Below are 140,940 nucleotides of genomic sequence, written 5' to 3'. Positions count from 1 at the left end.
TGGGGACCAAACGAGAGTGTATGAAGCACCGGGGTGTGCGAGGCACTAAGTGCCCTCTGAACATGTGGTCCTGTGCCCTCCCTCCACCTGCAAGCCCCGTTTCAGGGCACCTGTCAGGCCGCTGGTAGGAGGTGGGGGAAGATTTGACCCAATCCCCACTGTCTGCTTCCTGCTGTCTACACAGCCTGGCCACGGGAGAGCCAGAGCATTCAGCTTAGGACTTGGAAGAACTCACATGCTAGGCTGGCACAGGCCAGAGCCCTGGTTTCTCGGCTGCAGGCTTCCCCTGCCTGTGAACTAGGGGCAGGGTGTGGCCGGGGTCTGCGCGGCTCTCCCTGGAAACAGGGACAGGCTGTCTTGGGGCAACCCGAGGCCCCAAGCCTTTGTGGCACCTCCTCATGCAGATTTGCCTGGGCTTCATTGTACACAACCCGAAGGAAGACCCCACTTCCACACCTGACGCTGGCAAAGTCACAGGGATGCCCACCCCACCTGTTACAGTCTGAATGTCCCCCCAGATTCATATGTTAAATCCTAATCCCCAACGTGGTGCTGCTGGGAGGTGGGGCCTTCCGGAGGGGATCAGGCCATGAGCGTGCCCCGCCCCCTTAAGCGGGATCAGCGCCCTCCAAAGATCTGGCCGGAAAGTTGGCTCACTCCTTTGCCACCGTGCGAGGTCGCAAGAAGTCAGCCACCTGCAGCCCACGTGTGCTGGCACCTGAATTCCAGACCTCTGGGCTCCAGAACTCGAGGAATAAAGACCTGCTGTTGACGAGCACTTGGTTCATGGTATTTTGCCATTGTGGCCCAAGTGAAGATGCCAGTCTGGTGACCCACCTTGCAGGGCTGGACGTGAAACTCCCTCCTGGACTGAGGGGATCGCAGCAAATGCACTACATTTCCTCAGGGCGGCGAGAGGCTGAAAGTGGAGGTGGCTTAAAAAAAAAAGTGGAGGTGGCTTAATTGGGGTGCTCACTGCACCCATAAATCTCTCCTCTCCCTGCAGCCTGGACTGTGTCCCAAATGAGTCCTGGCCTCCCCGGTGCTTCTGAGCTGCTGCCCCTTCCAGACCTCTGGAGACCTGTCCCCCAGATACACCTGCCGGCTGAGAGGCAGGAGGGAGGGTGAGGGATGGGCCTTCTAGAGGCTCAGGGAGCAATGAGTGCCAGGACCTGACATATGTCAACTTTGACAAGGACATTGGCTGCCGGCGGTCACCAGGCAGGGCACAGCTCGGATGCATTTTGCAAGGACTGGGTCCCAGACAGGAATTGGCAACTTCGTTGCATGTCGGGGGTCAAGGACTAGGCTCCGGAGACACTGCCGGGTTGCCTGCTGGCTCTGCTGCATCCAGCTGCATGAACTTGGGAAGAGTGTGCCTCCCTGGGCCTCAGTTTCTGCATCTGCAAAATGGGGGTAATGACCAACCTCTTCCCACAGGCGGCATGGAGATGGGAAGAGGAACCTCCAGCAGATGAAGGGCACTCAGGAACTCTTGAGAGTGATTTTTATCCTTTTGTCTCTAATGCTAGTGACTTCACTCTGTGATGCTGCACACTTTGCCCCCAGCAGGGTCCCCACGGGTCTCAGGGCTGTGCAATCTGCTGTGCTGGATGCCTGGACGCAGCCTGTGGACACCGAGGCCTTAGTCACACTTGGCTTCTCCATTGGAGAGTAGAAAGAGGGGGGATGTGGGTGACTTCAGAAATTGCCCAGGGCTGTGCATAGAGAGGGGCCGGGACCTGGTCCTGGTGAAGCTGGAGGACTTAGTCTGACATCACAGAGCTTTGCCTCCAAGGGAGCTGACCCCACCGCTCCAGACATTTTCACGCAGCCCCTGCCCTGCTGTCCTGGGCTGTGACCTGGGGTTTCCTGGTCAGTCCCAAACCCCTGGTCAGTCCTGTACCCACCAGGCCAGTCCTATGCCCCCCTGGGTCAGTCCTATGCCCCCTGGCAAGTCCTATGCCCCCTGGCCAGTCCTATACCCACCAGGCCAGTCCTATGCAGGTGCAGGGAGTGACAGAGGCTCTGCTTCATCCCCTGGCACCAGGCCGTCTCCTCTCCCTGAAGCCCTGTTCATGGGCCACAGCTCAGCTGTGTCCTCCCTCCTCCACCCGTCGATCTTAACAACAGCCTTTCAGCTTTTGGAGTCCCTGGGCTCCTCCATCCTCAGATGTGCTTGTGTTCTGCCCCCTGCCCTGGTCTTCCTGCCTGGGCTGGCTGGGAGCCTCCATGCAGCTAAGTTACGTGGCCTTTGTTGTGGCGCCGGCCCAGTAGGAGTGAAATCAAACGCGTGGCTTCTGTAGAGCAAGAGCAGGAGAGGCCGCTAATGAGCCACTGTGCACATCCCAAGTCCTGTGGGTTAATTCCCGAAGAGCTGGATCAGAAACATGCCTAAAAGCCTGGTTTGATAAATTTCCAGGACGCCAACCCCGAATGGAACAAGAAGAGCTTGAAAGGAGGTGAGGCTATTTGATGTGCTCCTGTTTGTTTTCACTGCAGCTGGGGCTGGAAATGTAGCTGGGGATGAGGCTGGGATGTAGCGGGGATGTGGTTGGCAGGTGGCTAGGACATGCCTGGGATGAGGCTGGCACATGGCTGGGATGGCCTTTGAAGAGCTCTCTCTCCTCCGTTCTTCATCCTCACCCTGTCCTTCCTCTTCACCTGACTCCTGGGGATGTTAACCTCTGAATTCCAGGATGGGTGAAGCCAGAAAGGTCATCCCTGGTGTCAACATCCACCCTTAAACCATGTCTCAGGAGTCGGGGGAGCCCACCTAGTATGGCCTGGCTGGACCCCCAGGAGGTGTGGAGACAGGCTGCCCACCCAAAAGTCAGGGCTGCTGCGATGGGCAGGGGTCACTGGGTCACCCAGTGGGCCCTGGGCCGGCAGCTGAGGATGGTACAGCCACACTGCCTTGGCCCCTGTATCCTGGAGTGCCCCAGGAGTGGTGGGAGGTGCTGATGCAGTCGAGGTCCCTGGGGTTCAGTCTCTGAGCCCCCCTTAGAGAACTCAGTCCAGTAGGCAGAGAACTCTCAGAATCCTTGAGGCCTTCCCCAGATCTTGGCAGGCCTAGAGGGAGCACGTGGCCTGTCCACCTTCTGAAGCCCCTCACTCCGCTGCTTTCTGGGGTCTGCCTCTCTGCAGGCCCAGACCCGTGCTCTCCCTCCAGGACATCTGGAAATGAGACGAATCGACTGCTCCCCTTCCCCTGTCCCAGCCCTGCTGCTCCTGTCCTTACGAATAGTCCTTTGTATCTGCTAAGTCTGTTTTAAAAAATGAGAACAAAGAACGACCCGAATAGGCCTGCTAGCCACGGAAACCTCTGGGATGGCAGTGGGAGGAGAGCAGGGCTGATGGGGCCTCCTGAGACGCTGAGAGGTCCTCAGCTGATGGGGCTGTGGGGGGCGCGCTGGCACAGGGGGCAGGGAGGCAGCAGGACTGGTCACAGGAGGGCTCCTGGCCACCGGGCTGTGGGCCTCCCTTTCTGTGCCCCATGGCCCTCTCCCTCCTCCTCTCCCTCTTCTCCTCCTCTTGCCCCTGTAGACAGGGCCACTCTCCTGGCTGGTAGCCTTCAGTCCAGGGCCCAGGCAGGTGCTCGTGTGCAGTGGTGGGTGCTGCCCGGCTCCACTCGGGATGGAGAGAATGAAGCTGGGCACCCAGAGGCTTGCAGGGCCTCCTTCCCTAGCCTCCCAGTCCATGTGTGGAGGATGAGCACAGGATGGAGGGAGAGGGGAGACTTGCAGCCAGCCGCCTTCCATGTCTCTAGAGGGCCCCCCAAGACCTAAGCACCCTAGGTCTGTACCTGAATATATGCTGCCCACATACTGCTGGCCTTTGACATTAGGGGCCCCCCTGCATCTGCCCCCAGTACCCCTCACCCCCGCTCCCACCTCCGCAGCTTCCCCTTCCCATCACCTCACACCCCTGCTGCACCCTCACCTCCAGATGGCCCCCTAGGTCTGCTGTCCCCAAGGCACAGGTTATGGAGCATCCATGTGGCCCCACCTGCCGCTGTCACTGCTGCAATGATCTCACCCAGGGCCTGTTTATTTATCTGCTTATTTACTTACCAGGAAGACAAAACGGCAGCCGACAGAACTGTGAGGACAGATGCTCTGTCCCTCCTCCGCAGACTGAGCGAAGCCCAGCTCTGCTGCCCACTTGCCGTGGACCTGGGCAAGTCCTGCACCCTCTCTGCCCTCAGTTTCCCCTGATGTAAGTGGCGGGCTGGGGCTACTTGAGCTCCTCAAGACCTTGTCATCCTGACCCTAATTCTGACAGTTTGGTGAGCAACTGCTCTGTGACCAGCGCTTCAGGGGTCCAGGGTGTGGGCAGAGTGTTCCCCAAATTCACGTCCATCCGGAGTCTAGAAAGTGACCTCATTTGGCCACAGGGTCTTTGTGGATGTAACTCCTTAAGGATCTTGAGATGAGCTCATTCTGGGTCAGGGTGGCCTGTGTCTGAGGGCTGGTGTTCCTATAAGAAGAGGAGAGCTGCAGACACAGAGGGATCGGCCGCGCCACGGCAGAGGCAGAGATCGGGGGACGTTGCCCCAGGCCCAGGAATACGGGGCGCCCAGGAGCTGGAAGGGGCAGCCGGCCTGTGTGGCAGGTGTGGGATGCAGGCAAAGCCGTAAAGAGGTCGCCACGAAGGGTGCCCTGTCCCCCACCTCCGCACAGAGGGGCCCTGGCTGCAGATGGTTAGTGGCACGAGGGTCCCCACCCCTGGCCAACGGCTGGGACAAATGGCATCTGGGCATCAGGATGGGCTCCCTGAAGTGACCACTTTGTCACAGCAACTCAGGTCCGTGCCACCTGTGCATTCCCGTATCTCCTGAAGGGGAAGGCCACTTGTTCTGGTCCCAGCACAGATGTTGGACTGGCACGGAGGTGGAGGAGACAGGGAACCAACCGCTACTCGGCTGGTTCATGCCTCAAAGCAAGCGGCTCCTGAGCCCACCTGCCTGGGACCCCGACCGCTGCGTCCGCGCTGGTTCCTTCTCTCTGTGAGTGTGCTGAGCAGCCGCGCCATGCCTAGCAGGGGTCCAGGCAAGGAGCAATGGGCGAGATGGACGAGGGCCGGCAAACAGTGCAAGGGGCACGCAATGTGGTGATGTCAGGTGGGCGCCTGGGAGGAGGGGGGACACCCGGCAGCCAGGATGGCCAGGTCTCCCTGGGAACACAGCCGCCTGCACCTGCTGGAGCCCCATGCCTTTCTCCTGTCTGGTCTGTCTTGGGGACTTCCAGCTCTATCCCCTTCTGCTTCTATACCCCAACCTCCCTGTGTGCCAGGGTGCATGGACACACTCTTCCCCAAAGGCACAGCCCAGGCCCTGCTGTACTCATCCATGGTCCCAGACACCTCTGCTGAGGTCAGGAGAGCCCTAGTCCTAGACTGAGTCGGCACCAGGATCATTTGTTTATTCATTCATCACACATTTGATGAGGACCCTCTATGGATTGGGTTTATGCTCAATCCTGGGATACATTGCTGGCCCTGGGTTAAGGAGGGGGTCCACGCAGACCTATGAAAGTCTGGGGATGGCTGGGTTAGGACCCCCCAGTACCCCAACCCACCCACAGGACCAAGGCGGGGGTGGGATGGGGTGTCTGCTTCAGGACTCGAGTCAGGACAGATCTTGTGGACTGAGGTGGGGTGGGAGGGTAAGTGGTGGAGGGCATGAGGTGTGCAAGGCCCAGAGGGGTTGAGGGGTGCACAGGTGCCGTGTGTGCAGCTGTAGGAGGGAGGGTACTCCAGGCTGTGATCCCCACACAGCAGGGTCCCCTGTTCTGAGCCGGTGAGCCTCCTCCAGGAGTGGAGTCAGACTGGGTTTGACGGAGGTGAGGTGTGGTGACAAGGCAGGTATCACTGGTGTTCTCCAGGCAGAAGAGGGACAAGGGACTGGGGAGCAGAAGGATGACTGAGTGCCAGGGTTCAGCGGTGGGGAGCGTGGAGTGGGCAGTTGGGTGGGTGGTGGGCAGGCAAGAGCACATGGGAAGGTGGGGGGAGATGGTGTCTCCCCAAGTCCTGCGGGGGTGACCTCCTCTGTTCCCACAGTCCCGAGCCTGAACCAAGAGACAGGTGGCCGAGACAGAGCCAATTGTTGCCCCTGGGCTGCAAGCTCCGGGCCACAGGACCCATGTCTGCTGGGTGTTAGTGCCCGGGGTTTGCCCATGCCCAGGGACGGGGGCATTTTGCAGACAAGAAGACGGTGGTCAAAGGCGTCAAAGCAACCCTCCTCCCTGGCAGCTGGTGACCGCGTCTCTGCCAGCGATTGCTACGTTCCTGAAATGCCCCAAATGTAGCTCACTGCAGGTTCTGTGTGGCCAGCCGCGGACTAGCCATCATTAGTATGAATACCACTCATCAATATTGATCATGTCAAGGGGGCTGTGGTTCAGTGTCTTCTCACAAGCACCCCGAGGGCCACCTTGTAACTCAGATTGGGAAGCTGGGCTGTGGGCAGAGCTGGGGTCCACACTCTGATCTGCGTGGCCTGGAAGCTATGGCCGGGCCCAGACACCACCCGCCCCCAGGGTGCTGCCACGGCCACTCTCTGGCACCTCATGCTTCTGGGCTCGACAGACACTCTTCACTTCGGCTCCGCTGGAGGCGTGAGGGCCCGTCCTGCCACCGGCTGCTGAGTGAGCAGGGACAGCGGGCGCCTGGCCTCATCCGTCTGAGGTCGGGGATCTCTCTGAAGCTGCGGGCGAACCATCCATCACCCTCCATGCTGGCCAGGGAGACCTGCAGAGCCCAGCATGACAGCCGCCGCCTGCCGGCTCCCCGGCTCTCAGCCAGAGGGCAAGACGGTTCAAATCAAGAACCCAAGTGCAAGGAGCCTGCTCTTTGGAATGAAGGAGAAGATGGTTTTCTAAAAGCTAGTAACTCTTTGAGAACAGAAGAGTGTTTCCCCTTAGCTCACATGAGACATGATGAGACACTCTGGCTGAATTAGAGGAACTTCCTAGATCACAGAGGGGGAAAGGCACCATTCATCACGGAAAAGGAAACCACACACCACCTGGAGCGCTGACGAGTCCCAGCTGGGGACCCGCGAGCCTGCACCTGCCAGAGCTCCTACCCTCCTGAGCAGAGCCACTGCACAGGCAGTCAGGATGGGGCAGGGGGTGGCCAGCCACCAGCTGCCCTGCCGTCCATCCGCCACAACCAAGAGGTGGGGTGGGATAGGTCACGGGGCCTGGAGTCAGTCCCAAAGATGGAATGGGGAGGGGGCCTGACAGCGCCACCCTGCAGTGCTGCCAAGTGGAAGGCAGCCAGGTGCTGAGCCACGGAGGTGACCAGGAGGGAGGTCCTCAGGCGCAGGGGTGTGCTTCCCACTTCAGGCGCGGACCCTGGGGAAGTGAGGGGACTGGTTTTGCTGGAGCTAAAGGGAATGAACAGGGGCCTCCCTGGAAGCTGTGCCCATGGGCTCTGGATGGATGGGCTCACGGTTCCCTGGTTTTCAGGCTCCCAGGTTCCCAGGCTGTCCAGGCAGGGTCCTACTGAGGTCAAGGTCAGCATCTGGGACCCAAGGAGGACAGTTCGTGGGCATGGAGTGCAGTGCTGGGTACACTTCAGCGGGGAGGGGGTCCCCTGCCAGACATAGGCTACAGATAATCTGGAGCTGCTAGAAATAAGTCACCGGGCAAGGTTCACTTGCTACCCTTAAAGGGAGTGAGGACCCCGTCCCTCAAGGTGTTCAAGTGCATGCAGTGGTTGTGAAGAAACCATGGACATGTTGTTGGAGAGAAGAGCTACAAGGGGCCTCAGGGATCATTTGGTCTCGCTCCGTGATTTCCCTGAGGAAGAACTACAGCTGAGAAAGTACTGCCTCCTTGCGGAGCCGTGGCAGACGTGCCAGCGTCAGGGCTTGATGTCTTGGGGCCCTTCTGAGGCTCCTGCTGTGCCGATGCAGAGAGGCCAGTGCCTGGAGATCAGGTGCCAGACAGTCCCAAAGGCAGCAGAGGCAGCCCCGGGCGCCCTCAGACTGTAGGCCTCGCTGTGGTCACTGGACCTGCTCCCCAGTCCCTGCGCAGAACCAGGACCCTGTGTCACCCCATCTCCTGGCCATAGCTGAAGCACCCCCACCTTCCTTATGAACCCCTATGTTTGCACTTCAGCTGCCCTGATTTCAGGAGGTGAGAGTCCAGCGTCAGACATCTGCAGGAGGCTGAGCTGGGATTTAAGGGGGGGTCTGGCCCCTGGGGAAGTCAGCAGGCAGGGGCAAGGAGCGGGAGGTGCCCTGAGCAGAGAGGGCGTGTGGCCCGTATGTGAGGAGCCCGAGGACCCTGAGGAGGGGCAGAGGAGGTGAGGGTGCACTAGATAGACCAGGCTGGGGGGCAGGGAGGGCTTGGAAATGAGTGCTCAGGGCGGGGGGCGTGCTGCTCCCCAATCCCCGCGGGGGAGGTTCTCTGGGCTGGGTGGCCTCAGAGGGGAGATGATGAAGGGAGTCTGCTGGGAAGCTGGTCTGGGGTCTGAGCTAGAGTGTGGTAGGGACACAGCGGAGGGCAGAACTAGGGCTCACAGGGTGGGGCCTGGGGTAGCTGGGAGTGGAAGCAGATGGCCAGGCCACCTCCAGGGCCCTGGGTTCAAGATGCACACTCAGGAGAGGCAACTTTGCTACCCTTCCTCACAGGGCTTAACAATGCTCCCACGCCTCCCCCGGGCACGCGTAAACCTCCAGATTTCTCCCTCAAGCACCAAACTTCCCTGGCGCCCCTGTGGCTTCCCGCGCATCTTGCAACAGGCTCACATATGCCGCCCGGGGAGCCACCATGCTGGGCACCCATCTCAGACGCACCCAGCTTGGAGGCACACACAGGAAGACGCTCATGTCAGAGCACCTGGGGGAGCCCCCTGGCAGGCCTGGCATGAAGCCTGCGGTACATGGTGGGCATCCGGCAAAGGTTCCGCAGACAGTGACAGGTGGTTTGCTGGACGCGAAACGGTGAGATTAGATTTGCCCTTGGGAATCCCCTCACCCAGATCCCCAGGGGTGGTCAGCCCTCGGCTGGTTCATATGTACGTCAGCAGCAGAGCAGCACTGCCATGGCTGGCACCTGGGCCACCCACCAGGCACCCTGGCCAGCACACAGGGCTCTCCTGGTTGATGAACACACAGGGGCCCGGTGCCCAGGCCAACTTGGTTCGGTCTGACATACCCCTCACCCTGGTTCTTGGCTGGGTGGGTCTCCTGATTGTCCAGGGAACTGCTAGTGAACGTGGGGGGAACCCACCAGGGCCCGGAGGCCACCCCTTGCCCTTGCCTCCCTAACCCTGCGGGCCCCTTCCTCCTGACCAAGGTGTGGGCTGTGCCACCTGGCAGCAGGTAGGGCTCCCTTGGGCAGAGGGTCCAAACCCGTCCACATGGAGGTGGTGCCCTCGAGACCAGAGCATCCTTTTCCAGAGGTTCAACTCCGATGTGTCGAACATTGGAATAGACTGGCCGGGGTGGTAGCCTGCTGGGTCCTGCATGCACTGTCCTTGGCACCGGGGTCACTGGTCCTGTTGCAGCAGGAAGGACACAGAGGGGAAGCCACCTGTCCACGGTCGCTGGTGAGGAAAAGAAGGGCTGACCCGGAGCCCAGGCCCTGACATCTGTGCTCCTTTCCCCACAGGGCTGTGGAAGAGATGACCTTGAATGCCCTTGGGGCCTTGAGATGAAGGGGAGGAGCCAGTGAACCAAGCAGAGGACCCTGGAGCCTTCACAAAGCAAGTCAGAGGTGTGGCCCCTTCCGTGTGCCTTTTAGGTCCTACCAGCATACTGCGGATCCTCCAAATAGCCGAGATCCCCCGCGAGCATCAAACCCTGGAAACAGTCAGAAATGGGGACGGGGTGTCAGGGTGGGGCTCTCAGTGGGAGGTGGTTTGGGGAGGTTTGTGCAGATCCACAGTGGGGCGGGCCAGGGCTCCCCTTCTGGAGTCACTGGGTTGGAGGGGGCGGTGTCGGTGGGGAGGTGGCTCCAGCTGGAGGCAGCTGAGACCGGCTTTATATTTAGGGAGGGTAGGTGGCTGCCGACTGGGCGATTTCACAGGCTCTGGGGGCCCCTTCCAAGCCCCAAAATACCTCCTCCACCTGCTTCCCGGCGCCAGCCGTCTCTCTGAGAACAGCTTTCCGTTCACGAGTGAAGGGGAAAGTGAGGGACCCCGGGGTGTCAGGGCTGAAGTTGACCCCATCAGTTTTCCATCAAGGAGCAGGTGCTCGGAGATGTGCAGGCCTGACTGTGCTGGCCTCACAGACCGCCGTCCTGGGCCCCTGGGCCTCCTGGGGGAGCAACGAGGGGCTAAAGGCAGTTGATTCTTACCGTCACTGAGCCAGGCCCTCTGCCCTGAGCCAGGCCCTCTGCCACATGCCGAGGATGCTGCAGGCAGGTTCCACACATCCTTGCCAGTGTCCTCTGGAAGGACACTGCCATCCAGAGAGAGAGGCATGGAACTGACAGCCTCACACACAAATCACCTCACATCATGACATGCCAAGGGAGATAAGAGTGCAAGGTGCCACAAGGCACATGGTAGGGTACCCCGATTTTGTATAGTTGATCAAGAAGGGCATTTTATCTGAGGCTCTGCGGGTGAATAGGCATTCTCTAGGTGATGAATCTGGAAGAGGGCTCCATGCAGAGGGAATAGCGCATGGGACAGCTCGAGGCAGGAGGAGGTGGCGTGCTGAAGGTCCTTGCAGGAGTCGTGAAAGTGAGAAGCAGACAGGGAGCACCTATATTCGAAGCTGGCCAAGGCACAGCAGCATCACCTCGGAGTCCTGGGCTCCTGTCAGGGGCGCCACTGTCCAGCCCACTCCAGCATCCCGTCTCCTGGTGACCCCCAGGTAGTCATATACACATTCACATCTGAGATGTGCCACTGCAGGAGGGATGGAAGATTTTTTTTTAAAAGATTTTATTTATTTATTCATGAGAGACACACAGAGAGAGGCAGAGACACAGGCAGAGGGAGAAGCAGGCTCCCTGTGGGCAGCCCGATGTGGGACTCGATCCCAGGACCCTGGGATCACACCCTGAGCCAAAGGCAGATGCTCAGCCACTGAGCCATCCGGGTTCCCCCAAGATGGGGGCTTTGTGCAGAGATGAGAGGATCAGCCTGAGAAGCGGTGATGTGCTTGGCTTCCTTCACCCTGCAGGGTCCCTCTGCCTCAGAGGGCGCAGCAGCCAGCTGCGGTTGGTGCTTCACGGAGCATCTGTTCTTGTTTTACTTTTATTACAGATGAGAGCTTTCTACAGACAGGGAACACACATGTGGCTTTGCTGTATCCTTCAGAGGACCCGATTTAATTCAGGGCCCAAAAGACACGTGTTCAGGACTCACCGCTGTGCCGAGAGCAGCAGAGCACTGGCCACCTACAGTGCTGTGCGCTCAGATTTCTTTGGTTTATCCTTTTGTAAACTTTTTCTTTTCCCTCCTTCTCTGACAAAAAAAGCTTCAGATCATTAGGACAAAAATGTTCGAAGCAAAGTAAAAATTCATCAATTCAGATCCAATTCTTTGGGAATGTGGGATATGAAGGTTCTGAGCACCTGGTTTGATGAACCAATTTACCATATAAAACACTGGCAATTTTTAGTTTCCTTGAACACCAAAACCAGCTGCTTCTTCCACCTGTTAACCTCCTGTGTAAAATTCTATGATTACGCCATGAAAACGTGCTCACCGACAGGCTGGAGCCCCCTTCCGAGGTGCTCGCAGGGTCGGGGAAGGTGTGATCGGGGGGTGGGGGAGCTCAGAGCTGACCTGGGACCTGGGTCCTCCTTCCTGCCATGGCCTTGGCACCTTTGGACCCTTGTTAGTGATGGCAAGGTAGACTTCATTCTGTACTCCACAGTCGGTCATGACCGTTGCCTTAGGTGGGGTTGACCTCAACCCCAGGACAACCAGGCCAAAGGGAGTGGTCATTTGGCAGAAAATTACCAAGAGAAACTTGCTTAGGCATCTAAGGTGGGCGTTCCACTAACCTGGCCCACAGGGCACCTCCAAAAGGTGACCCAGGACCTAGTAGTGGAGGGCAGAGGGATGAGGAACCTGCTGGATCTCAAGGCTGGGCGATGCTCACCTCACTGACTTAGCCGAATGCTGCTGACCCTGGGCTTTTGAGGCACCATCATCACCTCGGGGAGAGCCCCCTGAGCAGCGGGCCTAGAGGAGCCAGTCTGATGTCTGGTCAAGGAAGGAGTCCTTATCGGTGCATCACGGTGAGCTGCAGGAAAAGCAAATCAAGTTGTGAGTCCCAGTTGTAGAGTCCAATGCTCACAGATGTAGGCCATGGAGATGAGAGACCTGGGTAGAACCTGCATCTGCCACTCAGGGACATGAGTCACCTCCCTCTGACCTCAGGTTCTGTGTCTGTAAAGTGGAGACAAGAATTCCAGCTTCATGGAATGTGGAAATGCTTGGCATGGGAACTGGGCACACAAGTGTACTTTGTTTGCCATCCATGGTGTTATTATATAAATGGTAAACACAGTTTGATTTTGAATTATTCAAGTAAAAATGTCTTTAGAGTAAAATTTGGAAGTTTCTTTTCCTTGCTATGTGCTCTGACTAAACCACCATTAATTACCTATTCTTTGGTGTGTCTCCTTCCAGTCCCCTATTTCTATGCATTCACATGTCTCTCTGACATCACCACCATCGCCATCATCATCACCATTACCATCATCACTATCATCACCATCACCATCATCACCACCAACATCATCATCACCACCATCACCATCACCATGATCACTATTATCACCATCATCATCACCACCATCATCACTATCATCACCACCATCATCATCATCATCACAATCACATCATCATAATCACTACCATCATCAGCATCACCACCATCACCAACATCATAACCACATCATTATCATAATCACACCATCATCATCACCATCACCATCATCATGATTATCTTGTATGAGTGGGATTATGATAGATATATCCCATGGCTAATCAGTGTGTCCTAGGAGTCTTCATGTCAGTATGAGGAGGTAAGTTTAATTCTTCTTAATGATTGAATAGTATGTGAAATTGGATTGGAGTAGCTTTTGTCTCTTTATGGATTCATTCCCACTGCAGTGGGCATTGGGTCATTATTAGGTTTTCTATTGTTGCAAGTAATGCTGCAATTAACATCCTTGAGCAACCTGTGAGGTAGACAGGCTAACGGCTCCCCCTTCCAAAGATGTTCACTTCCTAATCTCCAAAACCTGCGTAATTGTTACCTTACCTCGCAATAGGCATTTTGCAGATGTGATGGAATTAAGGATCTCTAGATGAAAATGTTATCCTGGATTATCTGGTGGGTCCAAAGTGATCACAAGTGTCCTCATTGGAGTCTTATCAACACTCTGATTTTAGACTTCTGATCTTCATACTGTAAGAGAATAAATTTATTCTTTTTTTTTTAAAGCCATTAGGTTTGTGGAAATTTGTTACAGAAGCAATTGGAAAACAATATATCCATCTCTAGGAACATGTATGAATTTCTGTAGGCTAGATTCCTAGAAATGAATTTGCACAATCAAAGGGTATGCTCACTTACAATTTTTATTGACATTGTAAAATTGCCCAATAAAGAGTTTACAGACATACACACAATTACACATGTGGTCTGACTGGTTTCATCCCTACACGGAAGCCAGCACCAGATATTTCCACTCTTTTAAATTTTTGTCTGTTTAGAGACAAAATATTATCTCATTAAAGGTTGATTTTTATTTCTTTGAATGATTCCAATTGTATTTTTCCCTGCCTGAGTTTCCTGTTTACAATCTTTGCTTTGTTTGTCATGATTTTCTTATTTACTTGTAAGGACTCTTCATATTTTCTAAACAGTAATCCTTTATTTACCCTAGGGGTTGCAAATATTTTCTCTCAGTCAGTTTGTCTTTTGTTTTTTTTTTTTATAGCACTTTTATTTTATTTTATTTATTTTTTTAATTATTTATTTATGATAGTCATACAGAGAGAGAGAGAGAGGCAGAGACAAGGCAGAGACATAGGCAGAGGGAGAAGCAGGCTCCATGCACCGGGAGCCCGATGTGGGATTCGATCCCGGGTCTCCAGGATCGTGCCCTGGGCCAAAGGCAGGCGCCAAACCGCTGCGCCACCCAGGGATCCCGTCAGTTTGTCTTTTGAATCTTTAAAACAGTATCTTTGGTCAAGCAGAAGATTTTAAAAAAGGTATTACAAGTAAAATATGGCAATCATTTTCTTTACAGTTTCCAGGTTTCTTGTTTATGTCACACGTTTTTCTTTTCCAAAGATATAGATACTTTTCTGCTTTCTTCTAAAACTTCTATACTCTATTAAAATGTTTAAATCTTTAATCATTTTTAATTTCTGTGAATGGTGTGAGGTAGGGATCCAATTTTTTTCTTCATGCAAGTAGCCAATTGTGTTCATGCATTTGTTGAAAAGATTACCCTTTCCACATTGTGTTTGCTGCATTTTTCCTAAATCAATGATGTGTATGTTTGAGTCTATGTCTGGAATTTCTATTCTGTCCCATTAATCTATGTCTGTCTTTACATCAGAACCTCTTTGTCGTGATTACTATCACTTGATAAGTCTTGAAGCCACATCATGTAAAGTCCTCTACCTTGATTTTCTCTTTCTTTCTCTTCTTTTTTCCTGAAATTTCTGATTTTTTTTCTGAAGTATTACAGGTATTTTGCTTGTTAATTTCTGGGATTTTGATTGGGATTGCTGTGAATCTATAGGTCATTTTGGGGAAAACTGATACCTTAACAATATTGAATCTTCCAGTTCATGACCACAGTCTCTCTCCATGTACTTAGGTTCTCCACAATGTCTTTCAGCAAAATTTTGTCCTTTTCAGCATACAGATCTTGAGCCCGTTCTGTTAAATTTGTTCCTAAGTATCTCATTAACGCTGTTTCACTTGGTATTTAAAGAAATGTCAGTTTCTGATCATTGCCAATATATAAAAGTACAATTGATTGCTTCTCCTCATGTCCTCAGGATTGATACACTGACTCATTAGATCTGGTAGCTTTGTCTAGTCATTTTTCCTGCTTAGACAACCTAGTTCTTTGTCAATAAGGACAGTTTGCTATCTTCTATCCAATCTGCATGCGTTTTCTGTCTTGTTCCTTCCCGGCTGCACTGACTGTGCTCTCCAGGTCAACGTGGTCATGATGAGAGGACGCTGAGCTCCATTCCCAATCTTTGGTCACACCACTCGTCTGTCAGCACCTAAGGATGGTGACAGCTCTAAATATCCTGTAGATCCTTCAGCAGGCTAAGCAGATTCCCTTCTATTTCTTGTTGCCCAAGAATTTATATCATGACTGCATGTTGGATATTGTCAAATAATCCTTCTGCACTTGTCGAGATGCTCATGTGTCTACATCAGTATCTATAAACTTCGTGTATTAATACAGAATTGTACTGATTGATCAGCAAATGTTAAACCAGCCCTGCATTCCAGGGATGAAACCCACTTGGCTATGGTGTTTTATCCTTGTTGGATGCTGTGCGTTTTGATTTGCAAGCACTTTGTGGAGGATCTGTGTGATGACGCCATGAGGGCGATTGGCCTGCTGTTTCTTTTCCTGCAACGTCTTTGTCTGGTTTTGGTCTGGAATTGGAGTAACACCAGCTTTACAGAAGGAGTTGGGAAGTTTTACCTCCCCTGAAATTTCTGGATGAGTTAGTGTGGGAGTTGGTAGCATCTGGTGAACTTTGACTGGACCAGGAGATCACACCTTCTGTGCCCTTTACCATGCCCCTTGTACCGGGAGATCTGGGCTGCAGCCTGGGGACCCTCTCCAGGCACCAGTAGGCCACATGGAGGGCTCCTTTGCTTGCCTTCCTTCTCTCTGGGGTCACTGCTTCCTGCTGCTCATTGGATGTTGTCTGAAAACCATCCCTTCCTCTGTCTTTCCAGTCATCTAAGGCAAAGGGCTGAATCCAGTACCCATCACGGCTGGCAGTGGAAAGAGGTTAAGATTTGTCATTTCAAAGTAAGTTTCTCTCTAAAGGAATCTGGGACGGAAGGGAGGTAGATTTAGCTGCTTTGGGCCATCACCTCAATTTAAGCTTCTGAATTTTTATCTAAGGCTTAGAGCAGGTCCAAGATGATCTCTACAACAGCCTCACTCTCCGTGATGTGGCCCCAGAGGGCCTCAGGGTATGGGAGAGTGTGTTTCCATCTCACACTGTAGGAGGTGTGCTGGACCCTGACACTGATGGGGATGAGCCCACGTCCTAGGGTCCACGACATGGTCCTGGCCCAGAAAAGGCCCTGCGGATGGACCCGTGCATGAATTAGGGAAGTGAAAGCAGGCTGTGGGTCTGTTCCAGCAACTTCCCTCACACACACTACACCACTCAGCAGTCCTCAGGCCCATCAGAGCACTGCGGGCAGGACCCAGCTCAAGAACGGTGATGCTGCACCCACCATGTCATGCCTCCAGGGCACCTAGTCCAGGGCCTGCAGGGCTGTCCAGGGGTTGGCATGAGTCACTTGCTCACAGGGCCTGAGCGGTGAGCAAGGAAGACCATGCAGGGGGCTCCCTGCAGCCCCTCCAGGGAAGGGCCTGGAGATGAGGAATAAATCAGATGCCTTCCCACAGGCAGTGAGGGGACCCTGGAAATGATTTCCACTTCTTGCTCCTTGTTTAACCGAGGGGACCTGGGGATGAAAACGAAACAGAAAAGGGGGGTGATTGAAAACTCGACATTCATGCCTCCAGGCTGAGCCACAGTCAGAGGCATGGGAGAGAGGGCAGAGGGGCTGGAGGGACCCAGACCCGAGTCTGCTCCTCTCTCCTCGGGTCTGGGTGGCTCACCTGCCCTGGCTGACCACCTCTGTGTGCCTCCAGTGCTTGACGAGAATTCCACCTTGTGGGGATTTGGGTTACTGGGGGCAGTCAAGGGCTTGCTCATTGTACGTGCTACTCACACAGCAGCTCAGGAGCCCCACAAGGGGCGGGCGGCCTGGATGCTCTGCGTGGGGCAGCCCATCCCAGCTGCACAGCCCTCTGTATGTCATTCCTGCCCCTCACAGCCGGCATGTCCTGAGCCCTTGCTTGACAGTGTGGCTGCACATCTGGGACTCCTGGAGGACTCACAGGCCACCTGTGACCTCCCTTGAGACTCTTGTTTCTCGGGCTTGGTGGATGTAAAGGCCCTTGAGGCTTTGCTCTCACCTCCAGAGAGGCCGGTTCAGCCTCGTCGGGCAGGTGGGCACCTGGGGCTGGAGGGGCGCTTGCCCACAGCCACCCAGCAAGCTAGTGGGGGGGAGTCCATGCCAGTGAGCAGTGTTCTCTGTCCTTAAAGCCACCAGACAGTGGAGGGGCTGGAATCTGCAGGACCTGCAGTGAGATCAGGTTTTACTTTCCTCCATGTGACATAGGACCAGTTTGATGCAGGTCCAGAGGTGGCCCCATGAGAACCCACTCACCAAGTAAGGCACTGGCCCGCCTTTCCTGGAGGTGAGAGCAGTTCCGAGGCTCGGGATGTCAGGTCGTGGGTGCTCCATGACGGGCCCATGCCCCCCTCCTCGTCTTCCGGCCCGTGCCACCCTCGCACGAGACCTTCGGGACCCCCTCCCCCTCTTCACCCAGGTCCCGGTGAAGATGACGAGCCCTGATCGTACAGGAGAAGGGAGACATACCTTCCTCCAGGAGAGAAAAGGAGAAGAGGCTGCTGGGTGTGATCTGCCTGCTTCCTGCCCTCCCCCAGGGCGGGAGAAGTGGAGCCCTTGCTGTGGGCACTTGCCGCCCACCCTCACCTTCCGTATCAGGGAGGGTTCTAGAACATCACATTAGGTAGGGCAGTGGCACTAAGTGCTCAGCTCTGTGCCTTCTGATGGTAGGCGGCCAGCCTCCCTCACCAGCGGGGCTGGTGCCCTCCTAGCTGCCCTAAGTGTGACAAGTGACTCAAGGCTGCGCTCCCAGCCTTAGGAGGCCCCAGGGGATGCCCCGGCTCCACTCACCACTGCTCCCTAGGCTCATAGCCCTCCCACTCTGCCTTCCTTACCAAATCACCATACTCTGCCACTGGGCCTTTGCACTGGCTGCTGTCTGGGCCAGTGTGCGGACCTCACAGCATCCCCGTGATTTCCTCTCTGTGCCCTCTCAGAGGGGCCTTCCTGACCCCTCACATACGGCAGCCCCCTCCTCTGCCTTATTCTCACATGCACATAGCACCGCAGGCCACGAGAAGGGGCACCACACCCAGTCATAGGCGACTTGCCTCCACACTGCAGAGCCTGGCAGGAGCCAGCAGCCCGGCAGCAGGTCTGGACACAATCCCGTGGATGCGCAGAAACTCGTGGGACCAGGGTTCTAAAGGGCAAAGATGCCTGAGCTCTCCTGGGGAGCCCCAAACGCCCGGTAGCAGCTGCCAGGGCCTAGTTGGCATCTAATAAGGGAAACGCATTTGGTGTGCCCCACACTAGCCAGGGCGCCAGATGGTCGTAAAATGAGGGTGCTCGTGCCAGCCCATGCACAGCCCAGGTCCCCTGGCTCCTGGGTCGTCAGTCAGGCGGCCGCTGGGCCTGGAGGGGTCAAGGGCAGTCAGGGTCACGCATCCTGGTGCACAGCCAGACTCCGGGGGGACCCTCACCTTCCACGCCCCGTGGCTGGCATCCCTGGAGACGTGCAGCACAGAGGCCCCTAACCCAGGAGCCAGGATGCCCCTCTGCCCCTGGCTCTTGGCTCCAACCGAGCACTCACACTAGATCCTGTGTGTGCTGAGCACTGGCTGTGGGCCAGGAAAGCTGGGCAGTGTGGGCAGGCTCTGCCTGAAATCGGGGCTTTGGCCCGCAGGATGCCTGAGGTCTCACCCCTAGACTCACGGCCTCAGGTCAGGCCGGGAGGGGGGCCCTGATCTGGGGCGGGCAGCAGCATGTGCTGGCCCTGTTGGATTCTTAGAGCAGGGCTCACAGGGAGAGGGCAGGGATCCAAAAGAGGGCATCAGAAGCACCCGAAGCTGGAGTCCCAAAGGGAGCAGTCTCAGGAGGCATCCTGGGGGGACAAGTGCGGGGGGACAGAAGGGCCGTGGACATGGAAGACAGAGTGGGAACTCAGGACAGATGGGGCCTTTGGGGTCAGCTGGCTGCCTGCCCCAATCAGGATGCGTTGAGGGTGCTGTTTTGGGAGGCTGGGGTGAAATGCCACCGTGGCCCGGTGGCCCGGTGGTCACGGGAGGCCTGTTTTGTGGCTGAGTTGCCCCCCTGCGCTCTGTGTTGTCCTGGGGGCCCAGGAGGACAGCTTGGTGCCTCCCCACAAGAGCCTTTCACAGATAGGCTGCCTCTTGCTCTTCTGGCTCTTGCCCGGATTGCCGCACTCACCCCGTTGAGTCAGGGACCCCACGTCGGGTCTCCCACCCACCCCTTACCCTCTCCTCCCCACATTCAGGAATAATCCTCCCAAATGCACACGGCACGCCGCCACTCCTCTGCTCCCCACACCCTCCATAGCTCCCTAGTGTTCTCAGACCAAAGTCCAGCAGCACACCCTCCCCCGGACCCTGTCCCTGAGGTCCTACTCCTCTCCTATCTTTGGGAGGAGCAGGCCTCTGGCCCCCCTCCCACCCTGCCCCAGGGTTCTTCCTCTGCGCCCACACAGCCCAGGTGCTCAGAGCAGATCTGCTGAACCGATGAAAATGCAAATTACAGACACACCGCATTTCCTAGAGGTGAGAAATCGGGTCTCAGCAGGGAGGGTGCAGCTGGGATGGGACTCAGGCCTGGAATGGCTGCTGAAGGGAGCCCCGCGCGGCCTTCCTCCTGGACGCCAGCCTGCTGGGCAGAGCCGCTGGTGCTTTTCTCATTGACCAAGTGGGACAAAACCCACTTGGAGGTGCCCCAGGCTTCCTGCCTCTGAGCTTCGCCTCTGAGGAGCTTGTACTATCATCCTGATGTGACTTAGTGAGAAGGAATTTGTGTCAGGGGAGACTCTGGGGATCATGGGAGGCTCCCTGTGGAGGGAGCATCCCTCTTGCTTCCAAAGAAAGGTCGATGTTGCCTCTGGATGGTGGTGCAGCTGCTGCCGAGGGTGTGTGCGTATGTGTGTGCATGCTTCTGCGTGTTCTAATCTAGTTCTAAAACACGACCCCAGACACCTCACAGTGAGCATCACTGAATATTTACTATCCGTTTTTTTTTTCCCAAAAAAAAAAGTAATTTCGCTGTTGGGTTATTAAATCTATTTTTATTGCTGCAAAAATGCCTCCCATCCATTAGGATGAGGGGTGCCTGGTGCTTGTGGAAGATTGCATCTTGGCCGCTGGTGCCTATCTTGCAGGAGGGGGGCTGCCTGTGGCCCCCCCCCAGCAGCATCTCTGGGGCCCTGCCAGCCTCTCTTAGCTTGGAGACCCTAAGGGGTGCAGCTTCTCAGGCAGCTGCAGGTGGATGGGGTGCTCAGGCTGGGCCACCCCCAAACCTGGAAGCCCCCACAGGGCCAGGCTGGCCACAGTGAGGAAGACTAAGTGGCATTCTGTTGGCCTTAGCAAGCCTCAGCCAGGGGGGCCTCAGGCCGGGTGCTCAACACTGTGCCTCGTGGGTGTGGGGCCATTTGGATGGACCCCACTGCTGTGACCTACATGTCGCCGGACTCAGGCTGCACCCGCACCCTCTGCTTGTCCCAAACGTGGTGGCCCCTACACCCCCAGACCTCAGCCCCAGAGTGGCCTGTGCCCTGGTGGGAAGGGCAGGGGGGCCCCTCTGCCAGTTGTGTTCTTGCCCCTCAGGGTGATCCTTGCCTTTCTCCTGTAAGCTATTCAGCATCTGCCCCGATCCCCCAGGGAATCAGGCTCTTGCGGGCAAGGGTCTGGGCTCCACTTCTGTGCCTGGCCCTGGTCATACCTGGCATGGTGCATGTTGGAGAGACGGTGTAGAGGGGACAGGCAGGAGGCTCAGGTTCAAATCCAGGCTCGGCCCCCCATCACGGTCCCCCTGTGGGCCACATCCCTAACCTCTGTGAGTCTTGATCTACACATGGAAATGATGAGAACCCCTCTGTGTGGGGTGCTGGGAGCATCAACTACCCCCGAGAACAGTGCTGGGTCAGGGATCTGGGCATATGTTCAGTTAACAACTATTATTTGAAAACAACTTGGAGCGTTCCCAGCCCAATGAGGCAGGAAAGGGCTCCCAGCTCCCGGGACCCAGTCCACCTGGTTTGGGGCAGGCCTTGGAGCCAGGGCACCCCGTGCTGCCTGACACTTTTGGACTTCAGCCCCAGAAGGCCTTGCTCAGCAGGGTTTCTCGGGACCTGCCTCACCCTGCCTGCCACGTCCGCGTCGTCAGTCACCGTTTAGGGCTGTCACGAGAGGTTGGGCTCCCTGTCCTGATGGCAAGCTCCTGAGGGCAGGCTCCGGTGCCCCAGTTGGGCCTGACTCCGTTATGTTCCCACCAACAAATGAGCAGCAGCCAAGTGTTGGCTCCAAATGGCACTTCCTTGGACAAGCCTCAAGGCAGCCATGATTCCCACGTCACAGGGACAAATTTGGGTCCAGAGAGGGTCTGCCACTGGCCCCATGGCTACTGAGCTCTGAAGCCAGGCAGGGTGGAGCCCAGGTCTAGCAGGTGTCGGCTCGGGGCTCTGGGCACTGCCTTCAAGCAGCCCCACCTGCTGGATGAGCAGGACGGGACGTGGACGGAGGTGGTAAGTCACCTTCCCTGCTCAGAGCTCCCTTGGGCAGCCGGCTGGGTTCTCATCCGGTGGCTGAACACGGCCTCTCCAGGGGAATGCTATGGGATGCCTTCCTAACTGTTCCATCAATAATGCTCAAAAGAGGCCTTGGAGGGGCTGCGGAGGGACTGGGTACAGTTGAGGCCTCCCGACACTCCCGGGCCCAGCTTGACCTGGTTTCAGCCCACCCTCACCCCTACATCCAGAGCCAGGCCTGGGCAGACTTCCCTGGGGTTCTGGGTGCCCTTTTTACTATTTAAAGCATGCTAGCCTAGTCTTCTCTTTTCCTGGGAGAGAGGTTGGGCTGACCCCGTGACCCCGTGTTCCCACTCAGGTACTGGGGATGGGGACCAGGGCCCACCAGGGACTGGGAGGTATGTGGGGGTGACAGTGGGGCTGTGTGGGCACCTCGGGACAGGTCCTATGTGCAGCTGGCTGATTCCAACCCCTGACATGTGGATCCACCACACTCACCGTCCCAAACTCGTCCTGCAGCTGGACTTGCGCCTGGCAGCTCAGCTCCCTGGACACCTCGTTTGGCTTCAGGGGCCTCTTCCCTGGCGCCAGCCATACCTCCACTCTATTCCAAGGGATGAGGTTTTGGGGGCCAAAGGAGAGATGAAGAGGTGTGGGGACCAATCAGAAAACTGGGTCTCAGTTTTGGGTGTGCCAAGGGCTGGTCTAAAACATGGTCGGGAAAGGTGTCCAGCATGGAAACCTCCCTCAGCAGCTCTTTTTTGACAAGGAGAAGTTATTTTGAGACCCCGGCTGGGGATGGGAAACCGGGGCAGCTTCTCAGCATGGCTGTAGGGTGATTATCGTCTGGCAGGGGCGGGGCAGGAGCACTCAGACGACATGCGGGATTTCGAACTGAGCTTCTTAGGTTTGCCTGTGACGTTCCTGAGTTTGTGGTGTAGACACCTGAGGGTTTGCAAGGACTCCGAGTACTGCACACCCCAGCTTTGCCAGGCTGTGGGAGGAAGGGAGTACTTGCTGTTGGGGGTTTGAAGACACCTGCAGGTAGGCCTTGCACACAGGCTCAGGCTTGGGGCCTGGTTACGGCTTCCGCACAAATCCCGAGGCTCTGGCGGGAACAGGCAGCCCTGGCACTCACCCTTCACCCCTTGAAATCCAGTATATGTCCCAGGAGCTTTTGTTTTAGATTACTGGAAAGCTGACCCACGGGCTCCAGCATTTTCTACTTGTCATTTCTGTGTGGAGTTAAATGTGCCCAATTTTTCAGTGTTTTTTTTTTTTTTTTTTTTTTGTCTTGGTTGGGAAATGTCACTGGAAAACCAGGCTTGGTGTTTAGAATATCCAAATGCACACTCCTCACTCCCACCCACCTTGTGCACACTCTCCCTCCTACAAAGGCTGCCAGATTTAGCAGAAAAACAACCCAAAACAAAACAAAATGGGACACCCTGTTACATCTGAATTTCAGAGAAACAACAACAAACAATTGTTTAGCGCAAATAGAGCCCAGGAAATATTTGGGACGCACTTATGCTAAAGGAATTATTTATTGTGTCTCTGAAATTCAGATGTAACAGGGTGTTATGGTCCTACTCCCAGCCCACACCCGCCCACATGCAAGCTGTGATCATGTACGAACGGCCCCCTTCTGATCACCAACCCCACTCCACCCCAAACAACACCCCGGAGTCTGTAACAGGGGTTCTTGGAGGCCCGAGGTAAGAGCGCCCTGGAGCCGAGGCAGAGCCTGGTGTGTAGATCATGTTTCTGGGGCCCAGGGACCAGTTTCAGCAGCTTCTAAAAGGGACCATGGAAGGACAGGGTGTGCCTGAAGTGTGGACAGGTGGCCCGGGCACCCCCTCCTCGGCGGCTTCCCAGGGGATGCTAATGGGTAAACACATTCCGTGCCCCCCCCCCACTCCTGAAACTCAGTGACATCCCTGGGGAGGTCCATGCGGTGGACCAGATGGCCGCCAGCAGGCTGGGGCTGGGGTTAGGCTGGGCCCCAGTGATCGGCAGGACCCGGACACTGAGGCCGAGCGAGTCAGGGGCCTGACAGGTGCACTTCGGTTTTCCCCGTCTCCCCGCCAGGCCGTCTCCTACACCGCGGGGTGCTCAGTGCTTCACGCTCAGACAGATCTGGGCTTCAGTCCAGGCTCCGACACCGTGGATGAGGTTCCCGCGGCTGCTGTAACACATTTCCACACACTTGGTGGCTTAACACGATGGAAATTGATTGTCCCGTGGCTCTGGAGGCCAGAAACCCAGAGCAGGTCTCGCAGGGCTACCGCACAGTGTGGGCAGGCAGGGCCGGTTCCTTCTGGAGGTGCCAGGGGAGACGCTGTGTCCCGGCCTCCCCAGCTGCACGGAGCCGCCTGTGTTCTCCGGCTCCGGGCGCCAGCGTGGCCCGCATGTCATGTCACTCCAACTCTGCCCTCCTGCTGCCCCCTTCCACATTTCAGGGCCCTCGTGATTCTGTGGGGCCCTCAGGGCTGTCCTGGATCACTGCCCTCTTTTAAGGCCAGCTGATAAGTAGCTTTCGCTCCACCTGCAAACATAATCCCGTCTGCCACCTGCTCTGCGGATTGGGGACATGATCGTTGGGGCCATTTTTCTGCCCACCACTTGCGACCAGCAAGTCAATACAGAACCTCTTGAAGACTCAGCTTCCACATCTGTAAAATGGGGGAGTACGACCCCCATGGGGCTCTCAGCTGATGGGAAACGACATGTGTCCAATGGCTGGTGCCACTCCTGGATAGATGGGAGCTGCCACTGTTCCTTTAGAGCAAGCTGGCCTGGCCACGATCAGCATCCGGCTTCCAGACACAGGACAGCAGCAGGTGTCATGTGGGCAGAGACCACGAATCTTGACCTCACAGCACAGGACACAGAATCTGTGCCAGTGGGACAGGGTGTGTGTGCATGAATGAATGAGTGGATGGTTCGCTGTTCATGGAGCACATACGGGGGCTGAGTATTTGTAGTGGAGGGCCAGAGAAGGGTCGGATGGGGAAAGAGGAGTCAGGATCCCGGAGCCCCCCAGACTGGGGTGGGCGGGGGCTCCACCCGGGAAGGCCTGAACACCCTCTGCCTTCCACTCTGCCTCCTGTGGTCACTCAGATGCCCCTTTCTCCCACACAGAAGGTACTTAGTGGTGCAGAGTGGCACCACGCCCGGCCGCATGGGCTTGCTCCCCTCCCCCAGCCCCTGCTGGGATCTGCGCGCATCCCGAGAGGGCAGCACGCCACAATTAATGCCTCTGATGCCATTTGTCAGGGACACGGTGGCCCAAGTGTACTCACAGCCCTCCAGCCATGCCTCGTAGCGCTTGGAAGTCCTTTCCCAGGGAGGCTTCCCAATTGCTGACACTTGGCCACCGGAGGCCCTGGGTGCATGTCAGGCAGCCTCGGGCCGGCCCTGCTAGCTTGCGAGGGCCCGACTGTCTCCTGCAGGAGTCAGGACCCACTGAGGGCCTAGGTGGAGGGGCAGGATCCTGGTTCCAGGCCCTGGTGGTGGAGCTGATTCCCCACAGCTGCTGCAATGGGGCAGTCAGAGCCGGCGCCTTCTCATTCCCTGGGGCAGGGGTGGCGAGCCTGGGGGACGCTGCCCTCATATTTGTGGGCAAGGGCTGAAGCCTTTGAAGGTTTGCATGCAGTCCTGAGGGTGGCATGGGAGGGGTTATAAGTCCTCACCTCACCTGGGCCAGCATCTCCTGCCCCGCAGAGCCGCAAACTGTTCCACGGACTCACGTTTTCTGCAGACCCTCCGCCAGCCCCCATCTTCGTGCCAGGAATCCTATCCAGAGTTAGATACTCAACCCCGATGGCGGACACACTTCCCTGGTCCACCTCTAACGTGGGTATTGCAGGTGCACTGGCTGGGCCAAGGCAGGGTGCGGGCGCAGGGACGCTTCCTCCCCGTGCACAGGAGGCCACCATAACCACCTGCGCTGAGGGCGCCTCTGTCCACGGGGAGGCCCAGTGGCTCCCAGGCCTTGCACAATAAGGAGTAACCTCCTTAGACTCTAGTCGGCATCTCTCCTGTGTGACTCCAGCCTCCTCTCCACTCTGCCCTCCCACCTGCCCTGCACCTGCAGCCTGGTCCAGGCCAACTGGCTCCTGCCTCCTTTTCTTGCTGGGGTGCATCTTCCCATCTCTGTGCATGGATCCCTGACACTCCCGCCTCTGGGATCAGCCTCCCACCAGGTCAGTGTCCTCACGACTCTTCCCGAAACCTCCTCGTCATGGGTCTCATTCCGTTCAGGCCCCCGAGTGGCCACACAGGAGCCCAGTGTGAGTCCACATAGACCCTCATCCTGGATCTTCTTGCCTTCCAGTGCCCTGTCCTCACTGATGTAGCAGAAGGAACAATGCAACCCCAAAGGTGTCCCTGCCCTGGTCCCCGGGCCCCGTGAGTGTGGCTGTGATGGAGGGGTGGACACTGAGAAGGGAAGTGCAGCCCAGATGGAAGGGCCATGACAGGGTTGGCAGGAGAGTGAGACAGGGAGTCGGGAAGATGCAGGAGGGGCTCCAAGGTCTGGGCCACCAGCCAGGTCGAGGACTGGCCTCTGGGAGCCGGAGTGGCCTTCCACAGACACCAAAGGAGGCAAGGGTCTGTCCTTCAGTCAAGGGACTGAGTTCTGCTGACTCCAGTCATGTGCGAGGAAGAGGGAGTTCACCCCTAGAGCCTCGGGCAGGGGACCCAGTCCCCTGACATGTGATTTTGGCCCTCATGATTTGAAACAGAGGACGCAGCCACACCCACGGGACGCGTGACTCCTGGCGCTGCGACATGATGCACTCATGCATTTCAAGCCACCCGGTCTGTGCCACCGTGTGGAGACAGTGCAGGTCGTTAATACAACTGTCCTTTGTGACCTTGCTCAGGTGCCCTGGTGACATGTGCAAACATTTTGGGGCCTCTCAGGAGCCACGCGGCTGTCCCCCCCGCACAACAACACACACTGTGGCAACCAGCAGACTGGCATCTAAAACAAGCCTTGGAGCCAGAGGAGCTTGCCCACAAATCCTAACAGCTCAAGCTCACTTGCTACCCCAGGGGCCTTGGCATGATTCCAAATGCCCCGTGCCTCAGTTTCTCCATCTGCAAAATAGGAACGACACTGCAGCTGAGATTTGACGAGGCAGTGTGTGTGGAGTGCTCCCCGCGGGGCCCGGCTCTGGGAACCATCAGTGGCCAGCGGTGTCACCATTACTCCAGGGTCCCTGAGTGCTGGGTTTCTGGGACTGGGAAGCTCTCCCTCGTACGGGGTGACCACGTGACAGATAAGGGTCCATCCGGGAGTGGGTGTGGAGAGAATGAGGAGGCAGGCTCTGCCTCGGCACAGACACCTCGGTCCTTTCATTTCTCTGGGCCTCGGTTTCCCCAACTGTGAAACAAGACGATTGGCTCTGACTTTCCTTCCTGGTTTTTCAGATTTTGTGATTCTGTGAATTCAGGTCAGAGCTACGCTGTTGATCTCATATGTAATTATTTTTTCTCAGGATTACACATTCTTGAATAAAAATGAAATAAGACCTTCCAAAACACTGATGAAATTCTCTTTGACCTGACATTAATATGCCACATCCAAGGCAGGAAAATGAATCAGTAAGATTAAAGACGCAGGGTGCCCAGGCGTGTAAGCGCGGGGCCATGGTGCGGCGGCGGGCGAAGTGGGGGGAATGTTGTTTCCATGTATATTTATTTGCTCTGACACGAGTGCTCGAAGCTGGTGCATATGTAATCTCACAGAAACACAAACACCAGTGGAATCTTCCTCTGCCTGCATATGCGGACCTGGTCACCGCATCAGAGCCCTCAGACAGATGCCAGAGGCTCTGTGTGCCCCCAAATCCATGGCAGCTGCTGAAGACACATTCTTCTCCGGAAGACTTGATGTGGGAGGTGGAGGTGGGCCATGGGCACCTCGGAGGGAGGCTGATACGCTGGGAGGAAGGAAACCAGGCCAGGTCAGGGGCACAGCTGCGGGACAAGGATAGGCTCTGCTCCCTCCCCTCTCCAAGGGCCACCAAGCAGGCCCCGTGCTGCAGGGACCAGGGACGATGGCCACAGCTCAGGTCATGTCACATGGATGTGATGAGCTCTGTGGGGGATGATAAGAGGCCAGGCCGGGGTCTCTGCCTCTGGGGAATCAGGCCACCTGTCCTCCTACCGCTCTGGACTCTCTTCTGACCTTGGCCATGTGGTGGGCAACCAGTCAAGGGGCTGGTGGAGGTCCCTGTCCTGCGCCAGGCTGGCCCAATTCCCATGGTGCAGGTGTTCAGAGAAGTCCGGGTGAGCCGGCCCTGCCTGAAGATGGACTCGCCTTGTGGTGTGATGGAGCCAGAGGGCTGAGCTGTGCTCGCTGGGGGGTCCAGGGCCTGGGAGGTCAGGAGACGGCTGGCCTGTACTCCTGCCCAGCTGTCTTTGAGGCTCAGCCCTGACGGAGCACAAGCCAGACGAGGCCAGTAGTAGGCCCGAGGCCTCCAGTGGGGAGATGTCATCTGTGTCCTGGAGTTCCCCGTCCTCCCTGGTGGGTGGGGAGGGCCATCATGAAGAGCCGAGAATGCGCCAGTAGGGAGTCCTGTGGGCAGCCTGGGGGCCGGCTTCCAGAGTTCATTAAGCTGGGTCTTCCTTGCAGGGCAGAGGCCAACATGGCCCATGGGGGAGTGGGGGTGGGTCCAGAGGGTCAGTCACAGGATGTCCTTACAAAGGGGCAGGAGAAGCAGATAGAGTCAGTAGAGGGGCTGGGCCGGGCACAGTGGGCGGCAAGGTGGTAAGAGTTGGTCAGAGACCATCGCCCCACAGCAAGGCACCGGCCCTGGAGCCCCTAGACAGGCTCTTCCTTTGGTTGTATGTGGAGCCCGCCCAACTATGGTGGGCAGGATGGTGCCAGGGCGCCCACTCCCAGGGTCAGCGCTGGGCACTGAACACAGTTCTGTGCCCGGATGCCTCTCCTGCCTCACCCTGGCCTGATTCTGATGTGGCTACAGGCAGGTCATGGAGCCCCTTCTGCAAAGCAGGGTCAGCAGAGCCCACGGCTGGGGGTGGCAGCTGCTGGCACCACCCTGGGAGGGCCCCCTGGCACATGCTCCCCACAGGCAGGGGCTGCCTGGTGCCGTATTTGCACGGGTGCTGCGGTTACCAGGGCCCGAGTGCGCGGGACTGGTGAGCTCCTCCTGGAGGGTGTGGGTGAGCCTCCTCCCCACCCCTTCAGGGCCTGCAGTGCTGGGCGCTCTGCAGGAAGGGCCCCGGGGATCAGCAGTGTGCCCAGAGCAGAGCCGAAGACAGCCGGCACCAACAAGTAACCAGATGCTGCCACAGATCACGTTGTGTGTGGGCTCCAGGGTGGGCTCGCGAGTTGCAAGTACATTAGGGCTTTAAAAAGACCTGCCGGCCTGGGGCACCTGGGTGGCTCGGCAGTTGAGCATCTGCTTTTGGCTCAGGGCATGATCCCGGCTGCATGGGATCGAGTCCTGCATCAGGCTCCCCACAGAGAACCTGCTTCTCCCTCTGCCTGTGTCTCTGTGTCTCTCATGAATAAATAAATAAAATTGTAAGAAAAAACAAAAGATCTGCCTGCCTGCTTCTCCCGTGGTAGGTGTTAGGCCCAAACTCGATGTGAGAGCACCATGTCCTGGCCAGGAGGCCTCCCCCTCAGCTCCTCTGGTCAAACACCACCTGGCCCCACACATCCAGTCATCACTCAGAGTACAAAGGACCACACAGGGAACAATGCAGTTCTAGAAAGTTCTCAAACACAGAACAGGAATCTGCATTGCTACTGTTACCGATACAGGCATCCCTAAGAACCTTATCAAGAGATGCCCAGGCAGTGCTCCCTTCGCCAGCACATACACTAAAAAAAAAAAAAAAAAAAAAAAAAAAAGGGATACACAGGTGGGTCGAACGCCAAATTCAGTGTCCCAGGCATATCCAGGGCATCAGGGTCCACTCCCCACTTCTAAATTAAGCAGAAAACAATATCACAGTGGTTTCAGGGTTAAAGCTGAGAGCTGAATTTGCCGTTCTCACAGGGCACCGGTCAGGCCCACCTCCAAGCTGTTCACGTCGTCGGGAGGCAAAAGTAGTCTGGTGTCTGAATATTTCCTGCAAGTGTCTTTAAAATAAATAAATAAATAAATAAATAAATAAATAAATAAATAAATAAAACAATAGACTATTTTTTTAGATAAGTTTCAGGTTTACAGAAAAATTGGACAGTACATAGTTTCCATACACACCTCCACCCACCATTTCTCTATTATTTTATTATGACTTTTTTTAAAGTTTGCTTTATTGGAGCTCTTTTCCAGTTTTTTTTTTAGAAATTAGACTTTATTTTTTTTTTTAGGGCAGCTTTCAGCACTGAAAATTTAAGCAGGAGGTCCAGAGAGTTCCCTTGCCCCCTCTGCACCGCCCCCTGCCACATGCACAGCATCCACCCTGCGGACACCCTCCCCCCTCTCCCCCCCCAGAGCGGGACATTTGGTACAGCTGATGTTACCCAGAGTCCACAGCTAGCCCTGGAGCTCTGTCCTGGTGGTGCACAGCCTAGGGCTTGGATAAGTGTACAGTGTCCTGTGCCTGCCCAGGCCCGTCTTGCAGAGCGGCTTTGCAGCCTCAGCTTTCGAGCCAGCACCCTGCAGCAGTGTGCAGCATGGTCACAACCAGGGAGTGGCTGCGTCCTGTGAGCGCTGAATTGTGTAGCATACTGCACAGGCAAAATCAGTCAGATGCACTTCACAGGTGTAGACACATCTCTTGTCTTGGTTCCATGCAGGTCCCACGGCAGGCATCCTAAACTTAGTTTTATCTTTCCTTTAACCATCCACGTGAACACCTGCTGGGTTAAGAGAGGGGATGTGGCTCACCGTGAATCACTAGGAATAACGTGGGGCCAGGGCAGGACCCAGCTAGATGAGAATCGGGACAAACACGGCCTCCCCCCACCCAGTCTCTGTGGGAAAAGGAGACTTTCCCTAGGACCAGGGTCAAGGCCCCAGACTGAGCAGCCTGGGCCGGAGGTGGAGGCACCCCCTGCAGGTCTGGGCTTGCCCAGGGTGGACACCCATTCTGCCACATGGGCTCCTGCATCCCTGCTGCCCACACGTCCTGCTTTTATCCACCTCGGACCTGCAGGGGCTCAGGCAGGGAATTGGAGGCGGGGGAGCCGAGCTGGCGGCTGATGCTTCCATCTGCTCAGCTCCCCCACTGGTGCCTTCATCAGCTGAGGCAGTGTCCCTCAACGGCTGCTTGCTTCTGGAACTCATCTTGCTGCTGCCCTTGCCCGGCCGGGGTGCATGCAGGGTCTCAGCAAGGCTGACCACGTTTCCCTCCCCAGAGTCTGAGGCTGCCTCGGGGCAGGTGCAAAGGTGGGCCGTAGCTGAGAGGACACCCGTGGCACAACCCCTCCCCTGGAGAGGCCGAGTGGTGGTCTCTGGCCCCGAGATCCCTGGGCTGCCCTGACTTCTGACCCTCCTGAGCCTGGATCTCCCGTGTTCCTTGGACACGGTGACCTGCCCACATCCTGTCCACAAATCCAAGGCCAGTCGTTTAGACCGTGGGTTGGGCTCAAGCCGGTCAGTGTCTGTTTCTGTTACCGGCAACCATAGATCTGCACAGGGGACTCTGCTGTCCTCGCTGGATGCAGCAGGATGGGGAGGCAGAGCGCTCAGTGACATGGGCCCCAGGAGTGACGTCATCCCCTTCCTCCTGCCGGGAGTGATGTCAACCCCAGGAGTGTCATGTCTCAGGAGTCGGCCCCGGGGAGTGACATCGGCTGGGGAGCGAGGGCCCACGTGTTGGGGAATCGCAGGCTTGGGTCTCCACGTCTCCACCCTCCCAGGAGCACAGGCAGGCAGGGCGGCTGTTCAGCTTTTCCTGGAGGCCGATTGCAAAACCTCTTTGGTGTTCAAGACGATCTGTTGGGAGTCCTTACCACCGCCTCATCCATGCCCCTCCCCAAATGGCTCTCCATAGTTAGCCTTCGCCACCTTGTCGGCAGAACCTGCCAGAAGATGTACCGAAGAAGCTGAACACTCCTGCACGAACCCCAGACACACCAGGTCCCTTGGGGTGACTCCATTTCCCCTGATCCTCTCGCCCCTGGGGAGACACCCGTGTTCTGGGGGGTGCTTCCTGCTCTGCAGCCGTGCCCGGTAAGGCCGGCCTGGCATGAACCCCTGAGCTGCAATGCCCATGCCAGCCTGCGTGGGAGAGAGCTGTGTTTGCCCTTGAAGACCGGGACGGGGACTCTCTGGGCTGCACAGAAATCCATTCCTAGGATGATGGATACCTCGGTGTCGGGTGCCCTTGCTTCCTGCGCCGAAGCCAAGACACACGTAAAAGCCCTTTAAGGGCACTGATTTACATGGCCGGGCTGCAGCCCGCGGAATGGCGTATTTCACCGCGCTTACGGCCGGCCAGCGCCAGAGACTGCCCCTCTTGGACCCGTGTGCCATCAATCTCGGGCCCGAGGAGGCCAGCAGACTGCATTTCGCGCTCCCCTGACGTGCCCCGTGGCCAGATCCAAGCCTGTCTCGTCTGGCTTTTTCCATTTTCCTCCTAACAGGGTCAATATTTTAACAAATCCAAGTGCTGTATGAACTGGGGGTGGTTTCCAGGAGGCGGCCGAGCTCTGTGACTGGACCGCAGCACATCCCAGCTCCCTGCACCCCTCCCCATGCTGCTAGGCCAGTGAGCTCCTGTCACTGGGCTGGGGACTTCTTCAGCGGTGGGGGGCCCCGGGGGTGGAGGGCCGGGAGCCCAGGGGGCTCTGTGCAGCCCTGAGCAGGGCTTGTGGCACCTAGTGACCTGGTGACCTGGCCAGCACTCACTACTCCCTGCAGATGGGACCCAGCTCCAGCCCAGGTCTGGGGAGGGAAGTCCCAGCGAGCTAGTGTGGCTGGTCCCTCAAGAACCTGGGACCCCGGGAGGCCCGGTGGCCCTGGGAGAGCTGGGAACTGACACTAGGTCATGTTCCCAGTGGTCTGCAGGTCAGCTGGGTCTGCCGAGAGGCTTCCTGTTGCTCCTGGGGCCTTTGGAGACGCCAGGGAGGAGGCGCTTGGCCGCCTGAGCCAGGAGGCTCCTCAGAACCTGCACTGGTTTGCTGATCTAGAAAGCGAGATGCGCTGCCTGTTGAGAGGACACAACAGAGAAGGTGCTCCCCCGAGCTTCTCCTGTGCTCCCTCGGCCCACATTCACAGCAGGCCTGCCACCTGCTCCCCCAGGGAGGGTGGCCATGAGGCTGGGTGCACCCACGTGCCCCTGGTGCTCGGTGATGAGACATCTGTGGACAGGCCTGGCCATGGCCACTCCCACTTCTCAGGGGGACATCTTGGGAGTAGAAAGGCCAGCAAATGCCCCAGAGCAATGAGGGCATCTCCGTAGTGTCAGCGGCATGAGTGGAGAGGAGGAAGGACCTTAGCCCTCAGAGCTTGAGGCTCGCAGACATGGACCAGCCCTCTATCCCCATTTCACAGATGAGGAACTGAGGCAGCAGGAGATCACCAGGCACCCGGGGAGACCTCAGGGACCCCCTGATGGGGTCATACCTGTCAGGGTGAGGCTACAGCCCCAGGGCTCCTGCCTGGTTTCTCACTCCCCAGCCCCACACTTGACCAGAGCACCTGTCCTGCTCCCCAGGGGAGAGAGGTTGCACGGGTGTTCTATTTGTTTTAACTCCATGTTAGTCATTAATTTAAAAATCTCTTCCAGGAGACATAGAAGCAAGACTCAGTGTCCACAATTTTTTGTTTTGTTTTGTTTTGGTGTTTTCTGTCTTCTGTGGGCCCCACTAGGGTGAACTGAAACAATGAGTCAGTATCCAAATGTCACACTTGGCTGGGGAGACAGTTTACATATGAGCACACATGTGAATCCAAAATGCAAAAACAAGTTGAAATCCATGCCTGCAGGAGTGCAGAACGCCAACACAGGGGCATATCCTCAGGGGGTGACTGCAGCCCCTGAAAGATTCGTTTTTTTTTTTTATTTTTTAAAGATTTTTAAATTTAATATTCATGACAGACACAGACAGAGAGAGGCAGAGACACAGGCAGAGGGAGAAGCAGGCTCCCTGTGGGGAGCCCAACGTGGGACTCGATCCCAGGACTCCAGGATCACGCCCTGGGCCAAAGGCAGATGCTCAACCACTGAGCCACACAGGCGTCCCTGAAAGGTTCAGTTTAAATCTCACATGAGGCCATTTCTCCCCCTTTGGGGTCATTACCAAACATAGTGTCTCCCAAAGCCTGTGCTGTGGGACAGGCTGGGGATTTATCAGCTGAGAAGATCCCTGGGCTTTCAGATCCCTCTAGGGGCATAGGCAGGGGCCCTGTGGCTTGGGCCCATGAGCCTGGGGCAGGGAATGAGAGTCACTTCCATAAAGAAAGGTGAAGAGCAAGAGTGCAGCACCCTCCTTCTGTGGGGTCTGAGGCAGCATGAGCAAGGATGGACCTCCACCTCAGGGTCCTCAGGGTCCTCAGGGTCCTGCAGGTAGAGCTCCTTGGCCAGCCCACCCTGCACAGCAGGCCTGAGGGCCTTGGGGTCCGTGTGCTTCGGAGGCACAACCTGGCCCAGCTTGATGGACACAAGAAATCCTGTCGAGGGAATCTGGCACCATACCTGGGGAAAGGTGGGTCACCCCGAATCCATCGGGGTAGAGGATGTCTTCAGTCCCCCACAGACTACACTAGTTGAGCATCTGAGACAATTCTCCCATGATTCTCAACCACTCATCGGTGCTGGGCCCCCAGGTCATCTGATGGGACCTCTCCATTGCCTGTGGAGACAACCACTAGCAGCACTTGACAGAGAAGCAAGCAACGTTCACAGAGAGGCAGAAACTTGCCCAGTCTCACCCACGGCATCTCCACAGTCAGTGTCCCGGCCTTGCCCCGGCATGGTGCTCACCTCAGGCAGTGTCACTCTGGGCCCTTGCGGGTTCTGTGGCCAAGCCACCTGCCGGCCAAGGGACCCAGGGGAGGTCTGATTTCAGATTCCAGTCCTGGGCCATCTGGGTGATACCGATGCCAGTGACGTCATTATCCGAAGCAAAATGGAGTTGTTCTGATGCCACTGAGAGAGACGGAGGATGGACTCTATAGGTTTGGTTGGAACCCTGCTGGAACATGGCCTGGGGCCGACTCCCCACAGCTCCCACACACGGCCAGGCCAGGCAGTGAGTCACCATGGGAAGATCCTGATGACAGGGAGCGTGCGTGGAGAGGGGTGCTGCTGGCAGGCACTCTGCACGCTCTGGGGTCTGCTCTGTGCCCCAAATACACTAACATACGTCCAGGCTGGGACCTGCCCTTGGCAAGGACCCTGCAGGTCTGGGGGGATGCTCTGCGGGGACAGTAGCTCATAGGACCCTGGCTGCCCTCTGGCTCTGGTGGCTTTAAGATGATTATCCCGCTGGGAGGGGATGTGCGGCACCTGTCACTGGGCACACGGGGTCCACTCACCTCCTGCAGGTGAGCTGTCCTGAGCAGGTATGGCTGCCTGGCGCCGGGGCTGCACGGTCTCTGAGTCACTGGATCCCAGGAAGGTGTGGCCTCCACCTGGAGCATGCATTTGCTTGAATTCCAGTGTCTGGGGAGCAGACACTTACCTGTCCCAGGTGAGGCAGGTGGGGACTGAGGACTGGTTGTCAGAGGTGCAGTGAAGTGTGGCTCATGGTGGAGGCAGGTTGACGGGGCAGACATGCTCTCCTCATGTCCAGGTACCTGAGCTCAGTGGAACTGTGTAGGGGGAAGGGACCGTTCTGAAAACAAGCTGGACGATGACTGGGAAGACCCTAGACTCTGCAGGTTCCAGCACACAGATCCGTTCATCTGCAGGGCCGGTGGGGAGACAGCCCAACGGGCCCTCCAGCCCTCCTCCCACCTGGCCGCTGGGTGCCCTGGATTTTGGGCTGAAGCGCCTGTGTCTCCTGTGCTGAGAGATGACTGGGAGCCAGTGTCCCGGCCGGTGTCCCTGCTGCCCATCCCAAGCCCTTCCGGCGGCTTCTGGGAAGGGAGGGACAGGCCAGGCTGATGACAGGCAGGAAGATCAAGACGCAGAACCAGGCTCCCTGGTGCCGCAGGCCTGGTGGGACATCCCCAAGTCACTGCCTGGGTGGTGTCGGGAGCAGGAGGCTGGTGGCAGTGACAGGGCCAGGCTGGGCTCCCAGCGCTGCATGGGGCCATGCTGTGGGCTCTGGTGGCCCTGACCTGGGCGCTCTGGCCACCCTGCCCCGCCGCGGAGTCCACATGAAGTCACATGGCTCATCCTGCGCCGAGCCTGGGTCTCCCCTAATCCCAGAGGCTTGTCTCCAGGGGCCCTTGGGTCCTGTGGGACCGCCACAGCCCACCCGCGGCCCTCCTCAGTTGAAAACACTGTCACTCGAATGAGAACAGAGACACGTTGAGTGGCCAGAGGGTCCTAAGCCATGTGACAGCCTCCCTTGCTGTTCTGCAAAGTTGCTTGTTCAGGGAGACAGGGCCCAGAGACGAGGTCTCCTGCCAGTCGCTCCAAGAATGGCCGTCACACAGAGCCTGGGATTCAAGGAATGAGTTGGTGGGTGTCAAAGCCTTTCCTCAGGAGCAAACCCAGACAGCAGCTGAGACATGGAGGGGGCGAAACGGCTTGACAGGGAAAGAAGAATCCACTCCCCTCCACTCTGGTGCTGGAGGCCAGTCCAGATGGGCTGCATGGAGGTGGCGACAGAGAGGAGGGCTCTGAACATGCATGTACGTGTTCAAGCAAACAGCCAATAGGCACGTCCTGTGTGCCAGGTAATGTGGTCTCCAGGGCAAGCAAAGGTCCTCCCATCATGGACCTCACCTCTAAAACACAGGTGAGGCACCAGCGAAACCCAGAAACTAATATATGCTAATATGCAGAGTATATTGCTCATGTTGAAATGTAGGTGGGTGTGCTGAGCGTGACAACGGACTCTAATTTTAAAGGGGTTAGGGCAAGTATCACAGACAGGGGCATTTGAGCAGAGACCTGAAGGTGATGGAGAGAATACGTCGATATCTGAGAGGAGAGAATTGTCAGAGGGAATGGCTTGTGTAAAGGTCCTGTGGTGAGAATAAGTCCGTATGTTTATGAGAATGGGCCTCTGGTGGGTGTGAATTAGGCTGTGATGTGATTGGGCCAGAGGTGCCAAGGCTGCCCGTGGCTCCTCAGGGAGACCCGGTGGAGTCACCACCCCGAGAGGAGGGCCCGGCAGCCCTGCCTCCCATGATGATACCAGGGGCAGGACCCTCCACACTGGACCCAGCCGCCTGTGCGACCTGCAGAAATCTGCAGGATGTGTGCTACGGCGCTCCCAGGTCAGGTGGGCACAGTACCCTGGTGTCCATGTGGGTGCCTGGCCTGCTATCTCTCTGATGTCCGGGGTGGGGGCCCCCAGCTGTGCCCACACCCGCAGCACCCGCAGCTGAGGCGGTGTCCCTGCCGGTGTGGCTGTGCCTCCCAGGAGACCTGAGCCCCAACCCCCAGGAGGCCCCTGCCCAATTCCTAACCCACAGGAACCAAAATAGTGTTTTCGATGGTCTTCCCCACTAAGATCTGAGGATGATCTGGCCCAATTCTTGCAGGACTAGGTAACTAACACCACCCACCCGACAGAGACGCTGGAAGGACAGACTGAAGGGGGTACGTGGGAGCTCAGCTCCAGCTGGCCCCTGGGCCTCATGGCCGGCGTGGCCGGCGTGGACCGTGTGGTGGGTGCACCTGGCGTGGCTGGTATAGCAGGCGTGACCGCTGTGGCTCTCCTTACACTTGCTAATGCCTGCTAACCAAGCCCCCAGCACCAGCCTTCTCCTGTCTTCTAGAGTGGCCTGGGAACTTGAGGGGCTTCCAGAGCAGGTGCCGGGGCTCTGTGGGGAGCTGTGACCAGGCTGCCACCCATGGCTGGAGCTGCAGAAGTTTGCCGGTGGCTGCTAGCAGAGGTGGCATCCGCTCTCCACGCTCCATCTCCTGCCTTCACGAGGAAGGTCGGGCCTCTCGAGTCCATTCCCTTCAGAGCAGGAGGAGGCAGAAATTGAATTAGTCTGCACATTTAGGCGGCTGATGGTTTTACTCAAAGCCACTTCGCTTGCTCATTTTTAATCTCCTCCTTCCAGTTTTAAACAGCTGGCAGCTAAGTGGAGCTCAAGTGCAGGCTCCAAGGCATCGCAGCCAGGCCCCTGCCCCGCCTGAGCTCCTCTCCCAAGCTTCCCCTGCAGCCGGCAGGAAGGAGGGCCACAGCCCTGCAGAGAGTGAGGAATGCTGGCGGCAGAATTGAACAAGAACTCCCTGGAGGATGGACTGGTCCCGAAGGGAGTGCGGGGGACCCGGTGTGCCTGGGAGACAGCGTGCAGGGACGAGGCAGGGTCCTGGGGTGGGTCTCAGGCAGGGTGTCAGGCCTGGACTTGGGCTCTGGTGGCTGTGGGGGCAGTGGGCCAAGCAGGAGGGCAGCACCCTGTTCCCCGGGACAGTGCATGGCCCAGACCCTGCCTGGCCTGGCTGTGAGCCCACCAACCCCAGCCCCCCCACTCGTCAGACCCCTTAGCTCTCCAGACGTGCTGGCCTGGGTCCCTCCCCAAGCCAGTCCTGGGACGGCTTGGCCCGCATCCACGGCCTCTCCCCAAGGAGCTTGGATCTCAGATGCTCAGCTCACAATCAGTCCACGGGTGGCATGTACTTGGAATTAATGCAACTTATTACCTTTCTAAAGCAGTAGACGAATAAGAGCTGATTCGTTTGGGAAGGCATATTCCTGGATTTAAAAAATGGATCCGTGTCAAGATAACCAGATTAAAGGGCAGGTTGGTGCCTGCCTGTAGGCTGGCCGTGGGTTGGGGCGCCTGGCTGGGCAGGGGTCTGGGACAGGCTGGCCTCCTGGGAACGCGTGGGAAGGAGGCTCGTGCTGCACCCCCGCCCAGCCCCTGCCTTTCTCACCATGTTTCCACCTGTTAACAGATGGGACTATTTTTAACCAGCCTGCTGACACCTCTGCGGTTTTGTGTTCTTCATGCTGAGAACTGCATCCGAGGGGCTGTTAGGGTTCCGTAATACCATGGAAATCTGGGCAGCTGGAATGGGCTTCCAAAGGGAACCCCAAGGGTGGGCTCTGGGGACCCAGCAGTCGCTGTGCAGCCTTGGTGTCCTGGGGGGAAGGACGAGGACCGATGTCCTGCAGGGTCGCACCTTCCTGGGGGCTCTTTTGGGGTTCCAGGGCCGGCAAGGGGGTGATGGCTTCCCCAGCTCTGGACTCTGGATGGGGAGAGTGGGGGGTGCTGAGTCCCTGAAACTTACCTCTTCACGGACACAGGTGAGGAGTCACCCTGGTCCTGAGGAGGTGCACCTGGGAGTGTCCCTGTGTCTCCTTTCCTTGCCCCGTTCCTGACCAGGGTCCAGATGAGCCCTTGACACCTGCCCCAGACATGCTGGCCATCATGCAGACTGAACTGCAGGGCCACACCCCAGCCAGGGCACACGGGCCCCCTGACACCCGGATACTGATGCCCTCATGGGACATGCCCCAGGGGGGCCTGGGCTGCTGCCAAAGGGAGCGAGCAACCTGTCTGAATCTGAGCATCATGAAGGATGTGGACTGGCGGCCCTGGGGGCCGGGAAATGGGGGCCAGGGGCCAGGGGCCAGGTCTGACCTGAGTGCCCTCAAGCTCCTTCCTAGCCCTGGATCCACAAGGACCCAGACTCTCGGAACCCTGAAAAAAAATAAGAAAATCTAATACTAGAAGGCTGAACTCAGATGCCCACCCTTATGCCAAATAAAAAGTCTCCTGCTTGTATATTTCATAAGGATGAGCCCAGGCTTCAGAATAATATCAGGATTTACGGGCACTAAGTGCTGTGCATTCAGAGGGCCGTCCATAAATGCTTGTCTCAAGACTTTCCGCCATTGACACAACCCGAGTGAGTTTTCTATTTAGATAAATGTGGTCTGTCGCTCCCCAACCAAGCCTGCGTGGGCCTCAGAATGATGTTCACCAGACCTCGACCCTGAATGGGCTGACTCGGCTCTTCACGTCAGATGCCAGCCAGGGAGCCGTTACAAGGAACAACCAGGTGGCCGGAGAAGGGGGGTCAGCGGCCACTTACATCTGACCCCAGCTGGTCCTGTGACCTCAGTGATTCCATCTGAGTCACCAAAGGCACTGAGAACTCCCACTGGCCCTGAGACTCGAGAGCTCCTGGAAGGCCCTGGCCTGGGAGCTGGAGGAGAGGGCAGGTGCAGCCAGGCCCGGCGGCCGGCTGGCTGGCTGGGGATGGCCTTCCTTCCAGGAACACAGCTCCTTGTTTCTAACATGGACATGCCAGGAGGTTTCTCCCAGACTGCAAGGCCCGCGTCCCTCATCCTTGTCCCCACGCTCCTGGTCCAGCAAGCAGCGGGGCCCCCGGCACGGCGTGGGGCTGGGCCCCATGACTCCGGGCACCCTGTATCCTCCATGGTGTGGGGGCATCTTGCACGCAGGGACAGCTCTGTGGCTGGGCCATTCTCCAGGGCAGCTGTCCTCCATGCTCTAATCCAGCCTGGGGCCTCTCCGGGGGTGGGGCTGGGGTTGAGGGGTCTGGGAGAGGAGGCAGAGAGACTAACCACCTCCACCTCGAAGGACTGCTCGAACCTCATTGGCCAGAAGTGGTCACGTGACCCACCGACCTGGGGCCGGGCTTCCACCTGCCAGGCCCCAGAAGGACATTGAAATGCGACCTGATGACCAGAGGGATTGCTCTGCCCTTTACATGGATCATAAATGAGCAAACAGAGGAAAGCTTGCTGGAGCCCGGGTCCTAGGGGTTGGCAGGGTAGGGCCATGGCCGAGGAAGCCAAGTGATTCCTTAGATGATGTTTAACTGTGGGAGGCCGTTGTCCTTCTGACACATACCAGATGCCTTATTACACTTCGGCTGAACCCCTATTCAGGGCGATGTGTTAACGGCATCTCTGTTCCAGGGAGCCGGTGCTGGGCTGTGGGGGTCTGGCCTTGCCTGGTGTCCTGGGGCAGCGTCTTGTGACACGGCAGCTGCCTGGGGTGATGGATTGTCCCCAGGGAGCACGCAGGCCCTGGGCAGGGGGCAGGGGAGGAGGCTCTGATGATGGATGACCCTAGGAGGCTGGTTTAATTTCCCACCATCACCTGCCACTGCGCGGCTGTCCCCAGCGGTGCCTGCGTCACTTCCCATGCTCTGCCCATCCATCAAGTAAACATGAGGTCAAAGTGCTTCTCATCTCATCACTGGGGGACACCTAGTGCTGGGGGCGGGGTAATGGGGGATGGTGGGACTGTGCCTTCTCAGAAGCAGAGCTGGGATCCCAGCAGAACAGAAAGAAAGCTGCCCCTGGGCACCAGCATCTGGTCCAGGCCGGTCAGCACAGCTGGGGAGAGCAGGGGCTTATTGGCCGAGACCCCGGGGTGCCCTCAGTCCTTGTGGGAGACCACACCCTGGGTCCCCGGGGGGCTGGTGCAGACCCTCCCCGCCGCTGGAGACACAGCTCAACCAGGACATTGTTCACAACTGCCAGATAATCACACTATGGGGCCGGATCTGCCCTCCTTCCCCACGTTGCTGTTCTAGAAGGGACATTGTGTTTCCTCCCCACCCACCCCACCCCGCCTGGTAGAGGTGTTGCATTCGTGTGTGTCGTTATGTGTGTGTTGCTCATTTCTCTTTGTTGGCAGAGAGCAGCCAGGGGGAGCAGAAGGACGGCCCATATGTTGGCGACAAGGCTGTCTCGTCACTGTCGGGGACCAGCACCATCCCACCTACCACTACACCCCTCTGTCCTGGGCCCTTCCTCCAAGCCCAACGCCCCCCCTGCAGGGTCCCCACCCTTGGTAGGTGCTGGATCTGTCCAGGCAGGGCGGTCCTTGCTTTTCCCTGAGCACCGTGCCACTGGCTCTGGTGCCCACAGATGAGTCATCTCACAGCTGGCCTCAGCCTGCCACACTCCCCTCCCTGAAGTGTCACTGCCAGCCTTTAAAAATAGCTTTATTGTCTCCTTCTGACTATCAAACTAATCCATAGTGATTGCAAAAAAAGAAAAAAAAAGTTCAGAAAATTCGGAAAGCCTAACACCTCCCCCCCCCGCCCGCCCCCGCCGCCAACAGCTGCCACCCCAGTCTCCGCAGGAACACGTGTGCGACCGGACACATGGAGTGGCTCTGCGCGTGCCTGGTGGTCGCTGCTCTGTGGACACTCATCCACATCCATGGATGTCATGCCACGTGGTCACTTTCATGGCCACACCAAGTCATCGCTAAGAACCAGGCATCTGAATTGGGCTGGGCTGCCCATCGGTGCAGGTGGGGAAGCCTGGGCACCTTTTTCCCATTTGGAAACACGGGCCGACGACAGTCCCAACCACCGAGCCCAGCTCTCCAGCTTCAGGGAGAGGAGCTCCCTCACGCACCGTGTCCTCCGTGCCCTGGCGTCTGCTGGCCCTGCCACCTGGGTTCCTCACATAGGCCCCAAGCTCAGCAGAACCCATCCTGTTAAAAGACCCTGTTTTCCTTTCTGGACAGTACAGCAGCCGTCCTGGGCCCATGTGGCATCAAGGTCACCTCTGCAACAGGAGCTGCTGGGTCCATGCGTCCCTCCTTGTCTGGCCCTGAATGTGTTTGGGGAGCAGATGTGGGAATGTGTGATGTGGTTCGCAGAACATGTCGTCCAGCGCCCAGTGCTCACACACAGTCCACACAGCCCCGGGTACAGCGGCCAGCCCGAGGTCCAGGGCCACCAGAAGCCCCCACCTGGGCCATGGGGTGCCTGGTGGGCTGTGAGCCAGACCCAGGCCCGCACTGCCACCACCATCCCCGAGGATTCCTGGAAAGTGCTCCGACTAGCCTTTTTCTGGGCAGTGAATGAGGCCTCCGGAGAGGGCACGCAGCCTCCAGCCTGCAGCCTCTTGCTCCCTCTCTCCAGGGCGAGAGGATGGCTGGCTCTGGGCCGAGCAGGAAGAACACGGTTGTCCACACGTGTCCTGGCTGCTCTCAAGGGATGGCACTTTCTGTGCCTCACCCACCAGTGAATTAATTATGATGAAAGAAACACTCTGGGCTGCCTTCTTGAGAAACAGCCTCCACCTTGGAGCTTGCAGACTCCCCACTTGTCAGGTTGCTCCTCCCGATGGGGACTGATGCTGGCACGAGTCACCAGGCTCTACATCTTGCATGGAGCCCGGGGCCCCCTGGTGCTCTGGCCGCTGGACCACACCTGCCACTGGCTTTCAACCCAGCTCTCTGGGTGCTGGTGTGGCCAGCCCTGCCTGACCCTGGGGCCTCAGGTGTGCAAACGCGGCCTTGCTCATCCTTACTCCCTCCCTGGCCCAACATAGGTCAGATGGAATTTGGGGGTGACCAACTATGGACCAGGATCATTTGGCTGCCTCGGCCTGGTGTCCCGGGGCATCCGGTCCAGTGGTCCGTGTGCAGGTGTGCGTTTGCTTCACCCCAGGCAGGCTTGCCCAGCGCAGAGCAGACACTTGGCAGGAGTCAGCTCACGGATGAAGTCCCCGTGCTCGATACCTGCACCCCTTTTGCATGGCCACAGAGACTCACCTGGCTATGCCCTGGAGAACAGCTGGAGCTGGACCCAGGAGGGGCCTCGGAGCCCTGGGACCCAGGGAGAGCAGCTCAGGGCCAGGTAGGCTGAAACCCGAAGCAGGAGCAGCTCCACCTGGCCACCTTTGCCGGTCCCTGAGCTGCCCGCTGGGGTCCTGCCCTCACCCGTGGACACCCTTCCTGCTCCGGACTCAGCCTCAGCGTCGACCAGACTCTGGCAATGAAGTCACAGCATGGAAAGGTCCCAGAAACACCCTGGTTTTATTAGCAAGGCCTGTGCTCGTTTCCTTGGCAGGTGCTTCTGTAGCTGCACAAGTGATCAGTGATGCTTCTTGTGCACTTGCCACGGGCTGAGCACACTCCACACCCCGGGATCTAATCCTGCAGGGTGGCTATAACTAGCCCCCAAGTCCCCCAGCTGGGGACGGCAGAGCGGGAATGGTGGCCAGGCCCTGGCACTCTCTGCTCTGCGGGAGGGACAGCCTATGATGACCTTGACCTTGGTCTGTGCCCTTCCCACACACGCTAGTGACCCTGTACTGAGGTGTGGGGAGCTACGGGGCTTCTGGGGATGGGGGGGGTGTCAGTGGGGCCAGGGGTGGTGGGTTCCAGCCCAGAGCCCCCCTGCTCACCCACGTTGTGCCCACTGCTCCCTCAAAGCTGGGGACAGGGTCCCGTGGCCCTAAGACCCCTTCAGACAGGGATCCTGGAACCTGGCCGACCCTTCCTCCCAAGCTGGAAAGCTTGCTCCCTGGAGAGAACCTTCCTTCCAGCAGGACTCAGATGAGCCTGACCCAGAAAGCGCAACCTCTGCTTCTTTCTGGAAACTTCTCTCCAAGTACAACGCAAGAATGAAGCTCCCAAGTCACCATCCTCCGGGTGGCATGTGGTCATACAGCCTGCCGCTCCCTGGGGTCCAGCCAGCTCCAGAACAATCAGCATTGTGCGGTCCTGGGATGATCAGCTCTGGGGCCTCCGGGCGCCTCAGCCGCAGAGTGACCCTGAGCCTCGGGCAGCTGCTTCTCACCTGCTCCCTCCACCATCAACTCTGTCAGCTGACAAGAGCCAGATGGCCAGGAGCGGGGGCTGTCCAAGGACACGGTCACTGCCCTCCAAGGGAGGAAGATACTGATGGGAGGGACGGAGAACATTTTGCCGTCCTCGTGACCTCAGGGCTCAGCACTCTTGCCGCACCTGCTTGGCCCCTTGCAGGTCTGGCACAGGATGGCGATGGGGCCGATGCAGGCACTGTGGGGCCTGGGGCGCCAACTTCTCCCCTGTCGTGTAGCCGGGTCCACACCATTTGTGACCCGAGAAACTCAAAGTCTCCTGGCACACGGCCCCACGCGTGGAGCTGGCTCTGGACATACGCCCTCTGGTTCGACTCCCACAGCCACGCCAGGTGTCCTTTCTGGACAAGGGAATGTGCCCAAGGGCCCAGCGGGTCAGCAGCCAGATCCCAGGGCAGAGAGGTGCCAGGAGGGGCTGCAGGGGGTCTGGAAGGACTGGATAGCACCTGGCACCTAGCCAGCCCTGCAGCTGCCCCTAGGACCTGGCCTTCCCCAGGACCCGGCCTTCCCCAGGACCCAGCCTGCTTAGACCCAGCCTGTCCCCCAGGACCCACCCTGCCCCCCAGGACCCAGCCTCCCCTAAGACCCAGGCTAACCCCAGGACCCAACCTCCCCTAGGACCCGGCCTACCCCCCAGGACCCGGTCTGCCTCAGGACCCACCCTGCCCTCCAGGACCTGGCCTACTGAGGCCTGGCTCTCTCCAGGTACTCACAGACAGAGGCAGCGCCACAGGACATGTCCTGGCTTGAGTCAGAAAACATCAACGTTCACACTGCGACCCCTCCTTCCAGGTGGGCATGGGTGAAGGGTGGCATCCTGAGCAAGAGATGTCCAGCCAAGGAATGACTGACCTGAGGCTCTGGGACCCGGTTACACTGTGATTTGCACTATGGCCGGGTGGGCGCAGGGGCCGTGGGCCAACCCTCAGACATGCTCTGTCAGGATCCACCCCTCTGGCTCCTCTGGGCACTGGCCATTCAGCCCTGGTGGCCCAGAGTACACACCAGGACAGCTTGTGCCCCAGCCTGGAGGGAGCAGGGACATCCAGCCAGCCCCGCCCTCTCACAGTGTCCCGAGGACAAAAGCTGTTCCCCGTCAGACGGTCCTGCAAATGGTGCATGGTGCCTGCCATCCTGCCCTTGTCCTGCCGCAGAGGCAGCTTTTGTCCCACAGAGAGACAGAGATAGAGACTGAGAGACCAAGAGACAGAGAGAGGAGGATGGGGTGCAGTGGAAGGACCAGGGCTGCAGAGCTGCAATGTCAGGTGTGATCCTCACCACTGAGGTCCTTTCTCCTACGAACCCTGTCCTGTGACCCTCTGGGGCGGGTCCCTGCCTTCCCAGAGCTCGCTCCACCACAGAGAAACAGATCTTGATCAAGGATCCCACATTCGCTTTTATGTCAATAATCATTTAAAATCATTTATGTAAATGATCATTGAAAACATAACTTCTGTTGCTTGCGTGATTTTATAGCGATGGAGAAAGGGCACGAGTAGTTTGGGCCCCGGGACAGCATGGCCTCCTCTTCCCTCTTCCCATGAGCAAGCGCGCGCGCACACACACACACACACACACACACACACGCGCGCGCGCACCATGTTTTCCTGGCCTGAGAGTGGGTCAGGGCCACATGGTAGGCTGCTCGCCCTAATGCCACAGCGTGTGTCTCTCAGGAGCGAGGACAGGCTCCTGTGGTCTCCCTGCAGCAGCCAAGGTTAGGAGACGGTGGTTTGCCCCATGCTCGCGATCGCCCAGCTGGGGCCATGTCTTCCTGGCCGGTAAACCCCAGTGAGGTTGGCTCTGTCCAGAGCTTCGTCTCAGGAGGCAGATGCTGCCTCTCCCAGAAATTCAGAGAAGAAAAAGCACATCCTTGATGGCTTCCTGCATGGCTCCTGCACCTGGCACCCTCTACTTCTCCTTCTGACGGAAATTCCCACCCAGGATTGGGTCCTTCGTCCCCTGTGTCCTGTGGCTGCGAAGATGGACCCAGGCGCCATCTGCACCACTGTCCCCAAAGCGCAGGTCCACCCCGCAGAGCTTCGCTTCGTCTGCTCCCACTTGGGTCTAAGATTCACACGTCTGTGCATTTTATGCTCGTCACAAAATCTTGGGAATGTCTGACCCGTGTCCTTCAAATCTTTTTTCCTGTCTCACTCTCTGGCACAAGGAGACCCTTGTGTCACTTGGCATCTTGCTGCGAAGGCTGAGCCCGTGTCCCCAGCCCATCCGTGCCCCCTCAGATGGCAGGCCTGGCGCTGCTCTGCCACCCACTCTGTGCCATGTCCCTCCTGCCATTTCGATCCGGCCAGGGTCACCCCCTGCACCCTGGCGCTCCAGTCCTGGACGTGCCACATGGTACTCCCCTTTGGTTCTTACTCGTGTGTGGACGTGTCCTGCCCGCACATGGGTGATGATGTCCCTCTCAGGGAGCACTCGCCCGAGTCCCTAACAGCTGCTGTCACAGCCGCCGGTCCCAACATCTGGGGCTCTTGGGCCCGGTGTCCACTGTTCTTCCCTGTTCATAGGCCACCTCTTCTCCCGCTGTGCGCGTCTGTGTACCTTTGTTGTGTGGACCCGGGACGCTCGGGCACCGGGAATGTGGGCCCTGCTTTTTTTCTTGAGAGCGTGTGGCATTTCGTTCTGGTGAGCAGCTCATTTAGTGCCCAGTTGCTTGGCTCTGCCGCTCATCACTGCTGGCGGGGACCCCCGTGTCCTCCAGAGCAGGGGAGCCGCTCACAGCTCCGCGTAAGCGAGCCCTGCACACCTCATGGGATGTTGTGAGTATTCAGGAGGCCCCTTGGCAACCCGGGGCTCCTTCTCTGTGAATTTCACTTCTCTCCGGTATCCTGCCTGCTGGATTCTGATCCCTGCCCCGCGCCCCCCACCCCCCAGAGATGAGCTAAACCACTGTGGTCCATGCAGGCAGGGCCCCCACATTGTTTGGGGACAGAGTCCCAGGCAGGAACCCCCCAGGGTCTGGGAAGTGCCCTCGGGGCAGAAAGCCAGTGACAGACACACGGTGCACGGTCCTCCCCCCTCAGGGTTCCAGCCCCACTGGGTGTTTGCAGCTGGGGAGCTTGCCGGGCAGAGGTGGACCTTCTCTATGACAAGTGCCTGAAGGAGAGAAAGGAGGCAATCAGGGGACAGGGCAGGGGAGCTTGAGGGTCAGGGATGGTCTTCTGATGAAGGGCATGTGGGTCACACCTGAAACACGAAGACCCGGGGACATGTACGCCCCCCAGCCACCGCCCCCACTTCCCACCTCCCGCCAACCTACTCCGGGGTGCCATACACCTGTTCTCGCTTTCTGTGTGCGTGTGTGCATCACGTGAAAGAGGTCGGGAACCCTGCACAAAGGTGCCAGCGAGGAGAAGGAGCCTGCCGTGCAGGAGATCCTGGGAAGTCAGGGGTACACCTAGGTCAAGTGGGAACCACGGAAGGAAGGCGATAGGGCAGGGGAGCCTGAGCATCCTCGGTGGGTCCATTAGGGGCAAGGAAGCCGGGCCCTCACTCCCTGCCTTCCCCCTGGAGTTCCAGGCACTCACCGGAGTCTCCTGGCCCCAGGGTGGGCTGCTTCCCGGAGGGTATCTTCCAGACAAAAGGAACCCACGACCCTTGGACATGAAAGATTTATGGGCTCTGTCTCAGGGCCCTTCATCATCCATGACCATGGTGTCCAGTCTCCACAGGAGCACACAACCCCTCCCTTTCCCAAGGGACCCCTAAGGCCAAGCTCGACACAGGATGTGGAGTGATGGATGGTTCCAGTTCTGGTGCTCCTCTGCTCTCTGGGCCTCTGGCCAGCGCTTGTCTCCTCTAAGCACCTGAAAGCGAACTGGAGGTGGTCTCTCCAAGGCCAGGCGACACCAGGTTAGGTGACCCCCGTGCTTGTGGCTGGGCTGTGTGGTCTCTGTAGAGCCCTGGGCATAGGGAAGCCCAGGCGTGGCCACCACAGAAGACTCCGACATCACCCAGAGCGGGAATGACAGCACGGTTCAAGAAACAAAATGTGAAAACGGAGGTATGATCCCCACCCAGGTGGGACAAGTGCCCAGGTGAGCCCGGACATGCTGGCATGTCGCTCCGGGGTAGGGGGTAGGGGTGAGGTGGGGGCGGGAATCATCGTCCAGGGAAAAGGCTCGCTCTTCAGATAGATCCCAGCTGAGCAGTGGTCCCAGTGCAACTCTTTCTGGGACAGGGTTGGTTTGCCGATTCTGTGATACGGCTCTATGCCTGGGTCGTACGCGGATGCCAAACAGGGGGCCAGTGGACACCACAGGTGCCCTCCTGGGGGTTAAGAACTCCCAGAGGCGCCGCTCACTGGGTCACCAAAGGAACCTGGATGGAGAGGAGTGCACCGCTCCAGATGCCCCGGGGAGGCGGGGGCCCGCCCAGGTACTGCACTTGCAAAGCTGTCCAAGAATCTGGCCTGGAGCTGGGGAAACGTTACTCGAGCCTGACGCCCAGATGCTGGCTGAGGACTTGTCTGAAGGCCTTGGCTCGAGCCGGGAACCCCGTGTGCATAGTCTGGGACATGCACAGGCTGCTGTGAGAGTCACTCCCCAGACGCTCCAGCCCACGGCCAGTGTCCCAGGGAAGCCCCCATCTCGGGCTCTTCTGATGGGCTCGGCTGCCTCACAAACTCAGCAGGAGCTGCTGGCCTGGACGGGGACATGTTTCCTGCCGAAGGGAGGAGGCAGGGCTGGTGTGCAGGTTCCTTTGAGGTGGACCTGGCATCTCAAGTGCTCCAGAGACTCTCTCATTCAGTGTTGGGGGTTGAATCGTGTCCCCAAAGGCACGCTGATGTCCTAAGCACTGGCACCTGCAAATGTGTCCGAGCTGTAGAGTAAGGTCTTTGTGGGAGTGAGACGTAATGAAGACGAGGTCGCACTGGGGTGGGTGGGCCCTGGTCCCGTACCGATGTTTCTGGTGTCCTGTTGGCAGAGTTGAGTCAGACACATGTGGAGGGGAGCCCAGCAGAGGGAGGGGGAAGGCAGAAGGGGATGACGTGTGCAGGTAAGGGAAGGCCAGCCCCGTCAATGCCACCATCTGGGACTTTCAGCTGCCAAAGCCACGAGGGCACACTTGTGTCAGGTAAGCCGTCCGGCTGGTTGTACTCAGTCAAGGGCCAGATGCACATCACAGATGCCTCCAGGGATGTCTGAGGATTGAATGACATGGTCCGGGGACCAGCGGACCATGGCCCACAGGCCAACACTGGCCTATGTTTATCCATCGAGTTTTACGGGTGCACAGCCACTCCCACTCGTTCTCCCATGGTGGCTTCCTGCAGCACAGCACACTGACCAGCAGACAGGAGCCCCGTGGCCCACGGGGCCTGCAGCGCTCACTCCCCCACCCCCCCTCGGAGCACCCAGCCCTGTGCGGGGCCCTGTAGGCGGGAGCTGGTTTGCTCTGGGCCTGCCGTCAGGGCGCCGGGCCTCACCGAGGAGCCAGGTCTTCCTCCGCGAAGAGGTGGTCCCTGGGTTGCGCATGAGGGGATGGCCTCGGGCAGCGGCCCAGGCCCGTCCTCCCTCGGCATCCCCTCTGCCTCTGGCTGACAGCCGGGCCTCCTGGTGCCCATCGCCACTGCGGCTGGAGGACCAGCGTTGGGCAGATGCCCTCACTGCTAATGAGAGTGCGTCAGCGAGGGCTAACGGGACCCTCCTTTCCAAAGGGAAGACTGAAAGGCAGAGACCCTCCAGAATTCTGAGTGAGGGAGCAGAGAGGGTGGATGACATGGCAGCAAGATGTTCTTAGGGGGAGGGCAGCAGGTCACGGTGGGGACAGTCCTCCCATAGCGTGTGGCCCCCGTTGGCATGCCTCTGTCAGGAGGATGATAAAGCAGTGACGACATCTTCCTGCCGCCCAAGGACGGTGGTCTGCAGAGTTGGCCCTTGAGGGGCTGGGGGCTGGCGGGAAGCACACAGCTGGGCCCCTCCCACCTCCTTTCCAGGACCTTCCCTGGAATCCCAGAGGAAACACGGCCCAGGGCATCTGAGGATGTGGCAGCGGTGGGCTGTGCTCTCTGGTCCACCCGCCCTCACTGCCGCCCGAGGCCGTGCCCCCTTATCTGTGGTCCATGCAGCATCTGTGGCCTGCACTGGCCCCCTGGGGAGGCTCCCCCAAGCCATGCTGCCTTCTGTTCTCAGGTTATATCAACCAAAAAGACCCACCTGTCCCCGGTGCCCACCGTGTGCCCAGCTGGACACTGGAACCCATGGCCAGAGAGCCCTCAGGGAGATGAGTGTGAGACGGATGATGGGGGGCTTCCTGGAGGAGGGGGTTGAGCCTGTCTGCGAAGGATGGGCAGGATTTGAGGGCAAGGTAGACCAGACCAACCAGGGAGATGGTGGGGAGTGGGTGATGGGGAGCTGGGCCTTCACATGGGCAGGTGGGTGTGGGGGGAGGTGGAGGACAGCCTGCATGCCAGGCACTGGGACCGAACTTCTCAGGACTCCCAGAACTTCAGGGGCTCCTCCATGGGGAGCAGGGAGCCTGGCCACACTGAGGGAGGGGCCGGGAAGGGAGCTGGTACCTGGTCTTGCTGAGGGGAAACACACCCTGGAGTCCCCCCTCATGCACAGGCTGTTTGCACAAACCAACGTCGTTCCCTGGGGGAGTTGCCTCAGGTCCCAGAGACTGAGGGCTGCCAGCCTTGCGGGTAGAAGCCCTGCAGCTGGTCGCTTTTTCTCCAATCCCTTTCCTTCCCAGGGCCCCAGGGTCTGTGCCCCCTGTAGCCTTCATGCCTGGGGCACACCCGCCCCAGACGCTCACACCCCCCGGGGATGGCCCCAGTCCTGCCCACCTGGGAGGCCAGCGGCGGAAGTGCCCGCCCCAGTTACCCTCTCTGCGGGGATGGGGCCCGTTGGGCTCTGCTGCTTGGTGCCTGGCACATAGGTGGCATCTCTTAACAGGCCCTGATGGGGATGCTGGTGTGTTCTCGAGGCCAGAAGTGCAGGGAAGGGGGCTTCCTGGGGCTGTGCCTCCCAGCCGGTCCCCGGGGGAGGTGGGATTTCCCACCGGGAGAACTGAGGGGCAGGAGGGGCACTAGCTTATTCAACCCAGGTCTTCCCCCAACCCCTGCAGAGGAAGCTCTCCCAACAGGAATATGCCCCGTGTTTACCAAAATGAAGTGCATGCGGGACTATTGGAGTTTTGCTAAAAATAATAAAATCCCTTAAACATCTTGTTTTCCGGTGGCTGCTCTCCTGGCAGCTCTGAATTGCACTTGGACATGCGCGTTGGGCCCTTCTTGGGGCCAAGAAAGTCAGCAGCTGATTGATCGAAATGAAAAAACTGCACAAGACTAGGGTCCCTGATTGAGAAATCCTCCTGATAAGCATTCCAATGCTTCCCCAGATTGATTTCAGATACCAAGATCCCTGATAAAGTGGAAATTTAAGTCTCACTCCTAAAATTCCTTCTCTATCATCGACTCAACAGATGGTGTTTCTTCAGGCTACCTTTAATAGGCCTAGAAATTAAATTAGTGAAAAATGGAGAGCTCCCATAATATTAAAAGTCGTCTGTGGCTTCAGGACCTGGGTGAATTTCCACCCACAGCAGCAATCCTACGTGAAAAGAGGTTGGAAATGACTTTTCGCTATAAAATGAAATTGCTTCTCTGTCACCCACTTGGCTCTTTGGGCTGAACCCAGGGACTGGGGCTGGGGCGGCAGGTCCTCCCCACACCCAAACGGAGGAGCTGCTGTGTCAGCGAGGGTGACCTGGGGTGCATGAGTCACTCACGCCCGTCCGCGGGCAGAGGAGGGAGTCTCCACGTGTCCTGCAGCCACACTGTGCATCAGGCACATGTACAGTTTGCTTGTAGGGGTCAGCACAAAAATCCCTGGCATGAGAGATGAGCAAACAGGGCTCAGGTTCTGCCCCCACATCACAAGCTGGGGGGGGGGGACACTCCCAGACCCAGGGCTGTGTCTGTTGGGACCCTCGCCCCCGAGGCGGTCGGTTACCATGCATCCAGGGCCACACGTGGGATCCCCAGGCCTTGCTTCCTGATACTGCACTGGACGTGGACACCTCAGGTGGCTTCCTGACCGTCCAGTCTCTGCTGTCCTGTCACTCGGTTCTGCTGAGCCATCTGTTGCTTGGAAACCCTTCCCGTGAAACACACCCCACTGACCTTCTCAGTGAGCACCATCACCGGGACCCACGCAGATTCCATAAGGACCAACCCATACCCCAAAACCCTGTGCAGTGAAGTCTCACAAGTTTCTCAAGCCGTTTTTCACTGTGAAGGGTTAGGATGTGCCCTTGACGCAGCTGGGATGGGGATCTGCGCCCCCAGTACCGCACGGGCTCCGCCGGGGAGAATGAAGGACGTGTCCTGTTTCACTCTCACATGGACTGGTGTTGATCCCGTGGTGCTCACGCGCTGGCATGGCCCCTACCGTGGGCTCCTGCGAATGGTCTTCCAGCTAATTCTGTTCAGAACAGGGCCAGGTGGGACGCCCGGGTGGCTCAGCAGTTGAGCGTCTGCCTTTGCCTCAGGTTGTGATCCTGGAGACCCGGGATCGAGTCCCACATCGGGCTCCCTGCGTGGAGCCTGCTTCTCCCTCTGCCTGTGTCTCTGCCTCTCTCTGTGTCTCTCTTGAATAAATAAATAAAATCTTAAAAAAAAAAAAAGAAAGAAAAAATGGGACCAGGAGACCTACCTCGGACACCTCCCCGGGGTGTGCTTGCCGCAGGATAAACCCAGGTCTACAGTCGCACATGCAGGGAAACGGGGCAATATGAGGTTTTCAGCACATGCAGGACCCCTGCCATGGTGACTCTGGGAAGAGACGAGCCCCAGTCCCCTCCCGGGCCTTCGCCCCTTCGGCCCCAGGGCGGGGAGGCCCGCGCTCAGCTCCCCACTCGCCTCCTCGGATCGCACACGGGAGCGGAGAAGCCGCGGTCGGGCAGGGGTGGGGACCCCCGCATGGTCCCAGCCCCGGATGGTCCCTCCCGCGAGGCCTGTCGTGTGCGGGGGAGCCGGCCTCCCAGCCTGGCCAGAGCGTGGGGGCCCCTGCTGGTGAGCCGGGCCTGAGTCAGCTGCTGTCGGGGTCCCCAGTGGCAGGATTGGGGAAGCCGCGTCACGGTGACACAGTGACACGGTGACACGGTGACAGGGCACTCACACCGTGCGAGAGAAGATGCCGGGGCAGCGGGGCGGGCGGCACATTCCTTGAACGCCCTCCAAGCCGCTGAATCCCACCTGTTCCTCCGCAGGGCTCCTTCCACAGAGCGGCGGGCGCCCCTCGCCCCGCCCCGACGCTCCCTGCTGGAGGGCGGCTCCCCGCCCAGGACATTTTCACGCATGTCGGAGGGGCCGCGAGGACAGGTGCACTGACCACCGGAGCGTGCGGCCAGGCGCGCCCCCACCCCATTCCCCCGGCGCGTGGGCGCACCCCACAGACGCTCCAGCCGGCCTGTGTCCGCCGGGCGGTCTGGGACCCCGCTCCCGGCTGGCCTCCCGCCCCCGTGTCCCCTGCGGAAGGGCCACCTGGGCTGTGACGGCCTGCGAGCTGCTCTCAGCGCCTCCCCCCACCCCGAGCACCCGTCTCCAGGCGCGGGAGGGAGTGGAGGGTGCTGAGTAGGAACCTGCACCCAGCGTCCTGGGGGTGTGAGCCCTGGCATGCCACGGGGCTCCTCACCACCCAGTGCCACCACCCCCCCCCCCCGCCCCTCGGCTGCATAACGGGAAACAAAGTAGCTCCCGGGGCACAGGACAATTGTGCAGATGGATGGGTTGTGTACTGGGTGGGGTTGAGCCCAGCAGAGGAGCTCTGGTTTCTCCTGCCTTCCCAGTGGTCCTCATGGTCACAACAAGTTTGCCAAGAACCACCCCTTGTCTCATGTCCCCTCTCTCTCATCTAGGAAGGGCGAGAGCACATAATCCTACAATGGTCGAACATCCCGGGCTGTATCAGGGGGGATACAGGATACTGTCTGCTAGAGCCATTGGACCACCCCAGTGACCCCAGGCTCAGGAGTGGGGTCGGCTCACTGTCTGGCAGGGGGTGAGGGGACTAGGAGCAGCTACAGCCTTACTTGGTAACCCACGCTCCGCCCCAGTCCTGCCGTCATTTTTGGAGACACCACCTCTGGCCGATGATCCAGCCTCCGTTTCTGAGCCACCTTCACCATCCTGGTTCTGTTCCACCCTTACCTCTCCCCGCCAGGGGCCAGGAGCCTCCCATCTTCAGGCAACAGGCTACAAGGTGATTTCTCTCCTTCTCGGCATAGTCATTTCTTCCAAAGCTGCGGAAATATTCTGGGTCCTTTGCTGCCCACAACAGAGACCCCATGCTGCCACTTGTGGTCACCTTTGCCCCCAGACACATGTTTGCACAGTAACTGCTGCATGTGGAGCTGTCAGTACTTGCTGAGAGTGAGTCCCCGTGCTGGTGATCTCGCCAGCCCTGGCGTGCACGGTTAACATGGCTTGTTACCCCGATGAAATGCGGGGACCATGGAGCCCCCAGGTTCCCTCTCCCCCGGTCTGGGCTTCACTGCCGTGATCTCCAGCTCCGGGGCTCCACACCTTCCCCGGCTCTGTTCTATCCTTGCAGGAGAGAAAGGGATGGAAACCAGTCCCACCACCGTCCTGGGCTGACCTGGGACCCACACTCTGGAGCCAGCGCAACAGCTCACTTGGCCCGGCTGGGGCAGGAGACATCAGATGGGTGGGCACTGGGGTGTGACGGACAGCCGTCCACTGTGGGTGACTCAGTGGGGACTGTCCACTGTGCCAGACACCCCCCTGGGGCCTCCATCTACCAATGGAGATGCTCGGCCACGGGTCTGCATCTTCTGCCCCCAGGGCCTGGTTCCTGTGCAGCGGCGGCTGGAGACTGGTGGAGGCCCTGGCCGGCACCCCAGCCACACAATGTGGGAGATGATGTCACACGATGGTCAGCCACTGTTGGCTGTGACAGTCTGCCCGCCCAGCGCCTCCATCAGAAACGATCCCATGGTCACGCCCAGGGGCCCTGATGTGTCCTATGTGATGCCTGCAGGGCAGATTTCTCCAGGTTGACTCCTCTCCCGCTGGCTGCACTTTCCCCCTGGCCGCACCCACCTGCAGCCCCACCCTCCCACAGGCGGATTGCTAGCCCCAGGTCCTGGCATGGAGGGGATGAAGGACAGAGTGAGGTGAGCACGCGCAGAGCCACAGACTCATCCATCCACCAGACACACCTGCCAGAAAGTGTGGGCATTTCCAAAGAAGGCAGTTTTGCTAAAAATACCCCCTCCCTCCCTCAGGCCTCTACCTGAATTCCCTCCTGTGCTATTTCTAAGGCATTTGGGTTTGGAGCCTTTATTTGGATGCTGTGTGTCAGGGGCCCCAGGCTGCATGGGGCACTCACTCTGCCTCCTGTCCTGGCTGGGACACCTGCTCTGCTGTCCCCATCCGTCCCCAGCCTGGGCAGATTCAGGAGCCAAGAGGCAGAGAGGATTCTTTTTTTTTTTTTTTTTAATTTTTTTTTTTTATGATAGTCACAGAGAGAGAGAGAGAGAGAGAGAGAGAGAGAGAGAGGCAGGACACAGGCAGAGGGAGAAGCAGGCTCCATGCACCGGGAGCCTGACGTGGGATTCGATCCCGGGTCTCCAGGATCGCGCCCTGGGCCAAAGGCAGGCGCCAAACTGCTGCGCCACCCAGGGATCCCAGAGAGGATTCTGAGTCCTGGACGGGCGTCCCAGGGAAGTGGCAGGTGCCTGGCCTCATGCCTGCCACCAGGAAGGAAGTGTTGTGACAATCCCCACACCCCCTCACCCCCTCACAGCCTCAGGGAAGTGCTGATTAGCATGTTAGAGAGGTTTGGGCTCCTGGGAGCTACTAATCCTGAATTATATGCCCCTCCCCCCAACCTTGTAGCAGGTAGAGATCTGTCCCAACCCTGGCCAGGGCCAGCTTCCCACACCCCCCACACCCTCTCATACCCACCCTCGGGCGTCAGGGGCCTTTCTGGGGACACTGCCAACTGGCTACTGTTGCTGGAGGGTAAGGGGGGTGGACGGACGGAGGGGCTCCCTATCCCCATCCAGCAGAGGTGACATCTGTGTGCAGTGGGTGTCCAGAGCCCCCCCACCCCCCAACCAGCCACAAGACAGAGCAGAGGCCTCAGGGGTCACCGCAGAATGGACGGGGTTATGACCCCTGGAAAATCTCGCAGCTGAAGCCAGGCTGCCACCCGGAGCCATCCTCCCCAAGTTTTTGGGCACTCACGGAGTCCCCCGAGGGTTTGTGCGTGTCCTTCCGCTGGCCCACAGGCTGCACGCCAAGCAGCAAGGACCTGCCATCCCGGACCTTGGTCTTCTACCTGGAAGGTGGGGATGGTCACCACCATCCCTCTTCCCGTGTGTCATCGTGGTGAAGATTCAGTGAGGATGTACGTGGGCTGGGGGAGGGTGGGTCAGCCAGAGGAGCGGTCACCGCGGGAAGCCACCCCCAGTTGGCACATGGCTGGCCCCAGGCATAGCCTCTTCCCCAACGAGAGGGTGTCATCCTGCTACCAGACTCGGGGTCTTCCCTGGTGGGGCCTGTGTCCTGTTGCTGCCCACCTGTCCCCCTCACCCGACGCCAGGGGCCTCCCCACCCGGGAAGGGGCCCACACTCCCAGGAAGGTGGAGATATGTCTGGGAACATCGAGTGTCCGTGGCAGTCTGTCAGGGGTCACGGGAGTTTGGAGGCAGGTAGGACAACTGTGTCTGGAAATGCAGGTTGCAAGCAGGGCAAGAGAAGCCCTGGGACGCCCATGAAGGACATGCCATCAGGGCCACCCCGGCTCAGGGGGAGCTTCTGAGCAGCATCCTGTCATCAAACTCCCATGTCAACGAACCGTCATGCACACGCTCATTCCGCACACCTCCACCTCGTGTCCTGTGTGCCAGCCCTGCCACAGGAGCTTGGGGTCAGTGGTCATGGCTCTGATGCGGCTCCCTCGCTCCTCTTCTTATCAGAAGGGAGACACCGTCATCCAGTGAGTAGCGTGACTCAGAGTGGCTTGCGGACAACTGAGACGATGGGGCAGGCCAGAACTGGATCCTTTCTGAGGAGTGGATCTAGCTGTGCAAGACCCCAGCTGACTACACTGTGGACAGAGGGGCAGCGTGTGCAAGGAGGTGGACGGACCCCAGTAGGATAGGGTTGAGGAAAGAGAAAGGCAGAGTGCTGGGGGATACCTAGATGCACCATGAACAGGGCAGGCCTCTGGCCGACTCCAGAGTGGGCTTCGTGCAAAGATGCGGCGCAGCCCCCTGGGGTCCGAGGACCTGCCCCTCCCTCACTGAGCACTCCTCAGGTGCAGGGACTGGACTGTGCTGCCCTGGCCAGCACTCAGGGCTCCGCACTGGGCCCAGCACCTGAGGCCTGGGAGTGGGGAGGCTGAATGAGTCTCGTGGAGATGAGCTAGTCTGTGCACGTCTCCCGGTTGGGAAGTGAGCATCGGAAACGACCCTCCCTCCCAGCTGTGCCTGAGCTCCTCCTGCAAAATGGACTCCCCGGGCTGCATCCAGCCTCAAGCTCTGCCTTGATCCAGCCTCACTTGGGGCTAGGCTGGAGGGACAGTGCTAGCCTCAGCGCAAGGTATGACGCCTCAGAGGATGGCCCCTCACGGCCCGTGGCTGGCCCTGGCTGGCTGGCTCTGGGGCCCGGGCTCCTTCGGCCAAGCTCACCCCAATGCCCAGTGGAAGTGGCTCATGCACAGAGCTAAGGGGCTGGCCGGACAGATCGTTTGCTGAATCGCAGTCTATCTACCCCTCAGCCCCAGCCCTCTTTGTCTGGCATCCCATGGGTTTGGGAATGGGTCACGGTCTGAGTGCCTGCAACCAGAACCAGTGCCTTAAATGCCTGCCCTACGGCGCCCACTCTTCCCTGAGGTTCATCCAGCCTCCACACAGCGACTCTGGCAGCCTAGACGGGAGGGCAGTCCAGACCCAGGTGCGGAGGCGGGCAAGCTTCTGATGCGTCGTCAGACAAATGGGAAGCTTGGTCCCCCATTCCTTCCTCCTTCGTCCCCGAACAAATGAGCTGCCTGTCGGAGGCCGGCAGGAAATCCGTCTCCCCGTGAGCTGTGGGGCCGCTGCGCTCCTGACACACGGATCCATCTCCATCTACCTGTACGGATCCATCTCCTCCTCCTCCTAAATTTATAGGCGGCGGCACATCCCCTCCCAAGAAAATATGTTAGCAACGATAAATACAGGCTCCGGCCTAGGAAATAAATGCCCTGAGTGTGTAATTTAAAGCCATAGTGGTGGGATCACAGGCAGACTCTGGAGAGGCAGCCCATGGAGCCTTGCCTGGCTTGCAGAGCCCAACTTCGGGGGGGCCTGTGTGGCCCCTCAGCTCATCACCCCAGTCAGAGCTCAGGGCTGCAGGGGATGCAGGTGAAGGAGTTGAGGAACTGGACAGCCAAGGCCGTCTGAGGGAGGAGGGGGAGAGGCACCACCGGGGGCCCAGCTGGAACCCTGCGTCCGTGGAGGGGAGCCACAGCCTCCCTGCGTTCCCTGGCAGTTGCCTGTGGCAAAGCAGAGAGGGGAGTTGCCGGGGTGTCCGATATGCTCCTCACGGGCAGCATTCTCACAAGCCCATGTGCCCAGCAGAGGCTCCCTATCCTCAACTCATTTGGGGATGTGCCCTCTCCTCCCTCTTGCCCTGCTTGCTCAGGGTCCTGGGGTGGGGTCCATGGACGTGGTTAACCCTCTGTCTCCTCTGGGTTTGCTGAGCCAGGGAGCAGGGCAGAGTGGGGGTCTAGTATCCCTGCAGCCCCCCACTGGCCCCGACACCCCGGCCTCGCAGCCCCTGAGCCCCACCCCATGTGGTGGTGGGGGCATGCGTCTTGCCTCCCCACACCTCTGTAACCCTGGAGCGTCAAGAAGGCACCACGCTGGCTGAAAACTCAGCTCCATCTGCCTTGCCCTGGCCCATCCACACCTCAGCCGCCCAATCTTGCTGTCAGCAAAGCATTTTCTATCCTCCTTCCCTCGCTGCGCCCCAAGACTCTGCCATGACATGGCCCTCGGGATGTTCATGTCACCCCAGTTTGCTCGCAGGAACCCAGCTCAGAACCAGTGCTACACCCAGGCCTCGGCCACCCACTCGGCCCCTTCCCGCCTTCCCAGGGACCCCCGGCTCCAGTCCCAACCCTGGCGGGGAGCTCTCCTCTCCTCCCATCCCCCCCCCCCCCCCCCCCCGTGCCCAGCACTACGGCGATGGCTGGGGATGGCTTCCACTAGAGAAGGCAGCACAGAGAGCCCGTCCACACTGGGGGCCAAGGGCTCAGGTGGAATAGAGTGAAGCTGGTGAGTCACTGGAGTAGAAATTAGTGAAAGTTTGTTGTGCACACGCCAGACAGTCTGCAAACCAGGAGCGCCCCAACCAGACCCCCAGTATTGCAAAGCAGCTCCCGTCGGGGGGAGGCAGTGACTGTGTCCTTCCCGGAGATGGGTTATCATGTCGGAATTTTCCTAAGTCGTAGAGTCCTCAGTGGCTACCTCGTTTCCAGAACTGTACCTTCGGTCACAGTTCCAGGTTTGCTGACAGTTCCCAGGGCTCAAGCGAGCAACACCCTGGGTCGAGTTAGCCTTGCCAGACCAGCTCAGCTCAGCACTGTTTGCATGACCGTGCTGGTTTCGCCTGCTCAGGCAATTTTAAGGCTGGCCTCTGATTTTTATTTTAACAGTTGCCACCTCCCCACCCTGGCTTGGTCATTCTCTTGGCAGGCTGGACGGATGGCCGGGCAGTACAGTGCCATCCTGTCACCACTGTCGACACTGTCAGGCCCGGGGGCAGGCTGGAGCACCGCGTGGTCCCCGCCTTCCTCCATCCACGGTTCGAGGATGTCACCCAGGCTGGTGACCCGCAGGCACATAATCTCTCAGTGTGGCCATGCACTGGTCTGGCCAGTGTGACGACAGTGGAGAGGATAACGCCAAGGACTCTAACACTTCTGGGAGCAGGGGTTCCCAGGAGCCAAGACTTAACCATCAGATAACTCAAATAGGTCATGATTTTTTAAAACCTATCCAGGTAGGCGCAACAGCATGTGTCAGCACCCACGCATCCTCACGATGCCTTAGGACCGGGTGGAGGGGGGCATGTTTTGTGTCAGGAGCCGGTGTTCCCTCCACCTAAGGTAGGTGTCTAAGCCATCTGAGCAATCGGGTCACTTAACGAGAGCCATCTCTATGGAAACGAAAGAAAAGCTGAGGGCCAGAGTCCCAGCAAATCACACACCCTCTGCTTTCTGAGCGGGGAGAGCAGCCTGCCGAGAAGATTCCAAACGTGGGCTCTGAGTGTCCTCAGCAGAGTGAGGGCGGGGGGGGCAGCTGGATGGACAGTTGCTCCTGGTCTGCAGCGAGCTGTCACTGCTGGTCTCCTGAGGCCATGCGGCAGGCGGCAGGAAGAAGTTGACGTGCCAGGCACCATGGCATGTGGCCTGGAGCTTGTGCCAACCTGTCCCCTGATAGCTGGCACGGCCTCAGGAAAAGGGCAGTTGTATTTGCACCCGGATTCCAAGTCAAAAGAGTAAGAAAAAAAATTGGAAATGTTAGCTTTTGGAGGGTTCCAGCCACATGCTGGAGGAAGCTGGACGTCCACATCAGTCTGGTTCCTCGGGAGCAACAGAGCCTCAGACGACGACGAGCTGTTCCAGACTCTCATGTCCACAACATGTATCATCAGAACACGACGCTCCTCTTTGTAATCATTCCCACTTCGACCCAAGATGACCACAATAAGACTGGTTTGTTTGCCCACAAAGCCCGATTTTCAATAAACTTGGCCAGATTCTTTACCTAAAAAGAGTATGACTTAGCCCAGAAGAGCAGCTGACCACACGGCCTCCTCCAAATCTGCTTTGCTGGAACTTTCCGTGAAGAATCTCATGTCGTGCTTCGAAAAACCTCTGGAGGTCGGGAAGCTAAGCCAAGGATTCCCCTGGCTGGATCCTGTTCTAGGAGAACGGACTCTCCTTGGCCTCGTGCACAGACATAAATTGTCACGAACCTCGAGACCACTTCCTAAGAGTTTCTGAATTCTGGAGGGATCTGGTGGGGAGAGAAAGATAAATGTTTCGACTTTTTTTTTTTCCCTCAAAGACTCCCTTTGCCAAATTGCTGTAAGTTATAGGCAGCCAGAGAGAGGGGAAGGGGAAGCTGGGTCCTTTAAACACCAGAACAAAGCACCGAGGAGCCAGCCACGTGTAAGTGAAGCCATAAAACTCGCAGTCCTCGTCCTCGGCTCATTCAGCCTCCTGTGCTCCACTTGGTTTGGCTCAGTTCACCTCTAAGGCAGCCGGGAAGAGTCCCAAACTAGTTATTTTTCCAGGAGCGAAGCAATCACTATTTTTCCAAGGCAGGCAGCAGGGGGACAGGGGACAGAGCATAGGGGATGTCCTGCAGCAGCAGATTGAGCTGGTGAGGAGGTGTGTCCTGTCTCCCAGCTGGCAGGTGAAGGGGCCCCTGTGAACCCAGATGTCCTCCCCTCTGCACTAGGGGTGCTGGCTGTGTTCCTGACACCCCCCTGTGGGGTGGGCTTGTTCCCGATGCCTCCAACTCTCACAGCCTCGGGGTCGCCTCCACCAGTCCTCCCTCTATTTGGAGGGTATGGGCTGCAAGGGTTAGCCACACGGCCAGGAGCCACAGAGCCCACGGGAGCCTGAGTCCCTCCCCAAAACCTGGCGCACTCCACCTAGCATAGGCCCCCGTGATGGCCTCAGAGGGCAGAATGCCACAGAGTCAGAGTCGCTGTGATGAATGTCATGCAAAAGGGGGGAGGGTCAGAGGAAAGAGACACTGACTCTAGCACTGGATGACAAATGCAGCAGTGACATGTGGGCTTCGGGAGGAAGGGTTGGGCAGATGGCCAGCCAGGAACGGGACTGCACAAGCAGACTGTGAGGGTCCCGTGGGCTGGGTGACCCTCCAGGGGTCTCACCTGACAGGTCACAGCATTGATTAGACCACAGCCACAGCATCCAGCCACAGTGCTACGCGTCTGCACTCAGGTGATCTGCACAAACCCCGTAGAACTGGCTCTAGTTTACAGAAGAGTCACCCCTCAACAGGCTGGAGCCAGGATCCCCACCCGGCTGTGCCTGGGCCACTGTGTCACTCTGCTCCTGAGGCCAGAGTCTGTAAGCCGTGGGCAGGGTAGATCCAGTCTGGAGCGGTGCTGAGGACAAAGGACAGGGCCTTGGAGGAGGGCTGGTGCCACAGGAGAGGGAGACGGTGGGGCGGCATGGAGGGCAGGCCGTCGGGTCCCAGCGACCTGTAAGGTGCATGCACCGCCTGCACCCTTTGCTCCGTCATGGAGGAGGGAGGAGTGGGGCTCCTCCAACCATGGCACAGGAAGGCATTCTGCTCCGTACCAAGCTCAACCCCGGAAGGGTGTCATCACAGCCATGCTGGGGGTTGCTGGCATGGGGGCAACCACACTTCGAGGAATGGTCCCCAAAACCCAGTTGGGGTCCCTGCTCGCAGGGGTTCTCAGCTCCAGGAGCAGCCCAGGTGGTGTCTGCACACAGTGGCTGCGGCCTTCCTCCCTGGGAGGCACTAGCAGGAGGGTACTTCCCGGGTCCCTGTGGGTTGTCAGGCCATGTGACCCCTTCTGGCCAATAAGCTCTGAGCAGGAGGGGGCGTGGCATCCACTCAGGGGTGCAGGGGCCCCAGGGCTGTTCTGAGCTGACCTGCAGGGCGAGTGGGCAGGGCCCTTGGCTGACCCATGGTGCCCATGCTTGCAAGGGAGACCTACACCTGTGTCATTGAAGCTGCCGATACCTTGGCACACCCACCCTGATTTAGGCACTGAGATACAGTCCACCAGTAGTCCCAGATCACAGGTCAAGTTGTGTATTTTCCCGAGGAAATCTCAGAGGGGGTTTTAGGGACCCAAAGCCTGTCACCCGTGGGAAGAATGGAAAGGGGTTTGGGGGGACCCTCTCATAGGGGCCACCCTTGGCCCTGGAGCTCATGGTGGAAAGGTCCTAAAAGGTTGTCTTACAGGGGACCTGGACCCCCGAGGGCTTCTTCCAGAGGTGCCAGCTCTGCAGAAGGAGGCTGAGGTTGGCACCAGGGCGGGAGAGGCCCTGGTGATGGGGATGTAGTGGGAGACGCCCCAGCGGGGACCCCCAAACACCCCCAGACTCACCATGTGTGAGCGCATTGGCTCTGAGTACCTGCTGGTAGAGAGACAGGAGCCCCTTCTCTAGACAACGACCGGAGTGGGTAACCCGGAGTGGGTGGGCTGGGTGGGGGTGAGACGGGGAGTAGGCCATGCAGCCCAGCAGCCCTTATGTGGGCATGGGGAACACAACGGATGGTCCCTCCAGCTCCTCACTGTCAGTTTTACTTGGAACAAGACTTTTTCTTTTCTTTTCTTTTCTTTTCTTTTCTTTTCTTTTCTTTTCTTTTCTTTTCTTTTTTTCTTTTCTTTTCTTTTCTTTCTTTTCTTTTCTTTCTTCCTCTCTTTCTTTCTTCTTTCTTTCTTTCTTTCTTTCTTTCTTTCTTTCTTTCTTTCTTTCTTTCTTTCTTTCTTTCTTCTTTCTCTTTCTTCTTTCTTGAACTAAGGCTGTGTCTTTGGGCCACGTCTGAATATCATAGGTCTGGGAGTCAAGGAAGCCTCCCTGGAAGAGGAGGCACATATGTTAGCCGCCAGCCTCTGTTCCCTGAAGGGGTGCCTCAGGCCTGGGGGAAACACGGGGGCCCAGAGTGAGATGGGAAAGAAGAGGTCAGTAGAGGGCAGTGACAGGGGTCTCTGGGAAGGAGTGGGCTGTGGGCTCTGCCTTGGGGTGGAGGAGAATCTTCTATCCTTGGCTGGATGTCACCTCTCTTCTCATCTATGCTGCTGCAGTGCATTGTAGGGGCGGAAACAGCTCACCCACATGGCAAGCGTGTGTTTGGACATGGGCACGTGGTAGAGGCTTGGTAAACAAGCGCCCTCGCCCTACCCCAGAGCCCTACCCTCACGAGGCAGCACAGCAACAGGGGGCATATCCCCCATCAGCTGCCTGCGGGGGACAGTGGGGTGGGGAGCAGGAAAGCCAGGTTCTGGCATCCCAGAGGCCGGGGTTGGGACCCTGGCCTGTGCTGGGTGATGGGCCTGGCTCTGTGGCTCTGCGGCCCCAGCCTCTCCTCTGGGAATGGGGATGGTGGCACCACCCGTGGGCATGTTCTGATGTGACGGGTCACCTGAGAAGAGGCGGCTCAGCACCAACACCCTTGCTCATCCACTTGCCCCTCCCCGGGCTGCCCCAGTCACCTGCCCCATCTGTCCCCCACTGGCGGGGCCTCCTGTGTGGCTCAGGGCCGGGCCAGAGGCCGGGTGGGCAGGTGGACACCAGCAGGAGGAAGGCCAGCCTGGCCAGACCTGGTGGCTGTCACCCGGCCAGAGGGCCAGCTGGCATGGGACCCTTGGGGACCAGAGGAGGGGGTTGGGTAGCTCTGATCCATGGCCCCATCTGCCCCGGGCTCCCAGCAGGAGTGTGGACACAGGTGCCCGTGGAGGAGGGGTGCACGGGGGCTCCTCTCATAGAGCCAACTGCTCCTTCTCCTCTCCGGCTAGGAGAGGTGAGGGTGTCTGCTCCCGGTTAATCTTGGTGAGGAAGTGCCGTGGGCTGGCGTAATTAAGCCTGTGCAGCTGGTTGCCATGGCACTCCTGCCAGCGAGGTGCCCGTGAGCCAGCAGAAGTGGGTCACGCGTCCACCTCCTCCTCATTTCTGAGCCTCTGTGAAATAATGATGAGTCAGATCCAAGCGTGCGCCCCGCCTGCTGCCGTGAACTCAGCCCCTTGGCTGCCTCCTGAGCTGCCCTAATGAGCTGCCAGCCTGATGAGGGGCCGGTGCCCACTCACGAGTCACCTCTGGGTGCCAACTTACCTCTGTGCTCCTGGGCCTGCTTGCAGTCCCCGCAGCGGGGCTCTGGGCACCTGCCACACGCCGTCATGCAGGTCCTTCAGGGATCCTGGATGTTGAGCTCTCAAACGGACATGGGAGCCTGCGGATGCTGCTGGTGGGGCTGCTCCGTCCAGTCTATAAATATCTCCACCCCGGGTTCTTATAGTTTGGGACTGGGATGGGGGGGCAGCGGGGACTTCTGCTCACCACTTGCCCCCTGCCTGGGATTCCCTGAAGCTAAATAGAGGCATTTATGGAGAATTCACCTGTGCCAGGCACGGAGGACAAGGAGACAGACAGATGGGGCGCTGCCCTCAGGAGGAGGATGGTGAGGTGAAGCTTCGCAGGTACAGAGGTGCTAGAAACCGGGAGAGGAAAAGCACACTGTAGTGGGGTGAATGGTGGCCCCCCCTAAAGACATGCCTACTCAGAGCCTATCACTGTGACCCTCCTTGGAAGGTCTTTGTAAGATATAATTAAGTTAAGAACCGTGAGATGAGCTCATGGAGTTTGGGTAGCATCAAATCCAAGGGCAAGCGTCCTTACAAGAGAGGGGGCCAAGCGAGGACAGGGTGATACTCAGCAATGCCGCCCCAAGCCGAGGGATGCTGGGGCCACTGGGAGCTGGGGGAGGCAGGAGGGACCCTCCCCTCGAGCCTCTGGATCTCAGACTGCGGCCTCCGGAGCTGGGGGAGAACCATTCCCTGTGGTTGTAGCCCTCCAGGGGTGCTGGTGGTTGTGGTGGCCCCCAGGCCACTAGTCCATGCTGGCTTGAACGTGTAGCCTGGGAGCAGTGAGGCGGATGGACCTCGAGCTGGGAAGAGTCTGAGCAAAGGAGAGAAAGTGGGGGGCCGTGGCAAGTGTGCGGGGGCTGGGATGGGCAGCTCTGGAGGAAGCCCAGCAGCGAGTGGGTGTCCGGGGGACACTCAATGACATTATGGGCTTGCTCAGGGCCTCGGGGGGCACCAGCAGCGAGTGAGACCCACTCGTGGAAAAGCTCATATTCCACTAGGGAGTAAAGGAACAGAAAGGGAAGCTATCAGCTTGGCACAAGAGTGTGTCAGAGTGGGGGGGAGGCACGGAGGCCGAGTGGGAGTGGGGTTCAGGGTGTAGTCTCCAGGCGGTGACTTCGGGTGAGACCTAATGACAGGACACAGGCCCTCGGAGACTTGGGGAAGGCATTCAGGTAGACGAGCTCCCCCCCCACAGCCCAAGGAGGAAGGAGCTCTGCAGGGCTGAGCCCGTAGGCAGGAGCAGCGGGGGCACGGAGGTGTGCTGGGCTCTGGGGAAGCTGGCGGCCAAGCCTGGGAGGACCAGGAACGTACAGCATTGTGTCCGGTGTCCAGTGATGGGTCAGGGAGGCTGGATGGTGAGCAGCGGGAGGGGGCGGGGACCGAGAGGGCATCTGCTCTGGCCCAGGAGGTGAGGGTGGTTCCAGCGAAGGCCGAGGGCCCTACATGGTTCTGGGAGAGCAGTGGACACCACCTACTACTGGAGCAAGGGAGGGCCTACAGCGCAGCTTGAGGTTCTGGTCTGAGTGAAGAGAAGGTGTGGTGGCTTTGGGGGTGACAGGGACACACTGAGAGGACATTTCCACCAGACATCCACGTGCAGACATCAGTGGGCGAGTCTGGAGCGAGGCAGAGAGGCCGGGGCTGGACAGGAGACCTCGAGCTTTCTGCATGTCCCTGCCTGGGAGGGCCTGGCTCAGAGTGGGCGCAGAGCGGAGGCCAGCCAGCGTGCTTCCAGACTGCCCAGCCAGCACGGATAGACGTAGGGCTGGGGGTGGGTGGGAGTAGCCCTTGGGCAGGAAGAGCAGGGCCTCCTCCAGAGGGAGGATGGATGCTCCATGCACCAACCTGTGGCTTGGGGAGCCAGTCAGCAGGTCACCAGCTGGAAGGCTCAGGAAGAGAGCCGAGGCCTCTTTGCCTGCGTTCCCTGCTCAGTGTCTCTGCACCCGCCCTCTGGGCCCTGGTGGGAGCCTGGGGACCTGACGTGGATGAGCCACACTGCCAATGCTCCCGGCCTTGGCAACCCTCCTCCCCCTCACCCCCCCCCGGAGATAGGGACTTGCATCAGCTAGGGGTCATCCTTGCTTCTGTGGCCCCAGCATGGCTGTCCCCTGCTGGCACTGACTGCCCCCCACCCTGCTCCCCAAACCTTGGGAGCCAGGAAGGTCAGACTTCTTGTTCACAATCCTGGGGAGCCCTGAGGGTGGTGAAGAGATGTGGGTCCTGAGAGCCTTCTGCGAAATGCAGGACCACACCTGGCACTGACCTCAGGGCTTCTGGTCCCGGGAAAGCCTGGCGGGGATCCTGAGGGACACCGTCCAGGGTGATCTGTCCCCTATTGTCCTGGCATCCAGGCCTGGTCAGCTGTGGGCACTGGGCAGTGGGGAGGGGCATGTGTCCCTCCTGGTTTCTTCTCCATCACCTAGACGGGAGCCCTCCCCTAGGCTGGGTGGTACAGGCTTCTGCAGGTGCATAGATGTGGCTTCAGTGGCATAGGAAATTCTCACCACACATTCTCATGGGTCCCCGAGGGGCACCCAACACACTCCAGATGCCACTGCAGGAGGGGCTTTGTTGGAAGCACCTGATGGGCCAAGTACACCATTTCTAGCTTGTCGGGCGCAGACAGCCAGGGCTGGGGGTCCCACCCACCCCTCCCACCCCTCCCTGCACACTCATCCTCAGGAAAGGATTCCTGACTAGTCTTCCGCACCAGCCTGTGATGTCAGCGGGGGGCCTGGGACAAACCCCCCCCCCCCAAACTGAATCAGAGCCTCTGTCCTCTGGGGAGGGGTTCCAGACACCGCCGAGGGAAGGTCCTGACCTGAGAAGCCTTCCTGCCTGAACCTCACCATGGACCGGGACTAGGGGAGCCCCCGGCCCGGGAGAAGTTCATGTAGTTCTTTGGGGACTTACAGGAAGTCCTGCCCTCCTGATGCCCCTCCCTGTAGACATGGCGAAGCCCCTGTGGTTTACAGTCCCCTCCGTAGCCTGCTTCTGGTGAGGATGGTTGTTCACGGGCTCTCAGGGTCCCATGGGGCAGTGGCACTGCCATGGCATCCACTCTGCTGGCAACGGTGGGTGTCTCCTCCCAGACAGCATGCTGGGACGGGACTGGGCCAGGTGGCAGAGATCCGGAGGCTCTTACTCCCTCTCTGCGTCCCCTGTGCTGTGCTGACAAGGAGGGTGGGAGGTGAAGCCCGGCAGGCGGGCTGGTCCAGGAGGCAGAGGGCCCAGCTTCACAACCCCATCCTGTCTGTTCATGTCAGATTGGGGTGCATGGCCCCTTGACCCAGGCTCCTTGGGGGCCGGGTGGGTTTGGTCCACCCCCTGGACAGCATGTCCCAGGACGGGTGTCTACAAACGTTTGCTAAGTGAACCATTCCAAGTCAGATACCACGTCCCTGCTCAGACCTGGGCTCTAACCATCCCTGCCTGCCTCTTGCAACCAGCCACCTCCATGACTTCACTTCCTTCATGGGCACCTTCAACAGTCTGCCACCCCTGGTGCGTCTTCACCACCAGACTGGAAGCTCTGATGGCTGAGCTAGCTCATGCTCTCCCCCGGCATGGAGCAAATGCTGGGGTGAGGGAAGAGTGTGGGGTGCAGGTGGGAGGGGGGACATTGCCAGGAGGCCCACTGCCTCCCTCCAGGGCTCCCGTGGGGTGGGCAGCCTGCATTTCCTTGGGTCCTGCCCTCCCCCCATGGGGTCTCCTGCCCTGTGCCCCATCCTGTCCTCTGCCCTGCAGTCCCTGCGCCCACCCGCCCACCGTGGGGCATCCTGCGCCTGGAGGTGGGGCCTTGCAGAGGCTCTCTGAGATTGAGCGGCAGCAGGTTTTTTCCATTGCTCCTCTGTTCCCCGACACTAACTTAATTAGCTTTCTGTTTTCCAAACAGGCGACGTGACTCAGCACTTGCACACGCAGGCAGGGTCTAAATCTGTCCCTAACCGCAGGTGTCTCTTAGCTCCGTCCTTTGTCAACTTAGATCACAAACTTAGAGCCCACAGGCTGTGGAGGGGGGGTTTCCAGCAGCTTCCTGGGAGGACCAGGCTGGGTCCCCGCAGCAGCCCCTTCTCCTGACCAGCACCCCCTGGGGCCACGGCCACAGATGGCCCAGGTTCCTTTCCTGGGTTTGTCCTTCCTGTGGGGAGAAGGTGCTGGAAGTTAAAAACAAGGTCACTATCCACACTATTGCTATGCCGGCATCAGGACCAGAAAGACCCTCGGAGTTCTGCTTCTGCTGCTTGGGGTGATGAAGGGCAGCAGGGGTGGGAGGTTGGTGGGGGATTGGTCTCTGCAAACAGCATCCAGGGGTTAGGGTCACAGGGGTCAGGGTCACAGGGTCCCTGCCTCCCTCAGTGTCAGGCCTTGTAGAGGGGGGAAGGAGCAGGACCCAGTGGTGAGGGATTGAATGTGGCCCTGCCCCCATGGGTATTAGCGGGTGGCCAGGCGCCCTGACTCTGATGGAGGAACTGCATGGTTCACGCACTGCCCTGCCCCCCAGGACAAGTGAACAACCCCTCCCGCCTGCCCGCCCCCGTCCTTAGGGTGATATGGTGACATTTGTCAGGATGGGCAGCGACACCCCAACAGCCATACCTGAGCCTGGTGCCCACCTCCAACACCCCCTATTCTCTGCAGTAAGAGCCCCTGCTCCCCTGTCACCTGTAGGTGGGGGGTGCAGGGCCTCGGCAATAGAGAGAGCCCTGTCTCCCCATCCCAAGGGCAGCCGAAGGCAGGTTTCCACACTGGCAGTGTTTCTGCATGTGGACAGAGCCTACATCCTGCCCCTCCTCCTGCTAGTCCGTCCCCCTGAACCCCCCACCCCTACCCTGACCCAAGCGGGCAGTGGGAGGCCCCAGGCTGCTTTAGGGGCCTTGTGTGAGCTTCTCAGACCAGCCACTCTTAAACCACACAGGCTTGCTGGCTCATAACAATATACTTCCCAGGTCGGGTATGGGGACGTTGCTTGTGGGAGCTCTTAGGGAATCCCTCCCTTCCCTCCCCTGTGCTGGAGTCCCCACCCCTCGATCCCCTTGGTTTGGAGGGTCCCTGTTCCACCTGCCCTCTGACCCTTGCCTTCCTCCAGTAAGGACCCTGTGACAACACCGGGCCCACCGGCCGCTGGGAGCATCTCATCTCAGGTCTCCACATACGTCCAGAGGCTCAGGGGTTAGGCTGGGGACATCTCTGGGGGCTGTGACTCCCTCCCCAGGTCCTTTCCCATGTGCATTCCACCTTGACCCTGACCTTGACCCCTGCCACCCCAGCTCCAGCTTGGCCTGACAGGAGCACCTCTGGGCCCCACACAACCTACCAGGCAGGAGCTCCAAGGGGCCCTGATCCCCGTCAAGGCTGAGACACGGGGCTGACCGCGGCAGATAAGCTGGGGGCCTGGCGCTCTTTCATTACTGGTTGCAAAACATAATTACGGATGTTGAATAAATTACATGTTAACATGGATGATTACTCCCTGCTTCTCCTGCCATCATTAAGCAACTAAATAATATGGCCAGATGCTCGAAACAGGCTACCCATGTCAGCGTCAGTCCCGCCAAAGCCCAGATGGAGCCACCAATCAGGCGGTGACAGATGAGCGCAGGGTTCCCGGCAGTCCCTCCTGGATCAGGGGCCCCTGCGCCGCCCCATCAGGTCCCTCCTGCTCATGCTTCCCGCTGGGGCTTCCCCCAGGACCCCGACTTGTCCCTATCCCCTCCCCACTGCATGCCTCCTTTGCTCGGGTTTGATTTCCTGAGAGAATGTGTTTGCTCTTTTCTGGAGAAACAGAAGTGGGGTCCCACTTGCTTGGGCGCGCTGGCCCTGGTGGAGCCCCTCACCTATCGTCTTGGTCCAGCGAGCCTCAGAGGGGAGACCCTCGTTCTGGCTCCAGCCTGAGCTCTTGCGTGGCTTCTGGGAGTCACGTAATTGCCATTCCCTGGGTAGAAATTGGAGTGGTGACCTCAGGCTCTTGGCTTCTCAATGAAGCCTCATTGGCTCTGGACTTGTTTACTTCAAAATGCCAGCGAAGCCTGGTTTCACGCTCAGAGCCCTTCGTGGCCGCCTGCTGCCCACTCTGGGTCCAGCTCCTTGCTGCTGGGTGACTTGGATGGGAACCCGAAGTGCCCCGCATACTCTCCTGCGAACGGAAAAGCAGGATCCCCTCCACAGCACGGCGACAACCACAAGCGACAAGGGCCACAGCCAGCATCCGGGGAAGTCCTGCCTGCCGACAGGCAGTGTCCATCACAGACCCGGCCCCTTGGGCACCTAGTTTTGTCCTGAAAAGGACCCCCCACTTGCTCTCTGCAAGGACCTCCCTTAGCGACTTTCCCATCTGAGGGTGCTGATTGGAGCGAGTCACCCAGCCGCCCTGTCCCTGACAGATGACGGGATGAAGGCTGAGACCTGCCACGGCCATGCCATCAGGTTCTGTGCCCCAGGATGCTGTTGGCATGAAGGCGACACATGCTGGCTCTGTGCTGGGCTGGGACTGTGCATCCTGTCCTCACAGCCAACCTGGGCAGACCTCTGCACTGGGGTGACAAGGACATGAGCTCAAGGAGGTGAGCCACCCAACACTGCACCCCCAGCTTCTGTGAAGCTGTGGCCCACAGGGTCCATGGACGTATGGTTTTTATTTTAACCACTGTGGCAAGATCTGGTCCTGTCCCCTGTCTGGCGTTCATGCAGGGCCACTCACCCTAAGTAGCAGAAAGATCATGGCCCACCTGTCACACAGGAGGCCAGAGACCCGGTGGCCACACATGAAGGTCTCTGTTTAAATCCCCGAGAGCAGCACAAGCTGTCACTGGAAGTGGCAAACCATCAGGTGCAGGTGGGGGTGGCTGTGAGCAAACTCTAGAAGACTCTAGAAGGCTCATGCCAGGCCCCACAGCTTCCCCCAGAGACATGAGGGTCTTCCCAAGGGCTGAGGCTGGGGGTGACACAGGGCCACCATCCTCCACCCAGGCAAGTGCCTTTTAGAAGACATGCCCCCCGGGGCCCTGTGTTGTGCTCTCTGGCAGCCTCGGGGATGTCGGGGCTGACTCCTTCCCAGTTTCGCAGTAGATCATTTTTTATCCAGAATGAAAGGCCAAGGTGCCTCTGAACCCATCTCCCTGATTTATAAAGTCAGCGGTTCTAGAAGTGCGAGGTGGACAGTGTCTGACGCGGCCCCTCTCCAGGCACGGCGCATTCTACAACTGGTTTGAGAAAGCAACGGGGATGTCCTTGCTTCTTCCTGTGTAGGAGTCAGCACGCCCAGCATCTCCAGTCAATAAAATCATATTTTGCTGACTTTGAGGTGTCACCTTGGGGGGCGTGCTCAGCTGTGGGAGCCGGGTGGGGCGGTTGGGGCCGCTACTGATGTATGGAAAACCGATGTGGTGCCCACTCTCTGCGTAGCCCACGGATTGCCCGCCCTCGAGGCCCAGCGGGCAGAGGCTGCAGGGAGACGCAGGCTCACCCGCCACAGAGACTGGGAGAGAACAGAGGTCCCTCGATCCAGCCCCTCCATTCACACGGCAGGCTCATCTCCCTGGCACCTCATGTCACCGGCGATTTCCTCCCCTCTGCTTGTGTACCTCCCGCGCCAGGGAGCTCACTATCAAGGGAAAGCTTGTTCTGCATCCGCTGAAACCCCCTCCCTGCACCTGCCTCCTTGGTGGCTGCACCTGTTAAGGCTGATCATGTCTAGTCCTTCCTCATTCAGAAGTGGGGGCCGCACCTGACACCAAACAGGTGGCCAGCCACAGAGACACCTGGCTTGGCAGGCCATTGCTCCCAGCTGCCTGCTTATGTTCTAAGGCCTATGCGTGCCCGTGTTTCTCCTGGTCCCAGCCCAGTGCCGTCCTTGTCACACTGGATTCAGACCCTCGTCCCCTATGTGAGCCCCCCTTGCTCCTCCTCAATCCCACGGGGAACCTCCAGCATTCAGGGTCTGCCTCCCACAGACGCCTCCCTCCCCCTCCTGCTGGGACAGCTGGGACCTGGGGGCTGGGATGTCGCTTCTGTAGTCTCCCTATGGCGAGCCCATTTCTCCAGGCAGCCAAAGCCTGTATTCTTTCCCTGAAGCCCTGGCTACGCCCCGTGTGGAACCTGCCACCGCTGTGCTGTGAGTGGTCCTGCCCCAGTGGCCCCTCTGCACCCTGGTTCTGCTGGCCTGCCCGTCCCCTCCCACCCTCGACCAGGGCCACCCTGGCAGTGGGTCATGCCCTTGACCCAGTCACTCCGGGTGTCTCCTCCACTGAAATCCTCACTCCAGCCTCCAGAGTCATAACTCCTGAGATGGGGCCGTGTGACTGAATGCCCCGCACACCCCGCGCTGCAACCCGTGTGGCATCTGTGACCCCTCTTGGGTCACCTCACTCACACTGGCTCTGTGCCGTCTGGCTGGCCTCCTCACGACTGTTGACTGGCTTGGCACCCAAGTGGTTAACTCAACAATCTGTTGCTCTGTTTGCTGTGGCTGCCTGGAAACAACAGAGCATCAGCAGAGCATCCCTGGGAGGAAGCAGGGGTGTGAGGCTTTGACTTCCTGGCCTCTGCGCTCAGCAGGTATCCAGTGCTCACCCCCATGATCCTCCCTCCTCGCTCCCAAGTCCCCACATCCTCATCCCCCACCTGTCCCCAATACTGACCTGCACTCCCTGCCCTGAGAACATAGGGACCAAGAGAAAGGAGCTCCCGTCCTCCTGGGACCCCACCTCCCGTCTGTCGGCCAAAGTTCTGCATTCCCAGGAGTGAGGTGCCTGGATCCCCAGATGTGCCTGGATCCCCAGGCTCATGTCTCCTTGAGTCACTCCCCCTCCAACACTCTGGGGATTGTTCTCCTGCAACTGCTAGCTCCCTGACAGCCCCCCAATATGCTCCGGTGTCCCCACTAAGCAGACCTGCCCTTGGCCTGTGCCTCTGCCCTGCTGCCCCTCCTTTCCCAGCAGAGCTTCTCAGAGAGGCAAAGTGCCAGGCACCAGTGGTGCTTCTTCATCCCACCTTCTCCAATGACCTCCCGAGTGCACATCTGTCCTTCCCTCCCTCCCTCCCTCCCTCCCTCCCTCCCTCCCTCCCTCCCTCCCTCCGGGCTCCAGCCATACCAGCTAGCAAGCTCTTATACACACACACACAGACACAGACACACACCCCAGGCTGGCATCCATCCCAGGGACTTAGATCCCGCTGGGTGGTGCCTCCTGGGAGAAGCACGTTCTCTCCTACCCCTCACCGCTTCTGCTGTCACTGCCTGACAGACCCTGGTTTCTGGCTGCCCACCCCCAACCTTGGAGGCCTGCAGAGGAAAGACTTCACTGCCACCTTTACCACAGCATTCCCAGCTCCCCAGACAGCACCTGGCACGTAGTAGATGCCCTGGAGACACTGGGTGGGTAATTAGGTGAAGGGCTGTTTGGTTAATCAGGAGCAGATACCTATGTCCCAGACCAAGCAAAGCATCAAAGCAGCTCCAGGGGAACTGGGCCCTTTGGCCATTTACAGGCTGAACTGCCCCATTTCTGTGCAGACGCCAGGGTTTATGGGGTCTCTCTGCTCCCCAGGGCAGCAGGTGCCCACGAGTGGAACCCCAGAACATCAGGAGAGAGTAGCCTTAGATCTTTGAGCTTCGAGCTCTGGTAGCTCAGAAGGGGAGGTGAGTGTGAGAGCCATAGATTTGTCCAGGCTCAGCAAACCCCGCAGATTAGCCTGACCTGCAGCTCCAGGTCCGGGGGCATGTCCGCCTCTCCCTGCTCACGCTTGTGTGTCCACCAGGAGTCCTGGACAGATGCTCACAGGCAACCTTGACGAGTAACATCATAGCAAGGCTGCAGCCCCAGTACCCTGTTACCTTGTCCGCCCATCAGGGAAACATCTAGACCAGACTGAGGAGACCCCTCCACCATGTCCTAACGTCAGGGAAACTTCTAGACCAGACCAAGGAGACCCACCACCATGTCCTGCCATCAGAGAAACTTCTAGACCAGACTGAGGAGCCCCACCACAATGTCTTACCATTGGGGAAATTTCTAGAATCCTGAAGCTTTTGCCTGGTTTGTTTGTTACTGATGGCCCAAATATCCACACAACAGCTCTGCTCCCACTTTTCCCACAGGAATGGCCCACCTCGAGGCAAACAAGCCTTCACGGCTAAGCTGAAATGAACAGTGTGACCTGAGCCTGCCCCAGACCCAGAGCCACCAGAACTCCGTTTGGGATAGTTCCACCATAAAGGAAATCACATATTTCCAAGCAGGTGTCTGTCCTCCCGGCTTGAGCGATTGCCTTCAGGCACAGTGGTGACATCTGTGGAGGTGGAGGTCATGGGTCAGGGACACGGTCTGGAGCCAGGGCGGGGACCGGCAGGAGGGGCTCACGAGATGAGAACTGGAAATAGAAGAATCCACCTCCCGGCGACGTACTGCAGACCTGAGCTGCGTGCGGGTGCAGGTGTGTGGCCTGGGGGCCCCGCGGCGAGTGCATCCAAGGGCCCACGGCCTCCAGGAGCCCATGTGACAGAGCGGCGGCTGCCAGCAAACATCACTAAGACCGAGGAGCCGCGCGGGGTAAGCCTGCTTGGAGAAACACAATTTATGGGTATTGTTCTCCAAACAACTGGTTGCATCTAATCAAATAATGTTTCTGTAACTCACCGCTAATTTGTTTTCACGATCAACCTTATGAATTCGTTGGCGTAGGATCTATTTTCTGACTCCCTGTATCTGTACACGTTCTCTCAATTCTTCCTTTCTTTCCGGCTGCTCTGAATAATTCACACACACCAAATTGCTTCTAGCGCCTTCCTCCTAGACGTGGGAGCCAGAGGCTTGCCAGGCGGGCTGGGGGCGGGGACAGAGGGAGCCCTGGCCTTCTCCAGCCTCCTCCAGCCTCCTCCGGCCTCTGCTGGTGCGGGGCCTAGGGCAAAGGCACAGAGGGTGTGGGGCAGGCCTCTGCTCCCCCAGAGGGACTTGTGCTCCTGAGACCTTCTTGATCGTCCCGTGTCACCTCCTGGCTCTTGGTTTTGAGCAGCAGAGAGGCAAAGTGCAGGCTCCACCCCGAGGCCAGAGCTGGACCAGGTCCTGCTGCCCCATGGGACGGTGAGCCCGAGGGCAGGGGACAACTTCCTGGTTCCCAGAGCTAGCACGTGGTGGGCACCCCCGAGGAGGTCTAGAGAGGTTTGCTCCAGTGGAATGGAGCATCGATGGTGGCCAGAGTTTGGTTTGCATCTCAAAGGCTCACGCCCAGCTTCAGCCAGGCTTCCTAGGCAATGGAAGGTGCCCAGCACCTGCCTAGGCAGGACTAGGTGCCCACAGTCATTCATTTACTGTGCAAACGTTTACTGAGCACCCATCGTGTGTAGGCATGGAGCTGGGCCCCGGGGACGCACGGAGAGTCACCAACAGATTGAGGGACATGCTCCTGCAGGCTTGAGCTGATCTGCAGGTGGAGAAGTTGGCCCCTGTGGACACCTGGGAGGCAAACACACCAGGTAGAAGGAGCAGTCCACCCCAGGGTTCTGCCACGTGACGTCAGAGATGGCACCAGCAGATCCAACCTCTGCTGTGTTACTCTGGCTATCATTCTTTTTTATTTATTTATTTATTTATTTATTTATTTATTTATTTATTTATTTATTTATATCATTCTGTGGCCACTGGGGCCGCTCCTTGAGTGCAGCAAGGTGAGGGGCGCGGCCAACCTTTCCCCGAGTTCGGCTGATGGCTCCGACCTGAGCGATGGGATGGCCACGGAGATGAAGGCGTCCTGAACTCAGGGCGCTCACCTGGAGCCCAGCACACTGTGCTCAGGGGTCAGGAGCGCCGAGGAGTAGCAAGCCAGGTCAGCGTCCCTGTCTCACCCCAGCATCCCCATCCCGAGGCCCTGGGCCCGTGTGTTGTGAGGGTGGGCTCGGGTGTCTGTCATGGTGGTCCCACCCGAATCCCTTTGTACAGCTTTGGAAGCTACATCCCTCCAGGGTCAGTGGAAGGGCCAGTGCCGGGGTGGGGATCTGAGCAGGTAACCCTAGCCTCCAGCATTTACCAGCTCCTCCTGGGTGCGCAGTGTGTCTGCGTCCCTTTGGCTTCTTTGTGAATATGCCCTGAATGCCATACTGGGGAGGCAGGGAACAGGAATGGGGTAGTTCTTATCAGAAAGATCACCTTTCAGATGACATTGAGCCTGTCCTTATGGAATTATTAATGGTTCGAAGAGGCTGCCTATGTCTTTCTGTTATTTTATGGTCTTTTTATGGGCAAAATGAGCTGCTGCTTTCGTTAATGGAGAGGCGGAGGCTGGTGAACACCTTCTGTAACTGTCTCTGTCTCCTCGGCTGGGACGTCCCATGTAGGCCCTCAGTACAGAGCTGGGACCCCACGCGGTGCAACCCAGGCGGCATGACTCTGCCCCCCCCCCCCCCCCGCCCTCAGTCATTTCTGAGGCCTCATGGTGCGTGGGCTGGGCCAGGAGCCGTAGAGCTGCAGGAAACTTTAATTGAATGTCTCCTTTCTGGGCCCTTCTCGAGTGAGCGTCCGCTCCTCCCATGACCCCGTGCAGCCACGGTTTTTCTTCTTTATTATGTCCTGCCACAGCCAATTTAACAGGGACAACGGGCGGCGGCCTAAGCCAGACAGGCAGCCAGGAGCTGATAGCAGGGCCTGTCCACTGATGAAAGAAAGGCGGTGGTGGTGGGGCTGGGCAGGGAGCGCTGCGGGGGACGTGGCCACCTCCATCTCCGTGCCTCGGGATGGCCGCTGAGGGCTGAGTGGCCGCCAGCAAGGTCCTTGCAGCAGAAGCTGCTGGAGGGAGGGAGGGGAGAGAGGGGATGTCCCCTAGGGATGGTACCGAATTCGATAAGCAAAAATGAAACAATGAAGAGCAAGCAGGCACATCACTCTCTACGACCTGATTTTTGGCCCATAGCAGGAAGGAGAAGATCAATAAGGAAATTACTGTTTTTTCACGGAGTCAGCTCCTGGAGCCTCCTATGCGGCCATAGTCCTCCCTGCCAGGCCTGGGTCCAGAAGGAAGAAAAACGTGGCCCAGGGTCAGGGAACTGCCAGCCCCAGAAACTCTGGCCGGTTAGGGGACCAACTTCTCCACGCACAGCTCTGTGTTCGTCAGATGCCCACCTTGGGTTGGCCACTGATGAACTGTGCTAATAGGTTCAGGCATTAACCAGTCTCCCCGGGCCTGTCTCTACCTGCTAAGTGAGGACAGCTATGCCTTTATGGTGGCGCAAGGGCTGCAGGGTCACCTGCCAGGACGCAGGCTTTGCCTAGCAGGAGTGGGACGTTGGGAAGGACCCAAGGGCTCCCAGCCTGGAGGTCACATGGAGCCTAACTGCAGAGCGTCCTCCCCAGAAAGCGGGTGAACCAACCCTGAAGTCTCTGACGCCTAGTGCTCCTGCCAGCGGGGAAGGGGTGCCACAGAGCTGTGGCTGCCTCTTGAGCATGGGGACCGTCTGCCAGCATCAGAGGGGACACTGCTCTGCACCCCTCCCACGAGGCTGGTGTCAGCCGAGGAAGCTGAGACCCCTCCTCCACATCCAGTAGGGATGCATGTGGTGGAGTCAGGGTGGAGCCCTTCCCTGGCTGCGGTGGTACAGGGTGCATGTGGGCTGCGAGGCTCGGAGGACAAGTCTTTTGGGCAGAAGCCTCCCGGTGAAGTGGGAAGGACTAACTCCCACTGTGCCATGAAGACTAGTCCTGGGAAGGGCAGTGAAGTGAGCTTGCTAACCTGCTCTGGGACAAGTGTGTCTTCGTGTGTGTGCTCACGTGTGCGTATGTGTGCACACCTGTGTTGTCGCATTGTGCACATGAGTACGCATGTGCACCTGAGGGGCAGCAGGGTGATGGGCACAGGGAGGAAAGTCCTGCTCTCCCATCTGCCAGCCTCCCGGCACAAGGGTGGAGCAGTGACGGACACCAGCCTCCCCTCCCTCTGCCGCCCTGTTCCGTGTCCAGCAGCAGTGACTCACCGGCACCCGGGGCTGGAGGACCAGCCAGATCCTCGTCAGGCACACCGTTCTGGCACCTTCCACTGCCTACTGTGTGATGAATAAGCTTCGAGTGACTCAACAGCCGGAGGACATGCTGTGTGTGCCTGTGGACATGCCGAGGGCCCAGTGGCCCCTGGGTTCAGGGCCAGCCTGCCACACGACAGTGGGTTCTGATGGCTGTGTCCTCTCCCTGGGTTGGCTTCTGCACAATGGAAGTAATGCAGCACCATGCAGGATGAGGGGTTTTCCCAAAGATCCCTCAGAAGATGGGATCTCACCTTGCTCTTCGAGTCCTGGCAAAATCTCTGGATTCAGGCCCCCTGCTTGGAACAGCAAATAATTGCTTCAGAGACATATCGCCCTGAAACCACTGTAATCCTTGCAGATCCACAGAAACTGGGGGAGGCAGAAATTCCACTCTGATTAAGGAATTGCCCCCGGTGACTTCACTGTCACCGCACAGAAGTCTCTAGAAGGCCACAGAGCATGCATCTACGTCCAAGAAATCACGAACATTCACTTACAGGGAAGCCCCACCCAAGCCATGGAGGCAAAACCCTTGGGCCTTCGCGTAGGATTTCCAGTGACAGCATCCAACGAGGCTCAGTAAGAGAAAAATCCAGAAATAGACCCAAGCGCATGAGAAACTCAGCATAGGATTCAATGGGGGAAGATGGGGCCATTTATCTTTTTCTGAAACTGTGTGGATCACTCCAGAAATCCCAAAGCACCGAGGGTCTCAGTATTAGAGGGGAGACCACACATGTCCCCAAGGAACATGAGTGTGTACCCTATAACTGTCCTGTGACTCAAAAGCCAAAAGCATTTAGAAGAAATTTGATAATTTTGACTACCGGAAAAAATCCTACCACAGCCCAAATTGAGACAGAGGATACTTGCCACCTACAGAATCACAGGCACAGTGCAACCCCTGGCCCATGAACAGAGGTCCTCACCTTGAGGAGCGCCAACGACCCAGTAGGAAGGCCAAGCAGGTACCAAGAGGTCACCGGTGGATACTGCCATTGACCTTGAGACATCAGGGAAAGGTGCTTCCCGACTCGTAACAGGGGAAATAACAATTCAAGCACAGGCTGGTGTTCAGGCACAAAGGACTGGACACAACCCCTAGCACTGCCTTGGGGACACGGTTCCATGCGCTGTGCTACATCTGCACGAGGGGAGCCACGCAGCCGTGCAAAGAAGCGAGGCATAGTTCGTGCCCCAATGTTGCCTTCAGGAGGAGGTGCTATGTGAGGACAGCAAGAGGCGGGGGCATGTACAAGTAGGGTGCGGCCACCCGTCGATGCCTCTCCTTGCTGTTGGCTTCAAAGGACTCCATGTGTTGCCTGTGAAAATAATGCCTAACGATGGACTCAGGAAAGCAAAACCTTGCTACAGGAAACCCTGTAGGACACAATCTACTCAGAAAAGTGAACACGATTGTTCAATGGAGATGGTGTCCTCGGTACCGCAGGTCTGGGCCACCTTAACTGATGGCAAGCGGGTGTGCCCTGACCGCTTCACAATGAGAAGGCTCTGCTGTGCGGGGGTCGGTGAGCTCAGCATCAGATGGACCGTCCGGCTCCTGGGTTCCTCGGGCTCCCGGGCAGCCACCCTCCAGCGCACCCGGGAATTCTGCCATGGTCATGCTTCTTCAGTGGAAGGTGCCACATCTCTCTGGGCCACACCAACCAGGCGGCTGGGCAAGGAGCCAACCTGAATCCTCCGTCTCCAGCCTCTGGCAGTTGCCTCTGGGGGGCTCATTCCCCCACGAGCACTCAGGACCCACTCACTGTCCTCGGCTCAGCCCTACCCAAGCGTTCACTCGCCGCCTCCAGTGACCTGTGAGGGTCCGGAAGGCATGGATGCCTCTCAATGTCTTGTGGACGTGGACGCTGTTTCACAGGTTGGAATCTCAGCTGCCCCAAGAGATGACTGGGTGCCCTAGAGCCCGAGTTCCCCGGCCTGGGGACAGGGGGTGGCACCTCTTCTACAGGTGGTGGGAAGTCAGAGGGGTGCGTTGGGGCAAGGCAAGATGCATGCCCAGTTGGCACCTCACATGGTCTGTGCTCAAGCGACTGCTTGCGACCTTTAAATGGAATTCAGTTAATCGTTCCAACAGAGCAGCAATCTCCTGCCTGTCTTGTGGGCTCAGCGACCTGTAGTCACCATGGCCCTGCTCAGGGGTGTGGCCTGGTGTCTACAGGGGACGCTGAGCTCCCCAAGGACCCAAGGTGACCGCCGCACCCATGGCAGTCACCTGCCTCCAGCTGGCCTGTGAGGGCGTGGGCAGGGAGAAGGGCTCCTCTCAGGGCCTCGTGTGGGTTCTGCATGGGCACCAGGGGCCTAGGGGAGCCACAGTGGGTTCCATGGGCACATGTACACATGGGATCATCAGTCTCAGACTTCCTCCAGGAGTGGACTTTAGGAAATGGGGAAAACCCCAGGCCCAGTCTCACTCAGAACTAAGTGTCTCATGCCCTGACCTCTAAATCCCTCCAAAGAACCATGGTTTGATGCCAAGCCAGACTTTCATTTAAAAAAAATTAAATTTATTTATTCATGAGAGACAGAGAGAGAGGCAGAGACACAGGCAGAGGGAGAAGCAGGCTCCCTGCTGGGAACCTGATGCAGGACTCGATCCCTGGACCCCGGGATCACGCGCTGAGCAGAAAGCAGATGATCAACCACTGCGCCACCCAGGCGTCCCCCTCAAGCCAGACTTTTAATAATGAAAATTCATCCACAGATACTCTGTCATCAGCCAATATATTCAGTTATTGGAACCCGGGAGATTTAGTGGCTGGCCGCTTGTTTTATTTGCTCTCCAGATGGAACAATTTCTCTTGTGTATTTAATATCCTGGAGGAGTATTTTCCCTAACAAATATTCCGTCCGAGACAGTAAATCCATTCCGGACCTTTCGGGTCATTATTTTGTTTGGGAACTCAGCACAGATTCCTTCTATCTCACATATGCTTTTCCCACCGTCATTAGGAGAAAGTGTGAAGAAGTCAGCCCACAGTGGCCACTGCGATTACAGGGCAGCCCTGCCCGACGTGCATGGCCAGGTCCCCAGCACAGCAGGAAGGGCCAGTGGCCCCGTGGACTGGACTGTGCCTTCACTGAACCTCAGGGCTTTTATACAAACAACCAGCGGGGAGGAGTTTGGATGGCTCACTCCAAGTACAGTTGTGAAGACATAAAAGTATGACCCTGTCTCTCCCTCCTATAAGCTTTACCTGCAAGCTTGTCCTGCGGTGGCGTGGGAGTCGTCTTGCTCACGGCGCCGTCCAGCTGACGAGGTTCTGATCCAGGCCCAAGCCACCCCTACCTGCCCTCTTCTCCTGACGTCACGGCTCGGGGAGTCCCTGAGCACCCTGGCAGAAGGACACCAAGGCATCATCAGCAACAAGAAAACAGGGAAGGATCTGGTGGGGGGTGGGGGGTGAGGCAAGACCCACCTCCTCATCCATAGGCACGGCCTGCAAGTTGGCCCAGGCCCCTTGGACGAGCAAGGTCCTCTGTGTCCTAGGTCCCAGAGAAGGCCGGCCACTGACCTCTTGGACCAACCACAGCCCCACCGAGCCAGCCGGCCAGGGAGGGCCTGCTTTACCTCTGCTGACGTTTTCTGCAGGTGGCTGTCCCAGACCCCATCCAGAGGTGCCCTGGGGGAGACCCCATGGCGGTGTGAGGTGGGGTCCCGGGGGTGTGGCCTCGGGTTTGATCCACCCCAGGGACGTGGAGCCCCAGGCTGGTCCTCTGGCCTCCGGGAGACGTGGGTCAGAGACCCAGTGGAGAACGTGTCCCAAACGTGGCCTCTCAGGAGACGCCCACCCGGACCCGGGCTCCAGAGGGCTCTGTCGTCTTTAAAACCTCAGAAACGACCAGCAAAGCGAAGACATCTCCTAATATCTTTATTGTTCCTTAGATAACGGGACGGTACAAAGTTCCCCTCGTTTTCACTGAGGATTGTACTTTCCGCGCGCTGTTGCCTCGGGCTCGTTCCTCTTTCAGCTGGAAACTCGGTTTCCCTAGATAAGCCCTTCCTATCCGCAGTTACATTATTTAGATAATTTAACAAGAAGAGAGTAATTCCTTTATTATCCACATGAACTTGATAACCTCATTCTAAGGGTGAACACTGAAAAAAAAAATTTTTTTTTTTTGTCTTTTTGGAAACAAAAACCATCCACGTATTAACCCCAAACTACGGCACGGCATTTACGACATTCATTGCATAAACTGAACACACAGAGCTACCACCTCAAGGAAACGACAGACAGACGTGGCACAGTATATCTACGGGGGACGCGAGCTCAAACAGGTGGGTGCTGCCGCCGTGCACGCCACGTCCAGCAGGCGCCAGACACGGGTCCGTGGGGACGCGGAGCCTCAGTGCAGCTCGGCTAAGACACAACACGCGGTCGAGAGACAGCAGCTGTGATGAGATGAGTCCCACTAGCCTATGGTGGCCCCTGCGGACGCCGAGCGCGGCCGGCCCGCGGGCCCTCGATGACACACAGCAGGCACGTCCACCAGAGCTGAGCGCGATCTAGGGGAATGTCCATGCGACCTAACAGTGGTTGTTCTCGGGCGAGAACGGGCCAACAGTCGTTGCCTTACTTTTGTAGGTTATTTGACCAGAATGGGGGCTGGGCGGGAGTGGCTGGGGGCGGAGGGTAGGGGGACTAGGGATCTCTGGACTGCAGTTCCAGCTGCAAAGACGGGGCAGGGCGGGTGCGTGTATGTGTGGGGGGGTCTCCTCCCAAGTGTGTCGCCCTCTCACTCGAACCGGAGGTGCACGGACATAACGCCACCACCACACGGTGCCGGAGCCCACGCTGCTGCTGCTTTTTCCAAAATTAGTATGATTAGTATCGTTAGGTTATCTCGGCAGCCGTTCCACAGGAATGTCCGTGTGAGTGAGGACCCAGACCCTCGGCCTCCCGGGCGGGAGACAGCTACAACTCGTCAGACCGGATGACGTGGAAGAGGGTGACGTTGTACAGGATCTGGTGGCCGTTGTTCCAAGCGTACAGGGCGCGGTCCTTGGGGTTGTAGTCCAACATGGAGATGTGGGAGTACTTGTTCTGGAAGGGGATGTCGATGTACTCGTAGGTCGAGGCGTTGGTCTGGTAGGCGTAGTGGACCTTGGTGCCTCCTGAGTAGCCGTTGGTGACATAGAGCGTCCCGCAGATGATGAAGGCCTCACCGGCACTGCGCTTGGGGTAGCTTGTGTTCCAGGTCTGCAGCACCTGCAGGGACACGGGGTCCAGCTTGCTGATGACGATGTTGCCGGCATTCTGGTTGGTGGCGTAGACGGCCCACAGCCCGTTCTCGTCCACCATGAGGTCGATGTCCGAGTGACCGCCCCAGGCGTAGTGGTACATGTTGTTGTAGCCGGCATAGTCCAGGCTGCGCGTCTTGAGGATCGTCTCCGTCTTCAGGTCAAACCTGATGACGATGTGACTCTGGAACTTATTGAAGTAGATGGAGCCGTTGTACACCACCTGTCCCGTGCCAGACCAGGGGTGCGGGAGGCGGTGGGATGTGAAATTGTCCGTGGTCATGAAGTCGGTCATGGACTTGTACTCGCGGACAAAGCGGTTGTTGTGGTAGCCGTCCATGTACCAAACCTGTGGAGAGAGCACACCCATTAGCGGCTCTGGGGGGAAGGCGGGGGGACATGTGCGGGGCTTCTCCCCCCGAGCCTCCCCTCTTCAGACTCCGTTTCATTAGCTTGGCAGCGGCCCGACCCCATGAGAAGAAGAAAGAACCAGGGGAGGATAACGAAGACAGGCAACGTCATGTCATGTCCTTCCCCTGAACCCGCAGGGCACTTGTCCAAGGGGATAGGACCGGCTCCCCTGCCTAGAACAGAGGGCCCAGTTTAGGGAAAGGATGAGGAGCACACTCTGTGAAGGGGGTCCAAGCCCTTGAGTCCACAGTTCAGGGAAGTGGGTGGCGAGAGAATCACCCCTGGGCCCCCTCTGCCTGTGCGGTGCCCAGGCAATGGGTTCCCTGCGCTCTCCCTGTCCAAGGACACAGCAGGTGCTCACACTTATTTGGGGAAGGAAGGAACGCCATCAGTGTATGAACCCCAGAGCCAGCAAGACAGTGGTGCTGGAAGAGGAGAACACTCGCAGCCCCAGGCAGCTCCTGTGACGTGGGGACCCATCGCCAAGGGCGCCAGGACAGGGCCTCTCATCCCACCAGGCTGTCACTGTGGCCCAGACTGGGTCGCCCCCGTCTGCGGGGCAGAAAGGCATTAACATGGCATGTGGGGATCAGCACGTGGGGCTCAGCACGTGGCATCACTGTCACATTCAACCCCGGGGGCCTCCGCTCTAAGAGAAATGAGGGTTTTGTGCATGGCCCAGAGTGTCACAAGCCACCAAGATAACAAACCCAGGGGTGGCCCACGTTTGGGGTTACAGAGGAAGAGATTTCCGATTATTGCTTAAATGCCAGTTGACTTGAAAACTGTCTAGACTTTGTACAAAACGCTTTAGTCATTTTCAACCAATATGGGAGCAAATTAGAAAGCAATGCAGTTACTCAGAGGAAAATCTGCCGGGCTAACGCCATCCCCAGTGCATCTGTCTGGCAATAAGACAGCTGCTTTATCCATCAAGGCTCTGCTGGCTGCGGGAGAGATTACGGATGCCGGGCTTTCAGACACAGCATTACACATGCGTTAAAAATTAAAAAAAAAAAAAAAATCCTAACCTTGTTCCTGAGGCATCCATTTGGATGCTGAGAGGCAGATGCGCTTTTTGTTTTTAATGAGATTCAAAAAAAAAAAAAAAAAAAAAAGAAAAAAAACTAGGTCTCTTTTGAGGCTTTTATTACCCTTAGCCCCCGCAGACCAGCCCATGGTAATGTGGATCTCGGATTAGAATGGGTGAGCGCAGTGCTGCTGGGGGGCTCCAGAGGCCCTGATCACACCCTCCTGTCTCTCCACTTGGCTTTCTCCTGAGACAGGGAGCTCACTGCTTCCTCCAAGATGGGGTTCCAACATTGCCCCCTCTAGCCCTCCCCTGACCCATGCCCGCAGCGACTGGCTCTCTCCCGCTCAGCACAGAGAGCACTCCTGAATGTGTGCAAACATCTCCTCCCCCACGAGTAAGCCTGAGACACAGGGGACCCCCAGGGTCTGGTGCCTCCCTCCCGGGGTGGGGAAGACGGGTGAAATGGGCACCGAATTGCTCAGGATTTGTAAACTGTCTCTTTTTCCCTGGAAATTAGCAAATTGGACGTCGGGCACAAGGCTTCTGGAAAATGCAATTTAGGCTGGGAGGGGAAATCAGTACAAGGCCCTGAATGTTTAACAACCACAGCTGTTGGCCTGTGGCTGTAAGACACAAAAGAAGGCAGACCATTGCAGCCCTGAGGGACCCTGAGATAAGGGATCCCCTCCTTCCCAGTAGGCACCCCTCTGGGTTCACTCCGATCTCTGGATTGGAATGCCTCGTTCTCCCCTCTCGTCCAAGTCCCAAGTTCGCACAGAATCCCATCACCCCCAGGAGGCCTCACCCAACTCCCCGGCCTCGTCCAGAACCCCCATATCTAAACTCCTAGAGCTGGAACCTGGTGGCCCTCTGAGCCCCTGGGCACACTCACTTCCCAGGACGATCGGATCGGACTCCAGAGATGGGGGCAGGCATGCGTGTTGGTTAAAGCTTCCTGGAGATGCCAATGTGCAGGCAAGGCTGGACCCTCTGGCTTGGTGCCTGAGCGGTCTTGCTGTTGGCCTGGGCCCCACTGCCCCGGTGATGCTGTCATGTCCTGACTGGCCCCCAGGCCTGGTGCTGCCTGATTGAACCTTCTAGAACTGTACTCCAGACCATCACTCCTCTATGAACCTGACCCCTCAGCTCCAGGCTCCTCCGTGCAGCATCTGGCTGCCTCTGCACCTGCCAGGCCAAGACCCTGGCTCGGACACCCCCAGTGTGGTGCCTCTGTGCCCCACACTTGCTGCTCCCCCCTCCACTGATCAAGCTCACTCCTTGGAGGGCATTTCCTAGACCCCCCTGCACCCCCAGGCAGGAAGGTCTCAATTTTGTAGTGGGATGACTGGTCACCCCAGAAGATATGTCCACATTCAGGAACCTGTAAATGTGACACTTACTTAGAAAAGAGAGCTTTGCAGATGTCATGAAGGATCCCAGGATAGATTAGGGTGGGCCCTAAATCCAATGAGTGGTGTCTTAAGAGGAGCGACATAGGCACAGAGGGGCTGGCCTCTCTGGCAGCTGGCCTGGGACATCTACGATGAAGCCAGCCAATGGGAGGGAAGGTGGCGTGGACTCCAGAAGGGTGGTCCACAGGCAGAGTCAGGGGAGGGGGTCTTCGGGGGGGGGGGCACAGGCTGGCATCAGTGCCATCAGAAGCAGGTGGACCAGTCACCACTGAGAGAAGGCAGCTTCTCGACATGGTAGAGGGACACTAGAGTCCAGCATAGAGCCAGGCACACAGCTAGTGCTTAATAAAGGACTCAAGGAAGGAAGGGTGCAAAGGGAGCCTGAGCTAACCTAGTTGTGGCAGTTCAGTGAAAAGGCATCGGGAAGGTGTGGGGATGCGGCGGCCGTACCCACTCCTCGCGGCCTCCGAGGCGGGCACCCACCAGGAACCCTCTGCGTGGCGCTCCCTGGCCCCCACCCTGCACCCCCTGCCTCTGACCACGCCCCTGAGGCAGCATGCCCCGAAGCTGACATGGATTCTTGTTTCCCTTTGGAGCAAGTTACTGGTTTCCTAGGTGTGGAGGGAGAATGAGAAAGATCAAAACAAAACAGCTCTCTTCCAGATCAATGGCAGGGTCGGGGGACGTGTCCCTCGCGGGCTGGGAGCGGGATGGGGCTGTGCTGAGCACACGGCTCAGAATGGCCCAGGCCACAGGGCCGCAGGGCAGAGCTGCCAAAGGCCCCCGAAGCTCAGCGTCCCCGCCAGTGAGCTCCTCCCTTTCCCTTGCAGGCAGCTCCCACGACAGCCTCCTCCCGCTGCCCCTTCTCCAAAGGCTCCATCCATCACCAGGGCCTCCTTTTCTGGAGGGCGATGGAGTCATCAAGCAGAGAACAGGTGTCTAATTATCAAGAGCATCCACCACCCCTCAACAGCTTTGTGAGCCGACATCCTCCCTGTCTGGGGCAGGCAAATAGCCTGCCTTCCAGGAGCCCCGATACTTGGGATCTGAAAAGAGATCTGAGCAGTGCTCTTTATGGCAGCGGGGCCAGAGGCCTGCGTGTGATGTTGGATGTGGACACAAGCGCCTGGGCCTGGGTATGTGGGGCATGCGTGGTGGGCAGGCAGCCTGCAGGTGGTAGGGGGGCAGGGGGCGGTCTGGGGGTGCCTAGCCTGGAGGCTGGCGCCTGCTGTAGATACTTGTTAATGAAACCACTGACCAGCCTTTCCCAGGACCGTGGGCATGATACTGGACTGGGGTTTTCTCATCAAACAGCAGAGGTAAGGGTGACTGACCTCCACACCGGCAGGTGACCGGAGGGTCACTGGAAGCCCAACCTGGACAGGCAGGCAGAGGGCTCCGCTGAGGGCCAGGCACGCGCGTTGGGGCACTACCACCAGCCTCTCTCATATTAACTATCAATGCGCACACAGAAGGGCTTAGTTGTGCCAGCACAGAGCCCTGCTGTCTCACCGTCACCAAACCCGGAACAGAGCCGGGGTTCCCCGGGAGGGTGTGGACTGGAGGACCAACTGGGATAACAGCCCATTAGACGGTCACAGAACTAGCAACCATCAGCTAACTGTCCCCACTTAGAACATAAAACAGAAACCACCCCATGAGAAAGGAGAGAACATGAATGGAAAAATTAGAGAGTGTGACAAAACTCTGGGAATCGAACAAGGGGAAGTGGAAGGGGAGGTGGGGGGGATGGGGTGACTGGGTGACAGGCACTGAGGGGGGCAGTTGACGGATGAGCACTGGGTATCACACTATATGTTGGCAAATTGAACTTCAATAAAAAAAAAAAAAAGAAACCGCCCCATGAACACCTGTCTGCACTCGCACCCTGGGTTTGCAGTCCTGGGTCGGGCCCTCCAGTATCCTGTGCCGCCCAGGCTGCAATGAGCTCCAGGGAGGCGCTGCGCTGCAGGCCTGCGCTGGGGGCAGGAGGGGAGATACACAGATCAGGGGCCTCCAGAGGGCCCGCGGCCATGGCCCCTCGCCCACCAACGTCCCAAGAGAAAGTGAGCTGCCACCTCAAGTCCGAAATGCAAGAAACATTGCTTCCTGTTGCCCAGAGGCCTGGCAGTGGAGGAGGGGAGCTGCAGAGACCAGAAATCTGGGAGAGAGGAAGTGACCCTGACCCTTCCCTTCCCAGTAAGAGTCCTCCAGACAAGGCCCAGAAGTCCCTCTCTGAATCCCACCCGGAAAAAGAGTAGAGTAGTTTTTTTTTGTTTTTGTTTTTTTTTCTAAAGTGATCAGTTTGTAAACATCCTGTAAGCCCCTGAAAACCAGGGGGTGGGTAGGAGTCACCCCAGACTGTGGCGAGTTCACTCGGGGCTTAGCCAGTGAGAGGGCGCATGGCCAGAGGACACATGGCCCAGATGGCGTCCCTGCACTCAGCCGGCTGGCCTTCCCCCACACCCCAGGGAGGCTCCCAGGAGGTCACACCCCAGACCCTGCTTTTCTTTCCTTTTCCGAGTTTTTTACTCAGGGAAGAAATGTCTGGGGAAAAAAGAACATGGTCTCTTCCCTAAATCAAAGAGGAACACGGGTTTCCATCAGCCTTGAAAGGAGTAACAAATGAGACACAAATAAGATGCCTTTAAACTAAGAAAGGCTCCTAATGGGTGCTCCTCCTGGAGCACAGGTGGGGCTGGGAGTGTCTGGAAGGTTCCGGATGCAGAGCCAGACTCGGGCTCCCCTCCCCTGTTCTCCAGCTGGAGACGGTTTGCAGGGGTCCACCTGTCCTGACAATTACCATCTTTCCCATATCGGTTCCCACCCCTGTGGTCTGTGACCTCAGCCAGTACCTGAGCCCCTCCCTGAAGCTGCGGGGAACAAACCCCCAGGGGTGCCCAGCTGCGCTCAAGCCACAAACGCTTGAGTGGGTGTCCGGGTAGGTGGGCACTGAAGTGAGGGCCAGATATTCGGGGGATGGAGACCCAGGCCCAGGCCCGGTGCAGGAGGCACTTACCCTGTTATCACCTTCTGGGGCCAGAGGGTCTGTCATCCAGGACCCGAACCTTGAGCCAGAGGTCTTGACAGTCACAGGGTCGCTGATGCCCGTCAGCTTGCCACAGGCTGGAAGACAGTGCACAGCACAGGACAGTGAGTCCCCTGGCCAGACCCCGACCATCCACTGCAGGAGGATGTGGTGACACACGCAGCCCCAAAGGCCAGAGAAGCCCCCCTCCTCCCCCAAACAGAGCCACTGAGGCCAGGCTGGGCAGGGAGGGGGAGGAACAGCCGCCCTGCCACCCCTCCCACCCCCGGCCTCACGCCCTCTGTCCTGAGGGACTTGGGGGTGGAGGTGGAGGTGGAGGTGCTACAGCAGCACATGTGGAGGACCAGCCTCGCCAGGACACAGTTTCCTTCTCTGGGCAGTGGGCACAGCAGCCGCCCCAGCCTCTAAGGCTGCAGGACAGAGAGCATCCCTGGTCCCCAGGTTGTTAGGCTCCAGGCAGGGCCCCCGGGCAGGGCTCCACCTGTTCCTGAGGCACCTCTTTGGGAGGCGCCCCCGGGCCTGCACCCTTCAGCCAGTTAGAACCGGAGTAGGGGAAAGGCCAATTCCGTCAGTTTGCTGGAGACCCTGAGAGCGTCCCCTGCAGGGGGAGAAGGTCCCTTCTGCCTGGGGGAACCCTGCGGCCAGAAGGCAGGGACTCCCGAGGCACTGACAGACAAGCAGGACAGCGGGACAGATGGGGCCTCGAATGCGGCCTCAGCCCCACCCGGCTCACAGACGCAGGCCCGGAGGGACTCAGGGCGACGCCAGCACGGGACACAGCCGAGGCCAGGATCCGGTGCTCCCTGCCCAGGGCCCTTCCCACAGCCCCGCTGGCCTGCTCAGTGCACCTGCCAGCCCAGCCCCTCCACTCCCGCCCGACACCAGCCTTGTGCACTGCCACTTGGGTCTTCCAGGATAAGTGAGCCCCAGCCTGGAGAGCCAAGGTGTTCCTGCACCATGGCAGCCGGAACAGCACGTGGACACGCACTCAGCAAGGTCCCCGGAAGATCCGGGAGCTTTCAGAAGATTGTCAGTGACTTAACCCGGGGACACCGTTTAGCTGGGATAATCCCACAAAGCAAAGGGTGGGCCGGGCCTCAGAAGCTGGTCTCTGTCTATGAACTTAAAGCATTAGCATCATCACACAGGACAGACCCCCGACACCCCAGCCCAGTGCCTGGGGCCCCCGTCTCCCCATCTCCTCGTGCTGGCGGGGGGACACAGAGGCTGCAGGGAGGGACAAGAGCTGCCTGCAGGTGCAGGTAGGAGCGGGGCTGGCTTTGCACCCAAATCCCTGTCGGTGGCACCGCCCTGCTCACGAGTGGCCGCTGTCTTCGGTCCACACCTATTTTTACCCGCCTATCCCTCCCCACTTTCCAGATTTCCTGTCTGTGCCACTTTCAGGAGCAATCGTGTGCTCTCCCACATAAATACGGTCCCCTCACAGCCCGCGGTTTCCTGGCAGGACTCATGGCTCGTGGGGCTGGTGGCATGTATGCAGGCGTGCCAGGTCCCTGCTAAGAATGCCAGCAAGCTTGCTGGGCTCCTGTCTGTGGGAGGACAAGGGGATAGAGGAAGGCTCAGGGGTCAGCAGCATCTACAGGGACAGGAAGACCAAGGAGGTGGTCAGGGCTGGTGACCCCTGTGCTCTCTTGGTTCCTATGACCCGGGGACTCCGGGCTGCCTCTGGGAGATAGCAGCTTATCTGAACTGGGGTGGGAATCGGGAGATGTTGACAGGGGCCACCTCCAGCCACCAGGGGCCAGCGGTCCTGCCAGCAGCCTGAAAGGAGGTGCCGTCACCCCCAGGGGTGTCATGGCTCAGGGAGCTTTGTGGGCCCGTGGGTTTTCCATCCAATAGCACGCGATGGGACCAGGTGCCACACAGTGTGATGCCAACTCAAGTCTGCGCAGCCACAGCCCCTGTGCTAGATGACTTCTCCGAAGGAGACCAGATGTCTGTCCTCCACATCACACCTGGCAGGTGAAGATGGTGGGCCAGCACCCCAGCTCCACTCGGATGCCTGGCCCTTCCCACCTCCATGCCTTTGCCCAGCCTGTTCCTCCCCCTGGCAGGCCCCTCCACCCACCCTCCCACCTGTCCTGGATCGCTGGCCCAAACCCATGCCTCTGCCTTTGGAACACCGCCCACCTGGTCCTCACTGACTCATGCTGGCCACCACACATTTCCTGGGGCCTCAGACCCCTGCGTCCAGGTCTCGCTGAGGCCACAAGCTTGTTGCACTCTTACTATTCCCTCAAGGCTCCGCCTGCGGGATTGGCCATGAACGAGCGAGTGAATCATCTCCCAGATACTTAGAGGTAAAATGATTCACATCTCAGAAAACCCTCACGCGTCTGTCCTTCCCCACACACCCCGGCAGAGGGGATGGGAGGTGACGCAGGGTCACCCTTCTGCAACTCTGGCACAGATAGTTTCCTTTTTCCGTAAGCACAGGGGGTAGCTGTGGGGGGAGCTTCTAGAAGGGTGCCTGATGCTCAGTGGACATAGCGGAGCGGCTCTCCTGACCATGGGTTCAGAATAAAGATGTGGAGAACAGTCGGTGTCAGGGCTGCTTTGGACCTCCCGCCCCACTGCGTCCTGCCCACTGGGGGCTTTGGGCCACTGCAGGGACACAGGTTGCAGGTCAGGTATGATCTGGAGGGGGAGGCTCTGAGGTAGCGCCAGCCCCCGGCCTTCCCAGGGCTGAAGTTTGCCCCTCACCCCGGTGCTCCTGGTGCCACGGGCAGAGCACCAGCCTCCCCAGCCCCTTGGAGGGATCAGAGTGTAAAGAAAAGGGTCCGGCTGGCCTGGGAGCCCCGCTCTTCCAACCACTGGCTGCAGGCTCAGGTCTCCAGGGCCTACAGGGCTACAGGCTGCGCCCCCCCCCCCCCCGCTTGAATCAGGGAGTTATTTTTGGTTCTCTGTCCAGACTGGTTCTGCCAAGACCTCAGGAGCTAATAGGATGTATAAAAGCCCCATGGCAGAGCCTCATGGAGGAGTCTTGGCACATTCAGTTCAGGAAAGTGTCCCTCTCCGTCACGAGGGCTCAGGATGTGCGTAAGGAGGGGAGGAGGCTGCACCCTGAGCAGGTGCAGCTTAAAGGAGGTGGAGCTCCAGGGCCAGCGCTCCCAGCTGGGAGGGCCTGGCAGCCCTTGAGAGCCCAGGACCAGAGCCCAGGACGGGTCTCAGTGGGGAGGACACCTTGCAAAGCCAGGAGCCGGGACAAAGCAGTGCCCTGCAGATGAAATCATTCGCCTATTGCTATTCCTAGAAGGAATCCACTTCTGAACAACAGCCGGGACAGTCTCCACAGGGAGCCCTGAGCAGGCCCAGGGTGGCAAGCCCACCAAGGGACCAGGGCACAGATCAGAGTGAGGGGCCCAGAGCCCGGTAGCAGGCAGTCTGGGCTCTGGGCTTCTGTTCTCCCTTGGTCCCAGCTTTTATCCCTGGTGGACTGGGAACAGTGCAAAGCTGGGAGCTTGGGCAGACATGCATACGTCCTTGCAGGTGCAACAACCCGAGGACGGAGCAGACCTCACGTAAGCTGCACACATGGACCCAGAGCCTGGGAGCGGCACCAGGAGACCCCTCACCAGGCACTACTCTGAGTGCTTCCTGGGAGGACTTCAGAAGGGGAAGCCTGCCCTGCCAGGATCCCTTTTGGGTCAACACGTGAGCGGCACATCAGGTGTGGGCTTGCTTCTTTCCCGTGGGGGCTTCCACAGGCGGAGGCATCCCAAACTCAGCTCTTGGATCCTCCACTGAATGCAAAACCCACTTGTGCTACTTATCATCACCCATGCCAGCCGCGCCCTCCCCCAGCCCCTCCAGGCCCCTGGGTGCAGGTCAGGGCCCATCCCTCTGCCTTCCTGAACCTGCCGCATCTTGAGGGCTAGAGAAGAGGAAGGAGCCTTCAGACCTGCCTCCCCCAGGAAAGAACACCCAGGATGTTGTGCCAAGGCAAAGCACCCTGCCCTGACACCTAAACTGGAGAGACGTCTACACGCTGGTGGTTATCAACGGGGATGCTGGGCTGGTGGGGAGGCTGAAGCCCACCAGGCTTCATTCACTTGTGTTCTCAGTGGAAAGGAGACTCCTAGAGGTTCTGATGCCGGGGCTCCGGGTGTCAGGGCACTTCCTTTCCACCCAGGATGGTGTAACTCAGCTAAAACTCAGCTCTTCCCCCGCCCCACTGCCCCATTGTACAGACAAGAATATTGAGGCCTGAAGCTAACCAGGCACAGGAGATGCTCAGAGCATATTGGTGCATGAACAGCATCTTGCCTTGGATCCTGAGTCTCTGGCTCAGTCAGTTGGGCTTCTGGGTCATCTGCCTCGGCAGGTTCTCCGTGGGGTGACAGTGAACTCTCATGCCCCAGCCTGGGGGACAGGGTCCCTAGGCAGCTCTGGCACTCCCCTGTCTGGAAACCAGGGGAGCTCAGGGGAGTGGTCAGATGCTGCCTTCCTTGCAGAGGATGCCCAGAGATGCTGAGCCTCACCTCCAGTTTTAGAAATGGAGTTTCAGAGTCATTTCCGGCTGAGCATCTGGGAAAAACATACGATCCCATAGAGAGAGGAATCTTTGCAAATAGAAACAGAAAACAAACAGAATCATCTTTTTTCCCTGTGTACGTTTTGGGATCAGGAATTACCCGTTATGTTAACCTAAAGAGAAGGTGGCCACAGGGAGGGAACCCACTGAAAGCACTCTGGGGGGATCTTCAGAGTCTACACCGGGAGGAGACTTCAGATCAAGGAGCCAAGGCTCCGAGAGAGAGCGGGATGGGGGGTGGGGTGGGTGGGTGGGCAGGCTACCAGGAGGAGGCTACATCCTGCAGGAGCCCCAGCCCCTGGGACAGCTGTCGGTGCAGAGGGGAGGGGGCCCCAGAGTGCAGGAGGCGGGCTCCTCTGCTCTATGCTCAGGGGACCTCCAAGCAAGCAAACAGGCTGCTAAGGTGCTGCCCATTTGCGAAGCTGAAATAAAAACTGTATTAACCATCCATGGGAGATGAATGTGGTCCTCCAGTTACTGAACTTGAATGGAGACTTCGGGAGAGGGAGGAGCTACTGTTCAATCTATTATCTGCCTACTTATCTACCCCCACACCTACCCACCTACCTGTCTGTCCATCTATGGACCCATTATATCTACCTGCCCGCCTACCTGCCTGCCTATCACACTGCTGGGCACAGGGGATGTGCCAGGATGTGAGGCATCCGCACTCACACAGCGATCCCATGGCACGGGGACTCCTCTACCTTCACTGTACAGATAAACAGGTGGCTGCCACTGGAGACAGTCAGGGCCTGGGGAGAGTCCCACGGCTGCAGAGTGACGCTTCACTACCTTATGACATTGCCTGCTGTAGCTCCAGGCTCTCACGCTTTGGCATTCATCTGAATCCCCCAGGTGCTAGTTAAATGCAGATCCCTAGGCTCCTTGCAGATTCCAGCTCAGCAGGTCTACCTACAAGACCAGGTTTTTCTCCAGAAAGAAACACACAGGCAAGAAAACACGGCTGCATTCCGGTGGGAGAGCATGCAGCCCCTGGGAGTCAGCCTCTCTCTTTACTCCCAGACCAACCATCTCAGCGGCCCCAAGGGTAACTGTGTGAAAGCCCCAAGATCCTAAGCTGCAAGGAAAATTCATGCAGCTTCTAAAAATAGGCCAGGTACAGATGGAAAGGCTGCTCGTCCCAAGCGGGGTGGCATCCCCCTTGGAGAGGCCTGTGGCTTCTGGGTGTTTAAAACTTTCCACTCAGAATTTCTGCTTTGCTCCTTGGCCGCCTATTGGGAAAGTGCAGAGGTCCCATCTCAGTTTCTCGCTGGTATACACAGTCTGTATCCCAGGGAGGGGATAAGATAACCAATAAACCCCCACCCCTGGATTCTTCAGAGGCAGAGAGAGACCCCTGGGTGGGGGTGTTTGGAGGGTCTGGACCGAGAGAGGTGGTCAGCGTAGGCTAGTTCTAAGTAGAAACCCCAACCTGTGCCCAATGGAAATAACTACATAACCCGTAGTCATAAGGATAGCCCCGTAACTGTGAACATTCTAAACACCCACACCGACCCCTGGCATGTCAGAACGGGAAGCGCTGTGGAGATTGCTCGGCCCCAACCCCTCCTGGGGGCCATCCCAGGTCCCCTGGCCCCTGACACGCCAGGACTGGGGCTCCATGAAGCACATCACTGGAAAAACGCAGTAGACAATCCCTTGTGTGACACAGCAGAAGTGCCCACGTTAAAGCAGATTAAACTTCTAACGCCTCTCCTGGTCCTCCTCGGGTCTGGGGGACTTTCGAGTGTTTGCCTTTGCTGGGAGGCCTACAGTGGCGTTCAAGACCAGCTGGACATGCAGACCTGCTCCATCCAACGGGGGGGCTGGCCGACTACTTCCTTGCCCTTCAGATGTTCTCTCCCTTTCACCTCAGGCACCAGGGATTTTAAAAAGTATTTACTACTCTGGGACATTTTAAGTTTATAAGAAGGCATTTGGGATGTGTGGTGGTGGGGGTAGGTGAGGGAATCAAGTTAGAATATCAGATAAAACCTAAGGGCAACTTCTTCATAAACCAAAATTACCCAAAAAATTACCCCAAGGTATCCTAAGAAATATACAGTATGAACATGAGCAACCATGGTGTCAAAAAACAGGAGGTGAGAAGTGCCAGCTAGTCTTCACATGAAAATCTAAGAATGGACTGGAGGTTGAAATGTGCCAGAAGAGTGGGCTCAGATGCCAACAAGTCAAGATTTGTGAAAGCAACCAACAGGGATGTTGATAAGGTGAGCGGGAATTCAAACACAGCCCAGAATCTGGGGGGGGGGCGTCCCCCAGAAAGCAACAACAGGGCGGAGGAGCCCATGGACTCAGAGGCTCCCTCCATCCAAGCTGTTGGGATGGACCAATGCTTTTACTCGCTGTGAATGGCCAGTCCTCTTACGGCGCCGTGACCAGATTTTCTTTCCTTGTGTATCCAAACTACGCATGATCTGCTATCTCGGGAGTTTCGTCAGCCCTTGTTCCCAACCTGGAGAGAATCCGAGATGTATGTTTCCAGCCCTATTAAACTTGTGTCCTAAACTCACCCACCACACACACAGACGCACGCACTCACGTGTGCACACGCACATACACACACATACAGATGGTATGTGGCGTCTAATGCTTTTTTTCCCCAGATGTGTGACTTCATGGGCTCGGTGAGCTGCCCTTTGCACGGGGTGGGTCAGTGGCTGAGGGTGAGTGCCACCTATGCTCCTAAGCGGAAGCCCTACCCAGTAGCCCTAATCCGGCCAGGGCCTCCCAGAAGCCAGGCGGGCGCTGTCCAACTTCAGCACCACTCCCTATGCCTGCACGACAGCGGAGGTGGCAGGTGCAGCGCCATGGCCCCGCAGGGTTCTGGTCCTACCTAGTTTTTGCATGCATGCACGGAGCCTTTCTTCAAGATTGGACACTCTGCTCTGAAGTTCATCGTAGTCATAGGCGCCAATTTCCTCTTGCAGCTCGTTAAGCACTGACGTCAGATTCTGGACCTCCTCCTTAAATTGCAATACCAATTTGGCATCGGCCTTGTACTCTTCCAACACAGGTATCAAAGGCCTAAGTTCATCCATTTTCGCTTTTATCGCCTGCAAGGTTAAAATAAGCTGGGTTCAGTGCTCTGCGTGCAAAAACTTGCAACACCCTTCCTTGGCCTGGCTTCTCCCCGGGCGAGGGAGCATGTGTGTACACTCCTGTTTCATTTATGGGTTTATGTATTCTGGCCCAAGAGAGTTAGAAGAGCATATTAACCAGTCTTCAGAACACCAACATATTTGGGAAAGGTCTTTATTGTCAGTTTAGAATGCAACATCTTAAGGTTACATGCTTTTAGTCACACACACAAAGTTTCTTTTTTTTTTCTTTTTCAAAAAATGCATTGACAAGGGTTTCAAACTATCCATGGAATGCATCTACAGTCGCATGCAAAAGAGGATCCTGGTTGTGTTCAAGGTTCCTTAATGATATGGTGCTAAGTATTGGAAAATAATAGTAAAAATGCATGGTGCAAAAGCTCTCTGACCCTCTTTCATGGTTACATGGGAGTGGACTGCTTCTTCAGTCACTGCAGCATTGAAAAAACTCTTTTAAGTTAGCCCTGCAAGCAAGAAAATGAAATACCGTTGAAGAGCTACCTCACTAGCCTGCCTTAAACAGACAGCCATTCATAGACAAATATTTTCATGGTCACTTAAAAAAAAAATCACACTTCATTGCCAGATTTAGTCCAAACCAACGGCTTTAACGGTTATAGAGATTCCCTCACAGTTCCTGGTGGAATTCATAATGCAATTAAAGCATGGTCAAATGCCAGGGGTTGCTTTTTTCTCCCCCGGGGCCATATGGCCCCAAATTTTGGAACTGGGAGAGATGCCTGCGTGGACAGTGCCTGCAAAGACGAGCTAGCCCATGGTGGCTAAAGATGCCCCCGTCTTCAGAGGAATTGGAATCTACCATGGCGAAGGGAATGCTGGCCTTTCAGGGAGAGACACAAACTCTTTGGTCAGGCGGGTCGAAATTTCTCTCCGAGATAATTCACGATGACGTGTCAGAAGCAAGGACAACATGTTCACCTGCCTCCAACGTGAGCAATCGGCTCATTGCTCCTCAAGAGGATCAGGCCTGCCATTATTTTATTTATAATATAGATTTATTACTTCGTTAGCCTGCCGTTTCGTCTATATAATGTATCGCTTTTAAAAGCGGATTAGTTCTTGCTTCATGCAGGGAGCACATCAAAGGAAAACATTAGCATAAAAAGGACAGGAAGACAGAGCATCAGCAATTTCTAGTCAAGCGGGGCTGTGTAATTTGACCTGTTCATTTATATCTGGGCTAGATTGCTAATTAACATGCATGTATACCTTAATTAAGGTGCATATAATTTTTCAATTTGATCATTTTGAAGCTGAGCAAACTAGAGGCATATATATATACATATTTCTATATATGTATATATAATTTTAGGTCAAACTCTGGCCTTAATGTCCAGAGTTACCCGGAGAGAAGAAAAACGAAAACAAAAACCACTTACCAGGAAGTGAGAAAGATGTTGGTGTCTCTCTCTTTCCTCCCTGCAAATCTACAGTGTGCCTTGTCATAGCTAAATTAGGTCAGATGTGAAAAATTGCCCTGAGTGATCCCTGCTCAGAAATGGCTCTAATCAATTAAGTTAATCCTTGGCTAATGTGATTTACCTACAGCAGCTGCAGAATGACAAGGACCAGTCGTGTCCCTTCCCAGCTCATTTGTGCGCTGGCTTGAGAAGCCAGGTCCTGGGACCCCGGCCTGAGAAGCTAACGGGAGCTGAAAACCACTGCTCCATCCATCCATCCCTTTCATGGGCCCTTTTGCCAAACCAGGGCGAGGGCAGCCCGCCTCTCCGTTCCCAAGGATGGAGGCCGTGTTCAAGGCAAAGGGCAATTTTTGCAGGGCTCCTCCCCCACCCCGAGTTTCTATTTCTGGAGGGGAAGGGGATGGCAGGAAAGGACAAGGAGGGGGAGGATACATACCTTGAACTGCCTGGCCAGGTGTTGCTTATGGCTCTCCTCCACCTGTTTGAACTTGGACTCCAGCCCTTTCATTTGGTTCTCCATCTTCTCCACGTACTGCAAGTCCCTCTGAGTCCGCCTGTCCAGGACCTCTATGGACTGAGACATGTTTTGCACCTGCCAAAAAGGCAACAGGTTCAGGAAAGGAGCAGCAACAGGCGCCCACGCCCACCGTCGTATCTGCCACTTAATACATGACAGTGACCTTTTTTTCCATGCGGCCGATGCACTGGGAACCAGAGGCGGCCCATGCATTATTTACCAGTTAATCACCAGCGTCAGGGAGTGTTATGACCAAGAACTCCCCAAACAGAGCAAATTGGTTTGGTAAACATTTCCTCTGCCATGTTCCAGAATGCTTGCTCTCACAGCCAGGGATGCAACAAGAGCCCCGGGTCCTCCCTGCTCACAGCTCCAGGTGTATATGGCTTTGGGTGACCTTTTTTTTTTTTTTCCTCCTTAATTTTCCAGGGGATGGTATTGTGTCTCAGTCTCTTTATTCTGCAGGATGAAACGGGTTAGCTGGGCATAAAAACCAACAAGGATGAATAGTGCTGTCGGGCTCCCTGCACCCCCGGTGGAGGCTCCCTGTCCCCCTAAATCTCACTGGAGTCCTGCCATGAAGCTCGATCACAGGAGCGTGGAGCCAGGCTACGAGGAAACTGCTCCCCCTGATTGTGCATCAACCCTTGTCCCCATCTTGCGCGCCATCCATCACGCCCCACGGTATCATAGGTAGATGACTGCTCTGCAAACACACACATTCAGAGCATAGAGTCAGGAATCAATCACCCAGCAAATGAAGAATCGCTGTTTTACATCTTTGCAGGCGGATCTGAATTGAGTCTCGCCTCAAGATGGAACTTTAATATTCAACAGGATTCCAGAGAGCTTAAAAGGAAAACAGTTTTCATGCAGCCACCTGCCAATGCATTTTATTTTTGGGAGACTGGCTTGTGCTTCTGAGCACATGCATTTGGGGCGGTGGGGAGGCGGATGGAACTCAGGATTGCGCGGTGGCGTTTGGGTCATTTCTCAGAACCTCATCCAATTACCAGGGACGAAGCAGCTACCCTCACAAGCACAAGCAAATCTCCATTTCTGGTTCCTCGCTGCCTTCGAAAATCCTCTCCCTTTCAGGAACAGAATCATTTGGGTGTGACACGTAGCTCAACTCGGTCAGTGAAAAGATGACAGCGCGGTTTCTACCACTTACGGTACATCCTCCACCCCCGCAAATAAAACAAAGTAAGAGCGCAACCGAAAGAAAGGCTTCTCAGTAGGAGAAAAACCGATATTACTCATTGCAGCATTTTTAAAATGCCTGGGATTTTTATGGCTCGTTATTTAAAAGTGACACACAAATCCAGTTTAAAAATCCAGGTATGTAAAATACAACATGTGGGTGACTCTGACGCGCTCTGATCCTGTCTCTTGAGTCGTTTTATGGGGAACTGGAAAATATTTGTTCTATTGCTTTCTATCTCCCTGCCCCTCCCCCCACACACACACCTGTCTGGTTCTGTCACAGCGAATGACCACGGGACTTCCTTTGAGAGCATTTGTGACTTTTGGTTCCCTTCATATTTCAAAGCACAGCCCAGCCAAACGTCACCTCCTCCAGAGAGGCTTCCGTGATGTGCCAAGCCAGAAGCAGCCGCATACCACTCGGAAAGAGCATCACCTTGTTGGCACAATGCCTGCCCAGCAGTGACCCACACATCTGTCTCAACCACGTTGCTGGACAGGAAACATGGAGCAGGAGGGGACTGGGGCTTTATTCACTCCTACAGCCGCAGCCCATGGCCTTGCCTAATGTGTTCAGTGCCTCCTGCAGCCACAAAGATGGGAGGAGGAACAGAAGTGGCCGCTCCAGTCAAGACCCTTTTCCCCTCCTGCGACAAAGGATTCTCGATGTGTTGGCAAAACCCGCAAGAGCAAGGGCTTCCGTGTGCCGAGCGGATGGGTCCGCGCCGGTTCCGTCTCAGCCTCCAACCGGGGCCTCACGCAGCGCTCCGGGCTTCTTGTTTGCCAGAGAAGGAATGCTTTTAAGGCATTTCAAAGAAGATTAAATTTAAGATTTAGAAAACAAATGCTTAAGATGCCAAGCTATCCCAAATTCTTAATACAGAATGCAGATTTTCCTACTGTCCGGCCCAACTTAAGCGAGGACCCCCCCTCTCTGGCCGCTCAAAAAGCAGATGTTTGGGCCGAAGGGCACAACCAGTCCCAGGTGGGTGTCCTCCCTGGAGAAGACCCTGGCCCTGGCCATCCATCCTCTTTCCTGCAGGATGTGTCCCCGAGAAGCCAATTGACAAGCTCAAGGTCACACAGCTGCCAAGTGACCCCGTCCTCCCCAGGCTTTGCCGGTGTGGCAGCGGGTGCTACAGGAAGTGGGGAGGGGCGGCCACGTGCAGCACGCACACCTGCCTCAGGGGAACGGACACTTGCTAATATTCACTGAACACCCTCGATGTTCCATCGTGGCGCTTATTCCATTCGATCTTTATAAAACCCTGTGAAGCAAACATTCTTTCGAGCCCCATTTTGTGCAAGAAGAGGAGACCAAGGCTCAGAGAAGGCAAGCACCTTGTCTACCATCACACGGCAGTCAGCCACGATCCAAAGCCCGGCTTGACTCCAAAGCCCACACTTTCAAAGTCAGGGCTGGTGGCCTCTTCAAAGAGAGCAGAACCCGTGGCCACCACAGGCCTTTTGCACTCGGCGGGGGTCTCCTGGCCCTTGGCCCTGGCCGCAGGTCAGCACTGGGGCATCTATCAGGTCCTGGCCACCAGGCCCTCCCAGGGACTCTGGGCCAATTATAGCCAGACCCCTAGGTGTGCGGCCTGCAACTCCACGGGCGGAGTACCACATGCAGCCAGGCCAGAGAAGCCCAGAGCTACACCCCTGTACTCAGCTGGGACCCCAGCCCCGCCGCTGAGGGGGCACACCCCCAGCTCCGTGCACCTGCAGGCAGGATAAAGGGCAGCTGGCAGCCCTGCCCCCACCACACAATCAGAGCAGGAAGCCAAGAGGCCTCCTTTACAACAAAAGGCTGCTGCCCTCTGAAAACACAGTGCCCACTGGGGTATAAAATGGGGCTTTAAATCTTTCAGCCCTGACACCACACAGTATGAAGCAGGAAGGAGGGCCCCAAGGGCTGCACTCCCAGGGGCTCTCAGAGCTTTCTGGAACCCAGAGGGCCCCTCCTCCAAGAGCTCCAGGGCCCCCTTACCCCACCAGTCTTCCGGATCTGCCCCCCTCTGGCACCCCTCCCACCGCCTGGTCCCCGCCCAACTCCCCCCCAACCCAGAGGTCCCAGAGGCCCTTCCCAGCTCCACCTCCTTCCTCTGCAATTCTGAATAATTAAAGGCCCAATTAGGCTTCAGTCTAGTTTGGTGTTAATGAACGTTTGTGGAATCTGCTAAATGTGTTTTACTTTAATTCTTTCTAAACGACATTCTGGGTGGGCTTGGGAGGGCAGAACAAAGACCACACTATCCCTTACAGGGTGGGCAGGTGCCATCACCAGGCCTCCCCACACTCACCCTGGGAACCACACAGAGCCGGAAGTGCCCAGGAATCACTTACCCATGCTTTCCCTCCACATTGGGGAAACTGAGGCCAAGACAGGGACCTGCTTTGCCTGGAGCTGTACAAGGGGTTGTGGTTGAGCTCAAACTGAGCAGTTCTGACCTAGCACGGCACAGCAGTGCTGTCCTTCCACCAGCCGTTGGGCCATGACCTTCCCCAGTGAGGAGCCACAGCCCTGGCTTAGTGGTATGTGCGTGTGTGATGTGTATGTGGGGTGTGTGTATGTATGGGTGGGTGAGTGGGAGGTGTGTATGTGGCGTGTGTGTTTATGTGTGTGTGTGGGTGGTGTGCATGTGGTGCAGGTGCATGTGTATGTGGGGTATATATGAGATGTGTATGTGTGTGTATATATGTTGTATGTTGGGGTGTGTGGTATGTGCTATAATGGGGTATGTGTGGTATGGGGGTGCATGTGCATCTGGTGTGTATGTGTGGGGTGTGTGGGGTATATATGAGGCATGTATAAGTGTGTATGTATGTTGTATGTGGGGTGTGTGGTATGTGCTTTGTACATGGGGCATATGTGTATCCGGTGTGTATGTGTGTGTGTGTGTGTGGTGTGTCTATAAGATGTGTATGTATGTATATTGTGTATATGGGGTATATGTGTGCTGTGTACATGGGCTATGTGCTGTACACGTGATGTGTGTGTATCTGGTGTATACATGTGTGGGGGTGTGTGGTGTGTATATGAGGTGTGTTTATATGTATATCGTGTGCATATGTGGGGCGTATGTGTGCTGTGTACATGGGGTGTGTGTGCTATGTGCTGTGTACATGGGGTGTGTAGGTGGGTTTGTGCACAGCATGTGTGTGGGTGTGCGGTGTCCATGTGAGAATGTGGGTGGTGAAACAGGGTGAAAGAACTTCACCAAGTTTACAGGATTCTTGTGAAGATTATTTGAAACAATGGATTTAAACCCTGTGCTTGAGCCACACAGTGCTGTTGGCAGCGGGCCGCAAAGGTGAGAACGCAGTGTGCACTTGCACCCAGTGTGCACTTGACCCACCTGCTCACGGGCAGCAGAAAGAGCCCATCAGGTGGAGCCCCAGGGATTCCTGGGGCACTCTCCCACCCGGCTGCTCGGCCACAGCTCCGAGCCCCCAGGTTTCCTGGGCGCCAGGGGAGGTGGGGAGATGGTGGCATGGCATGGCATGGGGGAGCAGCCCACGTCACCTCTCCCCACTCCCACGGGGCTCCTCAGGGGAGTGACCAGCAGGGTCCGCTCACCTCCCGTGGGGCCATCCCTGGGGTCTCCACTAACCCCTCATTCACACAAATATTCTGGGTATGGATACGCTAAGAGCGGGAGGCCTTGAAGTGGGGACAGACCCTGCAGACTAGCCAAACCCTGGAGCCAGGGTGGGCACACACACGGACGTACACGGATACACACGCATGCGCACACGCGCCCCACACAGACTCACCTTCTCCAGTAGCTGCCTGAGCTGTTTCGTGCGGGCGTCCCGTGAGCACATGGTCTGCTGTGGGGCGACCACTGTGCAGATACACCTGCCCTCGCTGTCTTGGGCAGAGCTGTACACCTGCCAGCTCTCCTCAGGGTTGGTGGGCAACACCTGCAGGGGGGGCAGGTGGGTGAGGGAGCGAGAGGGAGAGAAGTGAGATCACAAGGCAGCGCACCAGGCACGACAAGCAGGGAGGATGGGCAGAGTCCGAGCCCTGGCAGAGGACAGAAACGGTCCAGAGCCGTGGTGTAAGCACGGGGAGGGACGGGGAGGGACGGGGCCCCCAAGAACAAAGGGGTCGCATCCCATCAGGATGCCTGGGGCTACAAGGAAATCAAACTGGCAAGACTCTGGACTTTTTTTTTTTTTTTTTTCAAATCCAGGGGATTTTTCAATTCCAGGGATGTTGGTGTTCTGGCAACTGACCAAATGGTTAGGGGAGGTAGACGGGATGGGGAGAGGCCGCAAGCTGGTAAGGAGTCAGGCTGGAGAGCAAGTGGCTGGTTGACTCACAGCAGCACGTAATTCAGAAATAAGATCTCCTCTCCAGAAGGCGAGCAGGGGTGGCTGGCGCAGCCTCGCACTGCCGTCCCTGCCGCTCAGGGATGGGGCGCCTGCGGTAACAGCTCGGGTCCCACAGCCCATTAGTTCGGAGCCCCAACGACCCCTGGCCCCCGCTGCCGTCCTGCGAGCAGCCTGGCAGAGGCTGCCCAAGGAGACGCCTGGCCTCCAACCCTGCGAGGGCTGCCACCCACGAGTCATTTGGTGGATGTCACCAAGTTTCTGGGGACATGTTGTGCCAGGTCACACCCAACCCCAGTCCTGGGGTATGCTCAAGGACCATGGAGAAATCACAGCCGTGCCCGGTCCATGTCACCTTGCAGCCCAGCTCAGGTCCCAAGTACGAGGTGCACAGGGGAGGACACCACTGCCACAAACACTCACTGAGCCCAGACCCTCCCCCACAGCCTGCCCCGCGGCACCTCAGGTCACCTCCCTGCTATTTTTAGCACAGGGATGGGGAGGAGAATCTATAGTAGCTATACATTTATTTCATTCATTGCCAACCCCAGAGGCTCAGGACCCAGACGCAGGGACAAAGTCATTACGAGAGCCACTGGATGCCATCCTTGAAATCCACCCCCACCCAGGTGGGGTGAACAAGACGAGGGTCTTAGGAGGGGTCACATGGAGACCCCTCCCAGAGCACTCTGCCCTGGGCAGTGGAAACCAGGCAGGAGAGGAGCCTCCCGGACAGGGAGCCAGCCTGGGGCCCTTCCTCACCTCCTCCTCCACTCAGGGGTGCTTCCCGCTTAGCCCCGCTCCAGCAGCTCCAGCCACCAGCCAAGTCAGCCCTGCCCACAGGCGCCCTGGCCACTCTCCCCCTCCCTCAAGGCCTTGACAAGGGAGGAAAAGCCACCTGGGAGGCAGGGCAGAGGGGTGACGGGTGACGGAGGGAGTGGGGGCCAGCTCCAGAGCCGGTGCCTCCCAGGGCCCACCCGGGCCACTGCACCCTGAGGGGCTCGGTGTGGGGACTCGCAGCCGCCGGCTCCCCCACCCGTCTGCTGGCCCGCTCGGCCAGGCCGGCCGGGCTGCTCTGGCTTGACAAGTAGGGCGGCTCAGTTCCAGGCGAGCCCCGGCTGGACCAGCCCCGACAGGGTGGAGCGGCGTGTCCCCACCCCTTACTTGCCGAGTGACCTTGGACGAGTCCCCAAGTCCCCTGCCTCAGTTTCCTGACCTTGTCAGCGATGGACTTTTATTAGTTGAAGGGGACTCCAAGGCTCCGAGTCCCCAGGCCCCCTACCCCTGGAGGAAACCCGGCAGAGGAAGGAGGCGGCACCCCCGGGGGACCCGCGGAGAGCGCGGGGCAGGTCATCCCCGCCCGCGGGGGTTGGGGGGAGCCGCCGGGGACCCCAGCCGGTGCCCTCGGCCCTGCGCCCGGCCCTGCCCTGCCCTGCCCAGCCCGGGTCGGGGTCGGGGTCGGGGTCGGGGTCGGGGTCGGAGTCGGAGGGCCCGCGGGGCGGGGGCGGGGGCGGGGGCGGGGCGGCGGCGGGGACTTACGCCTGTGCTGCGGTCGAGCGTCCCGCCGCTGGCCGCCGAGAGCTTGGTGGTGTTGAGGCCCACCAGCGAGGGCAGCGTCTGGGACATCCAGTTGGTGATCATGGCCATGGTGCTCAGCACAACCCCGATCTTGAGCAGCGGCACCGACATCGCGCCTCGAGTCGCCTCCTGCGCCCGCGCGCGCCGGCGCCGGCTCCGCGCCCCCGGGCAGCCTTCAGGCGGCGGGCACCGCGGCGGGCAGGGGCGCCCGGCCGAGTCCCCGCGCCCCCTCGGCCCGCCGCCGCCCGCCCGCCGTGGCCGCCGCCGCCCCGCGCGCCCCGGCCATGGCTGCGCCGCCCCGGGCGCGGGGGAGAGTGGCCGCCGCCCGCCGCCCGCCGCCCGCCGCCCGGTGTCCGCGGTGCCGCCGCCCCTCCGCGCCCCGCGCCCGCGCCCCGCGCCCCGCGCCCGCGCCCCGCGCCCCGCGCCCCGCCGCCGGCTCCGGCTCCGGCTCCGGCTCCGGCTCTGAGCGCCTCGCGGGCTGCGCGCGGGGGCCGCGGCCGGGAGGCGGGGACACGGCCGGGCGGCGGCCGACGCAATCTGCCCAGGAAATGGGTGGATTTTTCCTCTGCGCTCCGGCTCCCCGCCGCCCCCTGGCTGCTGGCAGCGAGGCCTGCAAACCCCAGGCAAGGGGCTGACAGGGGTGTTGGGGCAGGAAAGCTGACCCCCCCCCCCAGTCCTGCGGCGCCTCGGCGGCCTCACCGTCCAGATGGGCTGCGCCGCCGCCCCCCTCGCGGGCGCACCGAGCCAGGCCCGGGCCCTCCTCTGGGACCACCCCCACAGGAGCGCGGCCCAGCCCCCCTGCCCCGGACCTACTGGGGGTGACTCCTGGCTCTGAACGCCAGCCCTGCTGACCCCCGAAGCCCAGTGGGAGGGGGTCTCCAGCTCCAGCGCTGACCGCCAGGGAAAGGGGTGTAGAGGGGAGCGCTCCCTGGGAGGCCCCGGGGACAGGTGCTCTCGGGCCTCTGCGAGGAACGGAGTCTGCCGGCACCCACCACTGTGGGCTCCTGGGTGCGGGTGGAAGGGGGCTGTGCATGCAGGTGCAGGTTTGGGGCTCAGGCATGGGGGCAGGAGAGCTAAAGGTGCCACGCCCATGAGGAGCATGGTCCTGGGTGGGGCCTTGGGGTCTGTGGTTGGGGGCATGAGTGGAGGTCCCAAGTCCTGGTGCCCAGGTAGAGGGGCAGGGCAGCCTGGCACAGGTCCCCAGCCCTCTACAGCGTCACGCCGGGGCACGTGCAAGTCTCCTCAGGACCCCAGGGCTGACGCGGTCGAACACCTTCAGAGGGCGTTAGCATCTGCAGGAGCCTTCTAGGGGATGCAAGGCACATCCTCCAGTCGCGCCCATGAGGCCTTCCCAGCCACTGGGGAAGAGAAGAATTCCCCAGATCACTCACTACACGCTCTTCCACCCGGGTGAGAATCAGTCTCCCGTCCCCAGCAGCAGTTGCAAGGAGCCAGGCTTCCTCGGCCCACCGGAGGGCCTAGGGCTTCTCTCTGCTCCATCCCCTTCCAGAGAGGGGACTCGATTACAGCCAGGATGGTCCAGCTTTGGGTGTGCGACCCCGCTGAAGGGTTTCCTGACGTTTCCCCCAATGAACACAAGGGAGTGCAGGTGGCCGGTTCCAAGCGTTGGGGAAGGGCGCCATCTCCTAGCGTGTGCCGGTACTGTAGGCACCACTGAGCACCCACGGGGTCCAGGTCACACCAGGCCAAACGCCAGGGCCAGGTGCTGGAGGCAGCATTCACACGACTACCAATGCCCCGCCACCTTCCCCAGCCAGCACGCGGTGAGCAGATGCGGGGCCACACGTCCCGCCAGCGCAAATCCCTCACGCGCAAATCCCACTGCGGACAGTGGCCACTTACTTGGTGGGAACAATTTCAAAGCGAACCCAACCCAATCTACCAAACGCTCAAGGCCTCCATTTAGAAGCCATGGGTACTTGCTTATGACCTACGAGAGCAAGATGGATGAGTACAGGGTGCGGCAGACCCACCCCCAAACCAGGCCAAGACACAGGGGACAGCGCGTTGTACACCCCCCAGACAGAAGCGACACCAACGCGGGGGCAGATGCCCAGCACTTGCCACCAAGTGCATGCCATGGCCAGAGAGAGGCATTGCCCGTGAGCCACTCAGCACCGAGAAGGCAGACTCAAAGCAGACAGCCTGCCACTGGCTGGGAGACCCCGGCCAGGGCATCAGCCCCTCTGTGCCTGTTTCTCCGTCTGTAAAATGGGTTCAGTGCAGTCATTGTCATCTCTCCCTCTAGGGTATTATGAAGATTCAATGGTTAGTGCAGGAGCAGGCTTGGCACCCAGTAAAGGGTACCCTGCTTTGCACAAGACACAACCTGCTCAAGAGGCCCCTCAGCCGAGCCACCAGGGCTCAAGTCCATGCCAGAGTTGGGATTTGTGTCCCCAGAGACCTCCCCCACTGCCGGAGCTGCTGCTATTGATACAGATGCACAAATGCTGGGGAGGTATTGCTGGACCCACTGAGCAGAGCCACATTCTAGGGCGATGAACTCCAGATGGGCAAATATAAAGAATTAAAAAAAAAAAACAACCTGATTTTGAAGAACATCTGATTTCCCTTTATGTCACTAATGTCCCATAAGGATTTACAGTTGGTACTCGAAATCTGAAGAGTGCCAACTTGGCCGGGCTCCTCAACAGAGGAACCGAAGCCCAGGTAGTTGGAGACGATGGAGCTGATGCTCCATCCAAGGAACTGTCGGAGGCGGGAAGACCCGAGGACCACTGAGTGGCTGGGGCCCGTCCCCGCCAGGACTCTCCTCGACCCTGGGTGTGGGCATTTAGGTGCGGGGATGTGGGGCCCCGTCCCCAGAGCGGCAGTCCCATCGGGGAGCCAGCGGGGAGAGGTTCTGGCATCCCCTGGGCACAGCCAGGAGGCAGGCCTCGCAATGTGTGGCTCTGGGTTATTCCCACAGCGTTTGCCAAGTGTGGACTGTGCCTCGGGGCTCCTGCAGCTGCCAGGAGCCAAGCAGAGCCTGGGAGGTCAGAGAATTGGAGGTTCACACCCAGCCTGCCTTTCGGCCCCTCGCCACCTCTTCCTTCCTTGTCGGTGTTTATAAAGAAGCAAACAGAAGCACCATTCACATCGCCCCCTCCAGGAGGGCCTGTGTAGACAGAAGAGGGGTGTGGAGCAGGGACAGCTCGCTCCTGACCCACTGGCAGCTGTACCTCTGCTGCCGTGCCCTGTACCCCTGCCGCTCTGCTCTGCACCCTTGCTGTGCTGCCCTGCACCCCTACCACTTTGACATGCACCCCTGCTCTGCTCCTTTGCTGCCCCCTCCTACTCCCCTGCCACCTTGTCCTTTACCCCTGCCCCTTGGCATGCACCCCTGCTGCCCTTCCCTGCACCCCTGCTGCACTGCCCTGCACCTCTGCCACTCTGCCCTACACCATTGCTGCCCTATCCTGTACCCCTGCCTCCCTTTCCTGCACCCTTGCCCCCCTGCCCTGGACCCCTACCACCTACCCTTCACCCACCTCTCTTGCTCTGCACCCATTGTCTGCCCTGCACCCCTGCTGCCCTGCCCTGCACCCCTACCACTTTGGCATGTACCCCTGCTGCCCTGTCGTACACCCCTGCCACCTTGACATGCACCCTTGTAGCTCTGCCCTGCATCTCTGCCACCCTACCCTCCACCCCTGCTGCCCTATCTTACTCCCTTATTGTCCTACCCTGTACCGCTATTGCCTTGGCATACATCCCAGTCTCTCTGCCCTGCATCTCCGCTGCCCTGTCCTGCATCCCTGCCCCCCAAGCCCTGCACCCCTGCCACCCTGTCCTGTACCCTACCGCCCCGCCCTGTACCCCTGCCACCATGTCCTACTTCCCTGCTACCCTGCCCTGCACCTCCATTGCCTTGGCATACACTCCTGTTTCTCTGCCTTGCACCCCTACTCTGATAAGCTGGAGGTTGGAGGTAAGTCATTTCCAGCTCCTCCAATCCTAAAGTCCTCTCCAATGACTGGAACCCATGAGTCAGTAAGAAATGCCTTTAATGCATTTGAAAGGGTCATCTGAGAAGGCTCGAGCAAGTGTAATTTGATTTAGAAGGCTATACAGTATTTCCAAAAGCAAACTATGAATTGTTGAAGAATGAGGCATTTGGATTAAAGGATCCTCGGTGTTGGCCAACCCCAAATGTTCCCAAGGAGGTGCTTAAATCCCCATTTCCACACAGCTTCCCCTGAAGCAAGGGCTCACTTATGTTCACAACTTGGAGTGGCCATGGTAATGCTAACCGAGCAGGCGCCGTGCCCCAGACACCCGCATGCTAGGTGCGTGATGTGATGTCCCTTAACCCTTGTGGACGCCTGTGGGCCATGCGCTTGCTGTGTCAGGCTCAGAGAGACGACAAGACCTGTGCGAGGTCAAACCAGGAGCAAGCCCTTCCCAGGACCAAGCTCAAAAGCGTGGTGCCCCTCCGCCTGTCGGATGGCACAGTGTCTCTCTGCTCCCGCTGCTGTGACAAAGCACCACCAGCTGACACCTCATAAACAAAAAACATCGGTGGCGCACAGGGGTGGAGGCTGGAGGTCTGAGAGCAAGGCGTTGGCGGGGTGGCGTCCTGGGAGGGCCCACCTCCTCGCCACCGTGTCCTCACAGGGCAGATGGCAACAGGGGGAGCGAGTGCTCCGAATCCTCGTTACAGGGCACCAGGCCCGGCACAGCGGCACAGCACCTCCCGACAGGCTCCCCAGAGGCCCTGCCCCCCAATGCCATCATGTCTCAGGGTTCGGATGGGGGGGACCTCCAGCCTTGACCTCGGAGGGGCCTGTACAAATTCAGCAGCATGTGAAAACAGGAATGCCAGCCCTGAGGGCCCTGGGCTTCAGAGCTTTCAGGAGGAGGGCTGATGGACGTGACATGCCCGTGAAGCACCCCCCTGCTTCAAGGGCACAGGCACACGTGGGGTGTCAGAGCACGGCCTGACAAAGCCTCACAAAGGCCGCAGGGCCACCTGACCACCTCCATTCCACAGACCGAGCACAGGCCCATGGGACAGGGACTTGCTTAGGGCTAAACAAAGGGACTTCCCCAGAGAACAAAGTTTGGATGCCCTTTTGCGGTTAAACAACAGGCACATTTTCCTCATAGTATCTGCACATTGCTAGGGGCGGGGTGGAGGTGGGCAGAGGGCCGTGGGAGTGGAAGGGGGGCTCCATGCATGGCCATTGTGCTTCTCCTGGACTGTATGCACCCTTTGCTCTCATTTCCCTGCTGGGGAAGAACGGCCCTGCAGCAGCAGAGGGTCTGGTCTGGAGCCAGGCACCTTGAGAGGAGCCCACAGGTGACCTGAACCCCTCTCCCAGCAGCCACGGGCAGCCCGATCCGAGCATCCCCTTATCCTGTCCCCCTCCACAGCCTCTGGGTTGACCCGGGTGGGCGACGGTGGGCGGGGTTGCTGCTGCTCACACCCATCCCTAAGGGGGCCTTCCTCCTGGCCGAGTCCCATGCACCCTGCAGGGCCCTTAGTGGTGGAGGGTCTCCCGACACTGCTGCTGTGGGGCTGGGCCGCAGGGAAAGGCAAGGTGTGTGCTCTGCTCTGTGCCCGACCCCCGGGAGAGCATGTGTGGAGAGGGGCTCAGAAGATGCAGGCCAGAGCCCCAGCAGCTCACTGTGCACCTGCCCCAGATGTGCTCGGGCATCACTGGGTGCCACTGTGGTGGAAGTTCGTTAGCCCAGTTGTGGGGAGCTGGCCCGTGTGGTCCCGAACCAACTCCCAGGCCACTTTCTTCCACCATTCATGTAGGCTCAGGCTCCTTTGGAGGTGCTGGGATTCATGGTGTCTATTCTAGCCCCCCACCCCCGGAACAGGGGCTGCTTTCAAGGACAGAGGGCTCTGTGACCCGCAGCTATCACCGGGGCTGCTTCTTTCCTGAGCCACGACACCCCCTTCCAGCCCTTTGTCCTGATAGTCTGTCCATCCAGAGAGCTGACTGCCCGTGGCCCCTCCCCGTTCCCCCCCCCCACACCCTCTGCTCCTGCTCTGGAACGTTCCATGCCACTTTCATAAACATTGCCTCCGACGAGCTTATGTCCAGACTGGGAGGCCACGACTTCATGTCCTCTTAGTTGCCCCCTGGAATGGAGTCCACATGTGGGAGTGAGGGGCCTGGATGTGAGAAGTCGGCAGGCACGTTGCCCTGTGCGCTGAGCTCAGGGCTTCGTGGGGTGGGGGTCCCATGGATGTGACTGTTTCCTGCTGTCTGTTAAGGGACTGGGGACAGACTGGTTTTTACTGGATCAGTTGTTGATGCCGACACAAATTCGTGGACCTGATGTGGATCAGAAATTGACGTTGGCTATGAAAACATCTGAGAGTCAACCCTGGGACACCCAGGAAGTCACCGTCTGCTCAGAGCAGGACTTGGGTGCTCCCAGAGGCTCTTCCCTCCCAGAGCCCACACTCTGCCCTCAGCCGATCAGGACCCTCGGCCTGCGGAGCCTGGACTCGGCCTCAGGAAGCTGCCCAGCCAGCTCTCCGGGACGGTGCACCATCTCTGGAGAAAAGGACTACCTCGATGCCATGCCCCCTGAGGCTGCAGGACGAGGCCGGGAGGCTTGGCTGCCGGGGGACCGGGAGCCTCAGAGCACGGGGCAGGCCAGGGGCTCAGGGACCTACACCTGAGAGCGGCAGATTGTTTCTGAAAGCCTGCCTCCGTTTCCTCTCCGAGTCCTGCTCTGCTGTCAGATGTAACGCCAACGCCCCGCGGTGCTGAGCACACTATTTATAACATGTATGAATACACCTCTGTTCTCTCTTCGACCCTCAGACACCCCAAGCGGGAGTAACTTGCTTTCCGGAGCCACCCGCGAGCACCACTTGCACACTGGAGAAGTCTCTGCCGGGAAGCCTGAGCTCCGGAACAGCGTCCTATCTGCTCACCCGCCCCACGCACGGCGGGAGGGCACACTTCTAACCTGCACATCTGAGTGTGGACGCAGCCGGGGAGGGGGCTTCCCCTCATATCCCCCCAGGCCCGGCTCCCACAGCCACCCTCTCTCCTCCCGACCGACTGCTAGACCGTCGATGTCATTAAACCGTGCATAAGGAGCCCACGGCCCAATCCCTGTGGCGGAGATCAGAGCAAGCGGATTGGAAAGCTGGCATCTTTAAGCACTGCCTGAGAGCAAAGAAGGTGCCTTCACCCTCTGACATCTGGCAGTTGTTGTGAAATGTAACCTGGGTGCAAAGGAAGGGGGAGCCGGCATTTACAAGAAGCCCCCCTTCCCCAGCAGAGCCTGGTCCCTTTTCCCCAGGGAACGCTCCCTGAATGATGCTCAAAGCCACACAGGATGTGACTGGGGCTGCAGACGGGCATGCCAGGGGCGAGCAGCATGAGCTAAGTACGTCTGTGCATTCTTGCCTGCTTCTTGGACTCAGCCATCACACAGACGCTGGGACGCCTGCGGGGGAGCAGAGCTGCTCCGTGAGCCCCAGAGAATGGAGATGAGGAGCCCAGGTGTGCTGTCCCAGACACACACACACACACCCTGCCATGGGGACTTGCTCCAGGCTGCCCCCCTTCCTGGTAAGAGGAAGGAGACAATGTGGGGCCCCTGCCAAACGCTCCCTGGCGCTCTGCTGCTCCCCTTCAAAGGCTGCGTTTCCAGGTCAGAGCTGGTGGAGCGTGGGGCCCGCCACTGGAGATGCAGCCAACCCAGACCCGCAGTGCTGCTCTGCAAAGGTCTGCAGCTCGATGACCTGGGCATCCAGACACGGTCCTGGTGGGCAGTGTGCCTCGGGGACGCTCAGCATCCGGGCTGGAGTTAACCACGTGCTTTATTTTTTATTTTATTTTTTAAAGATTTATTTATTTATTCATGAGAGACACAGAGAGGCAGAGACACAGGCAGAGGGAGAAGCAGGATCCCCACAGGGAGCCCAATATGGGACTCGATCCCAGAACTCTGGGATTACAACCTGAGCCAAAGGCAGATGCCCAACTTCTGAGCCACCCAGGCGTCCCAACCATGTGCTCTAGAGTCTGGCGAGTTTCTCATGCATGTGCCCCTCTGAAAAGCAAAGGGACGGGCATCCTCCCATCCCTCTTGCTGTGCAGGTCAGAGCCGCCTGGACCATGGGACCTTCAGGAGAGGCCCGGCCGTGGCAAGGACCCTGTGGCTGCTGCTTTCAGAGTGTGAAGAGCATCTGAGCCCAAAGTTGGCTCCCCTCCCCGTTAGCCCGGCTTGCAGTTGTCATGTATCTAATTCACTTTAGCTAGTAATTAGTTTTGTATTACTTTACACGGTGATGTTAATACTGATTACAGGGCTTGATAACTTTAGTAATAAATACAACCCAAGGCGGAAAATTACCTTTCTTTTTATTGGAGAAGGCTGAAGTCAGTGGAAGGAGAAGCAAATTGCTTTCAGAGATGAAGCAGCTGCCAGGGAGGAGGATTTGCAGCAGCCCCCCCACCCCCCGGTGTCACAGCACCTTCCTGCTCTGGAAGGTGGGGCCACTTGGGAGTGGGGAGCACTCCTCACCCCCTGCTCCTCTCTGGTGGGCTGCCCCGGGGGGAAGGGGCCTGCAGACCCACCTGCAAAGGAGGAGTAAATGCCGTGCACTGTGAGCTGATGGGTTTAGGGGAAGGCCGTAGTGCTCCTGAACTAGCCCCACTATTGCTACCACCCTGGTGTCCAGGGCAGACGTGGGGGCAGGCCAGGAGCCAGGGCAGGTAGATGGGAGGTCTGCGGGGTCATCAGCCCAAGGTCAGTCTCCAATAGGTCACAGAACTGGGCTGTTTTATTCTCATTAAATTTGCTCAGGGGAGGGGGCCACCTGGGGGGCTCAGTCGGTGAAATGTCTGCCTTCAGCTCAGGTCATGATCTCGGGGTCCTGGGATCGAGCCCCTGCATCAGGCTCCCTGCTCAACGGGGAGTCTGCTTCTCCCTCTCTCTCTTCCCCACCCCCTGCTCTTTCTCTCTGTCAAATAAATAAAATATTTTAAGAAATTAAGTATGCTTTAGGGGAGGGGGCACCTGGGTGGCTCAGTGGTTAAGTGTCTGCCTTGGGCTCAGGTTGTGATCCCGGGGTCTGGGGATCAAGTCCCGCATCGGGATCCCTACAAGGAGCCTGCTTCTCCCTCTGCCTGTGTCTCTGCCTCTCTCTCTCTCATGAATAAATAAATAAAATCTTATAAAAAGAGTGTCTCCCTTCAGCTTGGTGTCATGATCTCGGGGTCCTGGGATCAAGTCCGAGTTGGGTTCCCTGCTCATTGCAGGGCGGTCTGCTCCTCCCTCTGCCCCTCCCGCTGCTCCTTCTCTCTCTTTCAAATAAATAAATACAATCTTTAAAAAAAATAAGTTTGCTCAGGGGAGCAGTTGCATCTTCCTCTGTAGGACAAGCAGAATCTCAGGAGTAGAGAACAGATTTGGGGTGACAGGTCCTGGTGGGTTTCCTAGGGGCTTGCCCTACCAGCTGCTCCGTGACACCTGCCCCACCCGTCCACAGCACCCACCCACACCTCCCCAAGGGGAGTAGGGTTTGCTCACGTCTGGACTCGGGCTCCTGGACCAGCAGTGCCAACCATGGTGACACCTGGCCCTCAAGTGCACTCTGCTCATTGTTCACGGCTGGAAGCATGCGTGGAGGCCTGCGTCCTTAAGAAAGGCCAAGCCCCGCTAGGGGAGCTCTGCTTCTCTGTTAGAATAAATCTGATTCCTCCTGGATTCCTCCTGCGCGGCCAGCCTGGACCCTGCTCCTCCCCGCTTCCCTCCTGCCCAGGCTCACTGCTGGCCCTGGGCAATAGCAGGCAGGAGCGACCCCAGGACCCCCAGGACCACACACACGTCACCCTCTCCAACACCCACCCCCGCTCCAACCCCAGAGCCCCAGGTTCACAGTCTCCGGCCTCCTAAACAAACAATAACGGCAGAGCCTTGGGTCTTCCCACAAAGCATGTCAGCCCAGACACCAGACCACACGGCTCGGACACGCTCTGTACGTGAACCCAGGTCTGACTGTGCTAAAGCCAGCTGGTGTCCAAGAACAGCACACCACGGGGAGGGTGAGTTAGCGACCCAGCAGGACAGGGGCAGGGGGTGGGGGGACTGCGGCGACATCTTCCAGGGTCATCCAGTTTTTAAAAGGTGGAGGTCCAGGTTAGGAGGCTAGGAGCTTTTCTCAAGGTCACCCCAATGGTGCCTGGTGGTATTGGGGTACATGTAAGGGCAGCTGAGTCAAGGTCGTTGCTACAGAGCCCCACCCATTTCACACCTTCAAATGCAGGAGCATACTTCTACTGGTGGACCAGGTGGGCCTGGGGCTCGGGTAGCCTTCCCCGCACCCACTGCCCCGAAGACAGAGGGGTCAGCTTGCCCGCACCCACCTCCCCCAAGACAGAAGGGTCAGCTCCCCCGCACCCACTACCCCCAAGACAGAGGGGTCAGCTCCCCCACACCCACCTCTCCCAAGACAGAAGAGTCAGCTCCCCTGCATCCACCACCCCCAAGACAGAGGGGTCAGCTCCCCCCTACCTTCCCCAAGACAGAGAGGTCAGTTCCCCCAAACCCTACCTCCCCCAAGACAGAGAGGTTTGCTCCCCCAAACCCCACCTCCCCCAAGACAGAGGGGTCAGCTCCCTCAAACCCCACCTCCCCCAAGACAGAGAGATCAGCTTCCCTGCACCCACCTCCCCCAAGACAGAGGGGTCAGCTTCCCCACACCAACCTCTCCCAAGACAGGGCGTCAGCTCCCCACATCCCGCTGGGAAACTCCTATGATGCTTCTCATGGAGCGTGAAGCACCAGCCTTTGATTGGAAATCAGAGAACAGGACCAAGTAAAACATCTTTTTGTCTGAGGACAAAGTTCCTCTGGGCCCACCAGCCTGGCACATAGTAGGCCATCCATCACTGGCCGGCATTTGATTGAGTGGCTCATCATCCGCGAGCTGTCGGGAGAACAGATGGCGCGGCCATGTGCTCCTCTCCCCCGCCCTCCGCCCGCATCCTTCAAGCAGTGCTGAGGAAGTGCAGGTACAAGCCGCACGTTTCTCACTTGTTTCCACCTCCATGCGTGCTGACCCATGAACACGGTGGCCCTAGAACCTTGTGTGTGGATCTCTGGCAGGGTCCCATGAGCGGGGTGGGCAGGGTGCAGCTGTGGGAGAGACTTCTGCAAGGTGGGAGACAAACAGGGTGGGCAGGGGAGCCGACACCTCACGGCTCAGCCCCCGGAGCTTCGCTGTCTGCGTGCTCACTCTCCGTGCTCAGGGGCATACGGAGGAGCTCTGCTCACGACACCGTGCAGTGTGGCTTCCTGGGGTTGAGTCACTTTGGGGTCAAGAAAGCAAGACTCCGGGAGTGTGGATGGCCCCAAGCAGCTGTCGGATTCAGAGCAGCCCGGCCCTGACCCTGTGCTACTCCCCACCTTTGAGAGTGCTACAAAAGGTGCCAGGCCCCTGGCCCAGCCCCGATGGGGCCAGCTGGGCAGCCCAGGTAGTGGGCATCTCTAGAACCAGTGGCTACTCTCTAACCTTCATAGACTTGGAACAACTGGAGTGATTTTAGCTGGTGGAGCCTTTGTTCTAAAATTCCACCACAATTCGGGACAATAGGCTTCCGACACAGGACTCTGGTAGCCTAACCTCCCTCTGAGGCAGGCCCAGGGGAGGGAGGGAGGGAGGGAGAGGCCATGCCTCAGGGGTGGCTGCACTGAGGGACAGGGTCCCCTGAGACATCCCACAGCTGGATTTCAGAGAGGGGAGCCTCCCAAAGAAAACATCATTCCCCTTGCTGGCCCAGGGGCAGGCTGGGGGCCTGGGGAGCTGACCCAGGGCTGCAAGGGGACCTGGCTGCAACAGGAGGCGGAGGTGTGTGTGCAGGGGCTGGCGGACCCTCGAGGGTGGGGGGCAGGCTAGGTGGACACTTTCGACACTGAGACAAAGCTTCCAATTGAACTTGAACCAAAAGTTTCTTTCAAGAACAGGGGATCTTGAAAAAGATGCAAGGATGAGCCCTCTGGATGGAAAGCATCTGTCCTCTGGGTGCCTAGAATCGGGAGGGCCATTGAGGCCTGGGGGGCCCTGAGGGCAGCCACTGCCAGGCCCACGGATAACCAGCTATCTCTTCCCCACAATGTCTAAGTGAGGCACATGCTGCTAATTACCACCTGCCTGGCTCCTTTCTGCGTCTGTGTGTTCACATCTGTGGAGTGTGTGTGAGTGTGCACACATGTGAACGAGTGTGTGTGTGCATTGGCATATGTACAACTGTCCATCCACAGTACACAAGCCCCTTGGCCAGGCTCTCCCCGCAACCAGGAAAACTTCCCGGTTCTCCCTGAGACCACGCAGGGAACTTCTCTAGGGGAGGTGGCAGTCTGGTGGCACCAGGGAAGGGGTCCCTGAGGGCAGGTGGGACAGCAAAACCCTTAGACACTGCGCTTTCCCGGGCGGAACACAGCACGCCTATTCCAGAGCCTTCTCTCCTGGGATCCACCTCTTGCCCTCTCTCTTTGTTTCCTCTTTTATCCTGAGATGGAGGGAGACAGAGGGAGGGAGGGAGTGTCAGGGAAGCTGGGGCTTGTGGCCAAAGTGCGGGCTGCCCGTCCACCTCCTGGACCAGCCGGCGTCCCTCAGCTCTGAGCGTGGCACAGTGGCACCCTCGAAAGGGCATTTTAATGTCACTCCTGAGCAGCTTGGCTCCTGAAGCTGGCAGCCTCTTCCCAGCACCCCAGTGCCAAAGCAGCACCCCCATTCCAGTGCTCCCCAACAGCCCTTCTCCGCCTCCCAGACCAGCCAGCTCTGAAATGGATTTTTAAAATGGAGAATAGCAGCCAGAGACAGGCTTTCTATGGATACATTGTTCAGGGGATGGCAAGCCCGCTTAAAATGCCCAGCGGTCCCCACACACGCACACGGCGGCTTGCCACTCACACTTCACGCCGCGCATGTGGCCACAACCCCCCAAGCCTGCACACTGAGTCCACAATGCACCCAGCCCGGCACGCGCTGCCTGCCCTTCCCCGTCTGGCCTCCGAGGCACAATTGCCACCGCCGCCTGCTTGGGGAGCCCCAAGGGCGGCATCATACCCAAAGGCAGAGATGCAGGATGCTCTGGACAGGGGTGCGGGGGGTGGGACTCAGATCTACCTCTGGAGATGCCAGGAGCTTGGACACCCTGCTCCCAATCCCCCGGATGACAATAGCCGCGAAGGAGCCCCCGGGCTGCCCTTTGAACTTCTCAGGGGAGCGGGAGGCCGGGGGTCCTAGGAGAGAGGGCTCAGCCCCGCAGGGCCGGGCCAGGGCGGCGGTCCCAGGTGGGGAGGCGCAGCAGTCCTGGGGCAGACCGCGCCCCTCCCTCCGCCCGAGCGCGGCAGGCAGGCCGGCCCCCTCCCCACCCCGGCTGGCGACGAGCTGAGCTGCGAGCCGCTCCCGACTTCCAGGTCCCCGTCCCCGCGCCAGGCTGGGCGGCCACCGCGCACCCTCCTCGCTCGCAGGGAGTAAAATGGCGTTGGATGCACGTACTTGAGTGAGTTCGGTGCCCATCAGGATGAGGAAGAGGAGGCTGAGGAGCTTCCGGGCCGGTTGCATGTCTCGCTGCCACGGCCGCCGTCCTGGCATGCGGAGCCCTGGTGCTGGCGCCGGCGCTGCGTGGACGCGGACGCGCTCCCGGCTCCCTGGCCCTGCGCCTTCAGCACCCGGAGCCTCTGCTCTGCATGGCGAGCGCGTCCTGCGCGCTGTCCCCACTGTCCCCGGGCGGGGCGCAGCCCTCCGCGGCCCCTCCCCCTGCCCTCCCCCCGCACCGGCGCGCCTGGGAGGGGGTGCCAAAAGTTTGCGAGAAAGGCTGCCGGGTGGCGCAGGGGGACCCGCGCGCCACGCTCACGCGCGGGAGTGGGGAGGGCGGCGGCGGGGAAGCAGGCTGGGACAGGATGTGACATCAAAAAGGCGGGGGAAATTTAACTGAGAGAAGAGTCCATCCTGGCGGTCCAGGGCTGCAGGGGGCTCTGGACCCCCAGGATGTGGGATGGGGAGGGCAGAGTGGGGGGCGGGGCAGGGCGGGGACTAGCGGCGGGGTGGGGGGAGGGTCTGACTTGCCGCTGGGGAGGTACAGAGATAGCAGCTGCACACGCCCTTAGGTGACACTGTTTAATGAGAGAGAGGGATGCTCAGACCCAGGAAGGGTGTCTCAAGGCAGGGTGGGAGTTGGGGGTGCAGGCAGCACCTGCAAGCTGGTCATCTGGTCCTCCTTCCTGTCCTCCTGGGGTGGCCAGCATGGGGATGCCAAGGGAGCAGAATGTGTGCTGGGGCTGCTGTCCCCATGCAGGGTCTGAGGGTCAGGATCATGGTCTGCGTGCATACATGTGGAGCCGGTACACACGGGCCTGGAAGGGGCTCCCGGGGTCTGCACTGTATCTTCCTTCCTGTCACCCCATGCTGTCCTTTTACAATTTCTCCCAGCTGGAGATCCCTGTCTTAGACCAGGGCAGCTTCTCCTGGGGTTCACATTTCCCACGTGAACTACCCTTTCTGGGGTGAAACATCCCCAAGCACCTGTTTTCTGGAAAGCTCTGATATGTGTTTTAACACCCATTTCTATCTCTGTCCCATTGTTTAGTATTTAGCCCCTGGAAAGTGACCTTTCTAAAGAAGGCCCCAGGCCCAACAAATCGCAGAATGCAGAGGTGCCCGGGGTGATCCATACGGTCCAACCCTCTCATGTCACAGATGGGGTAACTGGAGCCCTGGGGAGGGGTAACTAATATGTCACCCAGGGAAGTACAGAACAAGGACGGGATGCTGACTTCCAGGCTGTCCCCAGGTCACCCGCACTGGAGGAGGCATCCTTGGGCACGGGGCGAGGGGCTGGGCTCGAGTACCTTGAGAGGACAAGATGGTGGTGGGGCTGCCCCGGGCTCAGGTCCCTGAGTGGCTCTGCCACGGAGGATCTCTGTTCTCTGGCGTGTGCGCTCCGGTGGGGTGGGCCCTGAGAGCCCGAAAGGAGCAGCCTTGGGAGAAAGGGGGAGAGCAGCCTCTTTCATTGGCCTGAGTGTTCTTATTCCCCATGGCCTCTCAGCACTTGGTAAGGACTGGGAGAGGCTTCAGGGGGTGGAGAGGGTGCTGTGCCAGAGCTGGGGGGCCGGAGTCTTGTCCTGACCCTCCTGGGGAGTGGCTCAGAGAGTCTCCACTGCTGTGGAATGGGAATGAATGATGCCACCATCAGGCCCTTGTAGGCAGTTGAGATGACCAAATGCAGGACTGGTCACAAACATTTTGCAAACTCAGAAGGCCCAGGAGGGGGCTGCTGAAGATTCAGGGAGCATGTCCAATGCCCCGAGTGTCCCCGCAGCCTCCACATCGATGCTCCGGGGCTGCTTCCAGCCTGCATGTGTGCAGAAGAGGGCAGAGGCTCAGAGGAGACAAGACAGCGTGGTTGTGAGTCAGGGATGCGAGCCCCTGCTTGGGGGCTTTTCTTTTTGTAAAACGGGGAAGTTAGGCTCTGCCGATTTCCTCAAGTAGATTGAGACCTGAGATCTGACTTGACTAAGACTGTTTTTATTTTCCAAATTGTACAACAATATGACCCAGTGATCCTCCCTTTGGGGTGAACCCAAGGGAACGGAGAGCTGAGTCTGGACAGAGAGGTCTGTATGCCCCTGCACGTGGCATCCTCATCCACAGTAGCCAAGAAACGAAACAACTCACGTGTCCCTGGACAGAAGGCAGATAAACCATGTGTTGTGTTCACATGCGGGAATATTACTCAGCTTTAAAGAGGGAGGGCATCCTGACACAGGCCTGTGGATGAACCTAGAGGACAGCGTGCTGAGAGACCTAAGTCAGACCCAAGAGCACAGACCTCGTAGGATCCACTCCCAACAGGCCCGAGGGGGGTCGGGCCATTGAGACGGAAGGCAGAGTCGAGGCTACCAGGGGCAGAGGGACCTGGGTGGGTGTAGGGAGTAATGACTCATGGGGACAGAATCTGTGTGTGGGGTGATGAACAAGTTCTGGACCTGGAAAGAGGTAATGGCTACACAACATGGCGAAAGTGATCAAAGCCACTGAACTGAGCACTTAAAAATGCTGAAAATGTTACGGTCAACATACACAGGCACGTCATTTTTTTAAATAACGTAATATACCAAAAACCATCGCATTGTATGCTTGAATGGGTGAATCGTGTGATATGTACTTTATATCTTAGTAGAGCAGGTTTTTTTTTTAATTATACACTTGTTTTTGTGTTGCTTCAAGAAAATAAAATGCAAAGAACATAACAGCAAGAGCAACAGAAGCCTAGTACCCAGAATAGCCAGTGTCGTCACTGAGGCGGCGGGGGGGTGGGGTGGGGTGGTGGGCGCCATGCAGACGTTGGTCTTTGCAGGTGCATGTGGGAAATAGAATGCGCAAGTGTCAGACCGTGTCCCCTAAGACCAACTCCCAAGTCTCAACCTGTGACGTGGACACGTTGGCCTCCCGGGCCCTGCCCTCAGAGCCCCCTTCTGCCGGCTGGGTGCAGCCAGCGGGCCGCCACATGGGAGGCGCCTGGGACCATGCCTGGCACACACGCACATCCTCAACGGCTAAGAAACAAGCGGGAGAGATGAGCAGGCACCAGTGCAAAAGGATGAGGTCATCCCCCACATGCTTCACAGCCGGGAAGCATAGATTGGACTTGAACTTGACAGGAGGATGGGAAACCAAAGTGAGGCAGAAGAAATTGGGAACTAGAAGCTCGTTCACCCCCACCGCGCAAATACCTTCTCCCAGAGAACCTCGCTACTCAGGAGAAAGAGAAATCTCCGTGCACCGTGCGCTGTTGAGCTGGACGTGTGTCCAGTCTGCGTTTCCATTCGGCCCCTATTGGGCACATCCTGGTCCCTCTTCCTCTGGCCTCCCCTCCTGGCTCAGTGTTTATTTTTAGTGCTGATATTATTTTTACATTGTCAGGGTTTGTAATATTTAGATGGACTCCTGCATCAAAATCCCCTAGAGAGCTTGTCCTATGTCTGGATTTAAGTGGTCCCCATGCCTGCACCCCCACCCCCCACCCCCACCCTGTGCCACCAGCAGGTTCCCCCCTAGGCTCCCTGCTTTGATTCACCCCTTTTGGGCTGGCTGAAGTCAGGGGCAAGGTGGCCACAGCCAGCACCCCTCGCTGCCACACCTCTCTGCGCACCAATGTAGATTCTTGTCTTTCTTCTTACTCCACCGGCTTTCCCCTGGGGACATGGGGAGGACCTCAAAGCTGTGGCTGCACGTGGAGGTAGGATGGGGCCTGGCTCTGAGGCTCTTGCCTGTCTAGGACCCTCACACCAGCCCAGAGCCCCCAAGCTGTGCCGGGACATGGCCCAGCGGATGTGGTGCCATGGGGCACCACTTTGCTCTTCAGCTGGTGTGGTAGGGCTTGGGGTGCCTCCTCAATGCTGTCCCCCCACCCCATGGAACTCCCACCAATGAGCGTCCAGGGAAGGAGCCTGACTCCTGCTGAGACCCCTCTGGAAGGCAAATCAATATGCTTCAATGCTCCTTTAAGACAAGCCTCCTTCCCCTGCCAGCCTCATTACAATGTGACAGAGTGGTTGCCTAGGCAACGGCACTAACTCTCTCCTCTCCTCTCTGCAAATTTCCTAGCAAATGGGGCTGCTCCCACGCAAGGTGTCCGATGCCTGTGCTCAGAGCCCGGCAGGTTGCCCGGCTTCTCTCTCATCCAGGCGCCAAGCCCAGCCGAGTGCCCCACCTTCCCCTCCCAGCCTCTCCGGGCCTCGATGACCTCAGTTAAACTGACTCCAGGGAAAGACAGGTATGGATGGAGAGCCCACTTATGTGACAGGCCGACCATAGAGGGCCTCCCGGAGGTGTAGGCACCAAGCCGGGGGTGACAATGACAGGCTCTCACCACCACCCAAGGCCAACTTCCCTCATCAGTTGCAAGTCTTTGGGGAAGGAAAGGGTGCTGGCTTTCTGCAGGGCCACCTGGCTTTGCTTCTGGACTCAGTGTCCTGTCCCTGCAGAGATGCTCAGCCATGGCAGGGACCACACTGCCGCCACTGTTCTTCACCCTGCGGTCCATCTGGCCTATGCTAAGGGCTTAAACGTATCTGTCATGGAATCCCCGGGAGCATGGGGATGTGATGCTCCTGCCCCATCCCTCTCTTGCACCAGCTTCCCTCCTGCTTGTCCAGCCAGTGGGGGTGGGGGGGGGAGAGGGCACCATGGAGCTGCCAGGGGCCACCCTGGAACCACTCTCTGTCTCTAGGAAAGGGCTAAAGAGAGACCTTCCAGCAGGGAGTGTCTGCGCCTCAGGGATGGACGAGCATGTACACAGGGCAGCATCGCTTCTGGCGCTTGCTCAGAGGGCATTTGCAAGAAGTGCAGGCAGGGTCTACACAGCCTCTGGCCTCTTCCCTCCAGCTGCAGCTCCACCCACAGATAGAGTTGGTTTACTTTCTCTCGGGTCTGCATGGAGTGACTTTATTTTTGTGTTGTCCCTCACACAATGAGCAAGACCTCCAGAAAATGCTGAGTGGACGTGGGGACAACAGGGTCCTTGCCCCACACCCAGTCTTAACGGGGACAGCATTCACTGCAGTGGCGGGGATGTTACCATACATCTTGGTGTTGATCGAGAGAACAGGGAGTGCTGCAATAAGAACAGAAGCAGTGATTTGGGGTTTCGTGGCTGGGATTTGGGGAGCTGCCACACTGTGTCCTGCCGAGGAGTACGAGTCAGCAGTCTTTGTCAGCAAAGTGGGGATATGTTAGGAAAGGTACACAAGTTGTTCCCAAAAGTGACGACCAGGGACAGAATGACATTTCTCAGCCCGCTGGTCTCTGAGTGTGCTGCGTCACAGCCTGGAGAAAATACCTTTTGGGGATCCCTGGGTGGCGCAGCGGTTTGGCACCTGCCTTTGGCCCAGGGCGCGATCCTGGAGACCCGGGATCGAATCCCACATCGGGCTCCCGGTGCATGGAGCCTGCTTCTCCCTCTGCCTGTGTCTCTGCCTCTCTCTCTCTCTGTGTGTGACTATCATAAATAAATACAAATTAAAAAAAATTAATACCTTTTGCAGAGTGTCCGGTTTTCAGGGAGAACCCAGGGGCTACAGTTCCATATTCGGCCATGTGCGCTCTCCTACTTCTGTGGTTCAGATCCTGTCCCCCAAACAGGATGAAGCTTTGGTCCTCAAATCGAGCCTCGCATGCTCAGAGGTTCTCTGTGGGCTCACAGAGCGGGCCTTTATTCTTCGTTGGCTGAGAGTTTTATTATGATTGGAAGTTTAATTCTGTCCAAGGCTTTTCCTGTATCTACTGATATGAGCATCTGGGTTTTTTTCTCCTTTATGCTGTTAATATGGGTCAGTTACATGAACTGATGTTCAAATGTGAAATCATCCTTGCATTCTGAGAGAAAACTGCTTGGTCGTAACGGATCAGCCCTTCAACGTGTTGAGTTGTTCATATGCATCGACATCCATGAGGAATATTGTTTTCAGATGCTGCTTTTGCTTTTCTTGTGGTGTGTTTGTCTGGTTTGGTACCATGATCATGCTGGCCTCATACAAGTTGGGGATCTCCCCCTTTTCCTCTGTTACATGAAAGGGTTTGCGAAACTTGATGCTATTTCTTCTTTGGCAGTTTGAGGGAATTTGCCAGTGAGACCATCAGGGCCTTGAATTTTCTGGGTGGGGAGCTTTGTTTGTTTCTAATTTAAAAACCAGCTATAGAGATACACAGACTTTCTCATTCCTCTAGTGCAAATTTTTGCAAATTCTGTTTTCTAGGGAATTGTTCCATTTAATCAGAAGGAATTTGTCAGGTGCATCAGTGTAAAGTTATTAATGATATCCTTTTATCAAATTGTTAATGTTGAGTGTATTGGCATGGAGATTTCGTAATATTTTCTTGTGTTTTTAAGATCTGAAATAGCGGGGTGCCTGGATGGCTCAGTCAGTTGAGCATCCAACTCTCAATTTTGGCTCACGTTATGCCCTCAGGGTTGTAAGATCAAGCCTTGCATTGGGATCCTCACTCAGCAGGGGGTCTGCTTGAGATTCACTCTCTCTCTCTCAAATAAATAAATCTTTTAAAAAAATCTGAAATAAGCAATTTTTTTCATTCCCGATATTGATCATTTGTTTTTTTCTCATTTTCTTTCTGCGTCAGTCTAGCTATGGTTTTAAGAAACTTTAATAAACTTTGATCTTTTCAAAGAGTCAGCTTTTGAGGGGCACCTGAGTGGCTCAGTCGGCTAAGCGTCTGCCTTCAGCTCAGGTCACGATCTCGGGGTCCTGGGATCGAGCCCCATGTCAGGCTCCCTGCTCAGTGGGGAGTCTGCTTCTCCCTCTCACTCTCCCTCTGTGCTTGCTCTCTCTCTCTCTCTCAAATAAATAATTTATTTTTATTTTTATTTTTTATTTTTTTTAAGAATCAGCTTTTGGCTTTGTTGTCAACTTTCCTATGTTCTGTTGGTTCCCTGTTTCTCTGACATCTTTTCAATATTTTCTCCATTTTACTTAATCTGAGTTGATTTTTCTCTCCTTCTTTTTACTTTTTATAGCTCTTGAGATAGAAACTTGGTGATTAATTTTGGACCTTTATTCATTTCTGACAGGAGCCACTTAAAGCTATGGATTTCCTTCTATGCCTGACTCTAACTGCACCCCATAAATTGTCACCTGTTGTGTTTCTGTTATCCTCTCTGTGTGAAATATTTTCTGGTTTCCATTGTGAAGTCCTCCTCGAGCATGGATTACTTAGATGTTGTCGGCATCATTTGGGAGTTTCAGAGATCTCTTATTGTTGATTTCTAATTTAATTCTGCTGTGGCCAGAGAGCACACTTTGATTTCGATTCTTTTACATTTGGCTTATTTGCTCTGTGCAGCAGAATGTGGTCTGTCTGGTGAGCAGACTGCGTGCACTTAGGAAGAATGTACATTTTTCAGTTGTTGGGTTTAGTGTTCAATATCAATTTTGTCAAGCTGATGGATGATGTTGTTCAGGTCCTCTATGTTTCTATTGACTTTTCTCGCCAGCCTTTTTTTTTTTTTTTTTGACTGTGGACTAGTTTCTCTTCTTTCTGTTCTACCAATGTTTCATGTATTCTGAGACTCTGTGCTTGTTTCCTCTTTCTGGCAGGTGGACCCTCTTATCTTTATGAAATGTCCATCTTTATCTTTGATAACTTCCTGTGTCGTGGAAGTCTATTGTATTTGATGTGAATAAAACTACTTTAACTTCTTATCCTTACCATCTACATGGGGTATAAGTTCCATCCATACACCATCCATTTGTTTTGTCTTCATATTTAAGCTGCTTTTCTTGTAAACTGTATTGAGTCAGGTCTCACTTTTCATTTTATCCATTCTGATAACCTCTGCCTTTTAAAAATCTTTTTTAAAGGTTTTATTTATTTATTCATGAAAGACACAGAGAGAGAAGGGCAGAGACATAGGCAGAGAGAGAAGCAGGCTCCATGCAGAGAGTCTGACATGGGACTTGATCCTGGGACTCTAAGATCATGTCCTAGGCCAAAGGAGATGCTTAACGTCTGAGCCACCCAGGCGTCCCTAACCTCTGCCTCTTTAATTGGTGTGTTTGTTCTATTAACATTTAGGTGTGTTATTTTATATTTATTTTCAGGATTTCCTGAAATCCTGGTTTTTTAGATATGTTGTTGTTCTACTTTCTTACCTTCTTTTGGATTATGTGACTATTGTTAAAAATAATTCCATTATAATTTCCCTCTTGACTTTCAAGTTACACATCTTTGTGTTGTTATTTAGGGGGATTAGCCTAGGGATACAACATATGCCCCCCCATTTTTCAGTCTACCTGGGTTACTGGTCTGTTCACACCTTCATCCTTTATGTAATCATCATCAAATGTATTACTTCACATGCGTGATAAACCCCCAAGACAATATCTGTATTTTGCTTTAACCAGTCTTGTGTGTTTCCAAGAAGTTAAGGGGAAAATACTCATTTTCTATTTACCTGTATACTTGCTACTTCTGACGCTCTTCGTTCATTCTTGAAGACCTACTTTTCCATGCAGCATCATTTTCCTCTGCCCAAGGGACTAACTCCTTTGCTGTTGCTTGTGCTGTAGGACCCTAGAGGAGGATTCTCTTAGCTGTACTTGATGGGAAATGTCTTTACTCTTCATTGTTGAGGCTACTTTCACTGGACATAGAATTCTTAGCTGAGAAGCACTTTCAGATGGCTAAGGTGCCATTTATTTCTGTAGTGCTTTTTCTTTCTTCTTCATATTGGGTGATTTCTATCCTCTAGTGTATATTCTAGTTCACTGAGTCTCTCCTCAGTCATGTCCAATCTGCTATTTAAGCCCATCAGGTAAATCTTTTCATTCATGATATTTTATTTCTCCTAGTATTTCCATTTGGATGCTTTTTACATTTACTGCTTGATTTCCTATCTTTCCATTGATTGTGAAGATGTTTTCTGTTCCTTCATGGAACATAGTTGCAAATGGCTGCCTTGTCTAGAAATTCCAACGTTGGGTTTATCTCAGGGTCGTTTTCCTTGCAAATGTATCACTTTCCTGACTACTCATTGTTGAACAGTTTTGGAACTTGCCTTGTAGTGAGACTCTGGATTCTGTGACATCTCTCCAACCTACTCGTATAGACGCAGACTGCGCACTCTGTCACACCTGTGGATGGCAGGAGTACAAGTCTCAGCCTACTTACCCTCTGCCTGGAGCTTGAGGCTTCGGGGTCTATCCAGAGTGCTAGTATTTATAGTTGCTTTTGGGGACAAGATTGGTTGATTAGTTTGTCTAAACTGGGAATAGAACCCTGGAAGCCATTTGTTACTTGTAGATGTGTTTACCAGCCAGAGGCGCAGGGAGGAGAGGTTGTCATGTCTCCAGATGCAGCCCGTCCTAGTCCCTTATATGGAACAGGCCAGCCTGCACCCTCTCCCTGTCGTCTGGTATTTTGTCATTGGCCACTACGAACAACTAGGTGGCACTTTGAATATTCTATCTGGGGACTCCTTCAGTAGCTCATGGAGTTTGCTAAGTTTATTTATTTCTGATACTCCATGAAACCACAGGCAGCAGTGGTGGCAGACTTGTACCCTGGCATAACAAAGAATGTGTGGCATCCACCGACTACCTACACTCTGGCTGTCAGGGCTCTATGGCCCACTAGTCTCTCACATGCCCTCTGCCCCCTCTATGCTTCTCCAGCCTCCTCTTGCTGCCTGGCATCAAAGCCAACCTCATATGTGTTAGGTTTGGGTGATGGCAGCCCCATCTATGAACCACACTCTGCCCCATACCTACCACGCATAAGGTTACTCTAACTTGGTGCTTAAACAGCATTAATTGCTTACTTTGCTCACAAATCTTCCATTTTAGTGGGGCTCAGAAAGGACAGTTTGCTTCCATTCCAGTGTCAGCTGGGGTGGCCCGAAGGCTGGGGAAGACTCGAATGTTCTGGACTCCCCTGAGCACTCGTCACTCACATGTGGGCCATTGATGCTGGCTGTCTGCTGGAGCTCCTGCACGTGGCCTCCCCATGTGGCTGCTTGGCTTCCTCCCAGTATGGCAGCAGGGTGCCAAGGGAGGCCATCCAAGAGAACAAGGTGGGAGTAAGGACATGGCATTTTTGTGACTTGGCATCACTTCCTCCATACCCTATTGGTTAAGGTGGCACAAAGTTTGTCCAGGTTCAAGGAGAGGGGACAGAGGCCTCACCATGAGATGATTGTGAGGCCACCATAATAGTATAGAAAGAATGTAGGAGATGGGATATAACATCCTGACCACATTTGGTAAATCGATCTGCCACAGGGACTATCTGATGAGTGAGTGAATGTTAATAATTATTAATGAATAAGCAACTCTTCTGTCTTCTGATTTATAGAGCTCAGAATGGATTGTGAAAAATAGTCATTTTTCTAAACAAGTAATCTGTTTGCAGCTTGAAGGTATCCCTCAAGGTTCCTATTCTTTAGCCATTAATAGCAACCACTTATTACATAAAACAATGCTTCCATAGTAATTATAGTGCCAGGCCCCTCTAAAGTGTTTTATAGGCCTTGACTCATTTAGTTTTGTACCTGCCAGTTGTATCTGAGATCGCTGAACACCAAGATGTGACATCTGAAAACCAGGTGAAAGGCACCCATAGGTAACTGGGTATCCACATTTTCCACACCAGTGTCCGGTTCACCATGTTCCTCTTTCCCTCACTGTCCTGAGTGTCTGGGCCGCGGGCGGTCTGATGACTCAAAGCATGTAGGACTCAGTGCACCAGGCCTAGCGTGGGAGCAGAGGAAGTTTCAAGGGCAGGCCTGACTTAAATTTGCTGCATGAGGTGAGAGCTCAAGGTAGGCAGAACTGGGTTCTCCAGAAGGCAGAGCAGGGGTGTCAGGTGAGAGGTGCATTTAGTTGAAAATATCTGGGTGATTCTTCCCAGCTCTATAACCCACTTTGAACCAGAACCAGAGAGGCCTGGCTCTACTGGGGTCGGCTGTGAGCAGGCACATCACAAACTGTGAGAGGTGGGCCATTTTCATGTGCTCGGTGTTGGGCCAGTGCCTGGGATCTGGCGCAGGTGCTGGCAGAGGCTTGCTGAGTCAACAACCACCCATCGGGCGGGGGACACCTGTGCTGGTTCCATGGGCTCCTTTAACACGGCAGGTGCTGGTTCTGTGAGGATCGGGAGCATGAGCTCATCTGTCTCATCCTGCCTGTCCTGAGACTAAGACCCAGACAGAGGTCCTCACCACGGTCACCTGAACCGCTGTGGTGCACTGAGCCCCTTCCCGTTCCCCGCCCCTGTCTGGGGCCACCTGGAAGGGTCTGGTTTGCACGTCTTGCTTATTACTTCCGAACAGCTCCCTACTCTCTGTGTGCCCAAGATAAGGGTGACCCCCCACACCCCGACCTTATCCTGGCCCTTCTGTCCTGTGGTAAGTGAGAAACCCTGCCTTCCTCTGCAAGCGACTGACCCTGTGACCTGGGCTCTATCAACAAATGTGCCTGTGGAAGCGGTCTGGCGGCCACGCTCGGAGGCTCACGCTTGCATTGCCCACAGCACTGTGGTGGCTGCTCTGGCACAGGGGGCTTCCTGCACTCTGGTCGTGGTGGGGTGGAGTAGAAATGGGAACAGAATTAGCATGAGCCCCCCACGATTCCACCCAGGCCCGAGGTCAGCTGAGGTGGAGCCTGCCCCATGTCCCTTGTACAAACAGCTGCCAGACTGGCTCCAAAACCCGGTTCCCAGGTCCGCTTCTGGGGAGGGGCGGCCAGCTTCATCATAGACTGTGTTTGGTCACAGAGGAAGAGCACTGATTGAACAGCTGAATCCTCCCAGCAGGTGTGGGTCCACTTACCGCCATTTGCTGTAATGCGGAGTATTTATTCTTTGAGCGAAGGGCGCTTTCTCTAACCCACACCCATTGGGGAGCCACTGCATCTGTAGGTCGGAGGGTTTTTCTTTTTGTCCTGTCCTTCGGAGCCTCCTGCCCCTCAAACAGCAGAGAAAATAGATGTGTGAACCATCCACCAGGTGAATTTGGGAGTGTAGAGAGAGGAGGGGAAATAAAGATATTCCTTACCCTTGAAGCTGATTCTACAGAGTGTGACATGGAGCCAGGAGCTGTGCAGATGTGGGGTGGACCATGGTGCGGAGTTAGGGACGCAAGGGTCTCGCTCAAACTGGTGTAGCAGGCTGATGGTGCCGCCGCTCAGGGGGCATCTGTGTTTGGGCACCTTGCCCTGGCCAGCACGGGTGCTCATGAGGCATCTGCCTTACGCTGCTCACACCAGTTCGTCACCTCACTGCAGACGCACCACACACCCCATCCAGAGCAGGGACGCCACACACAAGGCCGTGTCATTTACACAGGGCTGACCGTCCCTGCTCCAAACTCTGGGGGCCTCCATCCTGCCTTCAGAACCTGGTCCCTCTGCCTTCCCTTTCTTGAGCAGAAGATGGATGGCACCAGGGAGGAGGGAGAGGAGGGACACGGCACCTCTGATGTACGAGGAGGGGGTGCAGGTGTCTGCATCGGACCCAAACAGCCACACCCCTCAAGCACGTGCGTCCTTATTTCTGAGAGCTGCTGTCCTGCCACCCAAGGTGTCCTGCCATACCTCCTCGACATCCCACGGGCAGGCTCTGAGCCAGCCGCGGTGTCGCAGATTGATATTTCTGATATGATTACTGATAATTTTCTTGGCATTGAAAAGTCATTCAGGTGTCCTGTTGTGTTAACTCTTTTTCATGCACTTTTCCTATGTTTTCTGTTGGGTTCTTGGTCCTTTCCCAATGGATTTGTAAGAAGACTTAAATGCAAGGATATTAACCCTTTGCATACCAAGGGGTATGTTGAAGACCCCTTGTTCTAGGTTCCCCACACCACGTGTAACTTTCCTGCCTTGGGAAAAGATCACATTTCAGGGACAGCGTGCTTATGCATCTTTTCCTTCATGACTCCCTGTTTTTAGGACCTCTGTGCTCTAAGATCGTAGTTAGAGACATAGCTGCACCCTCGAGGTAACTGTGTAATCCCCAGCCCATGTGTTCATCCATGCATGGGGCAGGCCCTGGCCCCTGCCCCTGAGGATTTCCCCATGCTGCATCCCACCTGCAGAGAACCTCAGTCTGTGCCTCCTGTGCTCGGACACCAGACCTGGGTGGCCAGGCACCTCTGCAGTCATGCAGCATGCAAGGGTCCCCGGGGCCCTCTGGCCAGGTACAAGGTCTCTCTTTGATCATCTCCAAACCTGCCTGTCCCACATTCCAGGCCTTCAAGTGACCCTAAAAAGCTCTGTTCAAAAGAGAGCATGGACTTCTCAGAAATGACCCGTAGGAAGGTTCTAGGCCCCAGGGCAGCAGAGGAGGATCTGGTTTGGACAGGAGCACCTCTTGGCTACCTTGGTGACTATCTACCCCCCATCACTGCCCCAGGGTCCTGCAGAGGGAGAGGGATGTATCTGTGTGGTTGTGGGTGCACCTGCCATCTGAAAAAGGGGCTACAGGTGTGGGTAACACTCTCAAGCACATACACAAGTCGTTGCCTATGTTTTACATGGTGAGAAGAAGCAGCGTGGAGGTGCCAGGGAGGAACATGGCCTGGGAGTCAGGTTGACCCTGGAGCATCTTAAAGGGATGAAAGCAAGTGGCATGTGGAGGACACCAGGGTTTCCGTCAACAGGACACAGCCTGACCCTGCACTGCCATCATTTCCCTTTTAATCTGTTACCAGACCTAGAGCGTACGGGCTGGGAGAAAGGGACCCACACGTCTGTGTGGCAGACTTTCTTGGAGGAATTTGTTATGAATAATTAATGCCGAGTTTTTGAGTTTTATGTAATGAAAATATTTTGGGCCTGTCTTCTTTTTATAATTTTGCATGTTGGTTATGTGATGGAATTTAAAAGGCATGCGTATTCGTATTCCCCTTTTCAATGTTTTTTTTAAATCATACTCAAAATAAAATTCTGTACCACAAATGAAAGGAAATAACTTGGTGCTTCTCATCTATAAAGGAGGAATGCTAACTAGCATTTCATGCATGCGTCCTTCCTGTCAGCCAGGGGACGCATACTTCCTGCGGAAAGCAGGTGCCCAGCACAATTTTGGATGATGGTTGGACAGGCACGTAACCCTAAACATACCGCCCAGAAACCCTGGAGCCCTGCTTTAACTCATGAACCCTTACTTCTGTTTTGATGGGATTTTTATTGGAAATCCAAGCAAAAAAAAAAAAAAAAAAAAAAAGGAAATCCAAGCAAAGGAGGGAGCAGGTGAATTGGGTGGAAGATGGGATCTCTGCTTTCCAGTAAGAGGTCAACAAGGGGTCCAGATGCCCCTGGAACTGGCTGTCTGCGTGGAGGGCCCCCAGTCCCGAGCACACAGGGCCAAGCCTGGAAGGGGATGATCTTCCCCCCCTGGGGACTGCCAAGAGCCCCTCATAAGCTGTGCACTTTGCATGTGTCTCAGACCCTCACCTCTGTGCGGATGGAGGCTGACAAGGGGTCTTCCTCTTTCCAGAGTGTTTCCGGTCCTGGGGGAAACTAGGTCTGGGTGACCTGGTTGCCTCATTGGTGAGTAGGAGCTGACACTGAATGGGATACTTTGCCCCCAGATGGTGAGTGTCTAGGCACCTTGGCAGCACATCTGCAAGCTGACCTGTCCCATGTGTCCGGGCCATTTTCAAGCACTTCTGTGTCACCTACCTCCAGCATCTGGAGGGAGAGTTGGGTTCTCAGTCCTCTGTGTCTCGGTGCCCCTCCAAGGATCCCCCAGCTTGACCCAGGAGGCTGGTCGTCCTGGTCAACGTGACGATGCCTGGGCCAAGCGTGTGCCGCAGGGGCCGACAGGCCTGGCCAGCCACGGCCAGCAGCTTCCACATGCTGCCAGGTGGTGACCTGCAGCACGTTTGATGTGGGCGTGTCCAGAGCCCGCCTGGACACTGAGACACGCAGCCGTGTGTCCTGCATTCCCTGCACTTTGCCTCGGGCTGCCACCAGGGAGGCAGAATTGGGAGGGGTGGTGGGATGGGCTTCAGGGTGTGCGGGGACTTGCATATCCTCAGGCACTTTTCTAGAACCCTCCGAGCTTAGCTCTGAGTTGTGAGTCTGGGGTGGGGGGGCGGTGAAGTCACTGTCAGCTCCCAGCTCTTTTTGTTCCCTGTAGGAACTGGAACCCGCAGGTGGCCTTGAGGTGGCTCCACTGTGCACATTGGCCCACCCTGGTGCGTCTGCGTCCCCTCCTCCACCCCGGGGCTCCCAGAGGAAGTTGGGAATGGGGAGACTCTACAGACCCTGTGGGTTGACCCCAGTCCCCTCACAGAGACCTGTGATCCATGCACAAAGGATAACAGGAAGATGCACCCCCAGGACTCTCCTGATGGGAATAGGTGTTTACCAGGCTGAAAAGATGACACATTTCTTGCTTGGCTAATGAATCCCCAGGAGAGATTACATATAAATATATCTTTCAGGTGAGACCTGGCTTAATTGTGACCACTGGGCTTTGCCCGGGATGGAGACGGGCCAGGCCAGGGGCCCATAGCTCATGCGCAGGTCGTTCCCTCTCCTTGCACATTTCCCAGAGGCCACATCCCCGGTGCCACGCAGCAGTTTCTGGGAGAGCCCGGGTCGGATCTTCTCAGCTCGGCCCTTGAGAGGGTGAGTCACAAGAGAAGGTGTGTGGAGGAGCCAGAGATGTTCAGAGGGATGCAGTGTCCACAGATTGGACTGGGGACGGGGAAGAGGCTGGGGGTCATGGGAATTGTGACCTGTGGGCCCATCAGAAATTGGCTTTATACAAACTGAAAATTCAATCATAATAGAGTGATACAGATTTTTTTTACAAGCAAAGCATTTTTCAAAAGGACACAGCTTGCAGGTGCACCCACTAGGTCGATGATGAGACACTTTGGACACAAAAGAACTGTAGTAAGAAGGACACACCGAGGGCCAAATATGTGGGGATTTATGAGCTCAGAACCAAGCTCAAGCTCAGGAAGGCCATCCTGGTCCTCTGGACATGGCCCAGGGAGAGCCAAGCATCCTTCTGCCCTTTCCTGTGGGGACTGAGCCTCAGTCAGAGTACAGCTAGGGGGTGACCACACCCCGTGCTGCCCAGTGGGGTACAGACCAACACAGGCCATGCTGGACCCCCAGGAGGAAGGCTGATGGGTCTGTGAGAATAGGCGGGGCTGACACCATCTCACCCCCCAGGAAGAGACACTGAGACGTTGTGTGCCCCCCTCTTAGGCAATGTGGAAGAAAGTGTCCACCTGCCCACCCAGGGCTCTTGTCAGGGCTCTGGGTCAGAGGACGGCCCAGGAGGACAGGGATAGAGGAGCACGAGATGCAGTCAGCAGACTCTGGACTGCAGTGGGAGGGTGGTACAGAGGACAAGTGATCCCATTCCTCCAACCAAAGAGAAAGGCAAGAACACCACCCAGCATGAGGAGGGGACCCTGACTGTCCTGGAGGTGGCCTGAGCAGCAGAGGCTAGTACCCCACCCGGGTCTGGGGAGGCTCTTTGGCATCGAGTATCCTGAGGGCATTAATCCCATTCTGGGGGCCCCACCCTCAGGACCTTGTCAATCCTGACCCTGACCACTTCCCAGGGTCCCACCTCCTCATGCTGGAGGTCTGGGCTTCAACATACGAATTAAGGAGACACGGGGGGCAGGATGCAAACAGTCTGTCTAGATCACCTACATGTTGAAGGAGCTCCCAGAAACCCATCGACAAATTGCAGCGTGTGCAGGCTTTGGATTCGAAGTCAAATATATGCACAGGAGAGAAATTTCAGAAACAACAGGAAATGAGAGCACCAGCCATCAGAGGACCATGGGGCTTGGGCCCCGGCCATGCACTGAGCCTCTGCGAGTCGGCCCTCCCTCCCTGTGGCCCCACCACACCAGCAGACACCAGCACTCCCATCCCCTTCCAGGCAGCTCTGCCTCGGGTCTCAAATCCCCACCACCTGAGGGTCAGCTTCCTCAATTCAGAGCTACTTGGTGAAGTAAGGCTAACAGAAGGCCCAGAACAGTGCTAGGCACAGACGAGGCACACACAGAGGACTGGCCACTGTGACTGTAGCAAAGACCACACTTATGGGCCACGCGTGGGCCCCTCTGGTTGCCACCTTCCTGTGCCCCCCCCCCCTAGGCAGGTGCCATCTGCACAGAGTGGCCTGGGGCAGGAAGGAATCTGCAAGGCTCAGAATCTCAGAACTCTGAGGGCTGGTCCCCAGACCCCTTCACCCTGCAACTAGAACCCCATCCATGGCATGCTCCTCCTCCCCCAGGGGGCCTTCTTCCCTCCATGGGGGCACGGTGCTTCCCAGCCCCAGGCATCCACACGAAGACTGGTGCAGAGACATGGCAAGGCGTCTGAAGGGTCTCCTTCACAGGAGGCTGCAGTCGGCTGCCTGGGCCTCCAAAGACTGGCCGGCCTCAGAAGTACGTGGGATCCTCAGCCCCGAGGCTGAGAGAAGACAGGCATGGCTCGGACACAGGGCGAGGATTCAAGAACATACATGTGCACATACGTATACAAGTATCTGTGCGTGTGCGCATGAATAAGTGCACACACTGTGTGTACACATACCTCTCCTGGGGAGAGAGGGGAGGGTGCCAGATGCCACTCCAGCCCTAAATTTTTGCTTCCTGGTAGCACTGCCATGGAGGGGTTGGCTCTGGTACTGGGATCAGCTTGAGATCCTCTGGTCCTTCTCACCCCATCCTTGCCCATGGCCAGTGGGCAGACTCCCAGGTGATGCATAATATGCAGGATAGGTGCACCAAGCTCTTAGCCGCAGGGGCCCCTTCCCACCATCCTTCCCCTAGAAGTCCCCAGGCCAGTCCCTGGCCAGCCGAGGAGAATCCTGTGACGACTATCTAGGCAGGAACTTAGGTTGTCCAAGGTGGGCACCCCAAATACTCATTCCTGGGGGAGCCTTCCCCAGACACAGGGGATGGGGTGCACCTGGCTTTGGGGCACCACCCGCTCTGGGGATAGGTAATATACCTCCACCATCCCCGCCAGCCGCATCTCTCCCCACCTTGACTGCAGCCATGAGCGGGCTGGGCACTGGCAACGCTGATTAATTCTGGACACTGTGGTGCAGCCGTGAGCCGGAGCCAGGCACGTGGGAGCAGACAAGTTTGCAAATCAAGGTCAACAAATTCATCTATCGATCAAAGAACGTGCCTTTGACTTTCCCTCCCATCAAAATCCTTCCTTTCTCCGTCCTAAAAGGTCTGCCGGGTCTCTGGGGACAAGTGGATTCCCCTCTGCCTGCTGCCCTCACCTACCCCGGGCTCACTCCCCTGGCCCCTGCCCGAGCCGCTGGCCGTCCCTGCTCCGGCCTGGCTGTGACAGCCTGAAGCTCAGGCGTGAGTGCTCTCCCCTCTTCTGCTCTGTCTGCATGCCTGCCTCCCAGGGCCCTGCTCCTGATGGTCCTCCTCAGACCCCAGCCACTGAGCCTCACCCCTGCAGAGCCACAGGCCACTCTAGGTGGTGACCACTGGCCGGTCCCACACATGGTGGTGCTCATCCCTGCACGATTCATTCATTTATACACGGCCGTGCTCCTGGGACAAGGTAAGACTGAGGGTCGCCACTGGGCCGGAGGCTGGGGCCCAGCTCAGAGCATGCGACATGGGCCATTCCGAGCTCCTCTGACCCAACTATCCTCACCCTCAAATTGGTTAATTGCAAAATAAAAAGTCAATAGTTTCCCATTTTAGGGAAGAAGAGTCCAGGAGAAGGCATTGAATGCCCGGGCAGAAGTGAGGACAGCTATTAGCAAAACAAAAAAACGGGTAGAGAACAGCAAGTGTTGGTGGGCTGTGGGGTGCCCGGAGCCCTGTGTGTGAGCAGGTGCTCCCAGTGCAGCTGCCACGGGGAACAGCCCAAGCCTCCCTCAGAGCCTCAGAATGAAAGCCATCACATGGGCCTGTCATCACGTCTGGGCTTGTCCCCGAGAGGATCGTAACAGCTTCTCGAACAGATCCTGGCATGTCCAAGTTCACAGCAGCAGGATTCATGACAGCGAAAGGGTGGGTGCCACCTGGCATCCTGCGATGGGTGATGCATGGACCACACACGTCCACCGGACGTGTGTGAGGTTCGGCAAGTCCACAAACAGGATGGGACCCGCCCTCGCTCCTGGTCATTCCCACGGCAGCTCCACGGAGGGTGCAAGTGGATCCAGGATGAGCATACGGGATGAGGGTGGGCGCTGGGGGGACACCCGGCACCTTTGTCCAAGGTCACCTTCCTTTCACACACTTTGAGCAGGCCCCGGAGAGAGGCTAACCCATGAGCAGCCCAGTTCCCAGAAGGCCTGTCCTCTTTTACAAGAACCTAGCTCCCCTGCAGCCTGGATGTTACCCGAAGAAGTGACATGAGAGGCCCTCATCTTCCTCGTCCACTGGCTCAGCGAACACCAGGGCTGTTGCTTACCACTCTGCATCTGAGAATTCAATGGAGTAGTGGCCTCTGAGTGGGTGTCCATTCCCACCCACTTGGCTTTTGCAGGAGGGTGTTGGAAAAGAGAATCAGGGACTTTGCATTATGTCTTCCAGAAGCTTCTGGCAGAACAGTAGAAGTTGCTTTGAGCTGGGCCTGGCTGTCTGCACAAGGAGGCAGATTGGCTTTAGTAGCTGGAAAGCAAAAGCTCCCTAATATGAGGGAGGTGCAGGGGGACAGGGGCCTCGGGGAGCCCCAGAGCCGGCGTGAGCTGTGGGCGGAGGTCACCATGCTCGCCTAGAGAGGGTTGGACTCAGCAGAGGCAGCATCCGCACTTGTGCCAGGCCCTGTTGGGGGTGAGGGCATGGGTTTGCTGGTTGCAGGGCAGGAGCCGCTGAGTCCAGGATGGATCAGCCTCGCGGTCTGGGCTCTGACACCTCTGTGCCTCCCCTCCCTGTGCAGGCTGCGCAGCGAGAGCTCAGGCTGGGGTGAGGAGCAGAGAAGGGGTTCTAGGGCATATCCTCCCCTTCACCCAGACCCTGTCCTGGGCAGCAATCTGGAACCTCTGAGGCTCACGGCCCCTCGTCCTTGGGCACTTGGACCGTTCGCACTGCAAGGTAGATGCTATAAGGGACAGCTTCCCACCTGGATGTGCGAGCATTTCCACTGTCATTGCCACGGCCAGCCTGGGAGCAGGACCACTGGACGGGCCCTTGCACAACTTTCCCGCCAAACAGGCTCCTGCTTCTGTGGGAGAAGGGAAGTGCCAGACCAGGGAATCCTTCGCTGAGATCCTATCCCCAGGGCAGTGGCCCCAG

At 57.5% G+C, this 140,940-nt stretch overlaps 1 protein-coding gene across 2 annotated transcripts; it reads right to left on the bottom strand.

The window, feature by feature from the left end:
• Window positions 1-83,102: 83,102 nt before the first annotated feature.
• OLFM1 (olfactomedin 1) lies at window positions 83,103-120,912 on the bottom strand. Of its 2 annotated transcripts, none has more exons than XM_055329198.1 (6): window positions 120,666-120,912; window positions 105,017-105,166; window positions 99,956-100,111; window positions 97,813-98,032; window positions 90,368-90,474; window positions 83,103-84,841 (listed from the first exon to the last, which is right to left on the bottom strand). In XM_055329198.1, the coding sequence occupies exons 1-6, from the start codon at window positions 120,759-120,761 to the stop codon at window positions 84,167-84,169; spliced, it is 1,404 nt and encodes a 467-aa protein (XP_055185173.1). In that variant the 5' UTR covers window positions 120,762-120,912; the 3' UTR covers window positions 83,103-84,166. The 2 variants fall into 2 exon arrangements, with proteins under 2 accessions (XP_055185173.1, XP_055185164.1); XM_055329189.1 differs by lacking the exon at window positions 120,666-120,912 and adding an exon at window positions 107,117-107,388.
• Between the last annotated feature and the right edge of the window lie 20,028 nt (window positions 120,913-140,940).

Source organism: Nyctereutes procyonoides, unplaced genomic scaffold (assembly GCF_905146905.1).
Source record: "Nyctereutes procyonoides isolate TBG_1078 unplaced genomic scaffold, NYPRO_anot_genome, whole genome shotgun sequence".
NCBI classification, from domain to species: domain Eukaryota; kingdom Metazoa; phylum Chordata; class Mammalia; order Carnivora; family Canidae; genus Nyctereutes; species Nyctereutes procyonoides.
Note: the sequence above shows the minus strand (reverse complement) of the source record. Positions and strands in the feature narration are given on the sequence as shown.

Bases quoted from the DNA above. Each gene is read 5' to 3' on its own strand.
- OLFM1 (XM_055329189.1), bottom strand. From the start codon at position 107,266: ATGTCGGTGCCGCTGCTCAAGATCGGGGTTGTGCTGAGCACCATGGCC. The intron at 105,167-107,116 runs GTAAGTCCCCGC...CCCCCCCTGCAG, and splicing joins CGCTCGACCGCAGCACAGGC to GTGTTGCCCACCAACCCTGA. The intron at 90,475-97,812 runs GTAGGACCAGAA...ACTGTCTTCCAG, and splicing joins TGCATGCATGCAAAAACTAG to CCTGTGGCAAGCTGACGGGC.